Genomic DNA, 126,636 nt, shown 5'->3' on the forward strand with positions numbered 1-126,636 from the left:
GAGAGGCATAAAGTGTTCACAGGGCCTGTAAGTCATTCGTGACTAAACCAGAAGAGAATGAGCTCTTTGGATGAAAGGCGTCTTCCATAAACAGTTCTTTCATCAAAGATTGAAGACACCTGCTCAGGCCTCACTTCTAACATGGTATAATTTCCTTGATTAATGGGTTTCTGACAGGGTCTGTTAGATCTTAGAGGCCCTGGAAGTCCCATTGTTTCCTAGGTTTGGTAGATCGGCCTGAGGTGCTCTCAGAGGCCTCTTATCTTTCAATCTTCTCCCCTCCTACCTTCTCTCCTGGCTTCCTCTCTCGCCCCACAGGCAGTCCCTTCACAAGGCAGCAGTCAGACCTATTCCTTTAAGACTCGGTCACATCACTTCTCAGTTCAAAACCCTCCAGCGGCTTCCTTTCTCTCAGAGTAAAAGCCTAAGAAAGAAAAACTCAGCCCCTGACATCTGGGAACTGGTCTGAGCCAGCCAGGAAGGTCTCCCTGTTGTTAGAAGTTGACACGGCACTCACGGCTAGGCTATGTTATGCTCCTGTTGGATAAAACAACCTCACAGACACAAACATCAGACAGGGTCACTCAGACCATGATAAAATGAGACCAAATAAGGCCACTTCATAATTTTGTCTAAACAGAGACAAACCCAGATCACTGTGTAGGCCATGAAACACCAAACATCCTCTTCTCGCTGCTAATGCATACGAGTGACTGCTTCTTCTTTACCAATTACTGCTTTCTCCTTGCTCCAGTTTGCCTGTTGTATGGATATTTACTGAGATATCCAATCACAGAACTGTCTGCTTTCTCAAAGCTCCCAATCCAGAGTGAAGGTTCACTTCATTAAACCCTCCCCCAAGTCACCGAAAGCCCTGGTCCTATAATAGGTCTTTCTCACACTCCGCAATGAGCAGTCCCAATGGACCTCCACAGTATCTGCTCCCTCACTGCAAAGAATAATCAACCCCACGTGCTTAAGTGTGGGTGTGTTCCTGATGCTCTTCTGGCTATAGGGTATTGACAAACCAGAATCACAAATGTCTACAAAGGCCCCCACAGGCATTAGAATCACCACGTTTGTCAAAAATGATCACTTGAACCACCCCTCCCCCAGAGTTTCTGATTCTGTAAGTCTGGGGATGGGGTCTTAGAATCTGTATTTCTCACAAGGTCCAGGTGATGCTAAGGCAGTTGAGTCTGGGGCCACACAGGAAGAATCACTGCCCTAAGCTATTTGTGGCTTCCCCTTTATTTCCCTGATTTAGCCTACATCTGTCTCCTCTCCTCTTACTTCATTCTACTCCAGCCACACCGGCCATCTTGCTGTTTTGAGCTCACACCTGTTGTAGGGCTTTGTTTTGAATGCCCTCTAATAGAGAACACTTACTCTCTCACCCTTAAAGGATACCTACCCTGATCTCCTTACCCTGTCTTTTGAAAAATTTATTCCCCACAACACTTAGTTACCTTCCAGCATATGGTCTCATTTACTTATTATATGCATTGTTTTGCTCTCCTCCTAATAAAAGAATGACAACCTTAGGACAACCAATATTTTTTGCCCATTTTGTTCACTGCTGTATCCTCAGGCCTAGAAAAAGATCTAGCAAACAGTCAATGCTCAACAAAAGTTTGTTGAATGAATAATACCCCTTCCAGCCTTTATTTTCTTCTAAGAGAGTTACAGCATTCCTGCCTCTGGCTCACCCTGTAAATACAACCTCAGTCCTGCTTACCCATCCTCCTGACAGTTACAATATCCATCTTCTGCACTTTTTAAGCCCAGCGGCTCAAATCAGGGATAAAGCAGGTAAGTAAATCACAAGTCAAGGAGACCAGACAAAGCCAGCAAACTCCATCACTTCATCCTCTCTATGTGGATGACCTTATCCACCAATCTACCTTCTCTCTTGTTCTCAAACTCTTCTTCTGACCTAGCTTTTTCCTCTCCCTGCCACCAACAGTTATGGCGCCCTTCCTTAAAAAAAAAAAAAAAAAAAAAAGGCAACTCCTCCCTGCATGCTGCACCAACCCTGACCATCTCCCAGTTTTTCGACAATGCTCTTTCTGACTCCATTTTCCCTTTCTAGCTCCCTGAAAATTTGCTTTTGAAGTTCCGTTACCTCTTCCTTCCTAAACCTAACTGTAATTTTTGGTCTTGATCTTTCTCGATACTCTGCTGAATTTAACACACCCTTCTAGAAACTCTTCCAAAACAGCGCGAGTTGCTTCTACCTCCTTTACTGCATCTCCTCGGGTTCCTATTCCTCTCCTTACAGATGTCCCCAAGTTTCCTTCCAGCAAGCCGGGTCGTGGCCCCGGGGCGCTAACGTCTTTCCGACCGCGCTCAGGGTCCGCGCTGGGGCGCTGGTCCGACTCCCGGGCGGAGCCGCCGCTGAACCTGGGCGTTGGAAGCGGGTGGACTTTCCAGCCTGGGAAGGGGCGTGGCCTTGGACCGCTTGGGAGACTTGGACTTCGGCGGCCTCCGTCCAAGGGTGGGCACGGAAGGAGTTCCGCGGGCTGGAGTCGCGGAACCTGGCTCCGGGACGTGGATGGGGATGGAGTTTGACTGCGAGGGTCTCAGACGGCTATTGGGCAAGGTGCGGGCAGCCCTCCGGGCCGGGTCAAGGGCCTCGGGGTGTCGGGGCCGGGCTGCCTCGTCGAGACGTTTCCCCGACTCATCTCGGGGTGTGGAGCGGAGGCCGGCTGGCCTGAAGCGGGCTGCGGGGAGTGTCCCCCGGGAGGCTGCGGTCTCTCCCTCCCGAGCCCTCAGTCCCGGGGAGGCGGGGGGGGGGGGGAGGTGGCTCCGCCCACGATTCCGTGGCCCGCGGCCTCCACCCGGTGGGAGACTTTCTCACGCCACCAGCGTCCCTGGTTCTCAGACTGCTCCCAGCACTCCCCTGTCCCTTTAACCACGCCTTTCTCTCTGCTGATAGGGCCTGCCCCTTTTTTCTTGACTTGCATGCAGTGTCTTCTTTCTGAGACTCCCTGCAAGATTTCGGAATCACGCCCTTCTCCCTGCTTGCTTTCGGAAGTCTGGATTATCACGTTGTGGAGTAATTACTTATTTACAATTATTTATTTACTCATGCGGTGTACTCACCGCAGAGACGGTGCTGTTGTATTCCCTTCCCTAGCACTGTGCCTGACCACTGCGGAGGTGCTACAGAACTGCAGTAAATGAAAGACTTGAGTAGATAGAGGAAGGTTGAGCGAGAGGCCTGACCCAGAAGTCTAACCTACATTTCTGGGGCATGACTAGTACCAATTTCCAGCTTAGTCCAGGCCATTGGTCCAGTCTCTTTGATTTCCCACCAGTGTATACTCTGAGGCAACCCTCCTTTCCCCAGCTTTCTAGTTAAGTGATTCTTAATTTTCTTAAGACTTCTCTATTAAGAAATCATATATGCATGCTATTTGGGGAGGAGGGATTTGCCTTAGTTGGGGCAGTTTGCACATCTGTGCGAGCTTGTGAAGCCTCATGACTGAAAGTGCTTATTTAATTGATTTGAATGATTTTATCTACTGGGACAGGTGGTTATAGATTTTGTAGGAAGAAAAGTATCATGCTTATGACCTACGCCCTTTGTGCCTTCTCTTCACAGAATGTATCAAGTTTTTAAATGAGGGGGGCATGACATACTATTGTTCAGTGGGAAGAAATGTTAAAGTTGAGAGTAGAATAAGAACGTTATAATTTTTCCTTCATTAGATTAGCATGAATTAAGATAATTTGAAATGATTTGGAGGATGCAATATTTATGATTTTTCCTTCATTAGATTAGCATGAATTAAGATAATTTGAAATGATTTGGAGGATGCTGGCGGTTAAATGATTATTTAACCATTTTGGAGAAACTTTGGCCTTGTTAATTTGATTATGTATGATTTATATCCCTTCCGCATTTAGGTAGAGACCACAGAGAATTCATAGTATATGAAGCAACAGACATTTGCAGAATTATCTATAACTAAAAATTAGAAACAACCCAAATGTGCGTTGACAGAAGGAAGAATAATTTGTTGTATAGTCACACAATGGAAAACATTACTGCGTGGCAGTGAAAATTAACTGCAATGTGCAACAATACAAATGAATCTTAGAAACATTATATTGAGTGAAAAAAATTGGAAGTTACATGCAAAGTTATAATTTGGTAAAGCCAACAAAATTAAAATTAAACAAAAACTAAACAATCAATAGCGTGTTGTTTAGGGATACACACATATCCATGATAAAAGCAGATGAAGGCAGAGAAATGTAAATCTGTGTTAAAGGGAGGCAGTTGAATGGGTAAGAGGAGCACTCAGACAGATATAATGGTATTGGAGGGGTCTGTGCTGTCTTAATATAGTATCCAGTGGCCACAAGTGGCTATTTGTTAGAATTAGATAAAATTAAAAATTGAGTTTCTGAGTCACACCAGCCACATTTTAATTGTCAACAGCCACATGTGTCCTGTGGCTGCTATATTAGATCCTCACGTATAGATCTTTTCCATCATGGCAGAAAGTTTTGTTGGACATTACTATTCTGGATCTTATGTGAGCAGGTTGGTGCATGGGTATTTATTCTTCCGAATTAGTGTATATGTTTGTGTGTGTGTGCGCGCGTGTATACATGTATGTATATATTCTTTAGTTTGTATTAAATATTAAGTTTAGGGGTGCCTGGGTGGCTCGGTTAAGCGTCCGACTGTTGATTTCAGCTCAGGTCATGATCTCAGGGAGTGGGATACGGGGAGACCCGTATCAGGCTCCACACTCAGCCTTCATGCTCAGTGGGGAGTCTGCTTGGGATTCTCCCTCTCTCCCTCCCTCTCCCTCTGCCCCTACCCGCCCCTCCTTGCTTGCCTGTGCACATGTGCACTCTCTTTCTCTCTCCATCAAATAAATAAATATTTTAAGAAATAAATACTAAGTTTAGAAAAATTAATCTGGTTCCCTCATTGGTATTTCAAAATTTTGTGGTTCCCACATCACTAGTTATCTTGGACAAGTAGCTTAACCTACTTTGCCCACTCATAGAATGTAAGATTGGACTTGATCTGTAAGATGTGTGCCAGTTAACATTTTTTAATGAAATGATGCCACAAAGTATTCCTCAGTGTGTCCATTTGAGGATGTCATAATAAGAGTACTCTTATACATCTTCCTAAATATAAGTCCCCACTAAATAAACATAATATAGCAGAAAAAGTTAAAATTTTAGTAACTTCTCAATTTTTCAGTGTTACTGACTTTTTTAAATTAATTTTTTATTTTTTATTAACATATAATGTATTATTAGCCCCAGGGGTACAGGTCTGTGAATCGCCAGGTTTACACACTTCACAGCACTCACTATAGCACATACCTCCCCAATGTCCATAACCCCACCTCCCTCTCCCTACCCCTCTCCCCCCAGTAACCCTCATTTTGTTTTGTGAAATTAAGAGTCTCTTATCTCTTATGGTTTGTCTCCCTCCTGATCCCATCTTGTTTACTGACTTTTTTTTTTTTGTTTTGAAAGTGGGTGTGGGGTTCGAATTCACAACCGTCAGGTCAAGACCTGAGCTGAGATCAAGAGTCAGAGGCTTGACTGACTGAGCCACCCAGGTGCCCCTAACTCTTGTGACACTGTAATCGCTTTAGTTTTAGAATCTCCCAGGCCTCATGTTTCCTCTTTAGTGACATGCCTGCTCCCTTTAAGTACATCATATAGCCTGAGGCACATTTCCTTAGCGAATGTTATGTAGACTTCTCTTTTTTTTTTTTTTAATTTTTTTATTTTAATAAACATATAATGTATTTTTATCCCCAGGGGTACAGGTCTGTGAATCGTCTGGTTTACACATTTCACAGCACTCATCATAGCACATACCCTCCCCAATGTCCATTTCCCCACCACCCTCTCCCATCCCCCTTCCCCCCCGCAACCCTCAGTCTGTTTCTTGAGATTGAGTCTTTTATGGTTTGTCTCCCTCCCAATCCCATCTTTTCATTTTTTCTTTTCCTACCCCTCCCCAAACCCCCCCACCTTGCATCTCCACTTCCTCATATCAAAGAGATCATATGATAGTTATATTTCTCCGATTGACTTATTTCGCTAAGCATGATACCCTCTAGTTCCATCCACGTCGTCGCAAATGGCAAGATTTCATGTCTTTTGATGGCTGCATAGTATTCCATTGTGTATATATACCACATCTTCTTTATCCATTCATCTGTTGATGGACATCTAGGCGCTTTCCACAGTTTGGCTATTGTGGACATTGCTGCTATAAACATTCGGGTGCACGTGCCCCTTCGGAGCACCACGTTTGTATCTTTAGGATATATACCCAGGAGTGCAATTGCTGGGTCGTAGGGTAGCTCTATTTTCAGTTTTTTGAGGAACCTCCACACTGTTTTCCAGAGTGGTTGCACCAGCTTGCATTCCCACCAACAGTGTAGGAGGGTTCCCCTCTCTCCGCATCCTCGCCAGCATCTGTCATTTCTTGACTTGTTAATTTTAGCCATTCTGACTGGTGTGAGGTGGTATCTCATTGTGGTTTTGATTTGTATTTCCCTGATGCCGAGTGATGTGGAGCATTTTTTCATGTGTCTGTTGGCCATCTGGATGTCTTCCTTGCAGAAATGTCTGTTCATGTCCTCTGCCCATTTCTTGACTGGATTATTTGTTCTTTGGGTATTGAGTTTGATAAGCTCTTTATAGATTTTGGATACGAGCCCTTTATCTGATATGTCGTTTGCAAATATCTTCTCCCATTCTGTCAGTTGTCTTTTGGTTTTGTTAACTGTTTCCTTTGCTGTGCAAAAGCTTTTGATCTTGATGAAATCCCAATAGTTCATTTTTGCCCTTGCTTCTGTTGCCTTTGACGATGTTCCTAGGAAGAAGTTGCTGCGGTGGAGGTCAAAGAGGTTGCTGCCTGCATTCTCCTCAAGGATTTTGATAGATTCCTTTCGCACATTGAGGTCCTTCATCCACTTTGAGTCTATTTTCGTGTGTGGTGTAAGGAAATAGTCCAATTTCATTTTTCTGCATGTGGCTGTCCAATTTTCCCAGCACCATTTGTTGAAGAGGCTGTCTTTTTTCCATTGGATATTCTTTCCTGCTTTGTCGAAGATTAGTTGACCATAGAGTTGAGGGTCTATTTCTGGGCTCTCTATTCTGTTCCATTGGTCTATATGTCTGTTTTTGTGCCAGTACCATACTGTCTTGATGATGACAGCTTTGTAATAGAGCTTGAAGTCTGGAATTGTGATGCCACCGACTTTGGCTTTCTTTTTCAATATTCCTTTGGCTATTCGAGGTCTTTTCTGGTTCCATATAAATTTTAGGATTATTTGTTCTATTTCTTTAAAAAAAATGGATGGGATTTTGATAGGGATTGCATTAAATGTGTAGATTGCTTTAGGTAAAATAGACATTTTCACAATATTTGTTCTTCCAATCCATGAGCATGGAATATTTTTCCATTTCTTTGTGTCTTCCTCAATTTCTTTCATGAGTACTTTATAGTTTTCTGAGTATAGATTCTTTGCCTCTTTGGTTAGATTTATTCCTAGGTATCTTATGGTTTTGGGTACGATTGTAAATGGGACTGACTCCTCAATTTCTCTTTCTTCTGTCTTGTTGTTAGTGTAAAGAAATGCGACTGATTTCTGTGCATTGACTTTATATCCTGACACTTTACTGAATTCCTGTATAAGTTCTAGCAGTTTTGGAGTGGAGCCTTTTGGGTTTTCCATATATAGTATCATATCATCTGCAAAGAGTGATAGTTTGACTTCTTCTTTGCCGATTTGGATGCCTTTAATTTCTTTTTGTTGTCTGATTGCTGAGGCTAGGACTTCTAGTACTATGTTGAACAGCAGTGGTGATAACGGACATCCCTGCCGTGTTCCTGACCTTAGCGGAAAAGCTTTCAGTTTTTCTCCATTGAGAATGATATTTGCGGTGGGTTTTTCATAGATGGCTTTGATAATATTGAGGTATGTGCCTTCTATCCCTACACTTTGAAGAGTTTTAATCAGGAAGGGATGCTGCACTTTGTCAAATGCTTTTTCAGCATCTATTGAGAGTATCATATGGTTCTTACTCTTTCTTTTATTAATGTATTGTATCACATTGATGGATTTGCGGATGTTGAACCAACCTTGCAGCCCTGGAATAAATCCCACTTGGTCGTGGTGAATAATCCTTTTAATGTACTGTTGGATCCTATTGGCCAGTATTTTGGTGAGAATTTTCGCATCTGTGTTCATCAAGGATATTGGTCTGTAATTCTCTTTTTTGGTGGGATCCTTGTCTGGTTTTGGGATCAAGGTGATGCTGGCCTCATAGAATGAGTTTGGAAGTTTTCCTTCCATTTCTATTTTTTGGAACAGTTTCAGGAGAATAGGAATTAATTCTTCTTTAAATGTTTGGTAGAATTCCCCTGGGAAGCCGTCTGGTCCTGGACTTTTGTTTGTTTGGAGATTTTTGATGACTGTTTCAATCTCCTTACTGGTTATGGGTCTGTTCAGGTTATCTATTTCTTCCTGGTTCAGTTGTGGTAGTTTATACATCTCTAGAAATGTATCCATTTCTTCCAGGTTGTCAAATTTGTTGCCATAGAGTTGCTCGTAGTATGTTCTTATAATTGTTTGTATTTCTTTGGTGTTGGTTGTGATCTCTCCTCTTTCATTCATGATTTTATTTATTTGCGTCCTTTCTCTTTTCTTTTTGATAAGTCTGGCCAGGGGCTTATCAATCTTATTAATTCTTTCAAAGAACCAGCTCCTAGTTTTGTTGATTTGTTCTATTGTTTTTTTAGTTTCTATTTCATTGATTTCTGCTCTGATCTTTATGATTTCTCTTCTCCTGCTGGGTTTAGGCTTTCTTTGTTGTTCTCTCTCCAGCTCCTTTAGGTGTAGGGTTAGGTTGTGTATTTGAGACCTTTCTTGTTTCTTGAGAAAGGCTTGCACTGCTATATATTTTCCTCTCAGGACTGCCTTTGTTGTGTCCCACAGATTTTGAACTGTTGTGTTTTCATTATCATTTGTTTCCATGAATTTTTTCAATTCTTCTTTAATTTCCTGGTTGACCCATTCATTTTTTAGAAGGATGCTGTTTAGTCTCCATGTATTTGCGTTCTTTCCAAATTTCCTCTTGTGATTGAGTTCGAGCTTCAGAGCATTGTGGTCTGAAAATATGCAGGGAATGATCTCGATCTTTTGGTACCGATTGAGACCTGATTTATGACCCAGGATGTGGTCTATTCTGGAGAATGTTCCATGTGCACTAGAGAAGAATGTATATTCTGTTGCTTTGGGATGGAATGTTCTGAATATATCTGTGATGTCCATCTGGTCCAGTGTGTCATTTAAGGCCTTTATTTCCTTGTTGATCTTTTGCTTAGATGATCTGTCCATTTCAGTGAGGGGAGTGTTAAAGTCCCCTGCTATTATTGTATTACTGTCGATGTATTTCTTTGATTTTGTTATTAATTGGTTTATATAGTTGGCTGCTCCCATGTTAGGGGCATAGATATTTAAGATTGTTAGATCTTCTTGTTGGACAGACCCTTTGAGTATGATATAGTGTCCTTCCTCATCTCTTATTATAGTCTTTGGCTTAAAATCTAATTGATCTGATATAAGGATTGCCACCCCAGCTTTCTTCTGATGTCCATTAGCATGGTACATTGTTTTCCACCCCCTCACTTTAAATCTGGAGGTGTCTTCGGGTCTAAAATGAGTTTCTTGTAGGCAGCATATGGATGGGTTTTGTTTTTTTATCCATTCTGATACCCTGTGTCTTTTGATTGGGGCATTGAGCCCATTAACATTCAGGGTAACTATTGAGAGATATGAATTTAGTGCCATTGTATTGCCTGTAAGATGATTGTTACTGTATATTGTTTCTGTTTCTTTCTGATCTACTACTTTTAGGGTCTCTCTTTGCTTAGAGGACCCCTTTCAATATTTCCTGTAGAGCTGGTTTGGTGTTTGCAAATTCTTTCAGCTTTTGTTTGTCCTGGAAGCTCTTTATCTCTCCTTCTATTTTCAATGATAGCCTAGCCGGATATAGTATTCTTGGCTGCATGTTTTTCTCGTTTAGTGCTCTGAATATATCATGCCAGTTCTTTCTGGCCTGCCAGGTCTCTGTGGATAGGTCCGCTGCCAATCTAATGTTTTTACCCTTGTATGTTACAGACTTCTTTTCCCGGGCTGCTTTCAGGATTTTCTCTTTGTCGCTAAGACTTGTAAATTTTACTATCAGGTGACGAGGTGTGGACCTATTTTTATTGATTTTGAGGGGCGTTCTTAGCATCTCCTGGATTTTGATGTTTGTTCCCTTTGCCATATTAGGGAAATTCTCTCCAATAATTGTCTCCAATATACCTTCTGCTCCCCTCTCTCTTTCTTCTTCTTCTGGAATCCCAATTATTCTAATGTTGTGTCGTCTTATGGTGTCACTTATCTCTCGAATCCTCTCCTCGTGTTCCAGTAGTTGTTTGTCTCTCTTTTGCTCAGCTTCTTTATTCTCTGTCATTTGGTCTTCTATGTCACTAATTCTTTCTTCTGCCTCATTTATCCTGGCAGTGAGAGCTTCCATTTTTGATTGCACCTCATGAATAGCTTTTTTGATTTCAACTTGGTTAGATTTTAGTTCTTTTATTTCTCCAGAAAGGGCTTTTATCTCTCCGGAGAGGGTTTCTCTAATATCTTCTATGCCTTTTTCGAGCCCGGCTAGAACCTTGAGAATTGTCATTCTGAACTCTAGATCTGTCATGCTACCTATGTCTGTATTGATTAGGTCTCCAGCCTTCGGTACGGCCTCTTGTTCTTTTTTTTGAGGTGAGTTTTTCTGCCTTGTCATTTTGTCCAGGTAGGATTTGCTTTCTCCTGCTGTGGAATTCCGCTGTTCTTGGTGACTGAAGTTGGTTTTGGATGGTTTCTTGTTGATCTTCTTGGGGGAGGGGCCTGTTGTAGTGATTCTCAAGTGTCTTTGCCGCAGGCGGAATTGCACCGCCCTTGCCAGGGGCCGGGCTAAGTAATCCGCTCGGGTTCGCTTTCGGGAGCTTTTGTTCCCTGAGCGCTTTCCGTAGAGTTCCGGAGGACGGGAATGAAGATGGCGGCCTCCCAATCTCTCGGCCCGGAGGAGCCGAGAGCTTGGGGTTCCGCTCCTCAGTGCACTCTCAGAGCAAAGCGCCCAATAGCCCCGCCTCCCTGGCTTGCGGTCGCGACTCGAGGAAAGCAGTCAATTGTTGGAGCTGGAGAAAAGCGCCGGGTCGCTTTTGTCTCCGTGGCCTCCGGCCGCGCTCCGAGCCCACCCAGCCTGCGACCGGCACAAGGTAACCCCGGGCTTAGAGCTCACTCCTCGGCTTTGTCGCTATAGCCGGCTTCCCCGCTCTAATACCTGCGAGCTCTGCGGCACTCAGACATCCCCAGTCCTTCTGTGACCCTGCGGGTCCTGGGATTATGCTGACCCCGCCTGGGTTTCCCCCCAGTTTAGCCTCTGGAGCGATGTCTCCCAGTGGAGCCGACTTTTAAAAGTCCCGATTTTGTGCTCCGTCGCTCCGCCGCTTGCCGGGTGCCGGCCCCTCCCCCCGGGGTCTATCTTCCCGTCGCTTTGGATTCACTTCTCCGCAGGTCCTACCTTTCAGAAAGTGATCGATTTTCTGTTTCTGGGATTGTTGCTCTTCTTCTCTTCGATTTCCCGTTGGATTTATAGGTGTTCACAATGGTTAGATAAGCTATCTAGCTGATCTCCTGCTACCCGATGTCGTCTCAGCCTGCTACTTCTCCGCCATCTTGACTCCTCCCCCCTTATGTAGACTTCTCTTATGTGGTATGGAACAGTGAGGGAATATATGCCTTAATATTGCACTAAGAAGATATTCTGTTTCATATATAGTGAAAATGATGTGAACATTTTTTCAGGAAAGATGAAATAGGTCTTTTTTTAGGTGTCCAAAAGGCAAATCACGTTTTTGACTAGTAGTGACATTTGGGTATTCAAGCCCTGAAGACTGCTTTTGCCCTCCTTTGACCAACTTTTATAGCAATTTCGCAATTAAATCCATTCTGATACATATCCCTATGTGGCCATGAATCACATTCTCACAGGATTAGAAAAAACAGCTTATAATTTTAGGTAGAAAACAAAAGTTGTTTTCATTCATAATAAATATTCCAGGTGACAGCAGTGCAGGCTTTTGTACATTTGTGGGATGATTTCATTCACATTGTTTACACTGAGTCAGGGACCCTGACTCTGGGCCTCAGTTTCACTCTGCTGCAGTTAATCTGATCAGTTCTTAGTTTTTGTTTTTTTTTTAAGATTTATTTATTTATTTATTTGACAGACAGAGATCACAAGTAGGCAGAGAGGCAGGCAGAGAGAGAGGAGAAAGCAGGCTCTCCACGGAGCAGAGAGCCCGGTGCAGGGCTCGATCCCAGGACCCTGGGATCATGACCCGAGCCGAAGGCAGAGGCTTTAATCCACTGAGCCACCCAGGCACCCCAATAAATAAATAAATCTTAAAAAAAAAAAAAAAAAGACCGGGCCCAGAGTTTGAGCTCTGACTTCACTCCTTAATTTGCTACCTAACTCAGCAAGTCATTTTGATTCTGTATCTTTCATTCATCCGTAGAGCAGAGCAGTTATCAGCCCTATTAACCTTCATGGGGTCCTTATTAAGAGGATTAAATCACATACTATCCATGTTGGTAAAACTCAGAGCCCAGGGCTTAGCACATAATGTTCTGTTAAAAGCTCATTGTAATTGTTCTGCTGCTTAAAGCTTTATTCTTATTCCATTCTCATTTTTCTCTTTTCAGTACAAGTTCAGAGATCTAACTGTGGAAGAACTAAAGAATGTAAATATGTTTTTCCCACATTTCAGGTATTCTATGGACACCTATGGTAAGAATCATAATCCCTAGTTTTAGCTACATTAAATTATTAATTATTCACAGAGAGCTATAAAGTTATAATTTCTAATTTCTCTCTTCTATCCCTTGATTTTGAACTATACTTTGCAACCTGTGGTTTAGGAGGAAATTTAAGTTAATACAATGTATTGTATTAGTTTTCTGTTCCTGCCAGAACAAATTAGCAAAAACGTTACAGGCTTAAATACAGAGAACAAATTTTGGTTGCCAGAGGGGTTGTGGTGGTGGGGTGCATGGGTGAAAGAAAGAAAGGGGATTAAGAGTACACTTAACTTTATAAGCATTGACAAATGTATAGAATTGTTGAATCATAATATTGTACATCTGAAGCTAATAGAACACTGTGTTATTATGCTTAAATATAAATAAGTAAATAAAAAACAAACAACAACAACCAATCAGCACAAATTTAGTAGCTTAAAAATACTGAAGTTTAGGGGCACGTGGGTGGCTAAGTCTGTTAAGCATCTGCCTTCAGCTCAGGTCGTGATCCTGGGGTCCTGGGATCAAGTCCTACACTGGGCTCCCTGCTCAGTGGGAGCCTGCTTCTCCCCCTCCCTCTGCTGCTCTCTCTCTCAAACAAATAAATAAAATCTTTAAAATAAAAAACAACACGGGACGCCTGGGTGGCTCAGTTGGTTAAGCTGCTGCCTTCGGCTCAGGTCATGATCCCAGGGTCCTGGGATCGAGTCCTGCATCGGGCTCCTTGCTCATCAGGGAACCTGCTTCTCTCGCTGCCTCTGCCTGCCTCTCGGCCTGCTTGTGTGTACTCTCTCTCTCTCTGGCAAATAAATAAAATCTTTAAAAATAAAATAAAATAAAATAAAAAACAACAACAACAAAAAGCAAAACACAAGGTTACTGTCTTATAGTTCTGTAACCTAGAAGTGCAACACATGTTTGGACTAAAATCAAAGTGTTGGAAGGTCTTAGTTCCTTTGTGGAGGCTCTGGCAAAGAGTCGGTTTCCTTGCCTTTTTATTATTATTTTTTTTAAGTTTATTTGTTTCTTTTAGTATTCTCTGCGTACAAGGTGGGGCTGAAACTCATGACCCTGAGATCAAGAGTTGCATGCTCCGCTAACTGAGCCAGCTAGGCTCCCCTCCTTGCCTTTTAAAATTTCTAATGGTGACCCACATTCTTTAGCTCCTGATCTCTTTCCTCCAGCTTCAAAGCGAACAATGTTGCATCTCTCAGACCATCCTTCTGTAGCCATATCTTTGTTTTTAAGAACCAATGTGATTAGATTAGGCTCACTCCAATAACATAGGATAATTTCCCCATCCCAGGGTTCTTAACTTAATTGCATCTAAAATGTCTCTTTACTAAATAAGTTAACATATTCACAGGTTCCAAGGGATAGGATATTGGGCATCTTTGGAGGCCATTATTCTGCCTATCAACCATTATTCTGGTTGATTCTGAATTATTAATAACAAAAGTTTTGGGACGCCTGGGTGGCTCAGTTGGTTAAGCGGCTGCCTTCTGCTCAGGTCATGATCCCAGCGTCCTGGGATCGAGTCCCACATCGGGCTCCTTGCTCTGCAGGGAGCCTGCTTCTCCCTCTGCCACTGTGTCTGCCTGTGCTCGCGTGCTCTCTCTCTCTCTGACAAATAAATAAATAAAATCTTTAAAAAAAAAAAAGTTTTAGTTATCTTGTTCACTTATAGTTGCCTAAGAAAGATTTTACCTTACTATCTTTCAGAATTTCTGACCATAAGCCATACATGGAGATACATTTCTTTTTAAAGATTTCATTTGTTAAAAAAAAAAAAAAAAGATTTCATTTGTTGGGGTCCCTGGGTGGCTCAGTGGGTTAAGCTGCTGCCTCTGGCTCAGGTCATGATCTCAGGGTCCTGGGATCGAGCCCCGCATCAGGCTCTCTGTTTGGCAGGGAGCCTGCCTCCCCCTCTCTCTCTGCCCGCCTCTCTGCCTACTTGTGATCTCTGTCTCACTGTCAAATAAATAAATGAAATCTTAAAAAAAAAAAAGATTTCATTTGTTTATTTGAGAGAGAGCATGAGAGAGAGAGTGCACACAAGCATCAGGGAGGGGTAGAGGGAGAAGAAAACTCCCTCCTGATGAGCAGGGAGCCCGATGTGGGACTCTATCCCAAGATTCTGGGATTTATTGAATGCTTGATATGTTGCCAAATGTTTCAGCTACGTTATCTTACATATTTTTTACAACCAAAGCTGTGAGGTAAGTGTTACCACCTTCATTTTTCAGATAAAGAACCTGAGGCTCAAAGAATTTAAATAGCTCGCTCAAGTACACAGGAAGTTAGGGATGGAGTTGGCTTTGTACATGTGTCTGTCTTGCCCTCTGCTCACATACAGCTTGTTCTTTTATTTTTTTATCTTTTTTTTTTTAAGATTTTATTTATTTATTTGCCAGAGAGAGAGAGAGAGAGACAGGGAGAGAAGGAACACAAGCAGGGTGAGTGTGAGAGGGAGATGCAGGCTTCCCGCCGAGCAGAGAGTCCGATGGTGGGCTCGATTCCAGGACTCTGGGATCATGACCTGAGCCGAAGGCAGATGCTTAATGACTGAGCCACCCAGGCGCCCCTAGCTTGTTCTTTTAAATGTCTTTCTTCATCATAGAGACTTAAAACATCATTATACCAGTTAATTCTTAGTCTCATTTTCTCCATTTAGAGCAAGCTAGCCATTCCATTAAACTCTCAAGCTATAGGATTAATATTGTCAGTGTACATTTCATTTTTGAAGACAGTGATAGTCCTGTGTCATAATCACTTCTATTTTGGATTATTAGATTATATATAGTTACACCTACATCTTCTCTACCACATTTCTAGGTTATTCTGTTTTCTTGAGTAACAATCTCTTTTCCACTGCTCTTTTTCATTTTCGTTTTTGCCATGGAGTGAGATCCCTTTACCCACTGTTACCTTTTACTTACATAGTTCAAGGTAAACATTTGTGTTTATGTACCCTCTCGGCCTTGAATTTTCTATCAGCCTGGTTTCCTCTTTTCGCTTTCTAATAGGTCATCAAATTTAGTTAGAATTTTTCCTCCCACTGCCTAAATAGGATAGTTACTAAGTACTAAGAGAACTACCTTCTCACGCAGTTGAGTAGTTTGAAACCAGAGGTAGTGTTTTCTGTATTCAATTCAGAGTTGAGAGCATTAATTCTCTGCCACTGTATACAGTCATTGATGGGTTAAGTTGAAGTTACAGACACATGAAGGTGGAAAAAAGATTGAAAATAATGGAGTTAAAGAAATTGAGGAAGATAATTAGTGATCTTTCAAAAAGGTCAGTTTAAAAAATAAAGCTAACACTTTTTTCCTTATAAAATTATAGTCTGGTATCTGAAAGTGATTATAACTGATTTGTTACATGTGACAATTATTTGGTAATGTCCGCACATCTGCTAATCCTAAACTTCTTAGGTGTGTTTTCACATTAACTCATTTGATCCTTATGACAACTTTATGATGCACTCTCACTATCTTTATTGTACAGATGATGGAACTGAAGGACAAAGAGATTGAAGTAGCCAAAAGTTGCCTGTGTCTGAGTGGGAAAAGTAGGCCTAGAACCTGGGATTTCTGTATCAAAGCCCTGTGTTTTCAGCTGTCCTCTTGGCTTTCTAAGAAAACAGTATCTAGTAATTTCCCCCTTGTCAGCATATTTACCGATTCAAAGATGATGAACTTTAGAAATTATGTGTGCTTCTTTACGTGTGTATATGCATGCTACAAACTTAAAACTGTTTTTTCTACTTTTGAGTGCACATTTTGGGGCTTTTTTTCTTCCAGTGTTCAAAGATAGTTCCCAGAAAGACCTGCTGAATTTCACTGGCACTATTCCTGTGATGTATCAGGGTAAGTGTGGCAATTGAGAAAATGTGGGAGTTTTGTAAAAGAACCACTAAACAAGAACTTACATTTGTTTAGTTCCGTAGCATTCTGAAAGTATTTTCACATATATTTTTTCATATATATATATATATATATGTACATACATACACACACACACACACACACACACATATATATATCATCTATACAGAACCTTTTTGGACATAGCAGAATACTGTCCCATCTAGTCAGTGGCCTAGATTAATATCAATAAATCCAGTTCAGTTCAACAAATACTCAGTGAGTGTCAACTGTGTGCGACTACTCTGCTAGGGGCTAGTTCACAGAGGAGGATAAGACAGGTGTGGGGGAGGAAGACCTTCCTCTGCTCTTAGCTGGACTTAGAATCAAATTGACATGAGATGGATAAAAAGGAGAAATTCAAACTAAATAGGTGTGTGTATGGGGGATGCATACAGACGTGAGATTCCAAAGGCAATGCGGTAACATGAAGCTTATATGAGCTAGGGAGAGGGGAGGGGCCTGTGAACACAAAAGGGAGACAAACCATTAGCAAGAAGGGAAAGGAGATGCTTGGAAAAACAAAGGTTACCCTATTCTGTAGTAAGTTTTTTAGGTAAAGGGGAGTCTTTGTAAGGAACTCTTTTCCTGGTATAGGCTCTTCTTTCCAGAGTAAATTTCGGCATTTGAGAGGGAGGCAGAGAGCTTTTCCTGCATCTGCTGGGTTTCGATTACTTTTAACTCAAAATCATCTTTATGCCAAAGTGGCCTGTCTTGGGCTGCCTACACAGATATAGGCCTGCTCTTAGGGAGCGTTCTTGTTGCTTTCCATAGCAAAATGCAAGGATCACACCTTTTTCTCCATTACATCAGTATTTTATTCCTCTCCCTTTCCATCTGTATGATGTCCCCATTCTATGGATGAAACTGAATCTTAGCCTTGTCAAGTGATTTACCTAAGACCACATAGTGGTATCAGGCTATAACTTGAAACTCCAACAGGAAATTTGAGGCCATTAGAGCTCAAAGAAAGCAACATATTTTCGGGTGGCCTGACAGGTTAAAAATATTAAGTGCCAAAAAGAACAAACAAAAAATCACTAGCTCCCCTATACTTAACTCTTCCTAGTTTTCCAGACCTACTTCTGTCAATGTTCAACAGGACTAAACTTTCACATAGGTATAGGTGATTGCTTCTATAGTATGATGTAAAGAACACCAGGGAAGCATTGGTTCTAATATATTTCTCTGAAGGGGTGCCTGAAATGCCACAACTAAAAATTTATTCCTCTTTTAAAATGCAAATAATCCCAGGAAGGATATTATCCAAAATCACTAATACACAGTGCTGTGTTTATAGAAAATGCTTGATAAATATTTATTGAATGGTTGAGTTTGTTTATTTGGTTACTGACTAATAAATGAATTTGCTGGGCATATGAGAGAGGAGGTGCCCTGAAAAAAGGGCTGAGGAGGATCTGAAAACAACTGGGGAGAGAATAGTGGAGTTTGCTCCTTTACCAAAGTTTCAGCTCTGTACTGTGGGAATACACTACTCAAAAGGCACCAAGAAGCTATATTTCAGGGGACTTTTTTCAAAGCAGGTGCTTCATTTCAGTAGTCCCCAGACTGTTATAAACCCTCCCTAATTTCTTCCCATCCGTAATCATCATTGCCAGGGGTGCACTCATCTTTTATTCATGTCCCACCATGACACCTGCTTTGGCACAAGAAATGCATAGAAATTCAGTTTGGTTTTTATACATAGCAATGTGGTTGCAGATGAAAGTTGCTAGCAGTGAGCTCTGCAGAAACTGCAGAATTGATTTTCATTTTCCTCATTGCTCCTTTCCTGCTAAGCTCTCAGACTCTTTCCAGGCTGCCTAGAGAACCTTTCTCAGACCTGTTCCCCATTACTTGTGTTCTGCATTTATTATGATTAGATATTAGAAAGAGAGAGAGAGAATTATTGCCCACCCTAATGATTGATTGGTTGATGGATTTCATTCCCAATTCTTACCCACCCCAGTGATGTCAAGGGTAATTATATATTAACAGAGGAGCTCATGAATTTAAATGAATCACTGCTTAGTAGCATTTCAGTTTCAAGGACAGTGTGGGGAAGTAACAGGAGGGCATAAAACTTATTTTAATATCATTGGTAGGATGCCCCTCAGTGGCATTCTGCCTCTCCAAGAGCCAAGGAGTTATTTCATTGATTCTTACACTGGGTCTTCCAGGGTGATAATGGTACCTGCAGTACCTTTATTTTTGCAGTACACTCTTTTTTTTCCTCTGCTTTTGAGTAGAATTATATCAACACAGTATGATCCACACTAGTTATTTCCTGCTGGTCAGACGGTCAGAATGTATTATCTTTATTGTCTGTAAAATGGCACAATAGTACAGCCTCGCTCTAGGACTATGAGGATTAAATGAATTACTGTAAGTAAAGCTCTTGGCATAATGCCTGGCACATAATAGATGCTTAATAAATGTTGACTGTGATTATTTGTCTGCTTATATTTCTTTCAGTTACTAGTTTTATTAGTATAATAATAATGTATACTCATGCTAAGAAAATTTAAACAATTGAGAAAGGATGAGGTTAAGCTTGTAACTAACTTCCTACCCAGTCCTATTCCCTTGATGAATCTTCCATTGATACTTCCTTATACATACCTGCAGACATTTCTAGATTATTTCTTATTATCTCTCCAAGATTGTGTCAAGGTTGTGATGACACTTTTTCTTCATCCACTCATTCTTTAGAGATGTGTATTCATCTTAATAAGATGATGCGCATCTGAACTTTATTTACAGCTAACTTAAATTTTACTTTTATAATATAATTACTTCAGATCTGAGGACTTTACCAGGAGTTCTGACTCTTTGGCAATGAATTATTGAAAGCTAAATGGGCAGGGTAGGAGGCAGGGCATTTGCTGGCAGAAAAGAATGGAGAAGAAGGAAGGAAGAAGAGAACAGAACACCAGTAGTGAATCTTACCAGTTAGACGTGGGAATCAAGCTCACCAGTTGCTTTGCCAAGCATGGACTATGAAAATGCATGGACGCTCCTGGGAAGGGGCATTGAGAAAGGCAGCAGATCCTTGATCAATTAGGAAGGTACCATCAATAGACATTTCTTTCCTTTTCTTTAATGTGTAATGATTAACACAGAAAGTGGAACCATCAGGATTTGGCCTGCTATAACTATATTATGAAACAAAAAAATTTGCATGGCCTAGAATGGTGGCTTTCAAATGTTTTGATTGTGACACACAATAAGAAATACTTTTATGTACATAGTGTACACATGGGTGTGCAAACACACACTATATATCTTAAACACCATACTACCTGTCATTTATTTTATTTTCAGTTCCATTTTAAGATACTGTTTGCAGCCTGCTAAATTAATTTTGTGACCAAATTATCATGACCACAATTCGAAAAACACTACTCTAGAAAATATATAATATTTGACAGAGTAACTACTTCTGGAGGAATCCGATGGTGTGTCTCAGTACCCATCAGTCACTTTGTGGTGCTTTGATCACATGATTTTATAATCAGAATTATCTATGGATCAATTGTTATATTATGCCTATACCCAAATTGTAAATATTTAGACACTATGGTGACAAATGTTAACTATACTTATTGTAGTGATCATTTTGCAGTATATACAAATATCAAGTCATTACATTATACAGGGAAACTAATATGTTATATGTCAGTTGTATCCCAATTTAAAAAATTGTTTTAAGACTTAGACAAAAGTAGAAGAGGAGTGTGGACCTGAGAACTAAATCACATGGAAAGCTTTTAAAAAATGTTATCCACGCCCCATCCCATTGAATCAGAAACTTTAGTGGAGTGGCCCAGATACTGGTATGTTTCCAAGTTCCTTAAGTGCTTTTAATGTACAGACAGGGATGAGTATCCTTGTATTTTTAGAGGAGGAACCAAGATGAGAAAAGTAGCTGTCAGTGGAAGGAAGATCTCCTTAGTAAAAAAGGATTGTAGTGGAAAATAAAACTTTTTATTTAGACCTGGCCTATTTCCAAAATGGGTTTGAGGTAAATTACAAAAATTGCCAACCCTTCATGGTATTCCCCATGTCATGCACCGTTCTAAGAATTACATACCTTAACTAACTTTTACATATCTTAACTAACTTCATCCTCACAACAACCCAATGGGATCAGAGGTATTATTATTTCCATTTTATAGGGGAAGGAATTGAGGCACAGGGAAGTTAAGGAACTTGCCTAAAAATCATAAAGCTAGTCATGGGTGAAACTAGGATTTGAACCTGGGCATTCTTGCTCCTGAGCTGCCCTGGTCACAAGTACAGTGAAAGACATGCAGTAAGACTGTCAGGAGATAGAACAGAACAGCTAAGGTAGTTGATCAGATTTCTAGTTTAAGTTTAGTTTTTTACATTTTTATTAGGCTTAGCTTTGGGCTTGCGGGCATCCAGAGCCATGAGAGATTTTTGCTCTCGGTAGGCTTGAGGTATGTACGTAGTAACTGGTTAACACTGAAAGGGCCTGCGCTGAAGTTCCCGTCTCTCTGTATGCTCCACTCTAAGAACCACTGGACGAGGTAACTCTGGAGGTTATTTTCAGCTCCGAGTTCGATGTATCTAACCCAGCCCGTTCGCACTTAAGGAGCAACTTGAGGGTCAGTAACAAACGTATTGACTTTGTCTTCGTTAATTCATTCATTTTTCATTTGTTTCTTCATTCACTCACTCTTACTTATATAAGAAATCTTTTTTCTCAGCCAGTATGTTAGGCACTGTACTTGGTGCAGGGGATATAGAAATGAATTATGCATCATCCTCTGGGAGTTTACATTGTGAAAGGAAACACAGACCCTGTAGGCAAATTACTTCAACGCAGTATAAGTATAAAAATAGAAAGTATCCACTACCTTTCAAGAAAGGTGGAATAGCGCTGCTTGGGTGGAACAAAGAAGGTTGCATGGATAAGATACTGCATCCCAGATTCCTGGCACAGCAGGTCTTACAAATATTTACTGAATTGCATGAGCTGGTTGTTGTCTTAATTTAATTTCTTCAAGTGTTATGCTGGTGCTTTAATGGGAACATGAAAATGGAGAAGTAGGCCTTGATTTATATAAATCCTTTATATATACACTTGACTAGACTACACGTCTTCAGATGCCACCTAGCTGTACCATAAATATGATGTGCATGCTTCATCATTGTTTGAAAAAGTGTTTATTTTGTCTCAAATAGGTAATACGTATAATATACCAATTCGTTTGTGGATTTTGGATTCCCACCCTTTTGCTCCCCCCATTTGCTTCCTAAAGCCAACTGCAAATATGGGAATCTCAGTTGGAAAACATGTGGATGCTCAAGGCAGAATATACTTGCCCTATCTTCAGAACTGGAGCCATGTAAGATACTTTGGATTTTCTTTTACAAGTTTTTGTTTTTCTGAGTATCTGTCTTTATCCTAAGGGTACAGATAAGGTACTGAATTTTCTTTCAATGGTATTCCTTGTATGGACTTGAAAAATATTTTGAAACTGAGCTCCTTGGAGTCACTCAAGTTCCAGAACCCCAGTGACAGACCACAGCCTGTATGAAGTGCTCTCTCCAGGTCTGGAACCATCTTTTATTTGCTCCCTCTCTTCTGATAGCTGCGCACTACTTGATAAAACATGTGAAAAGTTACTAGCAAGATATTGGACATTAGTTCCTAGGCCCTCCTTCTTAAAGATTCTTGCGTAATTTATGTAATTATTTGTAGTTTTGCCCAGTTTTAACCTTTATGTAAATTGAACCACACTGTATATAATCCTCTGTTACATGTTATGTTTTAACTGAGCATTAAGTTTTAACCAGTTTATTTGCTTTACAAGTTCTCACATGCAGTTCTGTTTTCTGGACTTTTCATCTACCATTACATTGAGCACTTCTCATTTTAAACAGTATTTTCAAAATACGTAGTCTTTAAATTGGCTGCCTGATGATCTCACATAAAAATATTGGCATAATGTATTTACAAATTGATCTGTTGTTAGAAATTTAATGATGAGCATCCTTAATATGTACATATAAATGTGTATATATTATAAATCTTTAATAATTTCCCATTGATAAATCTCTAAGAGCGGGATTGTTGGATCGAAGTTTATAAGTATTTTGAAGGCTATTCTTATATATTGCCAAATTCGTCTCCAAAAGGTAGACAAAATGTATGTCTGCCATCACTTGAAATCAGTGTAGAATCCCTGTTTTGCAGTACCTTCATTCTAACAGAAGGTACTATCATTAAAGCAAAACAAACCTATGGGACGCCTGGGTGGCTCAGTTGGTTGAGCGGCTGCCTTCGGCTCAGGTCATGATCCTAGCGTCCTGGGATCGAGTCCCATATCGGGCTCCTTGCTCAGCGGGGAGCCTGCTTCTCCCTCTGCCTCTGCCTACCACTCTGTCTGCCTGTGCTCGCTCACTCTCTCTCTAACAAATAAATAAATTAAAAAAAATTTTAAAAAAAAAAAAAAAGCAAAACAAACCTTTGTTTCTCTCTATATATTTACTTAGAAGGATATAGAGTATGTTCTCCTTTTTGTAAGTAATTTAGATTTTTATGAAAGGATAATTTAGAATATATTTCTATGTGTCCAGGAAGTTGTACGACAGAAGGACTAGGAACCCCTGAATGAGACCAGGGATATGTCAAGAGTCAGGTGAAGTTGGAGTAGAGAATGGTGTTAGGATTACAACTTTTAAAAAAATATATATATCCTATAAAAAGGTGTGCAATTACTTTGTCTTTATACTTTTCCATATATTTCATATATATAAAACCATTAAAAAGAAGAAATGCAAAAAGAAGGGATGCATACCAGGTGGCTGGTAGAGATTAGGTGGAGGAACACTGACCTTTTACTTTATGAATCTACATGATTTGCTTTATTTAGTGATTTTAATAAATAAGATTGCCATTTAAATGTGATAAATAGGGCATAATAAAAATTTGTCATTTGACGGGACAAAAATGTTATCTTTTTTTTTTAATTTTTAAATTTTTTATTAACATATAATATATTATTAGCCCCAGGGGTACATGTCTGTGAATCGCCAGGCTTACACACTTCACAGCACTCACCATAGCACATACCCTCCCCAATGTCCATAACCCAACCACCCTCTCCCTATCCCCCTCCCCCCGGCAACCCTCAGTTTGTTTTGTGAGATTAAGAGTCTCTTATGGCTTGTCTCCTCCCAATCCCATCTTGTTTCATTTATTCCTTTCCTACCCCCCAAATCCCCCACGTTGCCTCTCAACTTCCTCATATCAGGGAGACCATATGATAATTGTCTTTCTCTGATTGACTTGTTTCACTAAGCATAATACCCTCTAGTTCCAACCATGTCGTTGCATATGGCAAGATTTCATTTCTTTTGATGGCTGCATAGTATTCCATTGTATATATATATACCACCTCTTCTTTATCCATTCATCTGTTGATGGACATCTAGGTTCTTTCCATAGTTTGGCTATTGTGGACATAGCTGCTATATACATTGGGGTGCACGTGCCCCTTCGGATCACTACATTTGTATCTTTAGGGGTAAATACCCAGTAGTGCAATTGCTGGGTCATAGGATAGCTCTATTTTCAACTTTTTTGAGGGATGTCATGCTGTTTTCCAGAGTGGTTGCACCAGGTTGCATTCCCACCAACAGTATAGGAGGGTTCCCCTTTCTCCGCATCCTTGCCAGCATCTGTCTCTGACTTGTTAATTTGAGCCATTTTGACTTGTGTGAGGTGGTATCTCATTGTGGTTTTGATTTGTATTTCCCTGATGCCAAGTGATGTGGAGCACTTTTTCATGTGTCTGTTGGCCCTCTGGATGTCTTCTTTGCAGAAATGTCTGTTCATGTCCTCTGCCCATTTCTTGATTGGATTATTTGTTCTTTGGGTGTTGAGTTTGATAAGCTCTTTATAGATTTTGGATGCTAGCCCTTTATCTGGTATGTTGTTTAGAAATATCTTCTCCCATTCTGTCAGTTGTCTTTTGGTTTTGTTAACTGTTTCCTTTGCTGTGCAAAAGCTTTTGATCTTGATGAAGTCCCAATAGTTCATTTTTGCCCTTGCTTCCCTTGCCTTTGGTGATGTTCCTAGGAAGAAGTTGCTGCAGCTGAGGTCGAAGAGGTTGCTGCCTGTGTTCTCAAGAATTTTGATGGATTCCTTTCTCACATTGAGGTCCTTCATCCATTTTGAGTCTGTTTTCGTGTGTGGTGTAAGGAAATGGTCCAGTTTCATTTTTCTGCATGTGGCTGTCCAGTTTTCCAAACACCATTTGTTGAAGAGACTGTTTTTTTTCCATTGGACATCCTTTCCTGCTTTGTTCAAGATTAGTTGACCATAGAGTTAAGGGTCTATTTCTGGGCTTTCTGTTCTGTTCCATTGATCTATGTGTCTGTTTTTGTGCCAGTACCGTACTGTCTTGATAATGACAGCTTTGTAATAGAGCTTGAAGTCTGGAATTGTGATGCCACCAACTTTGGCTTTCTTTTTCAACATTCTTCTGGCTATTCGAGGTCTTTTCTGGTTCCATATAAATTTTAGGATTATTTGTTCCATTTCTTTGAAAAAAAAAATGGATGGTATTTTGATAGGAATTGCATTAAATGTGTAGATTGCCTTAGGTAGCATAGACATTTTCACAATATTTGTTCTTCCAATCCATGAGCATGGAACATTTTTCCATTTCTTTGTGTCTTCCTCAATTTCTTTCATGAGTACTTTATAGTATTCTGAGTACAGATTCTTTGCCTCTTTGGTTAGGTTTATTCCTAGGTATCTTATGGATTTGGGTGCAACTGTAAATGGGATTGACTCCTTAATTTCTCTTTCTTCTGTCTTCTTGTTGGTGTATAGAAATGCAGCTGACTTCTGTGCATTGATTTTATATTCTGACACTTTACTGAATTCCTGTTCAAGTTCTAGCAGGTTTGGAGTGGAGTCTTTTGGGTTTTCCACCTATAGTATCATATCATCTGCAAGGAGTGATAATTTGACTTCTTCTTTGCCGATTTAGATGCCTTTAATTTCTTTTTGTTGTCTGATTGCTGAGGCTAGGACTTCTAGTACTGTGTTGAATAGCAGTGGTGATAACGGACATCCCTGTGGTGTTCCTGACCTCAGAGGAAAAATTCTCAGTTTTTCTCCATTGAGAATGATATTCGCTGTGGGTTTTTCATAGATGGCTTTGATGATATTGAGGTATGTACCCTGTAATCCCTACACTGTGAAGAGTTTTGATCAAGAAAGGATGCTGTACTTTGTCAAAAGCTTTTTCAGCATCTATTGAGAGTATCGTGTGGTTCTTGTTCTTTTATTAATGTATTGTATCACATTGATTGATTTGCGGATGTTGAACCAACCTTGCTGCCCTGGAATAAATCCCAGTTGGTCGTGGTGAATAATCCTTTTAATGTACTGTTGGATCCTATTGGCTAGTATTTTGGTGGGAATTTTTACATCTGTGGTCATCAAGGATTTTGGTCTGTAATTCTCCTTTTTGATGGGGTCTTTGTCTGGTTTTGGGATCGAGGTAATGCTGGCCTCATAAAATGAGTTTGGAAGTTTTCCTTCCATTTCTATTTTTTTGGAGCAGTTTCAGGAGAATGGGAATTAATTCTTCTTTAAATGTTTGGTAGAATTCCCCTGGGAAGCCGTCTGGCCCTGGGCTCTTGTTTGTTGGGAGATTTTTGATAACTGCTTCAGTCTCCTTACTGGTTAGGTCTGTTCAGGTTTTCTATTTCTTCCTGGTTCAGTTGTGGTAGTTTATATGTCTCTAGGAATACATCCGTTTCTTCCAGATTGTCAAATTTGTTGGCGTATAGTTGCTCATAATATGTTCTTATAATTGTTTGTATTTCTTTGGTGTTGGTTGTGATCTCTCCTCTTTCATTCATGACTTTATTTATTTGGGTCCTCTCTCTTTTCTTTTTGACAAGTCTTGCCAGGGGTTTATCAATATTATTAATTCTTTCAAAGAACCAGCTCCTAGTTTCATTGATTTGTTCTATTGTTTTTTTGTTTGTTTGTTTCTATTTCATTGATTTCTGCTCTGATCTTTATTATTTCTCTTCTCCTGCTGGGTTTAGGCTTTCTTTGTTGTTCTTTCCCCAGCTCCTTTAGGTTTAGGGTTAGGTTGTGTATAAAAATGTTATCTTGATGTTTAATTTCGTGACTGAAATTGAAATCTTTTTCAGGTATCAATCGATTATGTATGCTCCTTTTTTGAATTGTCTGTTTATCTTCTTCATCTATTTTTACCCTTCTTTTTTTTTTTTAAGATTTTATTTATTTATTTGACAGAGCGAGATCACAAGTAGGCAGAGAGGCAGGCAGAGAGAGAGAGAAGGAAGCAGGCTCCCTGCCAAGCAGAGAGCCCGATGTGGGACTCGATCCCAGGAGCCTGAGATCACGACCTAAGCCAAAGGCAGAGGCTTAACCCACTGAGCCACCCAAGCGCCCATTTTTACCCTTCTTTTTAAATTTTTTTGTAAGCTATCCTCAAACAGTATTTTGACATCTGTGCCCTGTTTTGGGAATTCATATTTCCTGTTTCCTATTTCTGGTTTTCATTGGGATCTCTTTTCATAGTTTTGTTCATATAGTAAATACTCAGAGATATCCCATAGTCTAGTTGAGGTTGTGCTTGATTTCAGTTCAAACAGTGTTGATTCCATTTTACTGTTTGAACCTCTTTATTATAAGCTAAAACTAGTTTTTTTTTTTTAACTTAAACTAGTCTTAAGAAGACAATACATTATTTAAATTGTCCTATTTAAAAGTACTACAGTAACTTTTAAGTTGCTCATGCAGTTGGAATTTTAATTATGTAGTAGAATTACATAGAATTTTGGAGCTGGAAGAAATCTAGAGGCTGTCTAGGCCAAGGAGTGCAGACGTTTTCTGCAGCTGGAATTATAATTATGTAGTAGAATTACATAGAATTTTGGAGCTGGAAGAAATCTAGAGGCTGTCTAGGCCAAGGATTGCAGACGTTTTCCCTGAGAGATTCAGTGTGCTGTGTTAGGCCTATAGAGTTTTGTTGAACAACAAAAGTGGTTTTGTTTTGCTTTGTTTTATTTTGTTCTTAATATGAATTTGAATGCCTATGTGTATACTCTTTCCAATTTGCCACAATAACCATCTCCCTAAATTTTCTCATACTTGACAACTTCACACATTATTATCTGCTTGGTCTTTAAAAGTGTTTGAGTTTTTGGGGCGCCTAGGTGGCTCAGTGGATTAAAGCCTCTGCCTTTGGCTCAGGTCATGATCTCAGGGTCCTGGGATTGAGCCCCGCATCTGGCTCCCTGCTCAGCGGGGAGCCTGCTTCCTCCTCTCTCTCTGCCTGCTGCTCTGCCTACTTGTGATCTCTGTCAAATAAATAAATAAATAAATCTTTAAAAAAAAAAAAAAAGTGTTTCCGTTTTTGATCCTAATAACTTCACCCTCTTGATTTATAAATAGTGAAACTCAGGCTCTGATAAATTAAGCATTTTTTAAAATAAGCAAACTAGTGAATATTTTTAATAATAATAAATATTTTACACTTACAGCATATAGGTTGCATGCATTTGTTTCTCATAACAGCCACTTGGGATTTATTTTTCATATTATACTGCTGATAAACTGAAGGTTAGAGAGTATAAGTGGATTTTACTATGGTTGCTTAATAAATTAATAGAAACAGTACTGGGTTAGATAATATTTTATCAGTGTTACTTTTTTGATTTGATAGTACTTATGTAGGAGAATATTTTTTGTTTTTTGAGGGGTTTTGGGTTGTTTTTTTTTTTAACAGATTTTACTTTTACTTTTTTGATAGAGTACACGTGGAGTGGGAGGAGGGGCAGAGGCAGAGGGAGATAGAGGGAGATAGAGAATCTCAGACTCCACGCCAGGTATGGTGCCCAGCCCGGGGCTTGATCTCATGTCCCTGAGATCACGACCTGAGCTGAAACCAAGAGTCAGACACTCAACCAACTGAGCCACTGAGCCACCCAGGTGCCTGGTTTTGTTTTTTCTTTTAGGAAATACACACTAAAGTATTTAGGGGTGAAAAGGTATTAATCTGCATTTTATTCTCAGCTGGTTCAGAAAAATATAGAGAGGGAAGGAGATAGAAAATATATGTGCTAAAAAGTTAACATTTGAATGAGCTGGGTGAAGAGTATATGAAAAATTTTTGTACTTGTTTTTGTAACTTTTCTGTAAGTCTGCACTTATTTTAAAATAAAAAAATACAGACAATTCCTGAACATAGGTACTTTGCTATAAGCACATTCATTGTTATTTTCCCATCTTTTGGTGACATGGATTAGCATTTCTCTAATTTTCAGTTTAAAGAATTAAATAATTTTTCAGTTAAAAGTCTTATGTAATTTGTATGATAGTTTTTAAAAACTAAGAGCATAATACAAAACTTTCTGTTCATTAACTTCATAATAATATATAGGTTAACAAGGTAATATTCTTTAGGAAAATTTTTACATAACTTTCCCTTTGTATTCTGCAGCCTAAATCTGTCATTGTTGGGCTAATTAAAGAAATGATTGCCAAGTTTCAAGAGGAACTTCCCCTGTATTCTCTACCATCGTCTGATGAGGCACGGCAGGTAGACTTGCTAGCCTATATTGCAAAAATCACTGAAGGTTTGTATTTTTGTTAATGAGAGAGTTATGAATTTACAATTCTCACTAATATCCTTTACTCTCTGCTATGGATTTCTGTAAATAAATATATTCATGTATCTGTGCATATCTCCATTGAATCAAAAATTCTCTGCATCTATTATAGGGTGTTACCCTACAGTTCCAATAATTATAGTTTCTTAAAATGTAAAAGATTACTCTTACACTGACAGATAAAATAATTCTGTGTTTTATTCAAAATCACTTGATATGACAATCCCAAACCTTTTTCATCATATGAACCTTTTTCATTATATTTTTGTGGCTTTTTGCCTCATTCAATTAATAGATTGGATCAGAAAATTTATGATTCTCGATGTTTCTCATTGAGGATAAAGCAAAATATCCATGCTTATAAAATTCAGTGAGGCATTAAACATTTTTGCATTATAGACCAGAGCAGTAAGAATCACAATGTCATTCAGAATGATGGGAATTCTATTTTTCAGTCTTATATAATGTTTTCAATGTTTAGAAAGATACTTTCTTTTTAATGGGGTAGTCTCTCTTTATTAGAATATTTACTGAGATTCCTGCCTGTCTTGCATTTCACTTGTTCAGATACTCTCGAGTGCTTCTTACGGACTAACACCATGTTTTCTGTCCAAGTCACTAAAAGTTGGTGTATTTTTTTTAAGACCCTAAAAAAGATTTTTGATATTATTTCAAGAATTTCATGGTAATCCACTTTGATTTCTAGGTGTCTCAGACATAAATTCAAAGAACTGGGTAAATCACGAGCCTAAAACAGTCAATAAAATTACCGTGGTTGGAGGTGGAGAACTGGGTATTGCCTGCACATTAGCAATCTCAGCAAAGGTATGTAAGCATGGTGGTTATAAATCCATCTGACATATTGCTATACTTTTAGGCAGTTTATGCTTAACACACAGGAAATAATGGCTTCATTTTGTCATGTGGAGAAACCTCATTTTGCCTTAAAATATATTTAGTAAGTTGGCAAAAAAAAGAAGTTGAAAGCTCTGATCAGGGATGTTGCTTCTTAATTAGTACTTAGTCATGGAATAGGCTTTAAAAAAGTGATTTGAACAATGGGCTCATCATCCTATTCCAAGGGAAACCTCAACGTGACATTCATCTGACTTAGTCACCAATTCCTTTGTGTTTTCTGAGTCATGCCGCTTTAATTAAGCTCTTATTTAATATAATACTTAATTTTAGCTCTTTCTAAAATTAACATCTTTTTCCTTAAAAATTGCCTTTTCTTGTATAATTACTCCACTTTCTCTTACGATCATAGTTTCTAAATTGAGATTGTATACTAGTTTGAAATTTGTTTATTTTTCCATCAGTCCTTTTTACTGGCTCTTTTGTATGTAAATTATTTTGAGAAAGGTTAAATTCCCTTCCAGACAGGTTCAAAAGCCCTTCCAAGGTCTTGGTATCAGGATAACAGCATGTCTGTGTCTTTTCAGGGATACAGTCCAGAATGGAATAGCTGTCCCTCTCTGTTTATTTGGTAGCTGGTGTTTTGTTTTTTCTTTCTATTAAAATTTGATTGTCAGGCACCTGGGTGTCTCAGTTGGTTAAGTGTCTGCCTTCAGGCTCAGGTCATGATCCAGGAGTCCTGGGATCGAGCCCCACGTTGGACCCCCTGCTTAGTGGGAAGTCTACTTCTCCCTCTGCCCCTCACCCTGCTTGTGCTCTCTCTCTCTCTCAAATAAATAAAGTCTTTCAAAACTTTTGATTGTTTGTCATCTAGATTCTTCCCTTTTTATTTCAGACTCACATGGGTCTTAGAGATAATTGTACTTTAATGAATAATTAATTTGTATGCAGGGAGCTAGAAAATTTTAAATGCTGGCTGCGCAGAACAATATAGTCTAACTTTTTTTTTTTTTTTAAAGATTTTATTTTTTTTTTTTTAAAGATTTTATTTTTTAAAGAGAGAGAGAGAGGGCCTGAATGAGAGAGCGAGAGAGAGCAGGAGCAGGGGGAGGAGCAGAGGGAAAAGCAGACTGCCCGCCGAACACGGAAGCCCAATGCAGGGCTTAATCCCAGAACCCGGGGATCATGACCTGATCCTAAGGCAGAGGCTTAACCGACTGAGCCACCCAGGCGCCCCAACATATGCTAACTTTTGACTTTGTTTCTTTTCCTCCACTCTCCATGTAAATATATTAGTCCCACTTAATTGGAGTTTGAACTGTTTTCAGTTCCTTTGTTACTAAACAGAATGCTTCCATAAACATTGCTTTACAAGTTGCTTATTTTCTCCTCTGAATTTTCTTTTAGTTGTACATAACCTCAAAAACAGTACTAGTGTGTTTGGGGATGCCTGGGTGGCTCCGTCAGTTGAGCATCTGCCTTCAGCTCAGGTCGTGATCTCAGGGTCCTGGGATAGAGCTCCGCATCAGGCTCTCTGCTCTGGGTGGAGCCTGCTTCCCCCTTTCCCTCTGCCTGCCACTCCCTCTGCTTGTGCTCTCTCTCTCTTTCTCTAATAAATAAAGAAAATCCTTTTTTTTTTTTTTTAAGATTTTCTTTATTTATTTGACAGAGAGAGAAAGAGATCACAAGTAGGCAGAGAGGCAGGCAGAGAGAAAGGGGGAAGCAGGCTCCCTGCTGAGCAGACAACCCCATGTGGGGCTCGATCCCAGAACCCTGAGACCATGACCTGAGCCGAAGGCAGAGGCTTAACCCACTGGGCCACCCAGGTGCCCCAATAAAGGAAATCTTTAAAAACAAAACCAAAACAAAACAGGGCGCCTGGGTGGCTCAGTCGTTAAGCATCTGCCTTCAGCTCAGGTCATGGGGATCAAGCCCCACATTGGGCTCCTTGCTCAGCAGGAAGCCTGCTTCTCCCTCTCCCATTCCCCTTCTTGTGTTAACTCTCTCACTGTGTCTCTCTCTGCCAAATAAATAAATAAAACCTTAAAAAAAAAAACAAACCACACACAAAAAACCCAGCACTGGTCAATCAGAGGGCATGAATGGCCTTTATGGTACTTATTACATATTTCAATTCGTGCTTCAGGAAATCAGAACTAATCCATGCTGCTAATAATAGTATGAACATCATTCTGATTTCTTACATCCCTAACAGTATTGAGTTTTATCAATTTTGTTGGGTTTTGGTTAAGTACCAGAAGGCCTCTTAAAGTCATGTTTCTTTAACTGTTGGAAGAGTCTCACTATCAGTATTCTTTTGTCTGTAAACGGTCTAAATGGAAATTTTTCCATTTGTCTTGTAAACATTGATATTTTGATGAAGATACAACCTATCAAGTATTATGATACAGTAGTAGTCATAATGGTGTCCATAGTAGTGGTGCAGGTAGCAGTAGGAACTAACCTTTGCTGAATGCTTACTAGGTACTAGGCACTCGGTGAAACACTTACTAATTTTTACTAAACTTTACCTAACTCTGTATGTTAGGTACTGTCATTACTGGCATTTTACAAATGGAGAAATCAAGGCAGAGGGAGGTTATGCAACTCGCCTAATGTCACACTGTTAATAAATGGAGCAGGATTTGAAGTGAGGCAGCCTGTTTACAGAGCCTGTATTCTAAACATTTACTGCTTAGCATGTGGCTTTTAGACTGGAAGCACGGGCAATATCCGAGATCTTATTAGAATTGCATTATCTAGGGCCCCACCCCAGACCTATGGAAGCAAACCTGCATTTTAACACAACCCCTGGTGTTCCGTGTGGTGTCCTGATCTATTAAGTGGTGATCACTTAAAGCTTGGGAGGGTCTGCTCTAAACCACTGTGTTATACTTCCATATTATTGCTCTTCTTACAGACAGACATTTCTAGTCTTTTGAATTTCTTTATATGCATTGTATCACATTTCACATGTACTAATAAACTTGTAGATAGTTTCTATAAATGAGATAAGTGGATTAAAGGAATTACTGTGCCTTTAAATTCTGATAGAACTTGTCAAATTATCCCCTATATCAGTTGTACCAGTTTATTGTCATACCCTCAGTGTGTTAGAATACCCATTTTCCCACATTACTGCTGTTTAACTTTTGGATCTGTGTATGTCTCATAAATAAAAATGGTAACTCATCATTTTCTTTGCATTTCTCTTTTCTTTTTTTTTAAGATTTTTCTTTTTTATTTATTTGACAGAGATCACAAGTAGGCAGAGAGGCAGGCAGAGAGAGAGGAGAAAGCAGGCTCTCCACGGAGCAGAGAGCCCGATGCGGGGCTTGATCCCAGGCCCCGGGGATCATGACCTGAGCCGAAGGCAGAGGCTCTAACCCACTGAGCCAACCGGGTGCCCCTGCATTTCTCTTTTGAGCGTAGTTGAAAATAATAAAATTAATAGGTACAGTTGCCAGCTCTGGGTTACATATTAATCCCCATAACCCCATGAAGTAAGGTCAAGTTCAGTAACTTGCCCAGCATCACAGAGCTAATAAATAGTGTAGCTGCGTTGTTTTCTTTTGTACTTTCTGCCTGATGGTCTGGTAGACCTCTGGGTACTCTTGCCTCTGCGCTCTAATATAGGAAAGATCCTCACACTGCTTAGCACTTTAGAAAAAGACCTTCCACAAAGGTAATTTGACTCGGAGGAGTTTCTGTGCCGTCATTTACTGTTAGCCTACCGGGGCACTCAGGGAGCCATCTATAGGCATGAGGAGTGTTTTCCATGAGATCTCTGAGGAGGGTTCTCCATGATAATAGCATTTTATTTTAGATTTATGGCTATTATCCTTTTTTAATTTTTTTTTTTAAGGATTTATTTAGAGAGAGAGCACGAGTGAGAGAGAGAGCAGTAGCAAGAGAGAACAGGAGTGAGAGAGAGAAAGAGCACAAGCAGGGGGAGGCACAAGAGCAGAGGAGGAGGGAGAAGCAGGCTCTCTGCCAGGACCCTGGGATCATGACCTGGGCCGAAGGCAGACGCCACCCAGGTGCCCCATTATCCTTTTTTTTAAAAGAGAAACTTGGCATTGGTGTTGACAATGAGTCACTAAAACAGAGCAAAAATCACTCTAAGTACTTTCAGAATGACATTATGACATATATAGAATGACATATTTTATATGACATTCATATAATGAAATTATGACATTAAATTGAAAACCAAAGCTCAAGAACAACAGCAACTGTATTGAGTCCACCAACTCATCCTTATTACTCATTGTCCCATCTAAGGAAATCTGCAGTCTGTGACTTCTGAGTTAAGTCCTGCTAGGTCCCAATTTTCAGTCAAGGATCACATTGCTCAAGTTCATGGTAGTTTATTGCTTGCGTGTATTTATTGCAGCATTTATTGCTGTTGTGTTACTTTTCCTTCATAAGGCCTGTGCTTTCTCCATTAGCTTCACTTCTGAATAAATTTAAACCGAGAACTAGCTGTGTTTGCCTAATGCTGTATGTTCTTCTTCTTATTGTACAGGGCATTGCAGACAGACTGGTTCTCTTGGACCTCTCAGAAGAGACAAAAGGAGGGGTGATGGACCTTGACATCTTTAGCCTGCCTAATGTGGAGATCAGCAAAGGTCTGGTTATTCTGCTTAAAAGATATTTGCCTCATTTGTTCTTGTATTTGAGTCCTAGAATTTTTTTTTAATGCACTTTTCTTTTAGAACAGTTTTAAGTTCACAGCAACATTGAGCAGAAGATTTCCCATATATATCCATTATCATTGCACATGGACAACCCTCCCCCATTGTCAACATTCCCCACCAGAGTGGCACAGTTACAACACATCACTGTTATCCAAAATCCATACTTTACATTATGGTTTACTCTTGGTGTTGTACATCCTGTGGGTGCGGACAAATCTGTAATGACATGTATTTACCATTGTAGTGTCTTTCACTACTCCAAAAATCCTCTGTGCTCTTCCTTGAGTCATGGTATTTTAATGCTAAAAAGCACATTAAAGTTCACCTACTCCAAGTTGCTCATTTTACATATTGGGAAACTAAGATTAAAATAATTTTAGTTTTGGGGCACCTGAGTGGCTCAGTGGGTTAAAGCCTCTGCCTTCGGCTCAGGTCATGATCCCAGGGTCCTGGGATCGAGCCCCGCATCGGGCTCTCTGCTCAGCAGGGAGCCTGCTTCCCCCTCCCTCTCTTTCTGCCTGCCTCTCTGCCTACTTGTGATCTCTGTCTGTCAAATAAATAAAATCTTAAATAATAATAATAATAATAATTTTAGTTTTAAACCCAAAGTCATTCAGAGATTGTAATTGATTACATTAACAAGAGTCAGATGAGCAGAGAGCATTCTGATTGGTCAGAAGGATTTAGTCTGTCTTTGACTTCTACTGTAGTATAAATGTGTTTTCTTTGATTGCTTCCACTTTCATAATATATTGGTTAAGAGCACTGGTTTTAGAGTTAGATAGGGGGTTGCATCCCAGCTCTGCATGACAAATGCTCTGGCATTTGTCAGGTTATATAACCTCTCAAAGTTTAGGGATGCCTGGGGTGGCTCAGTCGGTTAAGCAGCTGCCTTCAGCTCAAGGTCAAGATCCCAGGGTCCTGGGATTGAGTCCCGTATCGGGCTCCTTGCTCAGCGGGAGGCCTGCTTCTCCCTCTGCCTGCTCTGCCTGCTGCTCCCCCTGCTTGTGTTCTCTCTCTCTCTGACAAATAAATTAATAAAATCTTAAAAAAAAACTTCTCAAAGTTTAGTTTTATTGTCTATAAAGTGCAATAATACCTACCTCTTGGTATGTGGCAGAGTGTTAAGATTTTTACAAGTACGTATCTCTTTCACTAAAAATTTATTGTTAAAATAAGTTTTAATAAGAACAAAAGGATTTCTTACCATTATTAAATAAAATTTTAAATGTTGGGAAAGTAGTTTTTGATCTCTTCTTTTTAATTTAAAAAATTTATATATATTTTATAATGTACATTAACATAAATATAAGTTGATACCATATTTGGGGATGTGAGCTTGAAAATATTTTATTACTAGAGATGCATGATCAAAAAAAATTGGAAGACCAGGTTATAGCTAAAGTCAGGTTGTAATATGTTATAGTTGTTTGGCTTTCCTTGCTTAGGTCCCCTGTACTCTTGACCATATTTTCCCCGAAAAATTAAAATGGTGACATTCAAACCTAAATGTACTAAGAACAATAGTGGGTGAGAAAAATTGAAGTTATACATGCAGGTTGTAAAAATTGGGTGTAATAGTTAAAGTAAGACTCTGGATCCCTGTAGGATACGAGTTCATTTTTGTTGTCTGGAAAGAGTACAGTATTTGCTTTAATGATCCTTTTGTAGGTCTCATAGAGAGGATCCTTTAGGGAGCTGGATATTCTCTTGTGCCTGTCATTTCCACATACTGAAATTCTTTAGGGACCTTTTAACTCCTCCAAATCACTTTAGGAGACTTTAGTATATGGACCCTAGAGGTTGTGCGGCCTTTTAGGATCTGAAGAAATTGTTTCTTCCTGTGTAAGTCATTAACCATCAATAACTATTGTTTCATATAACTGAAAGAATAGAACCCATGGAGCAGATGTATAGTGTGTGGTGCTTGCCGCCACGTAGGGAATGTTGAATGAGTCCACACCGTTTTGGTGCAACTTTCATGTCCCATTTGTTAATTAAGTTATATGTTCCTGCTAACACTGAATTTAATTACTGTTATATGAACAATTTAAAATATAATGTTAACGAATATCTCATAAGTATATTCCATAATATGGAGAAGTGCATTAGTAATTTTGGGAAATTAGGGTCAGTGGTTTTGGAAATTTGAGTAATGCTCCATTGTGACAGGCTTTGATGACTGTGACTGACCATTCTACAGTTATGCTTTGGCTCCACTTGGACTTTTTCAAAATAGTTATTAAAACATTTGGGGGGGGGGGGTTGGGAGATGCCTGGGTGGCTCAGTTAAGCATCTGCCTTCGGCTCAGGTCATGCTCCCAGGGGCCTGGGATGGAGCTCCACATTGGGCTCCCTGCTCAGCAGGGAGTCTGCTTCTCTCTCTGCCTCTCCTCCCTGCTTGTGTTCCCCCTCTCTCTCAAAAATAAATAAAATCTTAAAAACAAAAACATTTTGAGGAAGGTTATCCATATATACAGATGAGCCTGCAAATATACATATATGCCCACAGTTATGCTTGTGTATGTATAGACTAAATCTGGAGAAATACAAAGGAATTATTAAGAGTAGTTGCTTCAGGGGCACCTGGGTGGCTCAGTGGGTTAAACCTCTGCCTTCGGCTCAGGTCATGATCTCAGGGTCCTGAGATTGAGCCCCGCATCGGGCTCTCTGCTCAGCAGGGAGTCTGCTTCCCTCTCTCTCTCTCTCTGCCTGCCTCTCTGCCTACTTGTGATCTCTCTCTCTCTCTGTATCAAATTAAAAAAAATTTTTAAGAGTAGTTCAGGGGCACCCGGGTAGCTCAGTCGGTTAAGCATCTGCCTTCAGCTCAGGTCATGATCCCAGGATCCTGGGATCAGGCTCCTGGCTCAGTGTGGAGCCTACTTATCCCTCTCCCTCTGCCTGCCATTCCCCCTGTTTGTGCTCTCTCTTTCTCTCTCTGTCAAAAAAATAAATAAAATCTTAAAAAAAAAAGTAGTTGCTTCAGGAGTCAGACTGGAGAAACTGGTTCTGCACTTGTTTTTTGAATTTAATATTTTTATTCCTTTATTTTTATTTTGTGCTAAAATACATTTATTTTGTACACTTGGATGGCTCAGTCAGTTAAGTGTCTGCCTTCGGCTCAGATCATGATCCCAGGGTCATGCTGCTTGTGCGCGCTCTCTCTCTCTCTCTCTGTCAAATAAATAAATAAATAAAACCTTTAACCAAAAATAAATAAAATAAAATAAAATGAAATGAAATAAAAAAATACATATAATGTAAAATTTACCAATAGTGACATTTAGGGCATTCACAGTGTTCTGCAGCCATCACCACTATCTAGTTCCAGAACATTTTCTACCCCCAAAAGGAAACCGTGTACACAATAAGCAGTCACTCCCCGCTTCCCCTCTCCCCATGTCCTGGCAACCACTAATCTCCCCTGTGGTCTTGCCTCTTCTAGATATGTCGTATAAATGGAATCATACAATATGTGGCCTTTCATGTCTGGCTTCTTTCACTTAGCATCATGTTTTCAACATTCATCCATATTATAGCACGTATCAGTACATCATTCTTTTTATGGCTGAGTAATATTCCATATTCCACATTTTACTCATCCATCAGTTGATGGACCTTTGGGGTGTATCTTTTTGCTAATGTGAATAGTGCTACTATGAACATTCATGTACAAGTTTTTGCTTGAAAAACTATTTTTACTTCTTCTAGGTATATACTCAGAAGTGGAACTTCTGGCTCATATGGCAATTCTGTGTTGAAATTGTTGGTGAATTAATAGTGTGCTCTTGAATATCTTTATTAACAGCACAGATCTAAATAGCTCTACTTCTTTGAACAGCTTCATAATATTTTGTCATATGGATGTCTGTCTCCTGTTGGAAGACGTTTAGGTTGTTGTTGGTTTTTTTTTCTGCTTACAAATAATAGTGGAGAGAACATTGTTATACAAAAATTTTCGTGTACTTCTCTAATTGGCAAGATAAGGTATAATTACTGGGTCAAAAATAGATGTTTTCAAAATTTATATTGGTAAATTGTTCCCAAAGAAGTTGAACCAATTTGTACTCTCTCTAATAGTACATAAGTGTTCCTGTTTGCTCTCCCTTGATTACTTTCATTTTTTTAAAATTACTTTTATTCTACATTAAGCTTAGCTAATGGGATCATTGTCCTATGACATCTTGATCATGGTTATTATGTTTATTATGTTATCATGCTTACTATTATGTTTATCTTTTATCCCTAAATAACAACAATAGCACTTGACATTTTTCTTTCTTTCTTTCTTTCTTTTTTTATTAAAGATTTTATTTATTTATTTGACAGAGAGAGATCACAAGTAGGCAGAGAGGCAGGCAGGGAGAGTGAGAGGGAAGCAGGCTCCCCGCCAAGCAGAGAGCCTGATGCGGGACTCGATCCCAGGACCCTGAGATCATGACCTGAGCTGAAGGCAGCGGCTTAAACCACTGAGCCACCCAGGCACCCCAGCACTTGACATTTTTCTAAGGAATCAGTAATATATGCTAGGTACTTCACATATATTCACTCAGTGTTACTTTTCTTTTATAGATGGCTCAGAGAGGTTGTGGTTTAGGACATGCAGTTAGTTAGAGGCTAAACTAGGATTTCAAACATAAGTTCGTTACCAATTTTACATGATTCACTCTAGAAATAGTCTGTGCATATGCAGGCATAAATGTTTGTGTGTGGGGATCTTTGCATATGTGTGCATGGAGAAAAAAGTTCAATAGTTGTGAATTTGAAAATAGCATGTTGTTGACCTATGGAGCAAAAGCAAAATATGCTCAATAGCCCGTGGTTCTTAAAACATGAGTTGTGGATTAATCACTTATATCAGAATCACCTTACAATTGCAGATGCCTGGGGTTCATCCTAGATCTACGGATCCTGAATTTCTAGGGGTGGAGCCTGGGAATCTACATTTTAGATAAGTAGCTCAGGTGATTCTTATACCCATTAAAGGCAGTATTCTAAAAATTGTAATTAGTGACATAATTACAGATTGTAGAATCAGCATAGGGGAGTACGACCAGCATTTTATAAAAATGAACTAGAGCAACAGTGCATATCAGAATAGCATTAAGGGTATTTTCTGTAATGTTTTTGGTTTTGTTTATATACACATACATATATTTTGTGTCTTGGGTTGCAATAGAAAATGTATTTCATGGTATGCCCATCTCATGGCATGGGTTGTGATCAAAATTTTGAAATTGAGTGTATTGAAGCTGAAAATCATTGGTTTAAGCCCCTTTTTTTAAAACCTCCTTTCCCGGGACGCCTGGGTGGCTCAGTTGGTTAAGCGGCTGCCTTCGGCTCGGGTCATGATCCCAGCATCCTGGGATCGAGTCCCAAATCGGGCTCCTTGCTCCGCGGGGAGCCTGCTTCTCCCTCTGCCACTCTGTCTGCCTGTGCTCACTCTCTCTCTCTCTCTGACAAATAAATAAAATCTTTAAAAAAAAAATAAAAAATAAAAAATAAAACCTCCTTTCCCGCTCTACACTTACCCCAGGTAAATACTCCTTCATTAGCCTCAACACGCCCTTCATACTTGAAACTCGAGTCACCTTCTCTCTAGAAAATCTTCCAGAGTAACCCTTTTGCCAAATCAGTCATTACTCTTCATGATTTTAGTATTGGTATGTGAAATTTATGTTGGATCATTTTTTTTCTATTACTGGGACATTTTATCAGTAGATATACCTTTTATTCTTAAGACGATCCTCTCTAAAGATAGAGATACAGCATAACATACTCAGGTCATGGCCTTAGTTTGCCACAAATGGTCAATCTTAGAAAGTCTCAGTGTTGAAAGTCTTAGAAAGTCTCCATGCACACATATGCAAAGATCCCCACACACAAACATTTATGCCTGCATATGCACAGACTATTTCTAGAGTGAATCATGTAAAATTGGTAACGAACTTATGTTTGAAATCCTAGTTTAGCCTCTAACTAACTGCATGTCCTAAACCAAAACCCAGATCACTGTGGCAGTAACCATTAAAGGCACTCGTTTGAACTGAGCAGTGATTCCCTACCTTATCTTTTAATATGGGTGTTTTTGTTTAACATTTAAAAAAAAAAAAAGTCTACCTCTATTTGTCACACAAAAATACCCCTTCTAGTCATTGACTGAAATAATGCCTAAAGCTACTGGGACATCATTCTTTGGTGGTGTCCTCCCCCAACCAACATAGGAAGATTTTTAATAGCTATAATCTTTTTTTTTTTTTAAGATTTTATTTATTTATTTGGCAGACAGAGATCAGAAGTAGGCAGAGAGGCAGGCAGAGAGAGAGGAGGAAGCAGGCTCCCTGCTGAGCAGAGAGCCCGATGTGGGGCTCGATCCCAGGACCCTGGGATCATGACCTGAGCCGAAGGCAGAGGCTTTAACCCACTGAGCCACCCAGGCGCCCCTAATAGCTATAATCTTAACACAATTTCTAAATTAAGGGTCATCATCATTTCTAGAATTTTGCATCACAGTGAAGAATAATTTGAAAAGAACATATTTTTCTGTGATTTTTTATTATAGTTAGAATAGTTTAGCACTATACCAGAGAAATGAAAAGCTTGAACTGTCTCCAGTATATTCAGACTGATACACTGGCTAGAATACTTCAGTGAGGTCTCCATAGCATTCGGACATTATAATTTGATTGCCTAATTTTCCAGTTGTTTTGAGTAAAAATTCAATGATTTAAAATGAATGTGTATTTCCTTTATCACAACATCATCCTCATAATCTGAGAACAGTAGTATATCAGAGCATGAATTATTATTTGCTAGGTCTTTTGACATACTTGATATTGGATTGATATCCCCTAATCTGACTATAAGAAGCCACTGGTTTAGGGCCTATGGTGTTTGGGACCAGTGGCTTGTCAGGAAGAATGTTGTTTTTCTGAGCTACCTGTACAGCTAGGATAGAGATATGAGGTTTGTATCCTGGGAGTCCAGATGGTGATTGACATCCCTGACCTAGGAGGAACCTTATCAGTCTGCTAATAAGTAAGTGGTAACGTTAGAATTTGGATCAGGCAATCTAGGGCAAGGACAATATGTCATTCACTTTGGGTTCTTAGGACCTCGTAAAATTACCTGTAATAGAACAGGAAACATAGTAGAGGTTTATTGAATTAATTGTTATCAAATTGAACTTTTATTAGGATCATATCTTTACATAATCATGCTTAAAGTCCTTCCTAATTCTCTTTATAACTATAAAATATCTTCCCCCATATTAAATCACCAACTTCTTTTTTTAGAGAGACAGAGAGGGGTCCACTAATGAAGAAGAGTGGTCAATTTATTCTTTTGTTTCATTGTTTTTTTTATTTTTTTTTATTTTATTGAAAGATGAAAAAGGCTTGAATGCTACACAGAATTTATCTAGAGAGAACAACTTCTTTTTTTAACTTTATTTTTTATTCCAGTATAATTAACATACAGTGTCATATTAATTTCAGGTGTACAATAGAGTGGTTCAACAATTCTGTTCATTTCTCAGTGCTCATCAACATAAGCTTACTCTTAGCCCCCTTCACCTGTTTCACCCATGCCCCTCCTCATCTCCCCTCTGGCAACCCTCTGTTTTCCATATTTAAGAGTCTGGTTTCTCATTTGTCTATCTTCCCTTTTTTGTTGTTGTTCATTTGTTTTGTTTCTTAAATTCCACATATGAGTGAAATCATATGGTATGTGTCTTTCTCTGACTTACTTCACCTTGCATTATACCCTCTAGGTCCATCCATGTTGTTGCAAATGGCAAGGTTTCATTCTTTTTATGGCTGAGTAATATTCCACTGTAGTAGGTAGGTAGGTAGGTAGATATAGATAGGTAGATACCACATGTTCCTTATCCATTTATTTATTGATGGACACTTGAGTTGCTTCCATATCTTGACTTTTGTAAGAAATGCTACAATAAATATGCGGTGAATAGATCTTTTTTAATTAATGTTTTCTTTTTCTTTGGGTAAATATCTAGTAGTGGAATTGCTAGATCACATGGTAAGTTTATTCTTAATTTTTTTTGAGCAGCCTCCATACTGTTTTCCACAGTGGCTTCACCAGTTCACATTCCCAGCAACAGGTTTGGAACGAGGATTCCTTTTTCTCCACATTCTTGCCAGCACTTGTTATTTCTTGTCTTTTTTATTTTAACCATTCTGACAGGTGTAAAGTAATATCTCATTGTTGTTTTAATCTGCATTTCCCTTAATGATTAGTGATGTTGAGCATCTTTTCATGTGTCTGTTGGCCATCTGTATGTCTTCTTTGGAAAAATGTCTGTTCACATCCTCTGCCCATTTTTAATTGGATTGTTTGGTTTTTTGGTGTTGAGTTGCATAAGTTCCTTATGTATTTTGGAAAATAATGCTTTATCAAATATATCACTTACACATATCTTCTCCCATTCAGTAGCTTGCCTTTTTGCTCTGTTGATGGTTTTCTTTGCTGTGCAAAACCTTTTTATTTTGGTGTAGTCTCAATAGCTTAATTTTGCTTTTGTTTCCCTTGCCAGAGATAACATATCTAGAAAAATGTTTCCATGGCTGATGTCAAAGAAATTACTGTTTATGTTATCTTCTAGGAATTTTATGGTTTAATGTCTTCGCATTTAGGTCTTTAACCCATTTCAAGTTTATTTTTGTGTATGATATAAGAAAAAGGTCCAGTTTCATTCTTTTACATGTAGCTGTCCAGTTTTCCTAACACCATTTGTTGAAGAGACTGTCTTTTTCCCATTGTATATACTTGCCCTTTTTCATAGATTAATTGCCCATAAAAGCATGGGTTTATTTCTAGACTGTCTTCTATTCCATTGATCTGTGTGTCTACTTTTGTGTCAGTGCCATACTATTTTGATTACTACAGCTTTGTAGTATATCTTGAAATCTGGGATTGCGATACCTCCCAGCTTTGTTCTTCTTTTTCAAGGTTGCTTTGGCTATTTGGGGTCTTTTGTAAAGTCATCAACTTCTAAGGGAAGACCTGAGAAGGAAGAGTCCAAGAAAAATATTCTGAGTGCCTGCTAGGTGCAAAGAATCTAGTTGCCTTGAGACAGTATTTACCAAACCTAGCTGTGCATGAGAATCACATGGGGAATGGCATTCCTAAGCAGCATTTCCCTTTATGTATGTAACTAAATCTTCAGAACATGGGATAATCTGTCATTTTGTTGCACTTCCCAAGTTATTCCTGAGTACCCGGAATAACTCAGGTTATTCCTGAGTACCCAGCCTAGCTTTTAGGAGTTGTTGCAGGGGATTGATAGGGATGCAAGACTCTGCTTAGTCAGAGGCAGCTTGAAGTTAGATGGAAAGATACACATGCAAGATGTAAACAGTAATATGTGTATCTTTCCATCTAACTTCAAGCTGCTTCTGACTGTAATGACTGTAATTCATGACAAGAGATTAGTGAAGCAATATATGATTAATTGCCAAGAGAATGGTATAGACAATGAGCATTCTTATTGGAGCTGAGTGGAGGGAGATACTACCTTCAGGAAAGTAGGATTGAGATGTGTGCCAGATCTACCAGGATAAGAGTTGCCATGGGGTGGGGGTGGGGAATGGAGCTATTGCTAAGTCACTAGATCTTGGAAATGGATAGATGAGTAAGACACAAACAATCCCTGCTGTCACAGAGCTCATAACATGCTGAATGTGGTAGACAGTTAAACAGATACCTATCTAACATGGTGAGCGCAGTGAGAAACATTCCAGATAGAAAGAATTTAAGTAAAGCGCATATCGGGAAAGTGAGAGAAATATACTGGGTTAGAACAGGGACCAATTCAACTTGAGCTAAAGGTTTATATAGGGGAGTATAAGAAATACTAGCTTCTAGGTTCAAAGGAAGAGAGTGAAAAGGTTTGGGAGCTTGGGAAATCTTATGGAGTAGGAAGCCTTTCTTCTACTTTTGAAATCATATCTGACAGCTGCTACCCTATTCATGGGGCAACCTTGAGGGCGAGGGCACTTGCAACATTCATAGTAGAGAAAGTTAAAAAGGGGGAAGAAATGAAATAATTATGGCAAGATAGGTTGGGACCAAATTGTAAGGTCATGAATTGTTCACTGATACTTGGTAATACGGACAAGTCACCTAATCTATCTAAATCACATTTTCCTTATCTTGATGAAGGTTTTGGACTCTGTTTCTCAATATAGCACAGTGCTTAACAGTACTCTGCAGCCTGACTTGAATTCTGGCTTCGCCGCTTATAAGCTCTGGGACTGAGCAAGTTACTTAACTTATCCTTGCCTCAGATTCCTCATCTGTAAAATGAGGGATGACGTGACCCCATAGTGTGCTGTAGATTAGATTAAATGAGCAACTGTACGGAAAGCTCTTAGAATAGTGCTTGGCATATAGAAGTCGTCTGGAAGTGTTAACTGTATACCTTCCAGTTCTTGAGGTTTTGACTCTTTACCACGTATCCAGTCTGAACACTAGACTACAGGAATTATTTAAGAAGACTCATGAAAAAACGTAATTAAAACCCAGGACCTACGAGCCCCAGAACTGTGTCAAAATACGAGCTAAACTTAGAAAGTGTATTTCCCAGAGGACACATTGCACTGGTGTTTCCTTCTGAAACTTGTTTAGAGAGATGGCCTTAGATGCTTCATTAAGAATATAAACCTGGAATCTGCTCATTATCTCCTTGGGATGCTAATATTGCTTTATAAATGTTGACTGGACTGCTGCCATCTACTGTGTTGTTTTTCTGTTTTCTGTGCCACTGTTTTGACGTGCACTTAACCATAGAACACATTGTGTAATAGAGAGTAATGGAGCTGTAAAACAGCATATGTGTGCTTCAGGATCAGAGGAGTGAACTGCAAAGAACAGCTTGTCTAAGTCATAGCAGTTGCTTACGTGTAGTTCGCATGGTAAGAAGAACCTAAAACCAAAGGTACTGGGCTTCGGTATAAGGAAAAGTCTGTAAAAAATGAGCCAAGACATTTTATCTTGATTTAAAGATTTTCCAATAATTTTTTTTCCTCTTTGGAGCAGAATCCTTAGTAGGCAAAACAGGTACAATCAGAGCTACTGTGCTGGGAGAGGTCAAGGTGAAGAGCATGGAGCTGTGCCCACCAGCCTTCTCTCCACCTATTCCCAGTCCTTCCACATGGCCCCTGAGTCACTTTCAAGGAACTCTAGGATTCCTAAGCTTACAGTTTGAAAATCAGTGATGCAATTGATTATAGGTTCATTTTGCCTATAGCATATTACTTACTCTTCCTAGGAAAGTTACACGTTACAGGAAAAAACAAAGTCCTTGTTTATAAGTTCTGGGGCCTCTGCTTTATTTTCTTTATCTTTATTGCTCTCTTTCTCCCCTGGGGATACACTCTAGCTCTTAATCATCTTTCTGGAAGCAAACCTCAGCTCTTTGTATACTTCCGTGGATATAGGATTGATCTGGAGACATATATGTCTAAAAGCTCTCCACTTGTAGAAAAGAAAAAGAAAAACAAGAACAAGAACTTGATTAAAACCTAGACCCCGAGCTCAGACTGTTTCTTTTTATTCATTAGATTTGTCTGCCTCTGCTCATTCCAAGGTGGTGATCTTCACAGTCAACTCTTTGGGTAGTTCTCAGTCCTATCTGGATGTGGTACAAAGCAACGTGGATATGTTCAGAGCCCTTGTCCCAGCTCTGGGACACTATAGTCAACATGGTGTCCTGCTTGTCGCATCTCAACCAGGTAAAAGGTTTTGTTATAAATTCATCTGACAGCCCGAAGCATCAACAGAATTGCCATTACTGATAAAGGTCCTAAAACTAGTTTATAAAGGAACTGCTAGGCTATCCAAATTGCTTTTATACTGAACAATACAGTATTTCCATCTCCTGTCAAGCAGCCACTTCTTACTGACTGGCATGAACTAGAAGGTTACAACTTATAATTTTTTATGTAATATCACTATCATTCTAGTCCAGGTTTTTAGCCATGTCTCCCTCAGTGCGAAAATGGTTGAACACCCAAGAGAAAAATACAGTGGCTTATGTGAAAGATCCTTTGTTAATTCTAAAGTGGCGTAAGATATTCGTGAGCATGCCAGTTTGTGTTGTTAACTTTTCATGTATTGTAAATTGTTTTTAGAACTGTTTCCTTAAAAAAGAAATATTTTCAAATAATTAGGTGGTATTGGACTCAAATTGGTGAACAGAGTTTCTTAATGTTCCCAGTCTAAGGGTATGCATTTTACATGTTTGCCTGTAGTAATTGGTTGAGGGACGCTGGTCTCTAATTCCTGACATCCTTTTGGCATGGCAGAAAAAAGGGGTTTTTGTTCATAGTGTTGTACTGCGTAGTGGTGTATGTGATCATTAATTTAAAGATAGAAATTTATCTAAAGGTATAAAAGAGGGGCGCCTGGGTGGCTCAGTGGGTTAAAGCCTCTGCCTGCGCCTCAGGTCGTGGTCCCAGGATCCTGGGATCGAGCCCCGCATCGGGCTCTCTGCTCAGCGGGGAGCCTGCTTCCCTCTCTCTCTCTGCCTGCCTCTCTGCCTACTTGTGATCTCTGTCTGTCAAATAAATAAATAAAATCTTTTTTAAAATTTAAAAAAAATAAAAATAAAGGTATAAAAGAGAGCTTGATCAATGAGAAACAATGATTATTTTCTGGTTTTCCATCCCAGTTTGTATCTTTCTTACTTGACTAGGAAAATATCTGTTTTCCACTTTTAATTTATATTTAACAACAAAGTTATGTAAAATCATGCTGAAGCCTGGTTAATGTTTTTAATATATGTTAAAATACAGTCTGCCTCAAAGTGCATTTAGAACCTAGGAAGAATATATAGATGCTCCACTATACTTATTAACATAATAAGTATTTTGTTTATGAACTAGGCTAGAAGTATATTTTTTAAAATATTTATGTTTTCACCTTGTGTGCGATATTTAGTGGAAATCATGACATACGTGACTTGGAAACTGAGTGCATTTCCTGTAAATCGAGTGATCGGGATTGGATGTAATCTGGACTCACAGAGATTACAGTATATTATTACAAATGTTTTGAAGGCACAGCCGTCAGGAAAACAAGTATGGGTTATCGGTGAGCAGGGAGAAGACAAAGGTAAGAACGACACTTGTATTAACTATATTGCTAACCTAAGTCATCAGTGGTCGTGCTATTCCGACACATCTGGAGATTCCGGAGCAGCGGAGCTCGCTTGGCTTCTGTTTCACATTTCAGGGCCTTGTATGTAACGGGCCCGGTATTGTGAAGGGACTCTTCAAGTGTGGCATTCTCATTTATTTACTTTTCCATAAGTTTAACACTAGGCAAGAGCGCTTAGTTTTATATTTTTCTAATTGAATTTCAGAGTCCAGGATTAATCTGAAACTTTAATTCTCTAGAGAGCCCATTTAAATAAACCTTAATGCATATACAGAACTCCTTCCTTTCCTCTCCCCACACTTCCACCTGCTTACCTTTCCCAAGTTCAGACCTTCTCCCTAGGGCCATACCTCCTGTCCGTTGCTCACCTTTTAAACAGAATTTTCACTCTTTGTGTATCCCTATGATCTTTTCCACTAGCCCACTTGCTCTCTTCCTACCACAAAAAGCATTGAGTTCCCCAGACTGGAAAGCCCCTTTTCCTATCCAAAAAGAATACTTCCCTATCCAACTTGAGTATCTCTTCCTTTCTTCCTTTACTGTTTCCCTCATGTTTTAAAGTCAGTTAGGGGACAGAAGTGCTGTTTGGTCCTCATTTTATATGTAAGTGCCTACTCTTTCCTCACTACTGCCAGATGTTAGTATGATCTAAAGGAGGCATGGGGCACCTGGGCCGCTCCATCAGTTAAACATCCAACTCTTGGTTTCGGCTCAGGGGTGATCTTAGGGTCATGAGATCGAGCCCCAAGCTCCCTGCTTAGTGGGGAATCTGCCTGAGTTTCTCTCTCTCTCCCCTTCCCTCTTTCCCCGCCCCTGCCACGCTCACTTGCTCTTTCTCAAAATAAGTAAATAAATCTTTTAAAAAATAAGAGAGGCATAGAGCACGGTCTCTTCCTTCATCATACTTAAAAGTTATTTTAGAATAGGAATAAAAATATTTACATGATACTTTAGCTAACAGTGGAAGTATAAGAAACTATTTGATTAAGTGCCAGAATGAGTATTATAGACTTAGAGTACTTAGCTTCTGAGTGAGCATTTAACATGAGTTGAAATGACTGGAGAAAATTCTGTATAGGCATCATTGAACTAGATGTTGGAAGAATGAATAGGATTTGAATAGAGAGCAGAGTGGGAAAGATACTCTAGGAATGGGAAATCAGAAGCAGGTAAAGGCACATATTAACAGTGGTTGTATCTGGGTTAAAAAACTTTTAAAAATGTGTATTTGTCACTATTTTCTAATTTTGTCATTATGGATATTTAGTATTTGTATAATTTTTAAGAAATTTTTAATAAAATATAGCAGTATTTAAATCTGTGTAAATTAGTATTGGCTACCTAGATAATTCAGTGCTAGAGTCAGACTGTCGAAGAAACCTTTACAAAACCTGATTTTGTGATTGAGCAGGATGACTTTTCAGGCTCAGAATGCTCCTTGACACTAGACACTGATCAACAGGACCCTGGAAATGGGTGGCAAAGAACTGAGAGCAGATGTATTAGAGTAATGCATGGCTAGGGTTGCAAACACACCTGAGACCCCATATTTTACTCTCTAGTACTATTTGAGTTCTGGTCCATGTTGATCTCCTGCTTCTCTGATTTCTTGCAGCTCTCGCAATTAGTTTGCTGTTTCCCCTCTTATCTACCCTGTAAATGATACCAAATTAATAATGATGTTAGCCAGACCTTTATTGTGTGCTTTCCTGTATAAATCCAGTCTTCCTGAATCATACTCCTCTTTTCAAAAGCCTTCACTGACTTCCTCTGATGAAAATATTAAATTCTTTTGCTTGGCATTCAAGAAGTCCCAAAATACAGACCCAATCTTCCTTCCTCATTATAATTAAGGAGGTAGTAATATTATTTGAGAGCTGGAAGGGACCCAAGGTATCAATTACATTTTGTTGTAGGGAGCCAGCAATGGATAAAGAGATGGTAAGAGTGATCTGTACAAGAATCTATAGTTTTTAGGGTCAAAGAAGGACTAAAACCCAGATCTTGTGCCCCCACAGTTTTGCTTCAGCCAGAGGGAACTTTGCCCTTCTTCCTCTCTCTCAACATACTCGAATCTCATCCTTTGAGGTCAAGGTCAAGCCCTCACTTACATTGTGAAGCTTTTCCTGATCACATCACTCTGCAGTGATTCCTTCACCCTTTTGAGCTAAAAGCTATTGTTAACTGTATGGTAATTATCCATATAACCAGGAAACATGATCCTTATTCTTTGTTAAGCTGCTGTTTATTCTGGCCAAACTTGAATATTTAGTGTATTTACCTTCTCTTTATTGAAAGTGTAAATTATTAAGCTGTTCTCTTTTAGTTGAAAAAGTCATACATTCATATTGCAAAAAATTAAATAGTACAAAAAGGTATATGCAGTAAAAAATAAGTCTCCCTTCTATGCCAGATCCCCAGTTTTTCCTCCCTAGATTCTGTCACAGTTAACAGGCTCTTGTGTAATCTTCTGGCAGTGTTCTGTGGGTAGATAAGCACATATATGAAATATTTCCTAGGTACTCAGTATATACATCATTGACATTTTACTTACTGATACGACGTGGAAATAATTGCATAGTAACATATATAGATTTCACTCATCCTTTTAAACTACTGAATATATCAAAATTTATTTAACCAGCCCCAACAGTAAGTTACAGTTCTTGAATGAATAAAAACATTTCACAATATGGTCGTATTAATTGTTAGGTCCCCCAGTAATTGGTCCGTGATTAAAGGAGCGAGACTGATACAAAGCGAAGGTCAAGCAAAGCTTTATTTCGCGCCAAGCATCAAGAATCAAACCGAATGTTTGGGGCCGCGCCTCTTACAGAGAGGGCGACCTCTCTCTGCTTCACAGACTAGCTTTTAAGAGCAAAGGCCATGTGGTTGGGCCTGGCCACGCACAGGTGGCCAGTGAAATTGTTAACACACAGAAAAAGCTGCACAGTCATGTTAGGTCACACTTAAGTGACCAATTGAATTACAATTTACCCTAGTAGATATTTGAACCAGCCTATCACCTTGGGCAGAATTGGCACCCAAAAGGTGCCCAGAGGGTGGGGCCCATACTCCTTGGTAACTAGGGAGACAGTTTGCGGGGCCCCCCCCCCCCCCATCGGATGTCTCCACCTGGCCTGACCCACCCTTGTATTTGGGCTTTGTTACCTGGGACTGGTTTCTAGGACTTGTTTTTAAATAAGTCCCCTGGGGGAAGGGGGGCAGGGACAGTTTTAAGTTTTAAACAACAAAGTTATTGTTTAACCGGATGGAAGCTCAGGCTAAATAGGTCCTTACATTAATATCTCAAATTGTAGAGAGAAAATAAAGGAGAGTGAAATTGATAGTCCAGCATCCGGCACTGTGCTGACTGTCGATAGAGCTATGTAAATGTGTGAGAACCCAACCGTGTCTCTAGGAAGTTTAGCTCTAACACCGGAAATGACTGTAATGGGAAGGCAACATTGACTTGCTAAGAGAGAGGGCCACGGGAAGTAGGATAAAAACAGGAGGGAAGGATATGGTAATTCTGTCTTGAGCTCTCACATGGGAACTAGAAATAGAAGGATGTAGGTAGTTGTGAACTGGGGTCACTTAAATGTAATATTATGTACTATCTGACCTACATAAAAGAATACATATAATGTATAATAGATGTTTTGAAGCATAATAGAACAAACATTCATGAATCTACAGTCAGTTAAGAGCATTACCGATAGCACTGAAACTACTGATGCTCTCCCCAACCCATCTCCCTGTGTCCCCTCTAGACCCCACCATCAGATCACTTTTTACCCTGTCTAGTACTTTGTTTCAGAGATAATTATATTCACAATAGGTATAACTTACCTTGGCCCTGAAGCCAGAAATGGACAGAGGCTCCCTCTGCTGGTTACATCCATAAACATCAACTGGTTATATTTTTGCATAAGTGCCGTCAGTGCAGTAATAGCAATTATAATAACTTTTCATTGAGAGCCTACTGTGTGTTTTAAATGTGTTGCATATCTCATTTAAAATGTGTAAATACCCTCTGAAGGAGATGGTGGTTTCCCAAATTAATAGATGAAGAAGCTTAAGACTCTATGAGGTTAAGTGATTTGCCCAAGATTACATATCTAGGAACATTTGAATCCTGCTCTGATTCCAAAGCTGTGCTTTCTCTTGCTTTGACTTAATGAGACAGTTTATCGAAAGCATTTGGTACAGTGTCTAACACAGCTTTAACATCCAGTAAATAGTTTCTATTACAGCAATCAGCAAGGCAGCGATGAATAGAAAATTAGCGAAAGGACATGTAAAACTACATTTTGACGTAAGGCAACATTAGGATTTGGAAACTGTACTAAGAATAGCAGGTGTGCAAATAAAATTAATTCTCGTCAAGTATTTCAGAGACAAATGACAGCTACAGCCTGGGGGAGGAATACTGACGTACAAGACCCTTTAGGATTAGTTTCCTGCTTCCCTCCCCTCGCCAGCTTCCTCTTCTGCTATCCTGCCAGGCATTCTGTGCTAGTCATATGGTCAGCTTGCAGTTTCCTGAATAATTCATGCATTCTCAGGCCTCCTTGCTTTTGCACCTGATTATTCCTTTCCCTGAACGTTCATTCACTTGGCTAACTCCTAGTCACCCTTCAAGACTGGGCTTGAGTAACCATGTCTCCCAGAAAGCCTCTCCTAATTCTCCAGGTCAAGGAAATTCATGCCTCTGTCATAACCATTATCACACTGTGTTAGAGTTGCATATTTACGTGTGTGTTTACCCTGCCAAACTGCAAGCTCCTTGACTTTGGATTGGCCTCAGTAAATGTGTTTTGAAATGATGCTGATACTATCTTGTGAGCAAAGGTCATTCATATTATGCCCCCGCCCAATTAGATAGCAGAACATATGCTTTGGAGCTGCTATTTTCAGCTCTCATATTAATGTCATATGTAAATTGTAGGTAACTCCTTCAAACAGTGGTTTAGAAATCTAATGGTTGGATGTCAGAACAGACTGTTAGATCATCTGCATTGGGCATCAGTCTTACACAAGGGAAGGTGTATACAATGGAAAAGAGTTTCCCCATGGTCACTGTTCATTAAAATTTGGGGCCCAGGGATTGCTGTCCTGAGGATTGGGGCCAAAAAGATTAGGATTGATTAGTTACAGTATTTGAAAGGACTCCCTAAAATAGGTTGGACATATATTTAGGAATTTTGGAGGGCTGGGCAATAAATGAACAAAAAAAAATAAGTCCATCTGAATCTAATTGAAAATTCTAATGACTGTGTCACAAGAAAAGTTGAACACAGTGAAGCTTTCTCCCTCTCTCCATTCTTTCCCCATGGCTCTTGGAAGTCAGGACTCAGAGAAGAAAGAATGAATGTGATATACACACACACACACACACACACACACACAAATAATAATTTAATATATAATTTAAATAATTGAATATATAACAATATATAATAATACAATAACTTAATATATAATTTAAAATAATTTAATTATATATATACGCACACATTAATAATTTAATAATTTCATATTTTTTGTGCCCTTTCTGAGTCTTCTCATTCTTCCCTTGCCCCTTTTTATTCACTCTTCCAAGGTCAATAAATGCTGTATTTCATTTAGCAGACATTTCCCCCAGTTTTCTATCGTGAATTTACCAGTAATGTACAGAAATTTTTTTAAAAGATTTTATTTATTCATTTGAAAGAAAGAGAGAACAGAGAGCGCACAAGCTGGGGCGAGGCAGAAGAAGAGGGAGAAGCAGACTCCTTGCCAAGCTCGGAGCTTGACATAGGGCTCCATCCCAGGATCTGAAGATCATGACCTGAGGCAAAGGCAGATGCCCAACCATCTGAGCCACCCAAGGTCCCCCAATGTACAGAAATTTTTTAGAAAAAATTCATATATAACCGTTCTGTCCATGTAAAATATTTTTTAATCTCTTAATCTGTCCACATATATTTGTATTGCTCATATAACAATTTTTTTAATTTGAGATCGGAGCTTTTAAAGATTTATTTATTTGAGAGAGAGAAAGAGCATGCCAGTGGGGGGAGGGGCAGAGAGAGAAGGAGAAGAGAAATGTAGGGGTGCCTGTGTGACCTAGTTAAGTGACCAACCCTTGATTTTGGCTCAGGTCATGATCTCAGGGTCATGGCTCTGGACTCAGCAGGGAATCTGCTTGAGATTGTCTTCCTCTCCCTCTGTGCCTGCTTGCTCTCTCTCTCCAATAAATAAATCTTTTTTAAAAGACTTAACACCTTAAAAACGGTCTTATATATCCAAATGTATTTTTGTTTTGCCTACCCCAATACACATCTGTATTAAATAATGTCTTCACACAGATGAGAAATAGATGAACATTAGAAGGGTTTCAAAATGTTTCTGGCAATTTCTATTTAATATTAGAATGTGGTGTAAATATCCAGTTCACACATACAACTTTGAATTTTTGATTTTTTGATTTATTTTTTTTTTTGTCAATGATGTAATGGGACAAAATGGTAACCCAAAAGATCCTCTTAGCAAACAGGACAATGCCTCTCTAATAGCTGTGCAAATCTAGCCAAAATAGGTGACCAAATTATACCTCACCTGATGAAAGAACATAATCTCAGCAAATGCCAAGTGATTGCTGCTGAGGAAGGAAAGCTTTCTACTTGGACAGCGAGACGGCCCTTGTAGAACTAGTGTTGATGAGAGAGCACAGGGAAGGAGGCTGCAGATAGGCTCTGGGGATCATGTTTTTGGGGTGAGTGTAGCTCCTAGGCATTTGGCACAGCATACCCAATGCCATCAGTGGAAAGCTGTTTCTAGAAAGGGGAGAAAGTGTTTAAAGTTTCATACAGATACCCTTGACTGCAAGTGATCATTTATCACATGCTAATCCTAAGGACGTTGTTGGCAACATATAATGAATTTTTCCTTTAATTTTTAGTGCCCACATGGGGTGTCCAAGAAGAAGTAATGAGTCCTAACTCTCGGGTGCAGTTGTCCAACAGGTAACACTGAGTGTCGATTTGCATGTACCCAGTTGAAAATCATGTACTTCGTGCTACCATAGCAACTATTTACACAGCACGCCCTTACCAGGCTTATGCAAACAAAACTAGCTAGTATGGACAAGACCAGAGTACAAGAAGTCAGTTCTAGTCTTTGATTTCTTATCTGAAAGAAGATCTAGGAGGGCCTTGCAAACTTTATTTCAGATACGCAGTGGACGCATAAAGGGGAGAACAGGTTTCTTATTTGTAGTCCTTGACTTCCTGCTCTGAGAGGTCAACATCTGAGGATATTGAGAATTTTCTAAATGTAGAAAGAATTTATCCATATCACTTAAAATTAATACAGGGATGCCTGGGAGGCTCAGTTGGTTGAGTGTCTGACTCTTGGTTTCGGCTCAGGTCGTGATCTCAGGGTCATGAGATTGAGCCCCATGTTGGGCTCCCTGCTGGAGATCCTCTCTCTTCCTCTCTCTCTGCCCCTGCCCCACATGCATACTGTCTCTCTAAAATAAATAAATACATCTTAAAAAAATAATAATGTACTTATTGATCATGCATAAATACATTTGGAAACTAATATAATATGAATAGATAAGCTATATAAGTTCAGGCAAAAATAAAGTATAATGCACAGATCCTGTGTCTGTTGCCTTTGGTCACACACCTTCCAAGGCCCATACCCTACAGTTTGTACTCCGTGCACTGTGTGTTTTCAAGCCATCTGTTGTCTCACCATCACATAATAACATATGTTTCTGCAATTCGGTGGAGACTTCTAGCTTTATAAACCTTCATCTTAAGACTCTTAGCCTATAAAAACTGGAAAGAATATTCTCTTATTTGGGGGCGCTTGGGTGGCTCAGTTGTTAAGCATCTACCTTCGGCTCAGATCATGATACCAGGGTCCTGGGAATGAGCCCCACATCGGGCTCCCTGCTTGGCAGGAAGCCTGCTTCTCCCTCTCCCACTCCCCTGCTGTGTTCCTGCTCTCGCTGTCTCTGTCTATTAAATAAATAAATAAATAAATAAATAAAATCTTTAAAAAAAAAAAAAAGAATATTCTTACTAAGAAGAGTGTTGTATAATCCATTCTAATCTGATTCTCTACATAATCCTGCATTTATAAGTAAGAAACTATAAAAGGATGAAATTCAAACATGTTTATTTAATTTATATCATTTTTATTATTTACAAAGAGAATGTATGCTGTTATAAAACTTTATATTCCGCAGATATCTATAAAGTAGAAAGTGAAAAAGTGGGGGTAATCCCACTCTCCAGAGACAACTACTATTAACAGCTTAGTGTCCATATATCCAAACATTTTTCCAATGCTTATGCAAACATTATCATTATTATTTTTGTTATTTGTAAAATAGATGTATGCTATTCATATTACCTTGCAACTTACTTTGTTTCCTTAATAATAAATCTCAGACATTTTCCCATGTGGTACATACAAATCTACCTTATTCCTCTCTGGAGCAATATAGTACATTTGGATAGTGATTTATTGAACCAGTCCTCTTTTGAGTTGTTTCCAGAATTTTTGCTGTCTCACACAAGGCGAACATATGTATATATTTGCATACTTGAGCATATTGCAGTGGAATAAAACCCCTGAGGAGGAATTTCTAGATCAGATGTTGCTAAATCTTTCTCCTAAAAGATGATATCACTTTCCACTCTCAGCAGCGGTTATGGGCAGGCCTGGTTCTCTGTAGCTTCTCCAGAAGTAGTTATCAGTTTCTTTAAATTTGCTGATTTTTTTTTAAGATTTTATTTATTTATTTGACAGACAGAGATCACAAGTAGGCAGAGAGGCAGACAGAGAGAGAGGAGGAAGCAGGCTCCCTGCCGAGCAGAGAGCCCGACGCAGGCTCGATCCCAGGACCCCGAGATCATGACCTGAGCCGAAGGCAGAGGCCTTAACCCACTGAGCCACCCAGGCGCCCAAATTTGCTGATTTTTTTTTTTTAAATAAAGATTTTTATTTATTTATTTGACAGACGGAAATCACAAGTAGGCAGAGAGGCAGGCAGAGAGAGAGGGGGATGCAGGCTCCCCGCAGAGCAGAGAGCCCGATGTGGGGCTCGATCCCAGGACCCTGGGATCATGACCTGAGCCGAAGGCAGAGGCTTTAACCCACTGAGCCACCCAGGCGCCCCCCAAATTTGCTGATTTTGATAGGCAACACTGGTATATTGTTTTAACTCACATTTAAATATTAGTGGAGGTGAGCTGCTTTTATGTTATTAAGCCATTTGTATTTTCTCTGTGAACTACCTGCCTGACATTTTAAGAAAAGCTTAGCCAGTAGATTATCTGTAGGCTTCCCTAACAATTGCTATATAACACTTACTTCCGAATCCAAAAATATCTAATTAATACCTTAAACAGTGTAAAACTAAATGTGCATACTCTGTGAATTTTCTGAGATTTATTATTTTTTTAAATTTATTTTTATTTTTTTTGTAATCTAGAGCCATGGAACTGTTACGGGTAAAAGGTCAAAGATCCTGGTCTGTTGGACTATCAGTGGCTGACCTGGTTGACAGTATTGTAAACAATAAAAAGAAGATACATTCTGTATCAATATTAGCAAAGGTAATTGCTGTTTTCGTACTTTCTTTTTTTTTGTTTGTTTTCGTACTTTCATCATGTTTTTGAACTTTTAAATTATTCATATAAATCCAGAAAAAGTGCTGCTTCGACTGTACCTCAGGTGTCTTCAGTATCTACTGGTTTCGAGAGAAACACATGGGAGGAGACAGTTCGGGCGAAGCCCTGTCCTGCTTGGTTCTGGGAAGCCTGGACTTCTTCCAGGTTGCCCCGCCACGCCCCCCACCCCATGTAATTTTGGGGAAGTCTCAAGAAACATTTGTGTATTCCATTAAGTTCTGGTTGTCATTTACCACCTCAGCCAGTCCCATCATGCCAGACTGACATGCCAGCTCGTCCCAGCTGCTCATCCAGGTGCTTCTCCAGCTCATTCTGTCCTTCCCCACTTTATCCCAAGCCTAGAGTCCCTAAAGCACAGCTAAGACAAGGCACACATGCTTAAGTACATTTTCATGAAAACTTTGGAATATCAGAAGGGAAATAAAACACAGAAAGTGGGGGGGGGGGCGCCTCGGTGGCTCAGTGGGTTAAGCCTCTGCCTTTGGCTCAGGTCATGATCTCAGGTTCCTGGGATCGAGCCCAACATTGGGCTCTCTGCTCAGCAGGGAGCCTGCTTCCCTTCCTCTCTCTCTGCCTGCCTCTCTGCCTACTTGTGATCTCTGTCTGTCAAATAAACAAATAAAATCTTAAAAAAAAAACACACACACAGAAACTCAAAACAAGTTACTGTATGTGACCCCTCCACAGGGAGTCCACTCTGACCAGCTTTTCTCAGCCCCCATCTGCTCACTGTATAGCAGCAGGCCAGCTCGCCTCCCCACCAAGTGGCTGTCCCCAACCACGTGCCTCCTATCACACACATTTTCCGAAACAATCGCAGGTTTGGAAATAAAATGAAGACCATTTTTTTTTAAAGTTCATCTCTTACCTGTTTATAACTAGAAAAGCAAGGAAGCATGCATATTTATGATATTAATTTTTTGCGCTGATTTAGTTCTCTCGTAATCCCTATTTTTTTTTTTTCATTTCAGGGATATTATGATATAAATAGTGAAGTGTTTTTAAGTTTGCCTTGCATCATTGGAAGCAGTGGGGTATCTGAAGTCATCCAAAGCACAGTGAAGGAAGATGTGGTGACTGAGAAACTTCAAAGCAGTGCGTCATCGATCCATGGTCTCCAGCAACAGTTAAAACTTTGATTCTAAAGTTCAATTACCGGAAAGGAAAGGTCATTTAATTTTGCCAACATACATAGGGTCGAGAATTTCTGTATCTTATTACTTACCCTTACAAACTACTTGGTTAAGGTAGATGATTTCCGATTAGCTTTGTAATTTGAATCCTTAGGGAGTTAGACAGGGAGGGGGAAAAGATCTAATTTTCTTTGTTGCTCTTGAGCTCTCTAAAAGTGTTCTTCCAACCTCCAGCAGAAGTAGACATTCATCTACAATATGCATCATTTAAATTTATGGATCCTCAACTAAAAGCACATTTAGCACTTTGGGAGTATTTTGAAAGTAATATGTTTTTAAAAGAAAATGACTCCTTGACTATTATAGTAAACACGGTAAGCTGAAGGCCCAGTATTGATTTACAGAATCTGTGCTAGGTGTACTTTCAAAAGATCCCCAGCCTAACGTACTGTTTCTTCTTTAAAATATAATTGGTAGTAATGGGAAAGCATTTTGTTTTTCCTCTTCAAATCAATTAGCTACCAGAAATTTAAAAAAATGAATTTTATGTGCACTTTCAAGTAGTGAAAGTGAAATTTTTTAATAGTGGAAGAAAAAGTGTAGTTAAATTTCCAGTGGGACTGTCCTTTCTGAAATATTTTACAACCCATTCTTGGGCTATAGAGTAGATCTCCAACACCTCAGAAGCCCATTATACTAGTAGTACCATAGAGAAAGGTATATTTTTAGTGTAAATAGATTATGAAAAACAGACAAGCAATTTACTTAGAGCTAAAACAGGAGGATTTCATAAAAACTATTAGTCTTAAGGGTAGGAGTTTGGATGGATTGGCTGTTCTGAACAAACCCTCTAGCCACTCCTGAAGGAGTGATTGAGCGTATATTTGCCTTATGGGTCAATAACAACACGTTGCGTGTGAAAGATAGCATATTGTTACAGATGTGACACACAACTAGTAGTAACAGCCAACACTGACACTGCTGTTTCAGGCAGGGGGATGAGCACTTTATTATCTTACTGAATCTTGAAAATCATCTGCTGTGGTAGGTTCTATCATTTTATAGAGGAGAAGATTGAGGGTTAGTGCCCAGGTGTCACAACCCAGGTGCACTTGGCCACACCACCTCTTCTTTTTCTAAGCAGTAGAAGGAAGAAAAAGCCTGACAGCCAAAACAGTGAGCACAAGACCTTAAAGCTGGGGTTCTGTATGCTATGGAAGGATTACTTCTATTCTCATGTAGGGGCTGACTTTCTTTATTATCCCAATATAGTTTTTTGAAAGATGGATTCCCTGACTTTGCAGACTTGCCCTCAGCAAATAGCAAAAAGGAGTATGCACTGAGATAGGTGTTTGTTTGTTTATTCATTCACAGGGTACTGAGTGCAAGCAGTACACCAGACACTGTACAGGGCATTGCAGATTACAGTGGTGGCCCAACCGGGACTAGGCACAGCCTTCACGGTCCATACAATCTAGTATAGGAGACATCGTAATCAAATCTCATGAACAGATGTACAATTGCAAGAATAGTTAAGTGCTGTGAAGAAGTCCCAGGTGCCTTGAAAGCATATAACAGGCAAATCCAAACCTGGTCAGAGAGATAGGAGCCAGGTGGTTTATAAGGGCAGACACATCCTGGTTAGAAACAGTGAAACTAATGCCGGTTTAGTAGAATAATGGATGCTTATAATGAGCTTATATCATAAAGTAAAATTATACTCAGTGTCCCATGTTTAAGAAAGTAGAAAAGTATGTAATACGTTTGGAAAGATTCCTGTGAGAATTACCTGAGCTAAAAACCTTGGACGTTTGAGGAGTTCTGTGTAAGTTCACTACATTGGGTAGATTATTTTGGTGTTACTCTTAACAATGTATCCTCATTGTCCTGTTGCATGAAATAGGGAAGTAAAACTGAAAGAACCATTTCTTGTATTTTTTAAATGAGATTTTTCTAATATCTATGATCTAATTGGAAATTAGATAACTTCTACTATCTAATTTCTAATATGAATCTAATTGAATAATAACCTAATTGCAAGACATTGTGTAACAGATGAATTACCAAGAGTTCACTGTATTAATTATAAATGAAGGTCAATGAATGCAATACAACAAATACTTATTTAGCATCTACTATTACTCCAAATACTGTGTTAGAATTTAAGTATTCAAAGTTGAGTAATAGTCCTTGCTGTACGGAAGCCCACCTTATAGAGATATTTCTGACAGTTATTTCCTCAAGTTCTGAGTATTCTCAATCATGTAGGTTCCATATATAAGTCAAGAAGCAGTACCACCACTACCTCACTATGATTTGGTGGTAATTGCCATTCACTATTCTTCTTTTAACTTTCACTGTTTCATTTTTCCAAAATCATGCAGTATCTCTTCGTGTTAATTATTTTTAGTGGGGCGTGGATTAAAATGCTTTGATTTTGTAGTGCAGAGATAAATATTTGATTTTCCAATTTATGTTGTAGCTTTCCTTAAGTACCAAGAGCAATGAATAAAATAAACTTTGACTTTAAAATCACCAGAAGATGCCTAATTTATTGAAAGAGTGATAGGAAATTTATTCAGATTGAAGAGAAAGTTTCATATAATTGATACAGTACCCAGGCTATTTATTTCATTTTAAGTGACTTAAGTGCAAAATTAAGAGAGTGGCTTCTGTTAATTGTTTTCAAGCTTTTAAAAATAACTTCTAGCAAGAAAACTTTTTAAGCAATATATTACCTGCACTCTCCCAACTGATAAAGCAGTTGCTCTGAAGGTACTTCTGAATAAGTTGTGGCTCTAAGACCAGTTTGAAAACTACTTTGCTTTTAAGTGACATAAAAGAGGTGGTTCTTTTATGGGAATCATGGGTGGTTTAGGTTGTATATCTTGGGGTGCTGGGATTGAGCCCTGTGTGGGGCGGTCTGCTCAGTGGGGAGTCTGCTCCCCCTCCCTCCATGATCGTCCTGCCCTTGTGGTCTCTCAAATAAATAAAATCTTAAAAAAAAAAAAAAAAGAGGTGCAGTGGAAAGACAGACTGCCCAATAGTCTGGTTTCACTGGAACTGTATGCTTAACACAGGATGTCCATATCCAAAAAAATGATACCTATTGGGACAGCCTGTGCCTTGTGTTGGCAGTAATTTAAGATACTTCCACATGTGTGTGACCTCACCTAGATACCAACTCAGAAAAGAATTAATACCACAGCCTGTTCCTCACTAGGACTAAACTAACATCATCCAAATGAACATAGTACAGATTATCAAACCCAAGTTTTACAATACCTTGAATGCACCATGTACACTCACCGTGGTGAGTGCAGTAATGACTCATATAAATGACCAGGAAGAACTTTGGGTAGTAGAAATTCAACTAAGATCAAGCCCCTACTCGGGGCGCCTAGGTGGCTCAGTGGATTAAAGCCTCTGCCTTTGGCCAGGGTCATGATCCCAGGGTCCTGGGATCGAGCCCCGCATTGGGCTCTCTGCTCAGCAAGGAGCCTGCTTCCTCCCTTCTCTCTCTCTGCCTGCCTCTCTGCCTACTTGTGATCTGTCTGTCAAATAAATAAATAAAATCTTAAAAAAAAAAAAATCAAGCCCCTACTCTTGCTCTGTTAAAGGGGATCTGAAGATGAGCCTGCCCTCAAAGATTTGGACTTTGATACTGGGCAGACTAGTATGCACTGTACTGCAAGGTAGAATGCAGCATGTATTATGATTTTGGCTAGGGAAAGAGTTCTGGCTTAGGGGAATGGTCTCCCAGAGAAGAAATCACCGCCTGGATTCCTGTGAAACCAGGGCTCTGCACTTCACCCTTGTGGATGTAGCATGAAGAACTTGTATGCTTAAAAACACAAAAACAAAACCTGATAATCAGAGAGACCCTAGGCATCATCTAACGTAAGCCTCCCATCTCAGAGTTGGGAAAAACTTTAAGTCCCAGCTACACTGCACTTGCCTTCAATTATCACAAGGGCAAATTAGTCGCACAACAGTTTTCTGACTCCCAGCCCAAGTGATGACTGGTGATGAACCGGTCATTAAATCTCACTCGCAAAACCTTCCTATTCCCCTCCCTGCACCTACTCCCTTCGTCTGAGGCAACCGTGAAACACCTGCTGATATTACCCATTGCAGAGTTTCCATCCTCACAAGATTGTCCTGATCACTGGGACCCCACTTGGCTTGCCGAGAACAGCTCACCAGGTGGGTCGGAACTTACACCGCTCCCAGCCTCAGTTGCTTGCCCCGGAAGTGACGTAAAGGAAGCGGAAGAGCTGGCCTGGTGGCCGACTTCCTGTTGTTAGAGGCCGGGGGGGGGTGGGGGGCTGGTTACTAGGTGTGTGATTGTGTGGGGCGGCCTGGGGCGGCCCCGGAGCGGCTGACCCTCTGCCTGCGGGGACGGGAGTCGCGAGGCGGCCGCCATGGCGGTGTCGGAGAGCCAGCTCAAGAAAATGGTGTCCAAGGTGAGTGCTCGGCGCACTGGCCACCCGGCGCGCGCCCACCACTCCCCTTGGCGCCGGCGGGGCCTGGCCGGACTAAGCCCAGCGCGACTCCTCGGCCGGCCGGAGGCCCATTGCAGTCCTCAGCCGCCTTTGCGGCCCCAGCCCGGAGATGCCTGGCGCCTTGTGCCGGAATCCCCGCTCCACAGCCGGTGAAAGGGGGGGGGGGGCGGCGACGGTCAACAAAGGCGCGGAGCTGAGGCCGCCTGCCACCTGCCGCCCGCCCTCCTCTCTGCGGGTAGAGTTTGGAACAGTCTGTGTGGGGCAGTGTAGTTTTCGTCCTGGTTTTTATAAACGCAGAGAGGGGGGGTGGACTTAATTCTCCATCTGAGATAGCCCTCCACTGCTGTCCCAGTGTAGGGATCCGTCCGTCTTCGCCCTTCCGTCCCGGCCCCCGGAGATTGTGTCCTTTTCAGTTTTATGTTTCTCACACAGCTCAATACCCGACCCGCTGAGGTCAGTTAACTGTTGGTTGAATTGGTCAATTATAAGTAAAAACGTTCAGATAAGCCTGAGTATCAGTCCGTCACTACCTCGGTGGGATAAATAGAATTACATGAGAATTTCAGGGTCTTTGATTTATAACCACTTTTAATTGTTTGGTTCTTACAACGCGAACTTGTTTGCTTTGGACCTAATTTATAATCTTCAAAGTTCAAGACCAGTGTATTTTTTTAATTCTTAAAAAGTAGATAGGCGTTTTACATTTTAAAGCCATGAATTATTTTGATCGTTACTTGAAATGTGGTACCTGGTAACAGAGTGACCTGGGTGATAGTGGGCGGTTTTTGTTTTTTTTTTTTTTCAGTTTATCAATTAGGAATTAGATGCATGTGAAGTGGTTGAGAGTTGAATCTTCTCCAGTTCAGTGGGTTAGCTTTGGATACTTTTGTCAAAGCAAGAATGTTAGGAATCAAAGTAGTTTAAGCAGTTTTCACTATTAACAAAACACACACTTGTGTATAAACTTATTTCTTTGAAAAATATCCAGTCCCTCCACCGCCACCCCCCCCCCGCCCCCCAGTAAAATCGTGCCTCTAGTCTTTGGTTGAAAAGCAAATGACCTCTAAAGAGGAAGTGGCAGTTTTTAAAATAAAGCTTCTCTTGATTGTCTAATATCTTCTGGGCTTCTTAATTTTCTTTTGATAAAGTAGTCATTCTTGATTGTAGAGGAAGTTTGGGGGCGCCCTATTAGATGGTGACCCAGGTCCATGTTGAAATATTTATGTATCACTTTAAAAAACAGTACATTATTTTACATACGATGTAACTGAAAAGTATCTGTTCCATGCCATTTTTTATGTGTAAATTGATCACATTAGTGTTAAGGTTTTTGCCTTAGTCTTCCTGTCTAGGGACAAGAATATTCAAATAATGGTTCTGAATTTTAAAAAACCATGATTAAGTTTCCCAAACTTCCTGTAGTGAAACCTGCCTTCAAAGACAGATGCAGAACACCTTTAGAAGATTTTTTTATATCTTCACTGTCTCCCCCAACCGCCAACCTCTTTTTACCCTAAGAACAAAAAAAAAGATATAAAGAAGAGGTGGGAGAGGACATTCTACCTAACTTTTGGTTCTTGGCTTAATATCTGAAAAACTGAGTCTCCTACAAGTGATGTCAGTTCTGAGTATTAACATCTTCTCTATCCAGCCTATGAATAGATAGGTAGGACTAGAAAGTAGGATAATAAAAGCAGCTCCCTGAGTTCCTTCTTTCTGGTAGAGGGCTGCCTTCAGGGGTTAACCTTTCAGTTGGGTTTGGTGTGATGAAGGAATCATTTGCCAGGACCCTGGGCACATTGCAAGGGTGATGGTCCTTTACTCCTTATCTGATTGTGGGACCTCCATACCCATCATAGTACTTTGGGCCAGATGTTTTGACTTCATGTCTTTTTTTTTTATTTTGAGGTATAATTGACATACCACATTAAATGATCTTTTTATGTATTATTATAACTTTTACCTTTGAGTATTATCTTGGCTCCCAGTTTAACTCTTAGTTAATACCCTTCTCTGTCATCGTTTTAGCAATTAACAGTGATACAGTTTTACTGATAGTCCATCTTGTTTTACACATATAATTTCATGCTTTAGATTTTTCATGTAGACAACTACCTGTATTCTTACAGCATTCCTAGAGGGGGAGTCACCACTAAATAGGTAGAAGAGAACTGACTCTGAAGATTGCCATGCCTCACACTGTTTTAGGTTCTAAGGATACAGCAGTGAACAGTCAGACAAAATACTCTTCTGGAATTTAAATTCTCATAAAAGGCAATAAAAACTGAGTAACTACATTAAGTAGTATGCTAAAAGGTGATAAATGCTTTGGAAAGAAGTAAAGCAGCAAAGAGTAATACAGAATGCTCAGGGCAGGGGATGGGATGGAGTGCACTTGTGAAATCGTAAAGGAACACCTTTCTCAGAAGATCTATTTAAGCAGGGACCTGAAAGAGATGAGGAAGCAAACATTCCAGGAAGAAGGAAAATAAGTATGAAAGCCTTGAGACGGAAGCTTGTCGTGCACGATAAGGGAACAACGGAGGAAGCTAAGGTGATTGGAGTAGCATGAGCAAGGGGGAAGGTAGTGGAAATAAAAGTGATTTTGGAGGGTCTTGTAGGCCATTGTAAGGATTTTGGCACTTGGAGTATGGATGGGAAGCCATCCATCTGTTTTAACATTTAACAGTATTGCTCTGGCTGCTGTGTTGAGACTAGACTGTAGAGGTTAAACGTGGAGACAGAGTCAACCTATAAGGAGGCTGTTGGCAGTAACCTAGGTGAGAGGTGATGGTGGCTTAAAACGAGGATTGTAGCCACAGAAGTAGTGAGAAGTGATCAGATGCTGCTTATCTTTGAAGGTAGAGTTAATATGATTTTCTCACAGGTTCACTGTGGATATGAAGAGGGGCATCAAGGATAGTTTCAAGGTTTTTGTCCTGAGCAGCTGGATGTAGATTGGAAGAATGTAGGAGGAGGAGATTTGGGGGGGAGAGGGAGAAAAGCAGTTCTGTTTTGATCATGTTAAATTTGACATTCATGAGATATCCAAGTGGAGATTATCAAACTGGCAATTGGTTATACATGCCTAGAGGTTAGAAAAGAGATTCAGACTGGAATTTTTTTTAAGTTGGGAGTTAACATCACATAAATGTTAAATTTATGCCATAAATTTAAAGCCATGAGATATCACCAAAGGAGTGAGTTTAGATAAAGAGGACCAAAGACTGAGCTGTAGGGTTCAGTAATATTTAGAGGTTAGGGGAAGAGAAAGAACCAGCAAAGACACAGAGAGGAGAAAAACAAGTGGTGGTGTCCTCAAAATCAAGTGAAGAAATGTCTTAAGAAGAAGGTATCAGCTTGGTCAGGTGCTGCTGATAGGTTGAGTAAGATGAGAACTGAGAATTGGCCGTTGCATATAGCCGTGGGGCAGTTACTGATGACTTTGACAGTCAATTTAAGTGGAAGTGCGGAAGCCTGATTGGAGTGGGTTTGAAGAGAATGGGTGTAGGCTTTGAGCACCAGTGGTTGCTAACATCACAGAGAGATACCCAGATAATATATGTTATCTGTGCAATGATGTTGTGGGGGCAGGGTAGGTAGAGAAGAGGTGGCAAAGAAGTGAAATTCAGAAAAAATCCTGAAAAAGATAACTTTCAGATCCAACTAGTAATTCACAGGGAATCCGAAGGACATGGGAACATACGTATTAAACTACAACAAGGGGATGCAGTTAGCAAAATCCAAAGCATAAGAATCTCTGTAGGACTAATTAACCAGTTTTTTCAACAAATAAATTCCAAGGGGCAGAAATAGAAATGAGCCCACTGATGAGGAATAGAAAAATAAAATGTCCTATATCCCTATAATGGAATATTCTTCAGCAACGAAAAGGAGTACTACATGCTACAACGTGGATGTAGCTTAAAAACATGCTAAGTGGAAGAAGTTAGTCATATATGACCACAGATTATATGATCCCATTCCTGTGAAGTGTCTAAAGTAGGCAGATTGATAGAAACAAAATAGCAGTTGTCTGGAGTGAATGGAGATTGGTGTTTTAAGGGAACGATTGCTAAGGGGTACAAATTTGTTTTGGGGTTGATGAAAATGTTCTAAAATTGTGGTTGCACAACTCAGTACTGAAAACCATTGAACTTATATCATTCACCTTAAATGCGTGAATTATATGGCGTATGAATTATTAGTTATCTCAGTAAAGCTATTATTGGAGAGGGGTGGAAGAGAGAAACTACGGATTAAGAGACCTAAAAGACATTTAAACAAATGATAATGTGTGGACTTTATTTGGATCTCTGTTCATACAAGATATGACATGCAACTGCATATTTGATAATAAGGAAATGGATTAGTTTAGTATGATAATATGAGGGTTTTTTAAAGTTTTTATCTTTTAAAGATATACACAAATACTTATGGACCATAGGATATGACGTTACAGTTTGCTGCAGAATATTACAGGAGGAGGGAAAGGTAAATTAGGTTATGAATTATGATTGGCTATGAGTTGATTATCATCAAAGCGGGGTAGAGGATATAGGGCACTCACTGTACTATTCTGCCTGTATCTGGGTATGTGTTGAAATATTCCATAATAAAAAGTTCTAAAAAGAGAGAATAGGAAAAAAGCAGTCACAGACAACAAATGTAGGGAGTTCCTTGCAAGAGTTGCTGTAAAGGAGAACTGTGAGAAGTGTAGTCCTAGCTGGAGGGGATGGGAGGTCAGGAGTGTGTGTGTGTGTGTGAATAAAATGGGAGAAATGGGAGCAGGTTTGTGTGCTAATAGTACTGATCCCATAGCAGGGGAAAATTGGCACCTCAGGTCCTAAGAGGGCAAGAAATTCTGAAGAGAGGCCTTTCAGTAGACCTTCTGGATTTATTCCCTAATTTTTCTTGTATTTTTCCTTTATTGTCTACCACTTTGTCTTTTTGCACTAGGCTCTGTGAGATTTTTTTTGACTTGTATTCTGATCCTCCTGTTGAATGCTCATTTCCCAGCTATTACATTTTTATGTTCAAGAGTCCTTTCTTTGAGTGTCCTTGTCTCATGGATATAACATCATTTTCTTTGAAGGTATTAATGCAAATTCTTTTTTGAAGTTTTCTTCTGTTCCTTGCTTTTTGTTGTTGTTGTTATTATTTCTTAATTCCTTCATTTCTGTTTGTTTTCGTCTCTGTCCTGCTTCTTGGAGTCTGTCTTTCTGGAATAGCTGATTGTTTCTTTTTGAGAGAGAAACACTAAAAGCTGACTGAAAGCTTTGTGTACATGGATGGAGCTTATTAACTGGTGAGCTTTGATGTATTGTAATAAGATGGGGGTCCCTGTCTCCTGAGCTCCTCATCTGCCAAGAATGTGTAAGCCAGCTTCCTCATTTTCCTGGAGTGCAGTAGTACAAGGTGGGGTGTGAAAATACAATATATAAATGATAAATTACAACATAGTATTGACAGTAGATGCTGGAGTTTGGAGAAAAGGGAGAGATCACTATGGGCTTAAAGGAAGTCTGGAAAAAGATTCATTAAGAAGGGGGAGAGAGGTGAAAGCTAGGTCTTTGAAAAAGATTACGATTTGATTTAGTGGATGGGTCTTTCCAATTGGAAAGAAGAGCTAAAAATGGAGGTGAGTAAATGATTTGAATAGGTAGCTGGAGAGAAAGCTATCAAGGTTCTTTCAGGCTTTAATCAGTGTTAATGATCAGTAAAAATCATTATACTTTCAAGAAGAGTGCTATTAAGAAAATCAGATTTTAAGGTAGTAAGCCTAACAGTAAAATATGTGCATTGGTTTTAAAACTAAATTCCTGTGTGATTTTGCTTTTCAGTACAAATACAGAGACCTAACTGTACGTGAAACTGTCAATGTTATTACTTTATACAAAGATCTCAAACCTGTATTGGATTCATATGGTGAGTTTATATAATAAAAATATCAATTACTGTACTTTGAATTTACTCTTTGTTAATGATTGTAGGTTTCCCATTTTCTTCTAAGTTTGTTGGTTTTTCCTTTGTAAGGATTGAGCCTCCACCTAATAAAAGTGTTGGGGGTATAGGAAATGACACAATCTAGTAATAACAGATTTGTTTAGTTACTTTAAGTTTTAAAAAAATAACAACTGTGCAAATTTAGACCTAGAGGGGATCGTAAAGATAATTTAGTTTATCATTTCCCCAAATTTTATCCATAGTTATGAAGAATGTTTCTTGGGATGAGGGGATAAGTTTGAGCAATTATAAATTAAAATTAAATGGGTTTCTTTGCAGCAAGATATCTCAGAGCCTTTAATATGCTAGTATGTTATGCCTCACAAGAGGGGAGAGAAGAGACTCTATTATACAGTATATCCTAAAGTTAATTAACTACTGAACTTTTTTTTTTCTCCCCAGAGCATCTCTTTATATTCTCAGGAAAACATTTTGCAAAATAATATTCTGGAATATCTCTTTCATTTTATAGATGAGGAAAACATTTTTTTAATATGGTCCTTAATTCTATAGAGTAGGTAGGTACAGTGTGTGTCTACTTTCTGTTGAGATGAAATAAAATTGAGAGTTAAGGAAAAACCTGACAATTCCTAGATTTGTTCTTTGTTTTTGTTTTTGTCTTGTTTTGTTTTTAAGATTTGTTTATTTTAGCGAGAGAGAGAGCCAGTGAGGGGAAGGACAGGGTGGCAGAGGGAGATGGAGAAACTCAAGTAGATTCCTTGCTAAAGCCCGACATGGGACTTGATCTCATCACCCTGAGATCATGACCTGAGCTGAAACAAAGAGTCAGACTCTTAACAGACTGTGCCATCCAGGCACTCCCTAGAGTTGTTCCCTTTTTTTTTTTTTTTTAAGGTCTTTTTGTCCCCACCAATCCTGTCATCTTTCTGACTCAATGTCCTTATAAACCCCTAATGTGCCAGGGCCAAGGGAAAACCCCTGCTGCCTCCTGTCCATCATGAGGCTCTTGGCACTGAGGGCTACGAGCTAAGTTTTGTAGTAAGACTGTCATTCTAAACTCCACTCACTCCTAGGGCTTGGAAAACATTAGGAGCTTGGTGACAAAAGATGAGAGTTAACAGAGGGTGAAGCAGTTCTGTATTTTTTGAACAACAAAGACATGAACCAGAATTTCTCTCCCAAACCTAGGGCATGATTTTCCTTCCTGTCCACATATTGTAGTACTTACATCTGGGGAAAACCTCATGTTACCAAAATTAGAGTTAATTTAAAAATGGCTTCAGTGAAAGAAAAAAAAAGTGACTGGGGCTAGAACTTTACTGTAAAGTGTTTAGTTTTTACTGCAGGCTAAAAGAATAAATATGTTTATGTAGACTGACAAAGAGGGGCGCCTGGGTGGCTCAGTTAGTTAAGCCTCAGTCTTTTGTTTTTAACTCAGGTTCATGATCTCATGGATTGTGGGAGTTGAGCCGAGTGTCCCATTGTTGGGCTCCATGCTCAGCACAGAGTCTGCTTAGGTTTCTCTCTTCCTCTCCCTTGGCCCACCCCCCCGCAAAAGCACACATGCGCACTCTCTCTCTCAAAATAAATAAATGAAATCTTTATAAACTGGCAGACTCCAGGGGCGCCTGGGTGGCTCAGTGGGTTAAGGCCTCTGCCTTCGGCTCAGGTCATGGTCCCAGGGTCCTGGGATCGAGCCCCACATCGGGCTCTCTGCTCGGCGGGGAGCCTGCTTCCTCCTCTCTCTCTGCCTGCCTCTCTGCCTACTTGTGATCTCTGTCTGTCAAATAAATAAATATTAAAAAAAAAAAACTGGCAGACTCCAGCATCACTGAATACATTTTATATAGCTTTATATGGCTGGACCAAGTCTAGACCATTGTTATCACCATGTTTTTAGAGTAATTAAAACCCTAAATTTACATGAGGTGATTTTTTTTTTTAAAAAGCACAAAATCAGAATGAATTATAGCACAGATTAAAATTGTCAGTACTAAGTGAAAGAACAGAGGTAAACAATACAGTTCTGTGTTTTTGTACTGCACATTACAGCTTTTCTACGTGATACAGTGTTAATTCCAAATCATTATTACAAAAAATAGCAGCCCAGCAGCACCTGGGTGGCTCAATGGGTTAAGCCTCTGCCTTCAGCTCAGGTCATGATCTCAGGGTCCTGGGATCGAGCCCCACATCAGGCTCTCTGCTCAGCGGGGAGCCTCCTTCCCTCTCTCTCTCTCTGCCTGCCTCTCTGCCTACTTGTGATCTCTCTGTCAAATAAATAAATAAATTCTTTAAAAAAAAAAACAAATAATAGCAGTCTATATAATATAAGTCATGTGGCCTAATTATAATCAATTACAGATAAAAAAGCTTATGTGATATGAGAAGTACTTGTATTGAAAGATGTCTGTATTTGACTGAAAACTTTAATACTGTGGTTTGATACTACATTGGGATTGAGAATGACATTGAATAGGGATAAACATCTGGGCAGTCTAAAATTTAATGATACTGAATTAACATTTAATGTGGTATCAGCTGATAGTGATTTTTGAGTGACTTTATAATCATATTAGTTGGGGACTAAAGCTTATATTTGCTGGGACTGTAGCACTCACATTTGTCCAAGTAATTCAAAGCATCTTTTCTTTATTGCTTTAAAAACCGATCCCATTGAGTCAATCAACAAAGGATATTTTGTTATTGGACACAGTGGATGAGATATTAACAAGTTAGCTCCTTTCAAGGGTAATAATGAGTTCTAACCAGTGTTTCTGAAAGAATAATTCATATGGGAGTATTTGTGAAAATGCTCATGATTGAATCATTATTCTTTCTTTTCAGTTTTTAATGATGGCAGTTCGAGGGAACTAATGAACCTCACTGGAACAATTCCTGTGCCTTATAAAGGTAAACATCTTATGTAATTTATGTTTCCAATATAGATGCATTGCGATTCACCTTGAAGGTTGCCAAAGAGTTTTAAGTAAATTAAACCTACTTTCTCCTGACTTTAATGATGATATAGAGATTTTAACTTATTCTAATTGAACTTCATTTGGCAGCAGCACCTAATATTTTCAGTTTTTCCCCTTCTTTACTAAGGCATATCAACAAATAAATGCCTCAGTGCACTGGAAAAGTTTGATGTTTCATGGAATCAGGGAATCTTAGAACTAGGAAAGGGTTTTTTGTTTTTTTTTTAAATAGAGGTTTTATTTTTAAGCAGTCTCTACATCCAACGTGAGGCTTGAATTCACAACCCAACCCCAAGAGCTAGAGTTTCATGGTCTACCTGCCAAACCAGCCGGGCACCCCTAGAGGGAGATTTTAAAAAACACCTTGTAGTTCAGCCCCCCACCCCATCCAAACATTCCCAACAATGGGAAGCTGTATAGTATAATGGCTAAGGTAGAGGCTTTAAAGTCAGGGCAAAGTAAGGTTTCAGTTCTCTGTAATCTGTCAGTTTTGTGACAATGGATATCTAAAACAATTGGGTAATAGAACTAACTAAAAAAAAAGTATTCATTGTGATAATGTAAAGGACTTAGCACAGAGCCTGGTATGTAATAAACAGATATCAAAAGTAGCTTTTATGGATCACCTCAGTGGCTCAGTCACTCAAGTGTCTGCCCTCGGCTCAGGTCATGATCCTGGGGTCCTGGATAGAGCCCTACATCGGGCTCCCTGCTCAGCATGAAGCCGATCCTTCTCCCTCTCCCACTCCCCCTGTTTGTATTCCTTCTCTTGCTGTCTCTCTCTCTCTCTGACAAATAAATAAATAAAACCTTTTTTTTTTTTTTTAAAGTAGCTATTATTGTAGTTCTGATGTCAGTGATAATGCTGAAGATGGATAATTGTTTCTTTTAGCCAGTGAGCCATCCTCCGCTGGAATACTTACAGTGATAAGGGAGCATTCAGCTTCATGAATGACTATTCTCTTTTTGGACAGTTCTGTTTCTTAATTATTCCTTGTGACTTCCTAAGACCTTTGTCTCTGTAACACACCCATTGATTTATATAGTACTTGCTGTGCATGAAGCATAGGGAATGGGGCTGTGGATACAAAGGTGAATAAAGGGGGTGCCTGGGTGTTTCAGTCGGTTGGGAGTCTGCCTTTGGCTCAGCTCATGATCGCGAGGTCCTGGGATCAAGCCCCACATCGGGCTTGCTTCTCCCTCACCTTCTGCTTGTGCTCGCTCGCGCACACTCTCTTCCTCTCTGTCAAATAAGTGAATAAATAAAATCTTTTTTTTTTTTTTACCTTTTTAAAACTTTAATTTTGATATATTTCAGACATGAAAAAAAGCCCATAGAACAGTTTTTTAGGCTCTTTTGTATCCACTACTTAGATTTAACAAAAACACTTTTTTTTTTTTTAAGATTTTATTTATTTATTTGACAGACAGATCACAAGTAGGCAGAGAGGCAGGCAGAGAGAGAGAAGGGAGGAAGCAGGCTCCCTGCTGAGCAGAGAGCCCAATGCGGGGCTCGATCCCAGGACCCTGGGATCATGACCTGAGCCGAAAGCAGAGGCTTTAACCCACTGAGCCACCCAGGTGCCCCGCAAAAACACTTTCTCATAATTACTCCAGAGCTTTTGTTTTACATAAAATGGATGGGAAGGTAATCTTTCCTAACCAGCTCTTTTTCCAGTCCCAGATAGAACTCTTACCCCAAGGCTGCTCATATATCCTTCCTGTGCTTTTAGTACACACATTTTCATAAACAACAGGCAATCTTATTTTGTATGTTCTGAGAATTTGCATAAATGTTATCATACTCAAGGTCCATTCTTGATTATTGCTTTGTTCACTTAACGAAGTTTTCTAGTGTTTTTTTTTTAATTTTTATTTTTTATTAACATAGAATGTATTATTAGCCCCAGGTGTACAGGTCTGTGAATCGTCAGGCTTACACACTTCACAGCACTCACCATAGCACATACCCTCCCCAATGTCCATAACTCAACCACCCTCTCCATATCCCTCTCCCCCCACCGCCCCAGCAACCCTCAGTTTGTTTTGTGAGATTAAGAGTCTCTAATGGTTTGTCTCCTTCCTGATCCCATCTTGTTTCATTTTTCCCTTCCCTCCCCTCAAACCCCCCACTTTGCCTCTCAAATTCCTCATATCAGGGAGATCATACGATAATTGTCTTTCTCTGATTGACTTACTTTGCTCAGCATAATACCCTCTAGTTCCATCCATGTCACTGCAAATGGCAAGATTTCATTTCTTTTGATGGCTGCATAGTATTCCGTGTGTGTGTGTGTGTGTGTACGTACGTACATACACACCATGTCTTCTTTATCCATTCATCGGTTGATGGACATCTAGGTTCTTTCCATAGTTTGGCTATTGTGTATACTGCTGCTATAAACATTCAGGTGCACGTGCCCCTTCGGATCACTACATTTGTATCTTTTTGGTAAATACCCAGTACTACAATTGCTGGGTTGTAAGGTAGCTCTGTTTTCAACTTCTTGAGGAACCTCCAATCTGTTTTCCAGAGTGGCTGCCCCAGTTTGCATTCCCACCAACAGTGTAGGAGGGTTCTTCTTTCTCCGCATCCTCGCCAGCATCTGTCGTTTCCTGACTTGTTAATTTTAGCCATACTGACTGGTGTGAGGTGATACCTCATTGTGGTTTTGATTTGTATTTCCCTGATGCCAAGTGATGTAGAGCACTTTTTTCATGTGTCTGTTGGCCATCTGGCTGTCTTCTTTGCAGAAATGTCTGTTCATGTCCTCTGCCCATTTCTTGATTGGATTATTCTTTGGGTGTTGAGTTTGGTAAGTTCTTTATAGATTTTGGATACTACCCTTTATCTGATACGTCATTTGCAAATATCTTCTCCCAGTGAATAAATTTATTTTTTTTTTAAAAAGTGAATAAAGGATGTACCTTCTCTGGAAGAATTTACACAAATGGGAAAACAGAGGGGATAAGTAGTTATTTACACTTTCCTATAACTGCTGTAGAATGATAAAATATAAAAGTGCTATGAGATTACAGAGGAGAATAAGACCATGTAGGAAGATCATGGAGGAAATGACATGTGAATTTGGTATTGAAGGATAAGTTGACCATTTGTATCAGAATGGGCATTCCAGGCTGAGGGTGAAAACAGTTGAGCATCAGCATCATATAAAGCAGCTATGATGAGGGGCGCCTGGGTGGCTCAGTGGGTTAAGCCTCTGCCTTCGGCTCAGTCATCATCTCAGGGTCCTGGGATCGAGCCCCACATCGGGCTCTCTGCTCAGCGGGAGCCTGCTTCCCCCCCCCCCCTCTGCCTGCCTCTCTGCCTACTTGTGATTTCTCTGTCAAACAAATAAATAAAATCTTTTAAAAAAATAAAATAAATAGAGCAGCTATGATGTATTTAGGGTGGACTGAGTAAAATTCAAGATAATTGACTTTGCCATTGTCCTCAGGAAATAAACTTGGGTGGGAGAAATAGTTGGTGGGGAGAGGGAGGCAGGAAACTATGGCATAATTAAAGACATTTATTATAGATAGATGTTATCTAAACCTTTTCTCTTCCCTCACCATTGCTTACATGGCATAGTTACTAAGCCAAAGTAATTCTGTAGAATTCTTTATTTTCATAAAACAAAGAATTCTGAGTGATGGAAATACAGTTAACATTTTGTGTGTTCAGATATATTCTATTGGAGTTGTGTTGGTTTTTTTTTTCCATTATAGATGAAATTTTGGGTAAAAAGTAAATCCAGAGTCCCACAGCTGATATCCTTTAGGTGCAGTTTAGGTATATATACTTACATGAAGTGAAACTGTTTCTAGGGGGGAGAAATCTATCTGAATTACATTAGGTGATTCAAATGATTACTTGGGACATAGGGCTTTGAGCTTAGTGAGAGAAGGAGATGCTTTATGTTCAGTATGTTAACTATTGAATCCTTTGAAACACTGTTCAGTTTGACTATATTTAGTCAGATTTTCAACTGAGAAAGATTTATTACCTAAAGCAAAAAAAGGAAATAATATCATTTGATTCTGAGTAACTACCACTGAAAATACCATATGGATTGGTCAAGCTGTGCATCTGTTTGGCAGTTGGATTAGGTCTTACAGTCTAGCTTTCGGCAAGGGAATTTCAGGTGTAACTGATCATACCACTTTCTCATAAGACACCAAAATCCATAGTCTTCCTTTTATATCCCTTCCCAGTGAACCTTGTGAACCGAAATGACAGGAGTCTAGTTGCAGTGCTCAGTTGGTTGAGCATCTGCCTTTGGCTCAGGTCGTGATCTCAAGGTCCTGGGATTGAGCCCTGCATTGGGCTCTCTGCTCAGTGGGGAGCCTGCTTCTCCCTCTCCCTTCGCCTGTTGCTCCCCTGCTTGTGTGCTCGCGCGCTCTCTTCTCTCTCTCATAAATAAATAAAACCTTTAAAAAATAAAAAACAAGTGGATTGAAGCATAACTTGTAAAAAGTTTTTATAGCAGCAAGCAGATACTGGCAGAGTAGTGATCAATTAGCTCCTTAATCCTGCTGATGTCTTTTAAAAACTGAAAATTTAAACAGAACTTTGAAACAAAATACTTGTTTGTGATTTTTCTTTTAAGTGTTGCTTAGTTGTGGGGCGCCTGGGTGGCTCAGTGGGTTAAAGCCTCTGCCTTCAGCTCAGGTCATAATCTCAGGGTCCTGGGATCGAGCCCCACATCGTGCTCTCTGCTCAGCAGGGAGCCTGCTTCCCTTCCTCTCTCTCTCTGCCTGCCTCTCTGCCTACTTGTGATCTCTATCTGATAAATAAAATCTTAAAAAAATAAAAAATAAGTGTTGCTTAGTTGTAGCTCTCTCTTGCTTACCTACTAAGCCATTATTTAAAAATAATAAAGATAGAGTAACTGAAGTTTCTCTTTCTCTTTCAGGTAATACATATAATATTCCAATATGCCTGTGGCTGCTGGACACATACCCATATAATCCCCCTATCTGTTTCGTTAAGCCTACTAGTTCAATGACTATTAAAACAGGAAAGCATGTGGATGCAAATGGGAAGATATATCTTCCTTATCTACATGAATGGAAACATGTAAGTATTAACAGTGTTGTGTGAATTCATTGCATTTTATATATTTTGCTCCCTAGCATTTAATTTCTGTTAATATTCAAAGAGGATTCCCAGGAGGAGAGATAAGTTCACATATAAGATCCTAATCATTGAGCTGGGTAATTGGAAAAGGTTCTCCAAGGGAAATATATTTGCACAGAGCTTGGTACTGTTTTATTTGCTTGAGTTGAACCTTTAAGAATAGATGGGATTCACATAATGGGAAATACATTTTAAAAAGTAGTGTACTGGTGACATATATTTGTGAACTGTTCAAATCTCATTACTCAGCATTCCTATCAAGTAGCAAAGCAGGTAATCTGAATTTTTCCCTCAAGGGATAAACTGAATTCCAAGCTTCAAAGACAGTGTTAAAAAAACTAAGCAGAGGGACGCATGGTGGCTCAGTCAGTTAAGCACCTGCCTTCGGAGTCCCACATCAGGGTCCTTGTTCAGCAGGAAGTCTGCTTCTCCTTCTGTTTGCCGCTCGCCCTGCTTGTGTGTTCTCTCTCTCTCTCTGACAAATAAATAAAATCTTTAAAAAAGCAAAAACTAAGCAGAAGCCTCTGAAAAACCCAGCCAGGTTCTCTGCAGCCCCAGGTTGAGGAGACAGTAGGAGCTTGGAACCTTATCAAGGAGGAGATGTATAAGTAAACATACCGGACTCTTGGATGATGACACTGGAGGAGCACACCCCAGGAGCCTTGAATCAGCTCAGTCCTGGTTGTATTAAGGTGATTCTCAAAGTATCTGCCTGCTATAGGATAGGGTGAACCCTTCCTGGAGGAAGAATAGTGTATAGCACCTCTATAATTTTTCAGTGTCCAACATACAATTTTAAATTACGAAATACATCAAAAAAGAGGACGAGGGGCAGGAAGACAGTAGAAATAGGACACCACAACTCCCAGGTAACCCAGTTATCAGATCCAGAATTGAAATGATTGTGACTAATATGTTCAAGATGGAGAATTGTATTAAAAAGGAGCCAAGTGGAAAATCTTAGAACTGGAAAATAGAATAATAGAAATTGAGAACTCAGTAGCCTGGGTTAGTAGCAGATTAGACTCAGCAGAGTAGAGAACTAAAGAACTGGTAAATGAATATATTTTTCAGTTCTATTGACTTACGAATAAACCTTACAAAAGATCTACAAGTCCATTATGGAAAAAATTGTTAATTTTATTGGAAGATGTTAAAGAAGACTTAAAGAAGAGAGAACTTATTCATGGTTCTTTGCAAATTGATCTTTGTCCTAACAGTTTTTATTTCTTTGTATATTTGTGAATTTTATGAATTTGATAAGCTGAATCTAAAATTTATATGGACATGCAGAAGTTTGAGTATGGCTAAGGCCTTCTCCAAGAAGAATAAGGTAGACAGGGCTTGTCCTACCCATGTCAAAATGTATTATAAAAACAAAGATAGTACGGAATTGTCACAGAAATATTCAGATGGATAGATGGAACATCATAACCCAGAGGGGCACCTGGGCGGCTCAGTTGGTTAAGTATCGGACTTTGGCTCAGGTTCATGATCTCAGGGTCCTGGGATCAAGCCCTGTATCATGTCCATGCTCAGCAGGGAGTCTGCTGCTTTTCCTCTCCCCTCCCCCTGCTCGTGTGCACTTGCTTGCCCTCATATAAATAAAATCTTGAAAAAAAAAAACAAAACTCAAAAAAAGATCCACTATATATAAACACTTGATATATGACAGTGGTATTATAGCAGATCATTTGGGGAGAATGATGAATTTTTCAGTAATGGAGCTGAGACAGTTAGATTCCTATTCATATAATACACAAAGATTTCAGGTAGATTATAAAAGGCAAAAGGAAAAAAAACAAGATTGCCTTCGTGATCTTGGAATAGGTTAGTTTTTTTGTTGTTTTTTTAACAAAACAGTATTTATTAGAAAGGAAAAGTAATAAATTTTACCTTGAATTTGTACAAATTGAAAACTTCTATCTATTAAAGACATTAAAAAGTATGGAAAGACTAACCGCAAACTGGAAGATGATATTTGTAATACTTAATACCCTCAGAATAATATCCAGAGTATTAAAAAAACTTGGGAATCAGAAAGAAACCCAGTAGAAAAACAGATAAAACTCTTGAACAAGTAAGTACTTCACAAAAGAGAAATTCTAGTGGCCAGTAAACATATGGAAAGATGGTAAACTCTGCTAGTAGTGAGGGAAACGTACATTAAAACCACAGTGAGTTACCGCTACATACCATCAAATTTGCGCTACCAGTGGACAATGCGGGTTAGTGAGGAAGCTGAGAAAGAGAGCTCTTTGACACCAGCTACTTTGAAAACTAGTTTAGCCTTAGTAAAGTTATGAGTACATGTCCTGTGACCTAACAGTTCCACACCTAAGTATATAGCTCAGTACTAAGGATATTGTAGGTCGGGTAATTCTTTATTGTGGGAGGGCTGTCATGTCCACTGTAGGATGTAGAATCTCGGCCTTTACTCACGAGATGCCAGTAGCATAACACCCAATGTGACAACCGAAAATATCTCTTGGCATTTCTGTATATCCCTGGGAGGCAAATATATCATTCCCAGTTGAGAACTACTGTACAAGAGTAACCCTTGCACATATGTACTCGAAAAACAGCAAGAATGTATTCAGCATACGTTGCCGAAGACTGGATACAACCTAGTTTTACACTTAACAGGAAAATGAATAAAGAAATTGTAGTATATTCATTCGGTGGAACACTACACAGCAGTGAAAAGGAGTTAAATATAGCTGTACTCTTTAACAGGAATGTCTTTCAAACATTGAACAAAAGCAGCAAATCTCAGATTATACAGTTTGATTAAATTCACATGAAGTTCAAAAAAAGTCACATTAAACACACAGTTTAGGAAATCATTCATAAGGTGGTATGTTTAAAGTCAAGCAGAAGACCCTAAATCAGAGAAGTGGTCTATGTTATGAGGAGATAGAGGGGGATGGAGTCTGGAGCTTTTAAGTTACTGTCAGTCTTCTGTTTCTTAACTTGGATAATGGCTCCCAGGTGTTTTCTTTGTTGTTACTCTTCAAAGTTACATATGTCATACATTTCTGTAGGTACGATAGATTTCACAGACCTAACAGAAAAGACAGAATGGTGGCTAACTTTAGTATGGTATTTGGCACTATGCCATGAAGTATCCTGATTGGTAGCTAAGAACTTTGTCCTTCAGTAGACAGATGGGAGTCATTTTAGACTTTTGAACAAGATTAGGGTATTAAAAGCAGTGATTATTTGGTATAATGTCTGAAGTATACTAGATGAATACATTCATTAGCTCTCTAACAATCACTAACTGCTTCAAAACCTAAACCCCAAAGTGCTAAGAGGCTTAACACTAGAAGTTTCTTGCCCACGTAATAGTCCAATGGGAGGGGCGCCCGGGTGGCTCAGTCAGTTAAGCATCTGCCTTTGGCTCAGGTCATGATCACAGGGTCCTGGGATCGAGTCCTGCATCAGTCTCCTTGCTCAGCAGGGAGCCTGCTTCTTACTCTGCTTGCCCTTCCCCCTGCTTGTGCACGTGCGCGCGCTCTCTCTGACCAATCTTTAAGATGCAAAATCTATAGCTGACTTAATTTGTTTTCTGTTTTTAGCCACAGTCTGACTTATTGGGGCTTATTCAGGTCATGATCGTGGTGTTTGGAGATGAACCTCCAGTCTTCTCTCGTCCTACTATTTCGGCATCTTATCCACCATACCAGGCAACTGGGCCACCAAATAGTAAGTATAATTAAATTTGATTTTTAAACTCCTAAACAAAACACAAAACCTTGTAAAGAAATTTTTTTTCATGACTTCACTTTTTAGCTTACCCAGTTAGCGGAGTTTTTGGAGGTATTCTGAGGCCACACATCTGCATGTACAGATTCCCACCAAAGACTGGCATTTGGGCTTTCGTTTGTGGGTAAATCTAACTATAGGTGTGCTAGATTCCAAAATGGAAGAGAAAGATGCTGGAATAGAGCTAGAATTTTTGTTTTAAATTTTTAATTATACATGCCATGGAATAGCCTTATATCATCAGTTTGGAAACAGATAAAACTCGAAAGCTAGCCTACTTTTCTTTGCACCAGTGTTGTAAATGAGAATCAGTTAGCGTCAACTAAACCATTCATGTTCTGCTGGTCGGGCTGTAGCACAGCCGAACCTCTAGCTCCCGGCTTCCTTCTCTTTAGTACAGCCAATTCATGATTTTCCCTGGTGTGGAGAGGGTGAAAGCATGAAGTCAGTATTCTCCCGGTTGCTAAATGTTATCTCTGTTCTTTCTTTTTTTTCCCCCAGTCATTCCTATTAATACTTTCAAATCACCCTGCATAATTGAGAGTTGGTTGTACTTGTTTTGACTTTACTAAACCTGTATTGATTTCGTTCTGTTTTGAACTATAATTTTTTTAAAGATTTTTTAAAAATTTTTATTTATTTGACAGAGAGAGAGAGATCACAAGTAGGTAGAGAGGCAGGCAGAGGGAGAGGGGGAAGCAGGCTCCCTGCTGAGCAGAGAGCCCAATGCAGGGCTCGATCCCAGGACCCTGGGATCATGACCTGAGCCGAAGGCAGAAGTTCAACCCACTGAGCCACCCAGGCACCCCTAATTTTTTTTTTAACAAATTTGTTCAAGATTATAATTAAGCAAAATTTAAGTTAGATTATGTGAGCTTTCATTTTTCTCCTATTGGGAGTTATCCTCTTCCTTTTTAATCTGTTCTGTCTTGAGGAACATTCTGACTCACAAGCTGAATGGAAATTTACCAGAAATGAACTTTCTGAACCTGTTTCCTTTTCCTTCCCTGCCTTCACAGAGTAAATTCGGTTTTAGGAATCAGTAGGTGTTTCATTAAAAGTTCTTGTGATTCTTTTGGACCAGAAATTTGTTTTCATCTTAATAAATTCTGTTGACTCTAGTACTTGACAGCCTCTCTTTTAAGTTTGAAATACCAAATATTTCCTAGTTTGCCATTCATGTTTATTTGCTCCAATAACATAGTGACCACCAAAGATAACCTTTTAAGAAGTTTAGGCAGTCTCCTAAGCAATATTTTTTTCCTAAATTTCTTCCAGTTTTATATTGACACTCGAAGGGCAGCATTCCAGAAAGAGACCACAGTAAAGAGATTATTTTTGCAGTTCAATTTTGTACTCGCTGTTTAATCACATTAAACAATCTATAGCTGATTTAAGTAAATTACTACCAGAGACCAATTTATTATCCTTCAATTCCAGTTTTAATGTTTTATACATTTAAACAATATCAATTACTAGTAGGTATGAGTGTAAAGAGATAAAAGTCTAAATTGCATTCACCCACACACACACACCAAGGAATAGCCCAGAAATTTGTATATATACTTTTTTCAAAAAAGATTTTATTTATTTGGCAGAGAGAGACACAGTGAGAGAGGGAACACAAGTAGGGGGAGTGGGAGAGGGAGAAGCAGCCTTCCCACTGAGCAGGGAGCCGATGTGGGGCTCAATTCCAGGACCCTGGGATCATGACCCGAGCCAAAGTCAGTCGCTTAATGGCTGAGCCACCCAGGCGCCCCAGTATATATACTTATATGAAGAATATCTTCTAGTTCAGAAATTATATACTTCTATTGTTATTTTTATCATTACTCGAGACACTTCTTGATCTGTTTTAGCATGACTTTGAGCTAGCAGTGCATCATATTAAAAAGTGTAATGGCCAGACCTCATTTTTTGACAACTGACAGTAATGGTCAACATTTATTTATTTGTAACTGTGAGATACAGCTAAGCACTTGATATTCATTCTTATTTGATCCTTATAATAGCCCCATATGTTAACGTGTATTTGTATCCCATTTTATTCTGGCTCTAAAATTACTTTACCTCATTTTCTTCTTCCTTGATAGTCTTGGATCCAAATAACATTTGTTGTTTCTAAGAATTAAAATTTGAAGGCTTTGGTGGAATAAGTACCTTTTCAGAACCTTAGAAAAGGAAATTGCGTCTGATTACAAAAATTTGGTGCATGGTTATGATTGCTCATAAACATGAAGTGGTAGTTTATGTGTACAGAGAAAAACTAGCGTGGGAGGGAGGGGTAGTAACTGACCATGTATGTTGCTGACACTTAACAGTAGCCTTGTGTTTTTGATGTTCTTAAAGATCAACTGTGCTTTGCCCAGGAGGAAAAAAATGTCTTACAGAATTCAGCAATTTAGACATTTGGGGAGGTTTTTTTCCCTTTCTGAAATAGCATTGAACATCATCTTAGCTTCATTTTACATAAGAAAAAATTTACTTATAACATCTGTAGTTCATCTTAACAGGGAGACTGTAAACACTGATACTTAGAGATGTATGCTCAGCCACTCTGGTAAATATTTCTGAGGCCCTCGGTCAGATACCAGGGTGTATTTCTCCTACCCACTTACATTCTGTGCTTTAAAAATTCATTTCTTGAAGGCTCCACCTCTCTTGTCTTCTAAGCCTTTATATACCATACCTCGACTAGATCATTTTTATTTACCCCCATGTTCTAGATTTAGATAGGCTGCCTCCTGTATGAGCTTTTATATAATATATATATATATATATATATTTATGTATTACTCTGTACTTCTCCTGTCATAACACACAGTACTCTGTATTATTACTACTCCTTGCTTTTCTCCTCCACCAGACCATGAGCAACTTGAAGCCAGGAATTCTTTTTTTAATCAGATTCCTGGTGCTGGCTACGTAGAAGCACTAGAATATTTATTGATTGGATTAGGAGCTAATTCATCATTGTCAGTGAGAAAAATTTCACTGAGAATAAACTGATTCTCAGACAAGTCATTTCCAATTAAAGTCAAAACTCTCTTTTTCTTCCTCTGTTGATTAGCCTCCTGGCATCACTGACCAGTTCAAGGTCTTTAGTGTTCTAAAAAATATATAAACCATTCTTTAAGCTTGCTTGATTTGAACCTTTTTCCCCTCTTACTTCCAAGCTTTGTTTTTAACCAGTCTAGCTGAACATAAGTTTTGAAAGGATTTCTTGTAGTAATTTGAAGTCTTTTAAAGTCCTCATTCAAGCCAACAAAACCACCTGTGCAAACGGGTCAACGATGGGTCAACAAGAAATATCAAAAGATTTCATAGATATAATAAAGAGGGCGCTTTCTAAGAAGCTGACCTTGGACCAGAGGAGGGCAGAATTACCTTCCTCTAAATTCCAGTTGAACCAGCTGCTGTGTCAGGTTACAGACTCAGAGTGCGGAGAGCTGACCAGGTGGACCTGTTTGCCGGTTATTCCTTGTTGGGATTGTCATGTGTATTGTCATGCCTTATAGTTAATGCTTTGAGAATTTTCTGATTTGAAGATACTGCTTGCAGTGAAGAACTAATACGGATGCAGTGTTTGTTTTGTTTTGGTGCTGAGATTTGGATTCTTTACCTGTACGAAATTTTGCCGTGGTTTGACAATGATGCATGTCTTACTGGATAGCCTATATATCCAGGACTATGCGCACTATTTTAAAATGTTAAAAATTATTTTTAGCTTCCTATATCCCAGGCATGCCAAGTGGAATCTCTGCATATCCATCTGGATATCCTCCCAATCCCAGGTAATGAAAAATCTTTTGAAAAATTATATTAGAAATTCTGTTAGATCTAGAATTGAAATAATGGGTGCTAACTAGAGCATTAAAGTAAATGTAGTTGCAATTTATTGGAAGGTAAGACTTGGTTTATTGGTGAAATTTTATAGTATGTATATAATTCCAAAGGAATTTTTTTCCATTTTAGAGAAATGTAGCTTCATTCTTTTTTTTTAAATTTTTTTAATTAACATATAATGTATTGTTTGTTTCAGGGATACAGGTAGCTTCATTCTGTTTACAGAGAAGGAAGGAGTGAAACAATGACAATGATCTTGATTGGTTTTGGACTTTGAAATCCTTTTTTGCTCTGCTTCCCTTTTAATAACTTATATATATTTAGTGTAGGTAGCTGAAAGGCTAATAGAATACTAATTAAAATGAATTCGACCAAGAAGAAAAGTAATTTAATACCTTTTTTTTTCTTGGAGAAGGAGAGAATCTTAAGCAGGCTTCACGCCCAGCACAGAGTCCGATGTGGGGTTTGATCTCACAACCCTGAGATCATGACCTGAGCCAAAATTAAGAGTTGGGCACTCAACCAACTCAGCCACCCATACGCCCCTATATTTTAATACCCTTTTAAAAAAACTTAATTTTTTCATAAATTACAAGGAATGGATTAATGGCTCTCATGATGGGGTCAGTCTTATTTATTCATTTAGTTCATAGACGGCATATGCTACCAACCTCTATTAATCATTTGATAATACCATAACTCAGGTAGATTAAATTAATCGTGAAATCAGTCTATGAGTAAGACACATTAGAAAATCAATGAGAAATAATTATTGACCCATGTTTCAATTGTGTAGTTTCAGTGGTAATCTAGAGCTACTGGTTGATGTAAAATGCAAGATGGCATTTACCGGTGTCCAAATGAGATTGCTGGCTCCTTTAACTATTAACAAGAAATTTTTTCACCCTGCTAACTCATTATAGCTTCATATAACCCTCACAGATAAATATAGCCGGATTTCCTGAACACCTGATGTATGTACATGTATAATATACAGGATCCTATAAGTTAAATTTAGCAGTCTTACTTATTTCTGGATCTTTCTTAATTGCAGAGACTTGCTGTATAGGAAGCATTCTGTCATGTTAGGTAAGCAGAGACTAGATGAATATCTGTCAGAGATGATAAAGACTCCTGTATGATTGTAATTTATAAACAGGCTATAAGTTTTAGATTTCTTGAGGCACTTGTTTTTCTGCTAAGTTCTAGAAATGGATTCTTCTTGTCTGAAGCCTTGAAATTATAAGCCTTTACAATGAGTAGTTGGTAGTAAGAAGGAAGTTTGGACATAGGAAATGGTTGTTGGAAGTACAGTAAGGAAATGGACTTCTGAACAATAAAGCCATTTCAGAGAAATTCGTAGATGAAAATGAAGCTGGAAAATATTGACCAAACTCTAAACCTTATTCACTTAGGTAACCAAAGAAGTGTCTTTTATGAGGTTATTTGTAAGAATTTCCTTTTTGAGACATATTTTCCAGAACCTGATGTCTTTTTTTCCTTTGAAATGTAACTTTAAATATCAAAATGTAAGTAATATGCCAGTGAGTTGTTAAGGGTAACTGTATTCAAACTGCCATCTCTATCTTTCTGTATATAAAAGGTTTTGGCAGAAGAGCTTCAGAACCTCTTTCTCTTCTCCCTTTGTCCTAAAGGAGAATTAATAAATCAGTGATTCAAGAAGAATCTTTATCTTAAAACAATGAATATGAGAGTCTTTATTCTTGCTCTAGAAAGTTGGACTAGATGATCTCTAAGTTCTCTTCCAAATCTTAAGATCTTTTGAAAGTTTAATTTAGCACCTGCAGCATTTATACAAGGAAGCTAAAAGGTATGTCAAGAATGGTTGTTCCAGTTGGGTCTGTGTACTAGCACGCATGTAGTAAGATACTAGGGACCAGTTCCTGGTATCAGAAAAGACACAATGGTAAGTGCTGTGATAAATAGAACTTCAGAAGGGAGTGACTTCTGCTGTGGCGACGGGAGTTCAGCGATAGCTTCATAAATGAAAGAACGGGTTTATGTGGAGGACCTTGAAGAAGGAAATTCAGTGTTTAGAGATGGAGGGAGCAGCAAAGAGTTATGACATCCTGTGATGGAAGAGATACTTTCCAGTTCTCAAGACCAGCCCCCTCATTTTATGTAAGCAAAGTGTGAAAGCCCCCAAAAGCCCCAGGAAGAATAAGGAAACACTGTAATGCACTTGAAGAATGTGGGGTTGCGAGTAAAGGAATTGAAGAGAGTAAAGGTGCAACTTCATGGATATTACACATCTCCCAGAACTTTCCCTCATCTCCCCTAGCAGATAGTGATTTTCCATTCTGTATCTCCTGAATTTTTACTTAGCATTTCTTATTTCCTTGGTCCTATCAGGATTGTTTACTGGGATCTTGCCCTGTTTTGATAGCATCTTGAGGAAGAAACAGATTCATCATACCTTAGCTCCTACCTCAAGCACTTAGAAACAGTGCCTTAAATATAATAATTATTACATTTGAAGGAGTACATAAAGAAAAAGGAACATAAGAGTGTTGGAAAATTCTTTTTAAATACATCATTTTCAAAGGACTCTTTAGTATGAAAAAGATGTGCTACATAGAACAAGTTGTTTAATAGTACACAAAGATAGAAAATAGTACCACTCAATTCTTTACTCAAGAAAAATTATTAACCCTGAACCTAGAGAATAACTCTGAAGAAGAAATTGAGCAAACTAGAGACAAGGGAGTTCTTGGAAGTTAATGTCTATAGGCCTAGAAAAGGTTTATACTAGGTTACTGAAAAATACAGCAATATGATCATAGATTATCTTTAAAGGGGTATCCAAAATGGGAGTAACCCCAGGAGAAAAAAAGCACGTTTATCCTAGTTTCAAAACCGCAGATTCAGAAATTTCAGTTAAGAAAGTTTCCTGGCACCATGGTAGCAGGGTTACCAAAGATACCAGAAACAAAAGCAGCGTTTGGTAGCCTTTGGCATGTATCTGCTAAGAACAGAAATGCCTGCTGTTTTATTCTTTGATTTTGCTTTTATACTGAAGATGAGAGAGTATTGTGATTACATCAAGTCTTCAACAAGCTCTACAAAATTTTTTTGTTGGGGACAAGTGGTAAAGTGTGAGCTGCTAGTACAAATAGTAGAGTCTTTGAGTCACTACAGTGGAAAGACATTACTGACTCACAGTTCAGAGCTCTTGCCCCAAGACTCTGAACTGGCTGGGTTTCAGTAATTTTAATGGACTTGTACAGGCATATGGATCAGAATTGCCAATGTCATAGACCTGACAACTTATCCAGATTTATTGTCCAACTAACAGGTAACTAGTGATCATCTTGTTTTACTTTTCTTCTCCATTGTAAGGGAAATACTTCCAAACTAGTGAGCATTCAGGGGAAAGTTATTAAACCTGAAAATCATGTCCTGTCAATAATGGTTGAAGGAATTTAAAAGATTTCCCCTAAAGAAGAGATTAGAAGACTGATGTTAGACATCTTCTACTGTTCAAGTGGTTTTCCAGAATGCAAACTTAGGACCATAAGGTGGAAGTTCAGTCAAAATGCTATTTAGTGTTCAACAGAGAAAGATGATCATTTGTCAGGGATATTGTTAATGATATTTATAAAACTGTTGGATAACAGATTGGATGAGAATACTTATAAGGAAAATTCCTTTTGACTCTGATAGGAATACATGAGTGAGACAAACTACCCATAGAGTGAGAAGAAAATTTTTGAAACTATTTAAAGGGGAGAATTTTCAAATCAGGTACTCTCAAAGGATGTCAGTGAACCATAGGTAAAAATTGAATAACATAATTTCCTGATACGTTCATTAACCAGAATGGAAAAGTTCTCTCACAAATTGTGGTTGCTTCCAGTTCTGATGCTGTTCGGCTGCCCTTAGAAATACACTAGTTGTTTTTTTTCTCCCAGTGAAGACAACCATCAAATAAACAGGGCCAAGCAAGTGTATTTTGACCATTTACTTAAGAGTGAATCCAGTGTCATTAATGGAACTTCTTATAGAACTTTGCTTGAATAGACACCTGGAGCTCTAAAAGTCCTTAACTTATAAAACAGCAGGTCAGGTTAACTTCCTGAATGGGGTTCTTGAAGATACTCTAGCACTGAGTCATCTTAACATTGAATGGGTTTTGTTCTTTTTTCAGTGGATTCCCAGGCTGCCCTTTCCCACCTGGTGGTCAGTATCCTGCCACAACAAGTTCTCAGTACCCTTCCCAGCCTCCTGTGGCCACTGTCGGTAAGTACCCTTCAAAACTCTTTCTCCCATAAGGAAAGTCAGAGGCTCCTGTTGTGAAAAGTGCCTTTCATTTTCACATGTGAGATGTCAGAATATTCTTCCTTGTTACGAAGAACTCTTAATGGTCAATGTCCTATAATCTAAAACTTGAAGTAGGTGATTTATCATTATATAAATGAACCTTCTATCAGGGCATACAAAGAAATGATTGATTCTTCACTCTTTCCTTGGTCACATGTTTTTATTGATGAACTCTGTATGTGTTGAACTGTTAACAGGCACTTAGATTTCCATAGCCTGGTTATATGTATAAACAGATGAACATCTTTAGGAGAAAGAAAGCATGACTACGGGGTCTGCTGCAAATAATCATGGGCCAGTAGTTGTTGCTGTTTAGTGTTGCTTATTAGAGTGCCTGAAGTATCATTTTCTTCAGCTGAGAAAATTTAAGCAATACAAGAATTTCTACAGCCCCCCCCCACCCCCCACTGCATGCCTGTCTGCCGCCACTGTACCATCATACCTGCCTTCTCCCATAGGCCAGTTATGTTTGCTTTTGTCTACAAGATCTCGTCCTCTCTCCCTCACTCGGGGGCAGTCATTTCACCATTTCTTCCCTCCCATCATCAGTTTCTGTTCCCTACTGGATTGCTTCTCATCGACACACAAAAAAATATGCCCTAAACTAACCTTTAAAAGTCCTCCTCTCAATTCCACTTTCTCACCGCTGTTCCATTTCTTCATTCCCGTCTGCAAGCAGAACTCCTTGGCAGATTATCCATACTCCATCTTCAATTCCTCTTCTCCCTTTCTCTTATGAAGTCCTCCATTTGGGATCTCCTTCATACCATCCCACTAGAACTGCTTTCTGTCAAGGTCACCAATGACCTTTACAAGGTTAAATCCAACAGGTAATTACTCTTCTCCACTTACTTGGCTTGTCAGTAGCATTTGACACAGTTACTCCTTCCCTGATACACTTTCCTGTCTTTTTTCCCAAGACCCCACACTCACTGGGTCTTCCTCCTAGCTTGCTAGTACTCATGCTCAGTCTTCTTTACAGGTCTCCTTTTCCTAATGTTGGCCTGTGGCTTAGTCCTTAGCATTCTCAGTACTCATTCTCCTGGTGATTTCCACCAATCTTAGCTTTATATACCATTTCTGTGCCCACAGTTCTCAAATTTATACTTCCAGCCTATACTTCTCTCCTGAGCTCCAGATCCTTAGAGCACCTGCCTTAATGTCTCCACGTGGATATTTAATAGACATCTTAAGCCCAACATGACCAGAATTAAATGTTGAATCTTTCTACACAGCTTCCCCATCTCCACTGATACCTACTCATCAGTACTCTGAACTTTGGCATTGTCCTTGATTCCTCTTCAGGAGCCTACTATCATCAAAATAGATCTAGAATCTGATCATACCCAGTGTGAATCCAAGCCATTACATTGTCTCTCATCTGATTTATTTCAGAAGCCTCCCAAAAGGTTTCTGTGTCTGTCCTTTGCCCCTATACTCTGTTTTATTTATTTTTTTTATATATACTCTGATTTAAACACAGCCTCCAGAGTAATCCTATTAAAACATAAGTAGGGGTGCCTGGGTGGCTTAGTCGTTGAGCATCTGCCTTCAGCTGAGGTCAAGATCCCATGGTCCTGGAATGGAGCTCTGCATCAGGTTCCCTGCTGAGCCTGCTTTTCCCTCTCCCTCTACCTGCTGCTCCCCCTGCTTGTACTCTTTCTGTCAAATAAATAAATAAAAACTTAAAAAAAAAAAAAAGCATAAATAATGTTACTCCTGTGCTCAGAACCTGGCAGTGTCCCCATTTCACTCAGAATTCAATCCAGAGTTCTTAGGCCTGGAAGGCCCTGCGTGATCCTGCTTTCTTCCCCTGTTATTTCTCTGACCTCATTCTCTACTGTTCTTCTGTCTTAAGAAATTCACTTCCTGTTTCCTTTGCAAGCAGTAGGCATGCCTACCTGACTAATTGGCTACCACCAACAACCCTTGCCCCCAACCCGCTAACATGCAAAACAGTGCTTTATATATAGAAGTTCCTCAATAAATATTTTGCTGAGTGCCTAAATGAATGTAGGAGCTTGTGAAGTTGATATTTCTGTTATATTTCCTGATAAATTATAACCGTCCCAAGATCTGATGTAAGTACCGTCCCCTCTAAAAGAATTTTCTAATGTTCTTGCCATTGATACAGCCTAGTTATTGAGGTTCTAGTGGCATGGTTTTAATTTACTAAAATGTTCTCAAAGTTACTATAATGTAGCTCTTTTTCTACAATATAATTTAAAAGATTTGCATTAGAAACCTAATGATGGGAGATCTTTCATCCATAAGCAAAGCATACTAAGTCTTGTTAAGCTCTCCATTTTGGTTCAGGCATCATCAACAAAATGGGAATAGTGCTGTTTGTCACTGTTTTGCATTGAGATAATGGTATAATCCCTTTGATTTCTAGGGAACCTCAGTTTCTAATGATCTTTTATATATTAACTCATTTTAAACCACAGGTATGAAGCATTTTATAGCTTAAAGTAGATTATTTCCACATATCCAGAAAACAGGGATATAGGGAAAATGGTGTACTTAAAATCACATCTAATGTTTATGTTTTTCAAACAGATTACCAAAGAAATTTATATATTTTTTCCAAGAGTACTTTCTTAGGCTAGAAACATTTTATGATAATCTTGGCTATCCTTTAATATGTATTGTTCTCTTCATTGTTTGCCTGCTTGATTTTTTTCATCGTTCTGGTAGTACATTGTACACAGTGCTGTTGGACTTCAAAACTAATACAGGAAAACAGAACCCTAAAAGTATTTGGATGTTAGAGTTCACAACTAGTCAGTGTTTCCTCAGTATATCTGTGGTCACCAGAATTTGTGTACTACTGAGGCCATGAGAGAGAATGTATTAATATCCTTGTACTTGGTGTAACTTGATAGTTTCACTGCATAGGTTTTGATTTTATTGTGTAGAACGAGCACCTGACTGAAAGCATCATTAACATAGGTCTTTTTTTTTTTTTTTAGATTTTATTTATTTATTTATTTGTCGGAGAGAGAGAGAGAATGCACAAGCAGGCAGAGTGGCAGGCAGAGGCAGAGAGGGAAGCAGGTTCCCTGCAGAGCAAGGAGCCCAATGCGATACTCGATCCCAGGACCCTGAGATCATGACCTGAGCCGAAGGCAGCGGCTTAACCCACTGAGTCACCCAGGCGCCCCTCTTCTCCATAGTCTTTCACACACTTCCTTTGGGAATACTTGGTATCTTCAGGGTAAAGTCGTATTTTCTTACCATCTGGGCAGTCAGGGCTTGCTAAGGGTTGCTGTGCTAAATGTTTAAAGCGTTTTCTGCCACAGAACTCCAAAACAATATATTTTGAAAGCTTAAAGAAAAAAGCCTTTAGGTAATTTAACACTGAACTTAAATTTTTTTTAGTTACTATATGAAGGGTATGAGAATTTGATTGGTTTGGCTTCCTGGGGTTTTTCTAGTAGGATACTTCTAACATTATAGGTTCTTAAATTGTTCTCTTTCACAAAATAATTTTTTTTTTTTTACAAAATAATTTTAAGGAATGACTTCGATTCTGACCCATCTTTTTTTTTTTTAAAGATTTTATTCATTTATTTGACAGACAGAGGTCACAAGTAGGCAGAGAGGCAGGCACACAGAGAGGGGGGGAGGAAGCAGGCTCCCTGCTGAGCAGAGAGCCCGATGTGGGGCTCGATCCCAGGACCCTGAGATCATGACCTGGGCCGAAGGCAGAGGCTTAACCCACTGAGCCACCCAGGTGCCCCCTGACCCATCTTTTTAAGGATGGAATTTTACTGTCCTTCAAATTAATTGGCCTTTGTGTGTATGCCTGCTAATAGCCTCTCTCACTTTTTATGATAATTGAATGATTATGTAGCACTGCCTTTTTTGAAGTAGATACTACTTCGGTATCCTGTCTTTTTAAAATTTTTATTTATTTATTTACTTGAGAGAGAGAAAGAGCGAGAGTGAGCAGAGGGAGAGGGACAAGCAGACTCCGTGCTGAGCACAGAGTCCAAATGTGGGGCTTGATCTGAGGATCCTGAGACAAAACCAAGAGTCAAACACCCCACCAGCTGAGCCACACAGGCACCCCTGGTATCCTATTTTAATGAGGTTCATACCTACTTACCTCTACTTTTGAAAACCTGAATTTTTATTTAAACTAATATAAACCTTTCCTCGTGGTTTGTGTTTATTTTCAAGAAACATAAGCCTGCTGATGGTTTTCTTTAAGTACACTCTTTCTTACTGATGATGAGTATAGAAACTTCTAGAGCTTGAATAAAGAATATTGCTCTATAGTGTTTAAAAGATTAATTGAGGTACCCGGATTTCTTTGGAAGAAAAGTTCCACAGTCCACACACAGGTTGGTGGTAGTATTAGAAGTGTACATATTCATAGACTATAAAAGCCTTTTTAAGCAGCTTAATGAATTTGCCAGACTTGCACTTAGTGGCATGAATCAGAATGCCTTTATTAATATAGTTACTTGAATATTCCTCCTAACTCAGAGATTGACCAATTTTTTGTGTGTTTCTATTATAAAAGGAAATAATGTGGGCTTGATCCGATTTCTGAGTGGTAGTAAATTACTGTTCAGGATTGCTTAGGCTCCATAGTTTGATCTGTAACACAGATGTCAAACCAAAGACCCTTACATGGATCTGAGCAAGTAACTTCCAAAAGTAAAAATGCTGAGCAAGTGATTCACTTTTGCTGGTTAAAAGGAGAGTTTGGAAAAGTTACTATTTGGTCAGACAGAAATAAGAGAAAGACAACTACCCTATGATGTCACTTATATGTAAAATCTAAAAAATAAATAAACCAAACAATAGATAAGCAAGCCAAGCTCACAGATACAGAGAACAGAGTGGTGGTTGCCAGAGGGCAGGGGTTGGAGGGTGAGAGAGTGGGTAAATTGTTCTCATTCGGGTTTTGTTTTTTTTTTTAAGATTTTATTTATTTATTTGACAGAGAGAGAGAGAGAGAGATCACAAGTAGGCAAAGAGGCAGGCAGAGAGAGAGAGGGAAGCAGGCTCCCCAATGATCAGAGAGCCCAATGCGGGGCTCGATCCCAGGACACTGAGATCATGACCTGAGCTGAAGGCAGAGGCTTTAACCCACTGAGCCACCCAGGCGCCCCTCGTTTTTGGTTTAAATAAATAGTTTTTAAAGGTCACTGTTCAGTTATCTTGTACTTTGGGACTACCCTGGATTCTCTAATATAAATGAACTTTTTGAGTTACATGAAACTGATCATTCAATAAGTACTATTAGGAGATAAAATAAAACTGCTTGTGTTAAGTGTTTAGTTTTAAATCAGGTAGGTGGTCTATACTGGTGCATTTTGAAGACATGGGCCTAAATTATTTGTTGAATTATCAGGTCCATTGGGTAGTATATTGGTTTCTTCATAATAGAAAAAAGAAAAAAATTTTTTTAATTATGTTTTAGTTCCCAAGACTCAAGTTCAGTAACTGGATCCTACCTAACATTTCAGTGAGGTCTTGCTTAGGACTGTTTCTCAAAATCTTTGTTACCCTTTCATTGCTGCTCATCTGGAATTGTAGAAGGGCACGTCTGAAATCTGACTCTGCATGGGTAAAGGTCACTGTGTGGGGACATGAGGTATGGCCGTTTGCCACAAACTCTTCTTAATCCAAGGCTTGTTATAGTGGGTATAAAGAAAATTAAAATTTCTCTTTGAGGGCAAGAAAATTTTTTTTTGTTTGAAAGGTGAACAAGGAGATGAGAATCTCCCACCAATCATTTTTCTTATTTGTGTTAAACAATCCCTTAAAGTGTCAAGGTTCATCGAATTTTGAAATTTAATAGGTTTTCTTTTTTGGCATTCATATTCCAGATCTTAACTAAAATTTTCTTTTTTTTTACAAAGTAGGTGAACCTAATATGTTTAAATACACCGCATAGTAAGGTCTTTGTGTGGCAGAGGAAAGTACAAGGTCTAATCTTGGCACTCCCACCCTCCTCAGGTGAACTGTGACCTTTATGGAAAGCCAGGCAACAGCTGCCTCAGCTTGGTTCCCATTTTGAGTGTTAGTGGCTTTAGCTGGAGACTTGGCTGGAAGGCCTTATTTGGTGCTATATGATAGTGTTTGCCTTAACATATTTCCTAAGAGAAACAATATAAATTCCAGAATTAAATATGTGTTTTTAAAAAGAAATTTGAAAACTTCACATCAGTGTAAGTTGATCCATTTTAAGGTAATAATTTTAACAAAATTTAATGTGTTTGTGTGTGAAAAATCCAGACCAGTTATAAGAATATGCTTAACCCTTTATTATTTCATATAACTTCTACACAGATAAATGGAACACTTTAATTGCTGCATATGATTAACCACAGAACTCTACTGCCTTGAAGGGACAGGTGTTAGAAAGAGTGTTGAGAAACAAAAAATGAGTAAAATATTTAACATTGCAGATTTTAACACTCACTACTTCCATTAACTCAAATAATTCTGCCTGAACAGCTATCACAGTTCAGTGCCAAGCCCTTCAGAAGTGAAATTCTTTATAGATACTGTTCCAGTCCCCAAAAAGACAGCCACATTTTTACCAGGAAATGTTACCAAGAGTTCAGTCTCTTTGAATTGGTTTGGTTTGCCATTTTTGCAAGAGAGGCACAACAAATTAAAAAATGTAGGGAAAAGGCTAATTGTATTTAAATCTGAAAAAAATGTCATTGAAACAACTTAATACGGGTGGAGTAAACATTAAATTGTTTCTGTAACACCCTACCCCTGTTAGGTCTGTTATTAAACGAAACGAGACTGAGACAAAGTGAAAGTTATTTAAAACTTTATTTTATGATAGGGGCGCCTGGGTGGCTCAGTGGGTTGAAGCCTCTGCCTTCGGCTCGGGTCATGGTCCTGGGATCGAGCCCCGCATCAGGCTCCCTGCTCGGCATGGAGCCTGCTTCCCCCTCTCTCTCTGCCTGCCTCTCTGCCTACTTGTGATCTCTGTCTGTCAAATAAACAAATAAAATCTTTTAATAAATAAATAAATAAGCTTTATTTTATGATAAGTATTAGAAGTTAGACTGATTGGCCAGGGGAACGAGACTGAGACAAGGTGAAAGTTATGCAAAAGCTCTATTCTGTTTTAAGCATTAGAAGTCAGATTGACCGGCCAGGGCCATCTCCGAAGAGGGCGACCACCCCCAGCTTACAGGCTCAAGAATTGACCGACTGACCGGTCAGGGCCACCTCCGAAGAGAGCGACCCCTCCCCATCTTACAGACTACCTTTTATAGAGCAAAAGTCTGGCCACACATAGGTGGCCAATGAGATTGTAGTCATGTTAGGTCACACGCAGGTGGCCAATTGAATTACAGTTTACCCTATAGTAGCTGTTTGAACTAACCTATTACTCTGGTCAGAATTGGCACTCAAGTCTGGCACCCAAAAGGTGCAGTTTACATTCTTTGGTGGTTAGGGAGACAATACGTGTACTTTTACTGATTGGATGTCTCCACCTGGCCTGACTTATCCTTGTATTCTGGACTCTGTTATCAGGAACTGGCCAACCTGGCCTTGTATTCTGGGTTCTGTTATTAGGAACTAGCCGACCATATTTTACTGGTTTCCCAGACTTGCTTCTAAGTAAGTTTCTCTGGGGGAAGGGAGGCAGGGTCAGTTTAAGTTTTACTGCACAAACAACAAAATGGCTTTTAACCAAGATGGAGTCGCTCTGGCTAAATAGGTCCTTACACCCCTTTTGATAAGCAAACCAAAGTTTCTAACCTATTCTCTGTTGCAAGGAAAACAAAAACTTAGAGTGTAGGAATCCCCAGTTCCTGGTTTGTAACCTGAGCAGTGGCCCCGCCCAGGTTTAGGTAAGTGCTTGCCTCCTTTTCCAGTGATCTAAGTTGCCCTGATCTGGAAACTGGTATCAGGCCGGAAGTTTTTGGCAGACCCTAATCTTTTAAAAATACACCCTTGTCTTTTTTGTACTCGGGTATTTTTTTAAAGTTCAAAGTATGTTTTTAAACTGATAAATTTAGTAAGAACTATTAGTGGAAATTAATTAGGGTTAATAGAGGAAAGATCACTAGTGGAGATTAGCCTTAACCATATTTGATGGTAGAGAGAAGATGGAATCTGATATTTAAGAATATTTAACTGTTTTTGTTAGTTAGAATGACTTAAGAATTTGTTAAGAGCTAGAGCTGGCTATGGAAAAAAGCACCATCATCTGGCAGGTAGCTAGCCCACCCTGATCATTTACAAGGCCTTCAGGAAGTTTTTGCATTTCGTAGGTTGTGATTAGTATAATTGAAATGTTGCAGCAAATGTATACCATAATTTTGGGGATGCGGTTGGGTGTGGGGACAAGGCCAGCAGGTAGAAGTTTATAGCAGCTAGTAGAAAAGCGAGATCACAGATGGATTACAGCAGTGTAACCTTTCTTTCTTCATCTTCCTCCTCAGGAGCCTTTTTAGACTTTTTTTGCTTTCCCCCCCATGAACTGTTAATACCATAGATTATATCTGCTGTTAATACTATAGATTATACTGTATATCTGTTTACATATATCTCCACTCTGTACTTAAAAAGAACAAGATTTTTTCACTTCCTAAGAGCAAGTTTCCATCCCCCAAGAGGAGCAGTATTAGCCTCCTTGAGAATGTGCTTGGATTAGAGTAATGTTGGATAAGACTGGCCTTGAACTCAGGAAGAAAGAACTAGAGAGAATAGAGTTTCGAAGATTATCCAAGGTTTGGGGCTAGGAAGAGAGATGAAAGAAAGCAAGCCAAGAGCAGAGTAGAAAAAGCAAGACACTATGTTTAGACTGATTAGAGTAGGAAGAACAGATGAAAGCTTAAAAGCAACTGGTCTTTCAGAAGGATCTAGAGGAATGCACGTTGTCTTCCTGAGAAAGGGAGGGTAGTACTTTTGAACAGTGAGGAGTCAGACTATAGTTAAAGGAGTTAGGATTCTTAGAATGTTCCAAAGGAGAATGGGAGAAAAGAGTGGAAAACTCCCATCTGGTGGTTTCAGTCCTTCGAAGATGTCCTGAGGGTTTTTGCCTTGTGGGTAGAAGGTAAAAGGAGGCCAGGGCTTTAAGAAAGAGTCAGAAAGATTGAGGCCTGGGGTAAGGTGAGGCCTTTGGAGGTAGGAGTCCTGGTGGTCTGATAGAATGTGAGAAAGGCCACCTTGGTGGACTGCCTGCACGCTTTTAAGAGATGGCAAGAAGTCCGGGCTGAGGCCAGGTATTCCCAGGAAACAGGAGTGAGAGAAAGGGAGGTCAAGGGGACGAGAAGGAATGGAAGGAGATCTTGGTAATTGGGGAGGGTTTCTAGAATCATCCTCGTCTCTGTAGGGGAGGATGTGAATAAAGAGGTGGTCAGACAGGAAAACCATGAGAAAAATTAGGGGCATGAGCCTGGAGATGGTGCAGTAGTTGGGAAATTGATGAGAACACTTTGGAAAGATATTAAGAGGCCAGAGATGTGAAAAATAAGACCTCAGTTTTCATAGGGGAAATGTGGTTGCCCTCTGGCTTCACCATTCTGAATTCCAAAGCACAAGTTAACCTGAAAGAGTTAATAATTTTGCTTTTCAGAAATGTGAAGTAAGCTGAAATACTTTGTAAAATCAGAAATGAATTTGAGAAAGAACGTACCTTATAGATTTGGGTGTTATTAAATAGGAGGTATCAGTTACTTCTCTGTGAATTGTTTAGGATGAATACTGTCTGAGCTCTCTTTGGCAAAAGTTTTCTAGCAGGAAAGAGGGAGGCCCTCGTAGGGAGAAATTATTGCACACAGGAGGTCTGACTCTGGGCTGTCACTGTGTGCATGCAGTGTCCTCAGGACAGATGGATGAAGGACTCTCTCTTCAGGAAAACCTGGCCACAGGAGACACTGTCTGCACTCATTTTCACTTGCAAGAAGAAAACCTAAGTCAGGGGGAAGGAAAAAAACAGTTCTTCTATGGTGGAAATAAGAGAGAAGAAAGAAAGAAAAAAGCCAAACTGTTTGGACTTAGACTCTTCCTTTCAAAACCTATGAAACCAGAGAGAATGCCAGCGTGTCCCGCTGTCATTTACAGAAAGCCAGAAAAGCATTCAGGGTAACCTGGTATAAACCAGCTTCTGCAAGAAGACAACTTAACTAACTAAAAAGTGGAGTTTTTAATTAGTAATGGCAAGAACTGGGAGCAGACGGGACACCCAAGAGCAGGTGTGGAGCTGGCTGTGTGGGGCAGGCTGCCTGTTGTTGGGAAAGCTCGATTGCATTCGAGAAGCGGTGTGCTTTTTTGGTACAGGGACCAGGCCTGTGATGGATGGGAACGTGGACGTAAGAGTTTGGATACATTAGACTAAGGGGTTGTTTTGGGTTTTTTTCGTCCTGTTGCGTATAACTCCGTGTCGCTGGGATAAAATTTCCAGCACAAAGTGGATGTGATACTCTGTGAGTCTGTATTCATCTTTTAATCATTATAGGCAGTGACAGATAAAATTCCCCACATGGTATTCTGTCATCAAGCATAATTGAAAATCAGAATACCATGTATGCATTTGCTGAATTAGGACCCTAACTGAAGAACACTGATCATCATAAAGAGTATCCATCCTTCTGTCATTGGGAGGACCTTTTGAAGAAAATATCGGAGGGATAAATTTATTTGATCTGAAATATGCAAGGAAATTCTGTAAGACACTGATGAAGAAGGGATGTTTTGAAGAGAATAGTAAAGAAGTTGAGAATACACAGAAGTTCATCCGCAGTTGAATTTTCTATACATCACTCTCTCACTCATCTGTTCATTCCTGTTCTTTGGGTAAAGGGTAATGGAGTAAAAATCTTGTAGAAGGGAAGCTCTATTAACCTTACACCAAGGAAACTGCCTGTGCTTAGTCCTCTTGCTGGCCTCTGCAGTAGGTTCCTGTCTCCCTTAGCTTAGCCAACCAGAGAATGCACTTGACCTGAATCAGATGTTTTTCTTTGGTATAAATTTGTCCCATTTGTTGAAGATCAGGGCATAGTTGTAATCTGTAGGGACATAGCCCCTGTCTTTTTGAGAGAATAGCTGATTATTTCAGCTGTCAGAGAAGGTGGGTAAATAGGGATTCATAGTAATCTCTCACAGGGAAAGTATTTCTGAATCAACTCAGATTTTAATGTTATTTTTGATGAATTATAACATTTACTGGAAAATTTCTCTTTCCTCCCACTTTGAAAGTGTCAGCTCATTTTGTCCTGTTTTCTGAAGGTTCCTGTGGAAGGAATAGAAAGTGCTTGGGAAATTAAGCCGGTGGTTTCTGCCATTTCCCCTGCAGGTCCCAGTCGGGACGGCACCATCAGCGAGGACACCATCCGAGCCTCTCTCATCTCAGCGGTCAGTGACAAGCTGAGATGGCGGATGAAGGAGGAAATGGATCGTGCCCAGGCAGAGCTCAATGCCTTGAAACGAACAGAGGAAGACCTGAAAAAAGGTCATCAGAAATTGGAAGAGATGGTTACCCGTTTAGATCAAGAAGTAGTAAGTAACTCATTGAATAGTTGCAAATTTTAGATGTCTGCACCTCGTTTACCCTGCACGTTTTGGGTTTCGTAAGAGTTCAGAAAATTATACGTGCCTTTAAGCATTTGAATATAATTTCTCTGTGGCTTCGTTAGAAGAGGAGCCTGTGTTTGCAGCTTGGTCTTTAGGAGGTGAGGGTATTTAGAACATCTCTCCGTTCGCCAGCTTCACCCTGAGGGCTGTGGCTTGACTCAAAGGAGCGTTGTTTCATGCTTGATGTCACCAGACAGTAGCCAGGAGATAACAGTTTGAGAGACTTCCTCGCCTGATGAAGGTCTGCAGACTGTGTTTACAGACTTAGGGGTCAGTTCTTTTTTGTTTCCAGATGTTTGAACTATAGTGAAAGCATCTTCAGCGAGCCCTTCTACCTCCGTCATCCAGGGTATATGCAACCTTTCGCTCTTCAGCTTCCTCCCACTTTTATCAGACTGCTGCGCCATGTGACTTGTTTGTTCAGTGATGAAGTAGAGGCCTACTGGCATGACAGAAGTGCCAGCTTCACTCGCTACTTTCATTCCCACGAAGGAGGATTTATTCCAGCAGATGTGTCTGAGGGCTCCGGGGACGTGTGTGCGCGTTCTACAAAATGGTTCTAGTGTGTAAAGTCAGCCTCACAGTAGTAGCCTGAGACTTTTAAAAGTTCAGGAAAGTGGGGCGCCTGGGTAGCTCAGTGAGTTAAAGCCTCTGCCTTCGGCTCAGATCATGATCCCAGGGTCTTGGGATCGAGCCCCACATTGGGCTCTCTGCTCAGCAGGGAGCCTGCGTCCTCCTCTCTCTCTGCCTGCTTCTCTGCCTACTTTTGATCTGCCTGTCAAATAAATAAATAAAATCTTAAAAAAAAAAGTTCAGGAAAGTGACACCAGTACAATTCCCAGCCTGCACCTGCCACCTACAGTAGCTCGTAACTGAAGTTCAGCCGTTTGGGGTTCTGTGGATTGAGCTGTTTAGACAGGGGACAGTTAGCCCTCTGTAGCATGGCGCACTGGCTTGGAAGAAAGACTGCTTTTATGATTTTCATGTAAGGAACCTCCTGCTGGAAGGTATCTTGTCTGATGGCTTAGTTTGCAAGATCATTTGTCACTGAGAAGTGACGAGCTTATCACTGCCCCTGGAAGTCCTTAGCTCGGGGTGTTTTCAACATTATTCTGTTCTCACTCAGCATCTTCCATCACCCTTTTCTTCTACCTTTGGCCAGTATGTTATTTCAAACATTCACCTTAACCGTGAGTTGTTTAAGTATTGCTTTGTTATTTTGCAGGTCTGGTTCTATAAAGTGGAGTTACAGAGTTTAGACCAGAGAGTTATGTACGGTTAATATGAAATCATCATGCTTGAACTGTTTCGTTTTCAGGCTGAGGTTGACAAAAACATAGAACTTTTGAGAAAGAAGGATGAAGAACTCAGTTCTGCTCTGGAGAAAATGGAAAATCAGTCTGAAAACAATGATATTGATGAAGTTATCATTCCCACAGCCCCACTATACAAACAGATCCTAAATCTCTATGCAGAGGAAAATGCTATCGAAGACACTATCTTTTACCTGGGAGAAGCCTTGAGGCGGGGAGTAATAGATCTGGATGTTTTCCTAAAGGTATGTCTTCCTCAGTCTGCTTTCCAGAATCTCAGAACTCATGTTTTAAAAGAGGCACTGACCTTGAAAGCCACAAACCAGGAGGGCTTCTCTGTAGGGGAAGTTAAAAATTCCTTGTGTTCCCAAAGTGAGCCAGTGAGATCTGTGGCTGTGAGCAGCGTCTTCTTACCTGCCCAGGGCTGAAGATCCATCTGGGAGGGGAAGAAAGTGGCCGCAGTCCCCACCCCCCAGGCAGCATGAAGCTGAACGTGGTTCTTCTCTCGTACTGCTGTGCCTGGGTGGGTCAGGAAGAACAGTCAGATTTTCATTGGTTCTTTCCAGTCAGGCACCACCTCATTAAGATTGCTGACTGCCACCCCTGTTTGAGATTTTGTTTTTTTCCTATTAATTTTGTTAGAATTGCATAATTTTAGACCCGTTTTCCTAGATCAAACAGCCCTGCAAAGTATCAGGCTGCCCTGCTAGCACCAGAGCCCTTCTGCGTGAAGGTTGTTGAGGCTGATTACTGTCGCAGAGACGTGAAGATCCAAGGAGCCAGTGCTCTCTCTGTTGGGTCATGAAGAGTGGTTTTAGGACTAATGGTGGCAGCCCTTTGGATATTTGATCCAGCTGCTGCTGCTGCTTCAGTAAACATGCAAGGCTGGTCCGGTGCTTAGTGATCTTGTCTGTCTCACTGTGTTTAAGTGGCCAAACCAGTCTTGGGCCTGGTGCACGCACACGAGTGTCTGGGTGTAAGTCAGAGACCCCAGACTCCCTTTCTGTACACTGTCCCCTGCTTGGGTGCCATAGCTTAGGGAAAGGTGCACCCAGAGAGGGCAGAGAGACACGCTATTGCTAGGCATGGGACGAAAGCTGGCTTATGCTGCTCACTCCCCAGCGTTTTGACAACTGGGGATAATCGCAGTTCTCAACATTTTATGTAACTTTTGATAGGATCGTAGGTCAAGTTCCCCTGGTGTCTTGGTTTATCTTAAGATGTAGTTCAAACTCCTGAGCCAGATCCTGTAAGGTCATGCTCTCCCTGTAACATAATCCTTTATAGGGTCTCAGAAGGTAACTTTCCTTAACACAGCCTGCCAGCATCAATCTAGTGAGTTTAAAAACCCCCATGTAATGAAGTATTGGTTCCAAAGGAAGGTTGCTAATTAGATCCCATCTAGGTTACAAACTGTCTGATACTTCATGTGTGGGTCAAATCCATTCTAAACTGTTGAAACTTTTTCCCCCTTCCCAGCATGTACGTCTTCTGTCCCGTAAACAGTTCCAGCTGAGAGCACTAATGCAAAAAGCAAGAAAGACTGCCGGTCTCAGTGACCTCTACTGACTTCTCTGACATCAGCTGGAGACTGAGCTCTTCCTAAAGCGTTCTTTTCTTCTTTCTTTCTCTTATCAGTAGGTGCCCAGAATAAGTTATTGCAGTTTATCATTCAAGTGTAAAATATTTTGAATCAATAATATATTTTCTGTTTTCTTTTGGTAAAGACTGGCTTTTATTAATGCACTTTCTATCCTCTGTAAACTTTTTGTGCTGAATGTTGGGACTGACTATGCTAAATAAAATTTGTTGCATAACTTTTCTCTTTAATGAACATTTAGGAAACATTAAATCTTAAGAAGCCCGGTTTTTAATTTTGCAAACAAAGCATAATATCAGGTTAAAAATTCACATTATTTGTTCTGCAACATATAAAGTAAACTCTGTTTAGTATGGGACATACCACATGGAAATCTAAATACCTGAGTGACTTTCTGTGGCAGGCTCTGCGTGGGGCCCTCCTCTACCAGCCCTTGCCAAGATTTGTTACCTTTCTAGGCTTCACCGAATCACAACTGTATCCATCAAGATGGAAGGAACAGAGTGGCAATTGCCAAGCTATCCACCTGAGAATTTACGTTAACTGGGCAAGACGGTCTGGTACAGCTGAGTAGAAGGGGTAGAGTGCCTCCCCGCTTTTAGGGGCACTTGAAGCCAGTCTTCCTGGTGAGTTTGTGACCACCCCGTGAGCTATGTTTCATGCAGAGCTCAGCTAAGTAGAACAGAATTTTCTGTCAAAATGAGATAGAAAATTCATGAGGTTACAAAGAAAAGAACAACTTAAGATATTGCAAGATATTTAGGAAGCCAGACAGCCTACTCTATACTTCTTCCAAGAAAAGAATGCCCACCTTGGTCTCCGTCATCACTGAAGGATTTATACAGTTTAGATCGTCTATAAAGATTATCAGAACAGTGGTACCTGGCTAAGTTGATGGAGAATGCAACTCTTGATCTTGGGTTATGAATTCAGGTCCCATGCTGGGCGTAGAGATTACTTAAAAAAAATTATCAGAATAAAAGCTAGCAAGGTCAAATCAAGGTTTAATTTAGGACTGGAACTACCATTTAGTTATTTTTGTGTATACATCCATTTTTACATTGTAGAGAAAGTTGCAACTTTTTATTTTTTTATAAACATTTAATGTATTTTTAGCTCCTGGGGTACAGGTCTGTGAATCACCAGGTTTACACACTTCACAGCACTCACCATAGCACATACCCTCCCCAGTGTCCATAACCCCACCCCCCTCTCCCGACCCCCCTCCCCCAGCAACCCTCAGTTTGTTTCGTGAGATTAAGAGTCTCTTACGGTTTGTCTCCCTCCCGATCCCATCTTGTTTCATTTATTCTTTTCCTACCCTCCAAACCCCCCACGTTGCATCTCAACTTCCTCATATCAGGGAGATCATATGATAGTTGTCTTTCTCCAATTGACTTATTTCGCTCAGCATAATACCCTCTAGTTCCATCCACGTCATCGCAAATGGCAAGATTTCATTTCTTTTGATGGCTGCATAGTATTCCATTATACATACACACACACACACACACATACATACATACACACATACATACACCACCTCTTTATCCATTCATCTGTTGATGGACATCTAGGTTCTTTCCATAGTTTGGCTATTGTGGACATTGCTGCTATTAAACATTTGGGTGCACGTGCCCATTCGGATCATTACGTTTGTATCTTTAGGGTAAATACCCAGTAGTGCAATTGCTGGGTCATAGGGTAGCTCTATTTTCAACTTTTTGAGGAACCTCCATGCTGTTTTCCAGAGCTAGTTGCGACTTTTTTATAGTGTGTCAGTGAACCTATCAGCCAGTCAGAACACAAGGATCAGAATCTCTGAACACAGTATACACACATCATGCTTTTGAACCAAATGGCAAGTGTGTGTGTATGTGTGTGTGTCTAACACCTACACCTAGGCAAGAACTGTAGTCATACAGGAATTGGAAACACGAAGTATCATCCAACATTTGGATGCTCGCACAGCTGGAGAGCTAAATAGAGAACTCACTGTTGCCCCCTTTTTCCACGTTTAGGAATTCAGGTTTATTCAAAATTTTGACATATCTAATCCTATAACTACTATCTCTCCTTCCTTAACTTCAGAATGGAAGCTTTAAGCAACTTTAAAGCTTGAGCTTCTGAATTTCCCAGAGTTTCTACACTTTTTTTCAAACAAGCCTACTCTTCAGGGGTTAGCTTTACCTTTATGAGCAGGACACAAAGGAACACTAAGGAATACTTCTTTTATCCATAGAGGACCTGAAAGTAAAGGCTTAATAATTATTTCTTCCTTTCCTTCCCCTTCCTCTCTTTCCCTTTCTTTCCTGCCCCCCCTTTCTTTTCCCTCCCCCCCTTTACTTCCCTTCCCTCCCCCGCTTCCCTTCTTCCTACAAGGGTCTGTAACATCAAAAACAGCAGTTGCTGAGTGAATGAGTATTTAACAGACTTGTGGTATGAATTATGGCAGAAAAATAGACCAACAGGACAGAGAACAATGTAAAACAGATGGTTAGACACATTTACTGTTCAAGTTCACCAGCCATCTTTCCACACGGGCCCCAGGCTCTGGTCATGTTTGCTGGGAACCACTCTCCTTTAGCCATCTCCTTACCCCATATCACTTCCTATCAGGGAATCCCTTCAAAATTCCTATTAATTTATTCCCAATGATTTGATTCCATTTTGCTTTAGCCTGTCATATTCAGACTAGCAGGGGAGTTTTGCCCAGGCCTCAACTTACCTTCTCCAGGAGACTAACTGCTAACACTTCTGTAACTAGTGTTTTGGTTTTTATTTTTAAGATTTTATTTATCTGTTTGTTTATTTGAGAGTGAGAAGAATGCATGAGAGGGGAGAAGGTCAGAGGCAGAAGCAGACTCCCCGAAGAGCCAGGAGCCCAATGCGGGACTCTGTCCCAGGACCTTGGAATCATGACCTGAGCTGAAGACAGAGGCTTAACCCACTGAGCCACCCAGGCGCCCACGAGTGCTTCTTTTTTCTCTTCATTGGACATTGGAACTTTTAGAGAACAACTCAAAATGGTGCAAGACCTACCCACAGTGGTTCCCAATGTTACCAGATATTTGTATAGATAAACATGCAAAGAAACTTAGTTTTATGTAATTGAATAATAAATACCAGGACAGGGGCACCTGGGAGGCTCAGTGGGTTAAAGCCTCTGCCTTTGGCTCGGGTCATGATCTTAGGGTCCTGGGATCAAGCCCCGCATCGGGCTCTCTGCTCAGCAGGGAGCCTGCTTCCCCCTCTCTCCCTGCCTGCCTCTCTGCCTACTTGTGATCTCTCTCTCTGTCAAATAAATAAGTATCTTTAAAAAAAAAAAAAAATTAAATACCAGGACAAAGGTCTACAAAGATAAGTTCCTCTACCACCAACACCACCCCTTTCTCAGTCTCTTCAGCAGCAAACAGACTTCAAGAAGAGAGATACTTGTATAAGATCAACCTCAAAAATTAATTGTTCCTCACAGATGCTCTTTTACCCCTATTTTGTGGTAATGTTAAATAGTTTTTCAAATACGAACATCCTACCTTACTCATGGTGGAAACTGGGTATAGTCTCCTAAGATTCTTCAAAATACTTTCCATTAAATCCCCTACAGATAGGGAAACCCCCCAAGAAGTATATCCTTTCTTTTTAATCATCTCGTAGCCACTCTGGAGTCAGAAGAAATCATGAACATAAGTAGTTAACTTTAGAAGAAATGTCATTGAACACCCATGTCAGGCAACCTATCTTGACAATGTCACAGAACTGAAGTGTTTCCATCAATAATTTTCCCTAGAAATTTCTTACAGCAGTTGGTTATTTAAACGGTCATGAGGGTAAGTATAGAGATACAGAAATTAATATGGAAATCAATTTTACCAGTAACAGTACAGACTATAAAGTTTAAACGAATATATTGTCAGCAAGTGAGTACCTGCTGTGTTTAGGGTTAGGCTCAGAAAAAGACTCAGTCCCTGACTGCTTAAGAATTTATAATCTGGTGAGCTAATGAAAAGTGTGGGAAATAAAACAATGTATACCTAGGGGAGCTAATCTCAACCCCCTGGTAGAATTCAGGCTCACATCTAACTCCAGGGACTGAAAATGCAAAACGAACATATTATCTGGCAACTGTTTCTCTGGACATTTTCCCACTGCTCGGGATCTTTGTCAGTTCCTGTGTCTTAAGTTCAGATCCTTCAGAGAGACCCCAGCAATGTCCACTCCACACAGGAACTAAGAAAAAGGCACCAAAGTATTTTTACTACATGTTATTGTGTAAACAGGGCATTTTTTTAAGCCTTAGCAGAACTGTTACAGTTGTGGTGAGTGGCTTTCAAATAGGAATGTTCAACGGAATTATCAAATTCAGATGACTGTGTCCTGCCCAAAATAGGCTAAACTAAGATCTCTCTAGGGATAGGGCCCATAATTCTATCATCTTGCCAGAGATTCTCCACACAAGAAAGTTAAACTTCCAACTGTAGATAAGTTTTAACCTTTATATGAATGGATTTCAAGGGTTCTTAGGAAAAACTGAGAAAAAAGGACTACCATCACCACAGCACCACTCCTCTTCCCTATAATGTTCTCCAGTTAATAAGAAGAATTCACAGGGCACCTGGGTGGCACTGTCTGTTAAGTAAACCTACTCTTGGTTTCAGCTCAGGTCATGATCCCGGGGTCGTGAGATCCAGTCCTGTGTCGAGCTCTGCACTTAGCACGAGTCCACTCGGGTTTCTCTGTCCTTCTCCCTCTGCCCTTTCCCCCTGAGCTCAACCTCTCACTCTCTCTCTAATAAATAAATATTCTTTAAGAATTCACGTTACTTGGATTATGGTACTGACCTTTCTAGAGTGTGCCAAGTTAAATATAAACTGTATCATGTTATTCAGCGCTGCATTAAGAAAGTCTTTTAATCCAAACATAGGATTATAGTAACATTCTCACTTTTTTCAAGTCTATTAGTTTTTCTGGTAGATTATTATTAAAACAGTGTTTAAATGTACTATTAAAAGGGCCTAGAGGGGAATAAGTCCTTTTCCCCCCACTCAAACTATGTTATTTCATGATGAAATAACTGTATGATCAATAATGTCTAAATATATTTGGAGAATGCACAGCTCAGTGGTGCTTTTAGGCTTACCACTTGAGTCTCCGTGCTCTCCCAGGACCAACCCATGACAGCTTCCAGAATGCATACCAAGCCTCTGCCCAGAAAACAGAAACGAGCAGTGTCCAGATTACAGCCACTGCCACTAACACGGTTTTTGGAAAACCCACTCAACTTCCAGGCTACATAGGTTAAGATATCCACGGAGAAGAAAAAACGCTTGTCAGAAAATGAGTTCATGTCAGAAAATGTTTTTCATTTTTTAGGTTTATCTAAAACTGGTAAATCTAAAAAAACAGGGTTCTTTATCAACTCCAACTATACCACAATTCCAACAATACCCAATAGAAATAAATTAAATAAAAGCTTTTTGTTGCTGCCTTCCATAGTCTTTGTGTGAAAAACATGTGAAAAACACAGTAGTAGGTTCACTCCATAAAAAATTTTGAGAAATGGGTGCCTAGGTGGCTCAGTCGATTAAGCATCTCCTTTTTTTTTTTAAGATTTTACTTATTTGACAGCACCAGCAGGCAGAGGGAGAGTGAGTAGCAGGCTCTCCGCTGAGCATACAGCCCGACGGGCTCATTCCCAGGATCCTGAGTTCACGGCCTGAGCCGGAGGCAGCCACTTAACCAACCGAGCCACCTAGGCACCCCAGCATCTGACTCTTGACTCCAGCCCAGGTCATGATCTCAGGGTCATAGGGATCGAGCCCCAGGTCAGGCTCCACACTGGGCGTGTTGCCTGCTTGAGATTCTTGCTCGCTCCCTCTGCTCCCCCCCACTTAAAAAAGCAAACATCAGTCAACAAATGCTCCCTTATCAAGTTTTTAAATGATAGTTTTCCTCAGAGAATAACGCATTTAGAGCCAAAAGGTCAGTTAACGTGGGAACAGAGAGAAGCATAGATCTTAGAATATCACTGTTGAGCAAAACATAATCAGGCCTTAGTCCCAGTAGGAAAAGGAAAAACTTTTGGTAGAGCCTGATGGTTTGGGTGTGTGAACTATTTTAAACTCTTAGCTTTATCAGAATTTCTTCCTTAATAAATTTAAAAAGTGGTAACGATAAGCCAAAGAAGGTCAGTATAGCTGTAGTAATAGCAAAAACGGAATTTTTAACAAAAAAGCATTAATAGGGATAGAGATACTCCATAGCATATGAAACAATCCAACAACATAAAATAACCATGAACTTAGAAGCAATTAATAAAATGGCCTCAGATTATATGAAGAAAAATTAGGAATTCCAAGGTGAATCTGATTCATAATCAGTGGAAATTTTTAATATGCCTAAATCAGTAATAATTAAAAACCAGTAGGAATTAGTAGTAACTTAGTAAAAATAAATAAAATGAACTGTGGCTACAGAAAAATCACCATGCCCAATAAAGTTATTTTTTTCTCTTAAATACATAAGGAACGTTTACAAACACCATCAATTAACTAGATAGCAAACTAAGCCTTACTAGATTTCAAAGAGGTGATGTTAACCCTAAAAATACCACAGAAACCTCCCAAAAATACCTTCTAGTAAATTTATATTCTCATATGCATCTTTAAAACAAATATAAAATCAGTGACAAGAGTTATTAATCGTAAAGTAAAAGGAAGTAAAGAACAGACCATACTAGGATAAAAAAAAAAAAAACAACTATCAATAAAATAGCTAGTTGTTGGGGAGATAACTTAAAATTAGAAAAATATTTAGCCAAACTAGAAAGGGAAAGGGCAATATCTCAAACAAATAATATTAAGAAACAGAAGTAACCACAGATAGAGAAGTTTAAAAAGTCCTAACATATGACCTTGAGGCTGGGAGCCATGATTGCGGTGAGGGGAGCAGGATACAACTTCTCATAAAATATGAAATACATGCCAGTACATTTAAAAGCTTGGATGAAATGATCAAGTCTAGAAAACTTCCTAAAATGACTTAAAAATGGAAAATTTGAACAAACAAATATACATTAATGAACTATCAAAAAATCAAAAATCTATCCCCACACCATTTCAAATTGTTTTACAGATGAATTTTATCAAAACTTCATGGAACAGTTCATTCTTCTCTCATGCAACCTGTTTGATAACAAAAAGGCTTTGGGAGAAACAGTAAAACCCTGGTATCGAAACTAAGCAAAGACCACAAGAAAAATAATAAATTAAAATCACTTATTTACATAGATGCCAACAAGTACTAAATAAAATAGCAACAAATATAATTAAGTGGGGTCTTTGAAAATACTTTAGGACCAAGTAGAGTTTATTCCAGAAATGCAAAGACAGTTCAGTATCAGAAAATATATTAATATACCACATGAGATTTAAAGGAAAAAAGACATGATTATTTGAATTGTAGAAAAGATTATGAAATTCCAAGCCCATTTAGGGTTTAAAGAAATAAAACTCAACAACCTAGGAAAAGCAGGAAACCTCTTTAACCTCAAAAAGGTATTTGTGAAAATCCAAAACAAACATTATCCATAACAAAGAAAAATTAGAAGCATTTTCATTAAAAGTCAGGAAGAAGACAAGGATACCCATTACCAGTGTTCCTATTTAACACCATAGTGGAGATTCTCTTAGCTAATGCAGCAGGACAGGAAAAAGATAAAGGTCTTAAGAATAAACAAGTCTTTATTTGGAGATGGTAAAATTATCTAAGAGATAGTGTTTGATAACCCATGAACTACTGAAATTAAAGAACAGAAAAAAGAACAGAGACATGTGAGACACCACTAAACACACCAACATATGCATTATTGTAAAACCAGAAAGAGGAGAGAGAGAAGCACAACAATTATTTGAAGAAATAATGGCTGAAACTTCCCAAATTGATAAAACTACTTATCTGCACACGCAAGAACTTACGGGAACTGCAAGTAAGATAAACTGAAAGAGATTGTCAGACATTATAGTCAAACTGTTAGAAGCCAAAGAGAAATGTTAGAGATAGCAGACATTGCATACAAGGGACCCAAAAGAAGTCAACGGCTGACTTCTCATCTGAAGCAATGGAGGCCGGAAGACAGAGGAATGACGTTCCAAGTGCTGTAAGAAACTCCATCAAGAATTCTCAACCTAGGGGCGCCTGGGTGGCTCAGTGCGTTAAAGCCTCTGCCTTCGGCTTGGGTTATGGTCCCAGGGTCCTGGGATCGAGCCCCATATCAGGAATCTCTGCTCAGCAGGGAGCCTGCTTCCCTTCCTCTCTCTCTGCCTGCCTCTCTGCCTACTTGCGATCTCTGTCTGTCAAATAAATAAAATCTTAAAAAAAAAAAAAAAGAATTCTTGACCTAGCAAATCTGTATTTCAAAAATTAAGGCAAAATAGAGATGTTCCCAAATAAAGAGTGAGAATTCACTGCTAGCAGCCAACCTGCCTTACAAGAAATACTAAAGGAAGTTATTTTGGGCTGAAAGGAAGTAATACCGGGCAGCAATTCAAACTGAAATGAAGAAATAAAAAACACTGATAATAGTGATATGTAGCAACTGTAAAAAAAAAAAAGTATTATTTGTATATACATTTTATTACATTTGTAATTTATAATTATAAATATAATGCATGTATTAAAATGTGTATACACACATACCCTTATTTAAAACTGCACAAAACAATCATCATAAAATTTAATAATTGGGCCTACAAGATATAGAGATAAAAGGTATTTGACAATAACAACCCAGAGGAGAGAGAAGAGAAAGAAGCTGGAGTAGAGCAAGGAAGTGATACCAGACAGTAACTCAAATCTAGATGAAGAATACCAGAAATGAAAAAATAAAGTTAATATAAAAAACTTAATAAATGAAAAAAAGATGTATATTTTCTTCTCTTGTGTCTACAAAAGACACAAGATTATATAAAGCAATAATATATGTAAAGCAATATATAGCTTTATATAAAGCAATAATTATATGTATATAAGGCAATAATTGTATGTAAAGCAATAATTGTAACACCGTATTGTTGATTTTGTAATATATATAAATGTAATATACAAAATAATAGCACAAAAGTCAGTGAGGGGCGAAAGCTATAATGGAGCAAAGTTTCTATATTTTGTTGGAATTAAATGTGCAAAAATGTGAAGATCATGGTATGTTGAGCTGTATATTGTAACCCCAAGATTAACCACTAAAAAAATGAAAACCTTCAAAAACCATAGTTAAAAACAAAGAAATTAAAATGGTACTTCAGAAAACATCCCCAAAGGGTGCCTGGGTGGTTCAGTGGGTTAAGCCTCTGCCTTCGGCTCAGGTCATGATCTCAGGGTTCTGGGATCGAGCCCCGCATCGGGCTCTCTGCTCAGCAGGGAGCCTACTTCCTCCTCTCTCTCTGCCTGCCTCTCTGCCTATTTGTGATCTCTGTCTGTCAAATAAATAAAATCTTTAAAAAATAAAAAAGAAAGAAAGAAAATATCCCCTTAATGCAAAAAAGTCAGTAAAGGAGAAACTGAAGAACAAAAGAAGATAGAAGACATATAGAAAACAAATAACAAAATGGCCAAAATAAATCCAAACATATCAGTAAAAACATTCAATGTGAATAAATAATCCATTCAAAAGGCAGAGTTTTTCCAACTGATAAAACAAGACCTAATAATATTGCTCTGCAGAGGAGTCACACTGTAAATTTAAAGATACAAATAACATCTGAAACAAACACAACACTGTTAACTACACTGGAATTAAAAATAAAACAAAAAATGAAGATATAAATAGGTTGAAAGTAAAAGGATGGAAAATTATACATCATACAAATGTGAGCCTGAGTAGTTCTATTAATGTCAAATTTTTTTAAAGTTACTAGAAACAAAGAGGAATATTTTAAAATAATAAGTAATTCATCAGTTAGTTATAACAGCTATAAACACAGGCCCCTAAAATACATAAAGGAAAACTGATAAAACTGAAGAGAAAAGTAAACAATTCAATAACCAAAATTGAAAACTTTGACCCCCACTCTTGATTACGGATAGAAGTACTCAGGTAATCAGCAAGGACACAGAAGACCTGAACAACCAAATACCATCAACTAGTCAGAACTAAAGAACTAAGTGACACAGAACCCCAACAGCAGCGTATACACTCTCAAGAGCACATGCAATCTTGTCCATGCTAGACCACAAAATAAATCGCAACAAATTTAAGACAGGTGAAATACAAAGTATATTCTCCTACCAGAACAGAAATTTGAAATCAATGACATAAGGAAATTGGAAAAATTCACAAACATTTGAAAATTAAACAACACATTCCCCCAAGAACAAGTGGTTCAAAACAAAATCTTAAGAGACTCTTCCCTCCACCCACCCCCACAGAGGAGGCAGCCCAGGTGCTACATAAGGTTTGCCTCCACCCCTAACCTACCGCCATGGCCCAGGAAGGCACTGCTGCCGCAGGTGTGGTGGACTTGCTTAAGGCTTCCCCAGCGGTGCTGAGACTGCCCTCATCCACAGCGGCCTACCATGTGGAATTAATGAAGATGCCAAAGCCTTAGAGAAGCACCAAGCCCACCTTTGTGTGTTTCATCCAAATGTGATGAGTTTATGTACGTCAAGTTGGTGAAGCTCCTTTGTGCTGAGCACCAAATAAACCTAACTAAGGTTGGACAACAAGGACAAACTAGGGGAATAAGTAGGCATCTGTAAAACTGACAGAGAGAAACCCCTATAAAGTGACCAGCTGCTGTTGTGTGGTGGTTAAGGACTATGACATAGAATCTCAGGCCAGCGATGTCATCAAGGAGTACTTTGAATTCGAGAAATAAAAAACTTGGCTCTTGTAGGGGTGCCTGGGTGGCTCAGTGGGTTAAGCCTCTGCCTTCGGCTCAGGTCATGATCTCAGGGTCCTGGGATCGAGCCCCGCATGGAGCCCTGCATCTGCTTCCCCTCTCTCTCTGCCTGCCTCTCTGCCTACTTGTGATCTCTGTCAAATAAATAAATAAAATCTTAAAACAAACAAACAAACAAACAAAAAAACCCTTGGCTCTTGCTCCTCAAAAGAGAAAAAAATATCTTAAGAGAAATTTAAAAATACTTGAGACAAATGAAACCAAAACACAGTATACCAAAATGTATGGGATGCAGCTTCTCTGAGCTTAATGAAAATCAATACCCATAAATGCCTACTACAAAACAAGAAAGATTTCAAGTCAATAACCTAACCTTCTATCTTAAAAAAAAAAAAAAAGAAGAAGAAGAAGAGGAGGAGCACACTAAACCCAAAGGAAAGAGAAGAAAAGATAATGAAGATTAGGATACAAATTAAAATGAAGCAAAATAGATAGTCAGTGAGAAAATTAATGACATCACAAATGTGTTCTTTGATCAACAAAATTGAAAAACCTAGGCTGGCCAAGCTAGACTGACCAAGAAAAAGAGAAGGAATCAAATTACTAAAATCAGGAATGAAAGAGGGGATCATCACCATCGATCGATGTCAGAGAAATAAGATAATATGGGAATATTATGAACAACTATGAGCCAACAAATTAGATAATTTACATAAATGAGTAAATTCCTAGAAAGACAGAAACTACTGAAACTGCTCAAATAGAAAATCCGCATAGACATACAAGAAGAAGAGATTAAACCAGCAACTGGGAAATCTTCCCAAAAGCAAAGCCTTCAATTGGGAATTCTACTAAACATTCAAACAATACCTGTCTTCACAAACTCTTCCAGAAAGAAAGAAGGACCACTTCACTACTCATTCTATGAGGATGTTATTACCCAAGGTAGACAAAGACCCCTCTGGAAAAACACTTTTCCCTAAAGAATATAAATATGAACACCGTCAAAATGTTAGCAAACCAAATCCAACAGCATTAAAATGCATTATACATAACAACTAAATGGGATTTGGCCCAGAATTGGCTTAACATCCAAAAACCAAGTGGTATAATACATCATAATGTATTATTATGTATTATAATACATAGTATAAACAAAAAGAGTGTCTCAAGAGACAAAAAGCATTTGACAGGGGCACCTGGGTGGCTCAGTAAGTTAAGCGTCTGCTTTTGGCTCAGGTCATGATGCCGGGGTCCTGGGATCGAGCCCCACATCAGGCTCCCTGCTCAGTGGGGTATCTGCTTATCCCTCTCCCTCTCCCTCTGCCCCTCCCCACCCCGGCTCATTCATTCTCTCTCAAGTAAATAAATTAAATCTTTTTAAAAAAAAAAAAAGCCTTTGACAAAATCCCATACCCATTCATGGTAAAAACCCTTACTAGGAATAGAAGGGAATGTCCTAAGAAGCATTTATGAAAAACATACAGTTAACATTATCCTTAAATTGGGAACTAAGATAAGGTTGCCCATTCTCACCACTCTTATGCAGTACTGTATTAGATGGTCTATCCAAGGCAATTATGCGAAAAAGAAAGAAAAGCCATTCAGATTAGAAAGGAAAAATAAAAACATATATTCACAGACATGCTGTTGTATATAGAAAATCCTAAGAACCTATTATCTAAAATCTACTAATCTAAACATCTAAAAAAGTGGGAGATTTGTAGGCTGAAAACTATAAAACATTGCTGGAGGCAATTAGAGAATTCCTAAATAAATAAATGGGAAGACATCAATCGGAAGCCTTACTATTGTCAAGCTGGAAATACTACCAAAACCACAGTCTATTTCACTCTTTATCAAAATCTCTGCAGGCTTTTTTGCAGAAATTGACAAACTGCCTCTAAAATTCATGTGGAAATGCAAAGGACTCAGAAAAGCCAAAACAATCTTGAAAAAAACAAAGTTGGAGTAGTTAACACCTTCTGATTTCAAAACTTACCACAAAGCCACAGCAACTGACACATTTCTAGATACTATGGACTGATCTTTATGACACGTTATTAAACTACAAAGGGGATGGAGGGGCTCCTGGCTGGCTCACTTGGCAGAGCATGCAACTCTTTACCTCGAGGTTGTGTGTTTGAGCTCCACGTTGGGTTTGGAGAGTACGTAAATAAAATTTATTTTTAAAAAAAGGAGGATGGGGGCGCCTGGGTGGCTCAGTGGGTTAAAGCCTCTGCCTTCGGCTCAGGTCATGATCTCAGGGTCCTGGATCGAGCCCCACATCGGGCTCTCTGCTCCGCGGGGAGCCTGCTTCCTCCTCTCTCTCTGCCTGCCTCTCTGCCTACTTGTGCTGTCTGTCAAATAAATAAATAAAATCCTTAAAAAAGAATAAAATAAAAAATAAAAAAAAGGAGGATGGAGAAAATTGTACATAGAAACAAAAAAATGTTTTATAAACAATAAAAATTGTTAATGGCTACTTATTTTAAAAATGGAGGCTAAAGGGACGCCTGGGTGGCTCAGTTGGTTAAGCAGCTGCCTTCGGCTCAGGTCATGATCCCAGCATCCTGGGATCAAGTCCCGCATCAGGCTCCTTGCTCAGCAGGGAGCCTGCTTCTCCCTCTGCCTCTGCCTGCCACTCTGCCTGCCTGTGCTCGTTCTCTCTCTCTCTGACAAATAAATAAATAAATAAATATTTTTTAAAAAAATGGAGGCTAAAGGGAAAAGACAGAGATAGAAGCTAGACTTCTTGTAGCCATATAAATATTTAATAAAATTATCAAAACAAAAAATTATCAAACAAAATTTAAATAGCAGTTCCTCAGGGCACCTGGGTGGCTCAATCAAGTGTTTGCCTTCAGCTCAGGTTATGATCTCAGTCAGGGTCCTGGGATGGAGCCTTACATCAGGCTTCCTGCTCAGTGGGGAGCCTGCTTCTCCCTCTCTCTCTGCACCTCCCACTGCTCGGGTACTCTCATGCTCTCACTCTCTCAAATAAAAATCTTTAATAAATAAATAGTAGTTCCTCGATATAAAAACTGAAATGAATAAACATAATCATGTACTCAGTTTTTGTTTTACCTGCAGACAAAACCTATTCCAAATGACTTTAAAATACAGTAATTTGACTGAATATCAATTTGATTTCTGAGCTACAGACTCAATCAGCTACCTGTTTGATATTTCTTCCTGATTGTCTTCAGATATCTCAAATTCAACATGTCTTAACTGGGAGTCTTGATTTTTCTCTCCTACTTCTCTCACTGACTCCCACCCCTTGAAAGCATCTAACCCTGGTAATGGAGCCACCATCCAATAAATTGCTTAAGGAAAAAATCTAGAAGCCATTTTTTGTTCCTTCCTGTCCCTCACTACATATAATCAGCAGTACTGCACATTTTATCTCCAAAATGTATCTTGCATTTGTCCACTTTATTCCTGCACCAGTGAGGAGTGGTACAATTCTGGAAAGTCAGGCAGTAAACTAGAGGGCTACTTTCACTTCTGCACCCTCAGTAATCTGGAAAACAGCGCAGATATGAAAGCCTTTGGAACATAAACTTCAAAAGTCGTATGGTTAAGCAAATTATGCTTTCATACATGCTAGTCTTTAAAGAAATCCTCATTATAGTACATACACATTGATTACAACTGTGCAAAATACATGTTACTTTAACAAAATCAGAACACATTCTGGTTATTATTTCGGTTTAGAATTTAATATTTTTCTCAGGGCCCCTGGGTGGCTCAGTCAGTCAGCAGCTGACTCTTGATTTCCTCTCAGGTCATGATCTCAGGGTCCTGGGATCCAGCTGTGGGTCAGGCTCTGTGCTCAGTGGGAAGTCTGCTCAAGGATTCGTTCTCTCCCTCCCCCTCTGTCCCTCCCCTAGCTCATGCTCTCTCCCTCTCTCCAAAAAATAAATATCTTTTATGCAGAAAAAAGGGAACCCTCCTACACTGTTGGTGGGAAAGCAAGCTGGTGCAACCACTCTGGAAAACAGCATGGAGGTTCCTCAAAAAGTTGAAAATAGAACTACCCTATGACCCAGCAATTGCACTACTGGGTATTTACCCTAAAGATACAAATGTAGTGATCCGAAAGGGCACATGCACCCAAATGTCTATAGCACCAATATCCACAATAGCCAAACTATGGAAAGAGCCCAGATGAATGGATAAAGAAGATGTGGTACATATACACAATGGAATACTATGCAGCCATCAAAAGAAATGAAATCTTGCCATTTGCGACGACATGGTTGGAACTAGAGGGTATTATGCTGAGCGAAATAAGTCAATCAGAGAAAGACAACTGTCATATGATCTCCCTGATATAAGGAAGTTGAGAGGCAACGTGGGGGGCTTGGGGGGTAGAGAAGGAAAAAATGAAACAAGATGGGATCAGGAGGGAGACAAACCATAAGAGACTCTTAATCTCACGAAACAAACTGAGGTTGCTGGGGGGAGGAGGGGAGGGAGAGGGTGATTTGGTTATGGACACTGGGGAGGGTATGTGCTATGGTGAGTGCTGTAAAGTGTGTAAACCTGGTGATTCACAGACCTGTACTCCTGGGGCTAATAATACATTATATGTTAATAAGTAAATTTTTTAAATTAAAAAAAAATCTCTTAAAAAATATTTTCTTCTACCAAGTTAAACCCAACCCACAAAAATTCTTCAATGAACAATCAAAACAAAGCTGACCTGGATTAGAAACAATAATCCGTTTGCAGCACGGACTCTATTAGATAATACTAGGAATCATTAACTTGAACATGGACACATTTCGCTGGACTAAATCAAGGCACGTTTCTCCTTTTATCTGGCGTGCATCTGTGATAATCACTATGTTGGAGTTTGCAGTGACAAGATAAACTGGGGAAAGATTTGAATAGAAAATACATTATGGAAGAAAACATCTGACATTTAACACCTTTTCTTTTCTTTTTTTTTTTTAAGATTTTATTTATTTATTTGACAGAGAGAAAGATATAGCAAGAGAGGGAACAGAAGCAGGAGTGGGAGAGGGAGAAGCAAGCTTCCTGTCAAACAGGGAGCCCGATGTGGGCCTTGATCCCAGGATCCTGGGATCATGACCTGAGCTGAAGGCAGATGCTTAATGATGGAGCCACCCAGGCACCCTTAACACCTTTTCTGTTAGGCTCCATCACCACACTGTTTACTGAAGAGTTGGCTTCCTTAGATCTACTATGCCCATAGCACTCTTTTAGATTCAAGAAATGTCACTAAGTTTTATTGAACTTACTGAAGTTTTCCTTGTACATTTTTTAAAAAGATTTTCTCTGTCAGAGAGATTGAGCAAGAGCAAGAGAGACCAAGCAGTAGGTAGAGGGAGAAGCAGACTCCCCGCTGAGCAAGGAGCCCCCAGTGTGGACTCCATCCCAGGACTCTGGAATTATGACCTGAGTCCAAGGCAGATGCTCAACCAACTGAGCCACCCACCCATCCCTCTGTACATTTTTAAAACCTCCTAACGGCGTTGCCTGGTGCTCAGTTAATCGTCTGCCTTTGGCTCAGGTCAGGATCCCAGAATCCTGGGATGGAGTCCCACATCGAGCCAGCACCGGTCTCCCTGCTCCAGTGGGTGGCTTCTTCTCCCTCCCCTCCGCCTGTCTCCCCACGAATACTCACTTGCTCACTTGCTCTCAGATAAATAAAATCCTTAAAAAAAAAAAGAAGAAGAAGAAGAACTTGGGCTTTTAAGTCAAATAGAACCGGGTTCAAATCCTTACTCCACTTTATTTAACTTCAGTTCACAGACGCACCATCTGTAAACCCTCGCAAAGTTAAGGGTTAAATAAGGTACATAAAGTGCTTAGCTACTTAACTGATTACTGCTGCTCACAGGAAATCAGTCTGGTGCTCTAGGAAACCCTGAAAACAAATGGAAGTAAAACCTAATGAAATCTGAAAGATATTATGAGTATACAGAGTGGGGAACAACCAGCTGAGCATCTGACTCTTGATTTCAGCTCAGGTCATGTTCTTAGAGTTGTAAGATCAAGCCCCACATCAGGCTCCGTGCTCAGCAAGGAGCCTCTCTCCTCTCTCTCTCTCTCACTTTCCCTCAGTCCCTCCCCCTGCTCACACGCAGGTGCTCTCTCTCTCTCAAATAAATCTTTAAAAGAAATAAAGAACTAAGTCTTTATAAAGGGAGATAAAGGAATGATTTTATTTATTCATGTAGCATTAGAATATTTATAGTACTTAACTATGACATTAACCTTTGCTAGAAACAATGTTAGGCATTTTCCTGAAAGGGCTGCCATGTTGAAGAGCCATTGCCTCCCCCAGTCAACTTGCCTTCATCAATGTCCACAAAGGCAACTCCACCACTCAAGCCCTAAAAGAATTAGTCAAAAGCAGGTTGAGGGAGTAAACCTCTTAATCAAGTGGAGAATGAAAGAAAATTCTTATACCAGCTATCTATGTGTATCTTATGAGTTATTAGACTCAAAGGAGACATAGTATGTTCAACATTTCATGATATAAAAATCCAAACCAGATGAAATACAAGTTACAAACAAAGTTTCAGTTCACAATTAGGAAAACAACAGAAACGGTTTAATAAAAGAGGAGAGTCTCTGAAGGTAGGGAACACCTCTTTAATTGAAGCTGAGGCTGCACAGTGACAAAGCAGGACTTCTGTAGGAGGAGCTTCTCATCAGTCTCTGAGCTCCTGAGAACAGGAAATGTTCACTCATCTCCACTGTGGTGCTTAGCACCCACCTAACACACAGGAGCTCAGTACCAGTTTGTTTTTTAAATAAATGGATGAAAATATAAGGCCCCTTCCAACTCTAAAATTTTATGGTTCTATAATCAGGCAATATTACCTGTAAAAACTCATCAGTACTATATATTTCTAGCATGCTACTTTATATGTAAGAAAGAGGGAAAATAACATATTTGTATTTGCAAAAGAAACACCCGAAGATACACAAGAAACTAACTTAAATAGGTGCCTATAGCAGATGTTGGGGGAAAGGCTGGATAGACACTAGATGAAATATATACTTTGCCAGGTATATCTGTTTTTGTTACTTTTATTTTGTAATCCTGTGAATGTATTATTTTTTGAGAAAATGTTTTAAATAACTACAAATTTTTATGAATTTTAAATAACTAAAATTTTCACTGAAGATAAAATGACTGTTCTAGTTCTTAGAAATAATCACACATCTACGATTTAAGTATATAAATATAAAGTGTAAGTATATAAGTATTTAAGCATATAAGTCTAACTTATACTGTTGGATATTTTACTTTATTCTAATTAATGGAAATCCAAAGGCAAGCACTTTAAAATTTTAAACTATATCATAACACAATAAAAAAAAAAAACCTATGGGGCGCCTGGGTGGCTCAGTGGGTTAAAGCCTCTGCCTTCGGCTCAGGTCATGATCTCAGGGTCCTGGGATCGAGGCCCGCATCGGGCTCTCTGCTCGGCAGAGAGCCTGCTTCCCCCTCTCTCTCTGCCTGCCTCTCTGCCTACTTGTGATCTCTGTCTGTCAAATAAATAAATAAAATCTTAAAAAAAAAAAAAAAAACAACCCTATGGGGCGCCTGGGTGGCTCAGTGGGTTAAAGCCTCTGCCTTCGGCTCAGGTCATGATCTCAGGGTCCTGGGATCGAGGCCCGCATCGGGCTCTCTGCTCGGCAGAGAGCCTGCTTCCCCCTCTCTCTCTGCCTGCCTCTCTGCCTACTTGTGATCTCTGTCTGTCAAATAAATAAAATCCTTAAAAAAAAAAAAAAACCTACACCATACCTGATTAGCTTAGAAGTCTAAACTATCACAAGGGAAATGTTGCTACTTAATGATATGTCAATGCTTTCTGAATACTCTGAATTATTCAGTGATTGTAGTAGTATGTAGCAGATTTATATAGTATCAATAAAATTATCTTTGAAAAGCTAATTTTTTTTAATTAAAAAAATTTTTTTTTATTTGACAGAGATCACAAGTAGGCAGAAAGGCAGGCAGAGAGGGAGAGAGAAGAGGAAGCAGGCTCCCCAGTGAGCAGAGAGCCCGACACGGGGCTCGATCCCAGGACCCTGGGATCATGACCTGAGCCGAAGGCAGATGCTTTAACCCACTGAGCCACCCAGGTGCCCCTGAAAAGTTAATTTTTAAAATGTACTGTTACCCCAGTAGGAATGAGCACACCCAGCACCCAGATCTTGGTTTATATAATACCATTTTCCAATAAAAGGAACTAGGGATCCTTGGACAAAAGGCTGATCTGGGCCTGGACCAGAAAATATACAAGATGAAGAAGCTAAAAAATAGTGCCAGAAAGTAAGGAAGTGCTCAAAACAAAAGCACAGTGTCGATGGGGTGCGTCAGAGGCATACAGTAGTGAACTGAATAAGCTTTCCAGGGGCCACAGGTGGAAAAATTTGAGAGACAAAAATCAATGAAGACTACTGGATTATAACCCAGAATAGAAAATAAAATCCATGAATCCATAGTGATATTTACAAATGAATCAATAGGGTGGAAGAAACAAATCTCCCATGCAGAATTCCAAATAATTTATGCAGACATTCCACTCTCAGAGGGAGCGTAACTCCCGCCCTTGAAGTGTGGGCTGTGCATGGAGACTTCCTTCCAAAGACCAGAGTGTGGAAAGGGAGAAAAAAGAGTAACTTTACGTACAGAAACCTAATACTACCTCAGCCAGGTGACTGAGGTCAACATCAACCATGACAAACCATGTTTATAGTATGTACTCTGGTTACAATGTGGTGAAAATGCCACTTTAAATCTGTGTCTTCCTCCCCAAAATCCATAACCCATCTAACCATGAGAAAAATACCAAATACCACAGAGAGGCATTCTACAAAATACCTGACTAGTAATCCTCAAAATTGCCAGTCATCAAAAACAAAGTCTAAGAAACTGTCAGTCTAGAGGAGCCTAAGGAGACATGATGACTAAATGTAATGTGGTGCTCTTGATCGGATCCTAGAACAGAAAAAAGGGCATTCAGTAAAAACTAAGGAAATCTGGGTAATGTATGGATTTTAGTTAATGACAATGTACAGGTGTTGGCTCATCAATTATGGTGAATGTACCATGTGATGTTAATAACCGGGTGTGAGGTAAAGATAGAACTCTGTAATATGTTTTCAATTTTACTGTAAATCTAAAACTTCCTTAAAAAATAAGGTCTAAAAAAATAAAGTCAACAAAAAAAGTATTTTAATTCAATCTCTCTGGATACTTTCCATATTTATAAAAATGAAGGTGGGTAGAATATCCACTCTCTCTTGTGCTATCCAGTACTTTCTCCTTTTTTTTTTTTTTTACATTTTATTTATTTGCTTGACAGAGATCACAAGTAGGCAGAGAGGTGGGGTGGAGGGGGCGGGAAGCAGGCTCCCCGCTGAGCAGAGAGCCCAATGCGGGGCTCAATCCCAGGACCCTGGGACCACGACCTGAGCCAAAGCAGAGGCTTTAACCCACTGAGCCACCCAGGTTCCCCAAGTACTTTCTCCCTCTTAACATGAATTTAGCTTTTATTCCTTCATTCCACTACTGTCTATTACACTAGTCATGATTCTAGACTTGGGATACAACAATAAATGGAATAAAGATTCCCGCCCTCGTAGATATCACATTATAGTAGTGAAAGCTTATGTATTGTGGTATAATTGAGTAATTTTCACAAAAACACTGTTGTTTCTTTCCTAGGTTTGTACCATACATTTCTGCTGATAAAGTAATAAACAATTCCTACTGACAATTCTTCCTTAACAGCAGGAGCTATTTAAGATATCACCACCGCCGTGGGGCTCCTGGTGACTCAGTTGGTCGAGCACCTGACTCTTGATTTAGGCTCTGGTCATGATCTCAGCGTCTTGGGATGGAGCTCTGGGTCGGGCTTTGCCCTTAGCATTGGGATTCTTTCTCTCCCTCTGCTTCTGCCCCTCCCCCTGCTCACACTCTGACACTGTCTCTAACAAATAAATAAATCTTAAAAAAATAAAAATAAAAAGTATCACCACCTCCTTGAACGAAAGAAGTTGCCAAGGCTAGGGCCAGGAGAGGACGAGTTTAAAGTGAGCCTTAACCTGAGACTTTGTAGGGTATCGTGCTCCACATTTTCTAAGACATACAAATGCTACAGTTGTCAGCATCATAGAATTCAAGCTCTTCGGAGATTGTGACTGTTACATTTTTCTTATGGGTAGGGCCCAATTCCTCCTGAAAAGGACCTTCCAAGTGAGATAGTGAATAAATCTTTTATTTCAAGGTTTTCTGTACATATTATCTGTATACTTATCTATTCATGCAACCTGCTTTTTTTTCTCCTTTGTAAAACAGACCTAATAATTACTTTTTGGGATTTTTTTAGGTAACATGTATAAAGAACACTGTTTTCATTAATATTGATGTTGACAACAAATGTATTGGTTTTCATGTATGTTGATTTTTCATTAGCAATGACAACATTGCTGATAAAGGCATTATAGCTGATAGGACAAAACGAGTCACTGGGAATTCATGATTGCTAGGAGCTGCAGCAGACAGAGGCTGACGTTTTTAGTGCCTTAAGGATACTTATGTCATCTAGATGAAACCTGGGGCCAATCCTTTAAATTCAGTAATCATCCCAGGATTAAAGGCTATAGAAAGGTAGCTTAAGGAAATTTTATAGATATTCCATTAATAAATGCAAAGCATAGCTTCAAGGGTTTATTACTATTTACTAAAACATTATGGATTCAAACCAGGGTTTGATATTCTTAGAAAGGGGTCAGAATCTTTTTAGTCCTGTGTCTAGCCATTTAACTGGAAGCTAACTTTATCTGCCACATCAATACTAAGAACTAAACACTAAAACTCACCTCATATGGATAAGGAAGAAGGGAAATATTGAGACTAAGAAACAGGAGATTTTTAAAGGAAAAGGACTATTGTGTTTGGTACTAGTAGGACACCCACCACAACAGACAGGTTGTACACTTTTCTCCTGCCATCTATTTCTTCATTGTGTGTGTGTGTGTGTGTGTGTGTGTGTGTGTGTGAGAGAGAGAGAGAGCTGTTTCCCTGTCAAGTGAAGGGAGTACTTCATACTGTCATCACATGAGCAAAAGTGAAACGTCAACATTCTAACACAGAGGATACCATCATAAAATCTAGAAAAAGTAACCCCCTCTCGGTGAAACAATTAGAAAAGTGCATCTTTTCCTCTGGATTAAACCAGCAGGGACGGGACAGGGCCCCCACTCACCCCTTTAACTGGTTAAAACCTTCACAACCATATGCAGTAGCCTTACATCCAAAGGACGGAAACTTTGCTAACCCTATGGCATAGGGCACATAACTTACTTTTACTAACATGCTGATTCCACAGCCCATACCAACGACTCCGGTTGCTATAATGGAGATTCTACTGTGATGAGCAGCCTCCTCCGAAGTGAAATTCTTCGTAGGTCACCCTTGACAGTCGCCATCTTGGAAACCTAAGAGTGAGGAGAAACTGCAAAGCCACTTCCAGAATCGGAACTGGCCTAACCGTGAGAGAGACCTCATAGAGAACTCCTGGGTCCCAGTGGGGAAAGAGGTGCTGTAGACCCA

General features: G+C 39.4%; 2 protein-coding genes across 6 annotated transcripts; both read left to right on the top strand.

Annotated features, from left to right (window-relative positions):
* The first annotated feature begins 2,505 nt into the window (after positions 1–2,505).
* UEVLD (UEV and lactate/malate dehyrogenase domains) lies at positions 2,506–61,634 on the top strand. Of its 2 annotated transcripts, none has more exons than XR_013967571.1 (12): positions 2,506–2,602; positions 12,816–12,900; positions 16,715–16,780; positions 22,049–22,212; positions 29,368–29,503; positions 30,243–30,361; positions 34,920–35,022; positions 46,700–46,844; positions 48,052–48,225; positions 55,217–55,280; positions 57,767–57,890; positions 58,937–61,626. XR_013967571.1 is itself a non-coding variant. In XM_080816784.1 (12 exons), the coding sequence occupies exons 1-12, from the start codon at positions 2,555–2,557 to the stop codon at positions 59,102–59,104; spliced, it is 1,422 nt and encodes a 473-aa protein (XP_080672910.1). In that variant the 5' UTR covers positions 2,506–2,554; the 3' UTR covers positions 59,105–61,634. The 2 variants fall into 2 exon arrangements, 1 of the variants encoding a protein (XP_080672910.1); XM_080816784.1 differs by having other exon boundaries at positions 46,674–46,844; positions 58,937–61,634.
* Positions 61,635–63,362: 1,728 nt separating this feature from the next.
* On the top strand, positions 63,363–104,341 carry TSG101 (tumor susceptibility 101). 4 transcript variants are annotated; one of them, XM_080815695.1, is made up of 11 exons: positions 63,404–63,564; positions 69,447–69,531; positions 70,012–70,127; positions 72,415–72,480; positions 77,465–77,628; positions 81,270–81,396; positions 85,184–85,250; positions 89,471–89,562; positions 100,934–101,136; positions 102,530–102,769; positions 104,004–104,341. In XM_080815695.1, the coding sequence occupies exons 4-11, from the start codon at positions 72,444–72,446 to the stop codon at positions 104,091–104,093; spliced, it is 1,020 nt and encodes a 339-aa protein (XP_080671821.1). In that variant the 5' UTR covers positions 63,404–63,564; positions 69,447–69,531; positions 70,012–70,127; positions 72,415–72,443; the 3' UTR covers positions 104,094–104,341. The 4 variants fall into 4 exon arrangements, with proteins under 4 accessions (XP_080671819.1, XP_080671820.1, XP_080671821.1 ...); XM_080815696.1 differs by lacking the exon at positions 70,012–70,127 and adding an exon at positions 81,484–81,576; XM_080815693.1 differs by lacking the exon at positions 70,012–70,127 and having other exon boundaries at positions 63,363–63,564.
* The last annotated feature ends 22,295 nt before the right edge of the window (positions 104,342–126,636 follow it).

Source organism: Martes martes (genome assembly GCF_963455335.1).
Source record: "Martes martes genome assembly, chromosome: 10".
In the NCBI taxonomy this organism is placed as follows: Eukaryota; Metazoa; Chordata; class Mammalia; order Carnivora; family Mustelidae; genus Martes; species Martes martes.

Coding starts and splice junctions, on each gene's coding strand:
- TSG101 (XM_080815696.1), top strand. CDS start 63,523: ATGGCGGTGTCGGAGAGCCAGCTCAAGAAAATGGTGTCCAAG. Junction 72,481..77,464: donor AATTCCTGTGCCTTATAAAG/GTAAACATCTTA, acceptor TTTCTCTTTCAG/GTAATACATATAATATTCCA. Junction 85,251..89,470: donor GGATATCCTCCCAATCCCAG/GTAATGAAAAAT, acceptor TTCTTTTTTCAG/TGGATTCCCAGGCTGCCCTT.
- UEVLD (XM_080816784.1), top strand. CDS start 2,555: ATGGGGATGGAGTTTGACTGCGAGGGTCTCAGACGGCTATTGGGCAAG. Junction 12,901..16,714: donor GTATTCTATGGACACCTATG/GTAAGAATCATA, acceptor TTTTTCTTCCAG/TGTTCAAAGATAGTTCCCAG. Junction 29,504..30,242: donor TATTGCAAAAATCACTGAAG/GTTTGTATTTTT, acceptor TTTGATTTCTAG/GTGTCTCAGACATAAATTCA.